The 114,602-nt window shown below is 35.4% G+C and overlaps 7 protein-coding genes across 9 annotated transcripts; 5 read left to right on the top strand and 2 right to left on the bottom strand.

The window, feature by feature from the left end:
• Positions 1-1,194: 1,194 nt before the first annotated feature.
• On the bottom strand, positions 1,195-4,186 carry LOC102805580 (eukaryotic translation initiation factor eIF1-like). The gene is made up of 4 exons (XM_085495885.1): positions 4,020-4,186; positions 2,820-2,886; positions 2,366-2,459; positions 1,195-1,884 (listed from the first exon to the last, which is right to left on the bottom strand). Exons 1-4 carry the CDS (start codon positions 4,045-4,047, stop codon positions 1,738-1,740), a joined length of 336 nt encoding a protein of 111 aa, XP_085352011.1. The 5' UTR covers positions 4,048-4,186; the 3' UTR covers positions 1,195-1,737.
• An 8,939-nt stretch (positions 4,187-13,125) lies between these two features.
• Positions 13,126-16,890, top strand: LOC100375106 (uncharacterized). Its single transcript, XM_002741657.4, has 5 exons — positions 13,126-13,281; positions 14,038-14,166; positions 14,514-14,552; positions 14,678-14,969; positions 16,212-16,890. The coding sequence occupies exons 1-5, from the start codon at positions 13,249-13,251 to the stop codon at positions 16,673-16,675; spliced, it is 957 nt and encodes a 318-aa protein (XP_002741703.2). The 5' UTR covers positions 13,126-13,248; the 3' UTR covers positions 16,676-16,890.
• An 887-nt stretch (positions 16,891-17,777) lies between these two features.
• LOC100374956 (NAD-dependent protein deacylase sirtuin-5, mitochondrial-like) lies at positions 17,778-19,759 on the top strand. The gene has a single exon (XM_002741656.4). It carries the CDS (start codon positions 17,802-17,804, stop codon positions 18,699-18,701), a length of 900 nt encoding a protein of 299 aa, XP_002741702.2. The 5' UTR covers positions 17,778-17,801; the 3' UTR covers positions 18,702-19,759.
• A 2,616-nt stretch (positions 19,760-22,375) lies between these two features.
• Positions 22,376-31,875, top strand: LOC100374203 (SOSS complex subunit B2-like). Its single transcript, XM_002741652.3, has 6 exons — positions 22,376-22,748; positions 23,797-23,935; positions 28,205-28,276; positions 29,794-29,878; positions 30,323-30,455; positions 31,231-31,875. Exons 1-6 carry the CDS (start codon positions 22,658-22,660, stop codon positions 31,377-31,379), a joined length of 669 nt encoding a protein of 222 aa, XP_002741698.1. The 5' UTR covers positions 22,376-22,657; the 3' UTR covers positions 31,380-31,875.
• A 15,731-nt stretch (positions 31,876-47,606) lies between these two features.
• On the bottom strand, positions 47,607-72,452 carry LOC102806853 (uncharacterized). Of its 3 annotated transcripts, none has more exons than XM_085495953.1 (11): positions 72,330-72,452; positions 64,796-64,924; positions 64,006-64,158; positions 61,765-61,923; positions 60,709-60,897; positions 58,215-58,348; positions 56,904-57,066; positions 53,458-53,582; positions 51,694-51,832; positions 50,839-50,970; positions 47,607-48,372 (listed from the first exon to the last, which is right to left on the bottom strand). In XM_085495953.1, the coding sequence occupies exons 2-11, from the start codon at positions 64,898-64,900 to the stop codon at positions 48,190-48,192; spliced, it is 1,482 nt and encodes a 493-aa protein (XP_085352079.1). In that variant the 5' UTR covers positions 64,901-64,924; positions 72,330-72,452; the 3' UTR covers positions 47,607-48,189. The 3 variants fall into 3 exon arrangements, with proteins under 3 accessions (XP_085352079.1, XP_085352078.1, XP_085352080.1); XM_085495952.1 differs by lacking the exon at positions 72,330-72,452 and adding an exon at positions 65,192-65,574; XM_085495954.1 differs by lacking the exon at positions 64,796-64,924 and having other exon boundaries at positions 72,330-72,415.
• Positions 65,546-81,061, top strand: LOC100374804 (zinc finger CCCH domain-containing protein 15-like). The gene is made up of 10 exons (XM_002741655.4): positions 65,546-65,740; positions 66,609-66,713; positions 69,835-69,940; positions 70,372-70,524; positions 72,148-72,239; positions 72,400-72,585; positions 74,184-74,330; positions 74,926-75,036; positions 77,294-77,441; positions 79,063-81,061. The coding sequence occupies exons 1-10, from the start codon at positions 65,672-65,674 to the stop codon at positions 79,245-79,247; spliced, it is 1,302 nt and encodes a 433-aa protein (XP_002741701.1). The 5' UTR covers positions 65,546-65,671; the 3' UTR covers positions 79,248-81,061.
• A 2,963-nt stretch (positions 81,062-84,024) lies between these two features.
• On the top strand, positions 84,025-107,400 carry LOC100374656 (ubiquitin carboxyl-terminal hydrolase 37-like). The gene is made up of 19 exons (XM_085495636.1): positions 84,025-84,376; positions 86,343-86,508; positions 86,964-87,013; positions 87,715-87,860; positions 88,832-88,956; positions 89,768-89,855; positions 91,253-91,402; positions 91,912-92,040; positions 92,616-92,748; positions 94,398-94,648; positions 95,209-95,340; positions 98,103-98,267; positions 100,267-100,356; positions 101,305-102,074; positions 102,579-102,833; positions 102,980-103,096; positions 103,221-103,336; positions 106,519-106,730; positions 107,072-107,400. The coding sequence occupies exons 1-19, from the start codon at positions 84,230-84,232 to the stop codon at positions 107,088-107,090; spliced, it is 3,261 nt and encodes a 1,086-aa protein (XP_085351762.1). The 5' UTR covers positions 84,025-84,229; the 3' UTR covers positions 107,091-107,400.
• The last annotated feature ends 7,202 nt before the right edge of the window (positions 107,401-114,602 follow it).

Raw genomic sequence — 114,602 nt, 5'->3', positions numbered from 1 at the left:
GAACTTATGGTAAAAGTGTTATAATACTGCAAAAAATGGCAACTAAAATACAACAATCATTTTCTCGAAACCCCAACTTTTTTCAAATCGATATTCTAATATTGCCATGGAGTACATATTGCAAAATGAATAAATTAAGTTTTTTTTTTATTTATGAGTAGGCTTCTACCTTATGGCCATTTTATTCTATAATTTTTTTTGTTAGATTATGAATATTCAAGTTGTGACACTACATTGATTATTCAAGAACAATGACCACAAATTCTCAAAACTCAAATTTTTATAGCAACTTCTTTTTTAAGGAATACCGGTAGGAGCAGTCACCTAGAATTACTAATTTCAAGCAAAATAATTCACAGGACTCACTGAAGGCCTTCAAAAAGACTAGATTCTCCACAAAATGCAAGGATAAAAGCCAACTGACTACTATTCTGGCACAAAATCTGACCGAAGATAAAATGTTGACACAGCACTGCACATTCAAATGCAACAAGTAAAATAGCTCTGGAAAGTCATTGAAAACATTCACTGCCACCAAAAAAAACTTACTGAACCATTTAACAGTAACACTGGGGGAGGGGTGGTATGCTTGGATATTCTACATTAAAAAATTTTTGCATTTTTAGAGTTCATAGCAAATTATAAAATGTAGCAGAGCATCTTGGGTATTCTCCAATTGACTAGGAGCAAATTCACCTTCCATTGACCATTCAACATAAACTACAATTTAAACATAATGCAATGTATTTTAATACAAAATGTCATCGTTTGGATGCATTTGAAGACTGAATTTTAGCTTCCTTTCACTATTAAAATGAGAACTTAATGCTATGATAGAAGACAGGCGGAGACACAAATACTTCACATTGTTCTGTTTTTGGAGCAACTGGTTGCTGTGTATACAATTTTGGATTTGGTAGAAAGTTGATAAGAATGTTGGCAGGGGGTTGTGCACTGATCAGAGGTTCAGCAGTGAATGACTCATTTGTTCATGGTAATATAATGCTAGACATTCCCTTTAAAATATCGGTCCCAGAAGGTGAAATGACAAACGTTTGTTAAATATGTAAAGTTTATTCAAATCATACAGTTAGAACTCGAAAACATACATAAAGTGGAACTGATTTGACTGAACATTCCTTGTAAACTTTACTAATCCCCTAAAAAACCTAGGAACTGTATAGCCCAGGAGTATTACTTTCTATTGCAACTCTACACTAAAATTAGTTGAAATAAAAATTAGAAAAGCCATGTACTCTCAATCCTTCCAGATCTAAACTTAACAACAAGTCAACATTCTCGGTGTTCAAAACAATATCAAAGGTGTAAATTTTTTTTTTTTTTTTTATCTTTTGGGTATAATATACAAAATACTTGGCATAAAATAAACCTTTCTCTGCTGACTTGTCTTGATATCACCTCTTAACATGGTTCTGTGAAAGCCTAAATACAGATTTGAAATAATGTACATTTGCAGTCGTGTTATGCTGCCAAAGCCTATCTAATTTAGATTCCATTCTCTTGCATTATTCAAAATTTGCATCAGATACACGCTTCAAAGTAATAAAGCTCAAACGAAATAAAGCACTGATTTCACAACAAATTTAAAGTTACTGAATATTTGTTCTGGTCTAAGATTTCAACAATCCCTATTCTATTTTGCAATGATATAACTACATGCAATATCTAATCTGACAGACTAACATGGGGGTTTGCTGTCTTGATCACCACTAGTCTTTAAAAACCGTGGATTTTGAGTTGATCAGATTTAGCAATGCCAATCTTCTGCAGGAACTCATAAATGTTCTGTCGCTGGTCTCCTTGCAGCTGTATTACCTCTCCGTATTCAGGATGTTCAACTACTGTACCATTGCATGCAAACTCCTACAAACAATACACATTTACAGAAACATCAATTTTAAGGCAAGGTAGGATGGGTATGCTAGTCAATTCTCTCAAAATAGCTGAACACGCTTCGCAATTGCTGTTTTTTGAACCCATTATATGAAAACGGGACAGTTGTCAAAATGCACGTAGAGTTTTTTTCTGTGATAAAGCACAGAAAATTAAATCCAGCAAGCCAACTACAAAAAATGGTGAATTACAGAGCCCCACAAATGAGGGAATTACTTTTTGATCACTAACTTACTATCTTGAAACCCCCTCCTCAAAAAAGAAAGTCCCAAAAATCATCAGTGGCAATGTTCCCAGGAAAAAAAAAACTTTCTGATCAGCTTTGGTGCCATTTTGGGTACCTTCATGATCACTTCATACACCCATTACAATTATAGAGATTATCACAATTTGGCAACTACAATTTAGGATTTAACAGTTCTGCAACTAGAAAAGTGCAATAAAACCTCACCTTTTTACACGCTTTCACAAGCTTTCTTTTGTCGTAATCATCAGATATTCCCTGAACAGTAGTAAGGGTCTTGCGACCGTTTCTCTGTTGAATTCTGAAAAGACAAATTCAGATCAGTTAATACAGAACATCGAGTACTGGCCGAGTGCAAAATGGCAGTAGGGAACAAGTTTGTTGCATGTCATTCTTGTCCAACTTTAGTAAATTTACTTTCCAGTGGATGGACCCACACATTCTAGCAGGAGAATTAAGAATTTCCATTAGAGAAAGCACAGTAAGTAGCAAGGTAATTCGTCATTTCACAAGTTATCATTACAGAGCATTTGCCAATGTACCAACCAACCTTGTATAGAATACGACTTCAAATAATAAACAGTCCACTAAAAAAAATTAATTAACCTTTGGTCCAACCTTTAAATAAAATGTGGGTAAATATTTTGAATGTTATATGTACCTTATGTGAATGAGGCCTTCTTGTAATCCCTCGTCAGTGTCACCTTTGGACGCATCAGCAAAGGGATCTAAAATAAAGAAATGATAAATCTAGCAACCTTCAGGAAATGCACACATGGCCAAGCATGAAACTACAAACCCTATAGTTCCATGGGCCAAGGAAGTGTTCTGCAATACCACTTCATGCACGATTTATCACTAGCAAATGACCCATCAAATGAGTAAATGCATAAACACGACTAGAAGTGAACCAGATCTATGACTATGCAGGTCTTACTGCATCTGTACTTTAATTTTACATTAACAGGTTTTAATTCAACCATTTTGAGAATATAAACTATAGTATCAAATTGAAATGTAGGTAATCAAGTTTATCAAAGTGAATATTTAGAAACATACATAGCAACAAATAAACAAATGGCAAAACAACTTGATAAAGTGATCTAAACAATCACTAAAATTAAGGTCATGACCTTGCAGGAAGTTTCAATTGGTTTCCTGAACATCTAACAATGTTTACACAACATATCTACTATTAGCAGTATTACATTTCAAGGTCAATAAACAAACATTCGGCCTTGGAGCATAAATCACCATCCTTGAGGGAACAATTCTCGCAAAAATATGTTTTTATTACCAGTCTTGGTTCAACAATTAGGTTTCTTTTTTTTACAACAGATACGCATAAATTGTACAACAACAACATTTTAACGAAAACAATGATTCACTTCCGTTACATGACGCAGCGAAAGATGCAGTTTGTGGGGCCGGCTATTTGAAAATTAATGAACGTGCATTGACAAAATGCTTTCATACAAACTGGAGCTGTACAAGAAAAACTTATTGTACTGACGAAGTCCTCTGTGACTTTGTTAAACTCTTTGTCCGTAGAATCGACGCCATGTTTGTTACACTTTCTGAACTTTTAGAGTCTCTGGTCTTCAGTACACAATTGTTACGCATTTTCTTTGCCAGTCATTAGTTATTTTTTGTCAAAAGTACGAATAACATATACACCTTGAACACGCAAGGCAACCAAGGTTGACTTGCATCTAATGAAAGAAAATGGTGGACGACCAGGTAATGCCCTTCTCCATGGGCGTAGTATAGATTTTATGAAGACGCAACGGCGGCCATTTTAGTTGCTTTCAATCATCAACCGTTTTCAGACAAAATATAAATAAATTGAAAAAATACTCACCATACGACTGGAGGTTTTGGATCGACATGCGATTGCTTCCTTGTGGAACGAAAAATAAAGGCTTCTAGCGCGAAGATTGCAATGGATTATATCAAGATTGTGAACGCTAGATGAAGCTACGAAAATGGCGGAATGAATCGAGCTTGGGCGGTTGCACAATATTAAATAGCTTCGGGTTGGGCGTTGGGGGCGCTGTGTTAAATGACGTCACGGTGATGATTTCTCTGACGTACTGGTATTTGTCATGCCACGGTTACACTCAGAGTTCACAGAATTATGCCGCACCCATCATTACCAATTTGTATTAAAATAGAATAAAATAAAGTCACGTCGAATGCAGTACATAGTCGTTTGTTATTTATATTTGTCCCGATTCAATAATATTGCGTGTGTGTGTGTGCATGAAACCACCCGGATGTAATCGTCCAAAGTTAGCCATCAAGACTGGTATGTGCACAATCTTTATAATAAGTAGCGGCCATAATAATAATAATAACTTTATTACTCAACAATTACCATCTGTGGGTAATGTATGGTAAGACAAATACAACAATAAACAGAAAATTACAATAACAATACTATAAAGAAAAAAATACAATACAAAAAACGTTATTTTTTGTATATTGTTTGTTTTTGGTATTTAACTAGTGGAAAACTGTTGTTGCATAGTTTATAAAATTGTTTATTCTATCCTGTTTATTTATTATGTTACATTCTATAAACAGCAATTTTCGTTCTTTCTTATAGCGCTCACAGTCTAAAATAACATGGATTTCATTTTCCACTTTTTTTTACTTAATAACATTTTGTACATATTCTATCCTTTTCTTCCACTTTTGGCTTCCTTCTTCGTCCTAATTCAATTTCTAGATTATGGTCACTTATTCTGAATTTTGTTAATATTCTTCTCATGCTGAAGTCCTTTATTTCCTCTAGGTATTTTTCAGTTTTAAATATTGTTTTGAATAAACTTTTTTGTTTTGTAATTTATTTCCCTCGTTTTGATTGTTATTACAACTAACTATTTGATTTTTCCAGGTCTGTTTATATTCATTTGATAGTTTACTTTCGATATTTTTTGAGAACTGATTGATGTTGTTGTTTTTTATCTCGTATTCACCTTTAGTTTTATTAAATTGGTTTTCCCCCAAGATATGTTCAATCTTCTTTTTCTAGTTTGTATTGTTTGTAATGTTTTCTTTTAATGCACCGTGTAGTATATAATTCACTGGCCGCTCAGTGTGTTTAGTCTATACCAGTATTTGATTTGAGCTTTTTCTGTTTTGATCCTAATTGGAAGTCTACCAATTTCACCCTGAACGCCATTGATTGGGGCTACCTTACTTACATCTAAAATAAAACGATAAAAGTACAATAATTACAAATTTGTTCTAAACTGTTATTGTCCTTTATTTCATGGGCCCAGATTTCTGATCCATACATTAATATTGGAGATATTAACTGATCAAATATTTTTAGACTCAGTGATACTGAAATATTTTTCTGTAGTAAATAATGCTTTCAGAATAATAATTTTCCAGTATTTCTAATTTTCAAGAAACTGTCATGGATTTGTTTTCGCGTATCTGTTAACCGACTTAATTAACTGATTATTAGCGAATTGCTGTGTTATGTCTGTCATCGTGTAGGCCTATTTGAAGTTTTGGACGGAACTTGGCTCAGTGATTTGGAACTAATTACAAGATACCGTCGCTATTCTGACATCCGTAGTTATTAATGTAGTGAACGATTAATCAAAAGATATGACGTATTCAGTACTTAGTGTGATTGGCTTTATGATTGAAGGTTACGCCCTAGAGTCTTTTTACTGCATTGTAATTGGTCAGAGTTTTGAAAATGAATAAAGAGAGTTTGAGTTGGTCTTGGCGAATACTCCACGACAGACGCAGTCCGAGAGAGTCCAGGGGCGAGCCTTGAGGAAGTCCAGTCTTGGGCTAGTCTTGGGTCAGCCTTGCGAGAGTCTTGGGGATTTTTTCCCCAGGGCGCTGTGTCTTATAGAGTGCTCGATTGACCGACTAAGACGAGAGCTGAAACGTATTTCGTGGTGTGTGTCTTATTTGACTGTAAAGTATAAGTGACTTTCCCGATCCCGTACCTCAAGGGGACGAGATATAGAGACGAGACGAGTTCCCCCCCCTGACAAGTGTGGAGAACCCGAGAGAAAGAGAATTTCCCCCTGATACGTGGTGGAGAATCCGGGCAGGTGTTTAACACACATTGACATCCTGTGAAGAAAAGTGAATTGGCGAAGATGTGTCTTTCTTGTGAACCGAACTAAGTGGCTCGATGGCAGAGACGAAACCGCGCTCGACGACTAACACCGTTAACAGTATGGCACCGATGAACGACGCTGAAGAGATGAAGACCTCTGAACCCCTTATGAAGGATGAGTACCGGATAGGACTGTATAATTAAGAATTGAGCGACATTAAAGACAGGAAGAAGAGAAAGAACGACCCGGACTAACGCGACAAGAGAAGAGACGCTTATAGACTTTGACTTTAGCTATCTGTGTATTGCTTAGAGAACCGCTCGTTGGACACTGTAACTGACACTGTATAACTCAGGACGTTGAACTCTTTTCCACAATCCTAACCCTATTGTTCAGTAATGTAATGTATTGCTTGCTTTTCCTATCGTTTTTACCGTTTCTTTTAGTGATGTCGAATTGTATGTTATGTAAGCGCCCAGATCTTTGTTTTGAAATGATGTTTAGTGACGTTTGAGGTCCTTTATAACGATTTAAGCGCGCCTCAGTGGACAAGTATTTGCAACACAGTGTTATTAGTTTTGTGAAGTTTCATGGAGTTTTAATGAGTTTATGAGTACGGAATATGATGGGAGGAATGATGCCCCCACGTGTTTTTTTTTAAGAGTTTTGAGATTTGTCGATGTACAGAGATATCGACGTTTTAAGAGTTGTTTTTGTTTATGTGTTGTTTTCCGGAATACTTCTGACACTTTTTGAGTTTAGAGCACCTTTGTAACGTTTTTTAATGTCTTTTTGAGATGGGAGTTTGGTGCGCTTATATACGTATTGTTTGATATCGCAAGCTTTTGTTCATGATTGACAGGATTATATGTAACTTAGTAGTTTCTATCGTTTTAGCCTTTCCCGTCTTTTTTGCCAGATGAGTAATGTGTTATGAAAGCGACATTGTCTTTGCATTCTGTTTCCACGCCGTATGACTTTTGTTTAGATTAACGACTTGTGAGTTCAGTTGAAGTTTATAAGGGTATGTGACAGGACTTTGATTAATAGCTTTTTACTCATTGTTTATTAGTTACCGCTTTGCAATGTTTAACCGAGAGACGCATCCCTGGTAATCACGTGATCATGCTGTCGACTACAGCGATTGGCTGATCGCTTGGTTACACCGCCACGCCTTAGTTTTTTTTGACCTTTTGATATAGAGTTTGTAACCTTAGTAACGGAGAAAGTGAAGCGACGGGTTATCTCAGCGAACCGTTTTGAGAAAAGTGAGTCGATTGGTAGCCTTTCCCTTGTTTTTGATTTATAACCATTGATATTTGTGACTTTATAACCATTGTATTTAGACCTTATAATCATAGTACTTAATTAGTGTGTTTTACTCTTTTTGATTTATACCTTTTATTATTAGTATTGTATTTAACCCTATGACGATGAGTGGCTGACGGTATCTTTGATTTGTGAACGTGCAATGCCGAGAGGCATATCTCAGTTTGGGTGAAGGGATGTGTCATGGATTTGTTTTCGCGTATCTGTTAACCGACTTAATTAACTGATTATTAGCGAATTGCTGTGTTATGTCTGTCATCGTGTAGGCCTATTTGAAGTTTTGGACGGAACTTGGCTCAGTGATTTGGAACTAATTACAAGATACCGTCGCTATTCTGACATCCGTAGTTATTAATGTAGTGAACGATTAATCAAAAGATATGACGTATTCAGTACTTAGTGTGATTGGCTTTATGATTGAAGGTTACGCCCTAGAGTCTTTTTACTGCATTGTAATTGATCAGAGTTTTGAAAATGAATAAAGAGAGTTTGAGTTGGTCTTGGCGAATACTCCACGACAGACGCAGTCCGAGAGAGTCCAGGGGCGAGCCTTGAGGCAGTCCAGTCTTGGGCTAGTCTTGGGTCAGCCTTGCGAGAGTCTTGGGGATTTTTTCCCCAGGGCGCTGTGTCTTATAGAGTGCTCGATTGACCGACTAAGACGAGAGCTGAAACGTATTTCGTGGTGTGTGTCTTATTTGACTGTAAAGTATAAGTGACTTTCCCGATCCCGTACCTCAAGGGGACGAGATATAGAGACGAGACGAGTTCCCCCCCCCTGACAAGTGTGGAGAACCCGAGAGAAAGAGAATTTCCCCCTGATAAAACATTGACCACAGTTTCTCCGGGCATATTTGTGTATATCCACACATATCAACACAAATGTGAATCAAATCACTGTATCATGATAGTGATAATTCTTAATTTACTGTAAAAATAAAGAGTTTGGCAAATTTAAAATTTGGGCACTTAATATTTAGACAAACAATGTTCGGATAATCTAATGTTTAGATAATCAATGTTTGGATAATGAGTGTTAGGGAAATTAACATTTGGGTAATCAATGTTTGAATTATCAATATTTGGATAATTGATGTTTAAATTATCAATGTTCGAATGATTTGTTGATTGGACAATTAATGTTTTGATAATCAATGTTTTGATAATCAATGTTTAGATAATCAATGTTTAGATAATCAATGTTTGAATAATCAATGTTCGAATAATTAATGTTCGGATAATCAATGTTTGGATAATCAATTTTCGGATAATTAATGTTTGAATTATCAATGTTTGGATAATCAATGTTCGGATAATCAATGTTCGGATAACTAATGTTTGAATAATTAGTGTTTGGATAATCAATGTTTGGATGATTAATGTTTGGATAATCAATGTTCGGATAACTAATGTTTGAATAATCAATTTTCGGATAACTAATGTTTGGATAATCAATGTTTGGATAATCAATGTTTGGATAATCAATGTTCGGATAATCAATGTTCGGATTACTAATGTTTGGATAATTAGTGTTTGGATAATCAATGTTTGGATAATTAATGTTTGGAGAATCAATGTTCGGATAATCAATATTCGGATAATTAATGTTTGGATAACCAATGTTCGGATAACTAATGTTTGAATAATTAGTGTTTGGATAATCAGTGTTTGGATGATTAATGCTTGGATAATCAATGTACGAATAATTAATGTTTGAATTATCAATGTTTGGATAATCAATGTTCGGATGATTAATGTTCGGATAACTAATGTTTGAATAATTAGTGTTTGGATAATCAGTGTTTGGATGATTAATGTTTGGATAATCGATGTTCGGATAATTAATGTTTGAATTATCAATGTTCGGATAATCAATGTTCGGATAATTAATGTTCGGATAACTTATGTTTGAATAATTAGTGTTTGGATAATCAGTGTTTGGATGATTAATGCTTGGATAATCAATGTTCGGATAATTAATGTTTGAATTATCAATGTTTGGATAATCAATGTTCAGATGATTAATGTTCGGATAACTAATGTTTGAATAATTAGTGTTTGGATAATCAGTGTTTGGATGATTAATGTTTGGATATTCGATGTTCGGATAATTAATGTTTGAATTATCAATGTTCGGATAATCAATGTTCGGATAATTAATGTTCGGATAACTTATGTTTGAATAATTAGTGTTTGGATAATCAGTGTTTGGATGATTAATGCTTGGATAATCAATGTTCGGATAATTAATGTTTGAATTATCAATGTTTGGATAATCAATGTTCGGATGATTAATGTTCGGATAACTAATGTTTGAATAATTAGTGTTTGGATAATCAGTGTTTGGATGATTAATGTTTGGATAATCGATGTTCGGATAATTAATGATTGAATTATTAATGTTCGGATAATCAATGTTCGGATAATTAATGTTCGGATAACTTATGTTTGAATAATTAGTGTTTGGATAATCAGTGTTTGGATGATTAATGCTTGGATAATCAATGTTCGGATAATTAATGTTTGAATTATCAATGTTTGGATAATCAATGTTCAGATGATTAATGTTCGGATAACTAATGTTTGAATAATTAGTGTTTGGATAATCAGTGTTTGGATGATTAATGTTTGGATAATCGATGTTCGGATAATTAATGTTTGAATTATCAATGTTCGGATAATCAATGTTCGGATAATTAATGTTCGGATAACTTATGTTTGAATAATTAGTGTTTGGATAATCAGTGTTTGGATGATTAATGCTTGGATAATCAATGTTCGGATAATTAATGTTTGAATTATCAATGTTTGGATAATCAATGTTCAGATGATTAATGTTCGGATAACTAATGTTTGAATAATTAGTGTTTGGATAATCAGTGTTTGGATGATTAATGTTTGGATAATCGATGTTCGGATAATTAATGTTTGAATTATCAATGTTCGGATAATCAATGTTCGGATAATTAATGTTCGGATAACTTATGTTTGAATAATTAGTGTTTGGATAATCAGTGTTTGGATGATTAATGCTTGGATAATCAATGTTCGGATAATTAATGTTTGAATTATCAATGTTTGGATAATCAATGTTCGGATGATTAATGTTCGGATAATCGATGTTCGGATAATTAATGTTTGAATTATCAATGTTCGGATAATCAATGTTCGGATAATTAATGTTCGGATAACTTATGTTTGAATAATTAGTGTTTGGATAATCAGTGTTTGGATGATTAATGCTTGGATAATCAATGTTCGGATAATTAATGTTTGAATTATCAATGTTTGGATAATCAATGTTCAGATGATTAATGTTCGGATAACTAATGTTTGAATAATTAGTGTTTGGATAATCAGTGTTTGGATGATTAATGTTTGGATAATCGATGTTCGGATAATTAATGTTTGAATTATCAATGTTCGGATAATCAATGTTCGGATAATTAATGTTCGGATAACTTATGTTTGAATAATTAGTGTTTGGATAATCAGTGTTTGGATGATTAATGCTTGAATAATCAATGTTCGGATAATTAATGTTTGAATTATCAATGTTTGGATAATCAATGTTCAGATGATTAATGTTCGGATAACTAATGTTTGAATAATTAGTGTTTGGATAATCAGTGTTTGGATGATTAATGTTTGGATAATCGATGTTCGGATAATTAATGTTTGAATTATTAATGTTCGGATAATCAATGTTCGGATAATTAATGTTCGGATAACTTATGTTTGAATAATTAGTGTTTGGATAATCAGTGTTTGGATGATTAATGCTTGGATAATCAATGTTCGGATAATTAATGTTTGAATTATCAATGTTTGGATAATCAATGTTCAGATGATTAATGTTCGGATAACTAATGTTTGAATAATTAGTGTTTGGATAATCAGTGTTTGGATGATTAATGTTTGGATAATCGATGTTCGGATAATTAATGTTTGAATTATCAATGTTCGGATAATCAATGTTCGGATAATTAATGTTCGGATAACTTATGTTTGAATAATTAGTGTTTGGATAATCAGTGTTTGGATGATTAATGCTTGGATAATCAATGTTCGGATAATTAATGTTTGAATTATCAATGTTTGGATAATCAATGTTCGGATGATTAATGTTCGGATAACTAATGTTTGAATAATTAGTGTTTGGATAATCAGTGTTTGGATGATTAATGTTTGGATAATCGATGTTCGGATAATTAATGTTTGAATTATTAATGTTCGGATAATCAATGTTCGGATAATTAATGTTCGGATAACTTATGTTTGAATAATTAGTGTTTGGATAATCAGTGTTTGGATGATTAATGCTTGGATAATCAATGTTCGGATAATTAATGTTTGAATTATCAATGTTTGGATAATCAATGTTCGGATGATTAATGTTCGGATAAACAATGTTTGAATAATTAATGTTTGGATAACTAATGTTTGAATATTCAATGTTTATATAACTCAATAAATGATAATTATACTGTTTTTAAATAAGCAATGGTATGATAATAAATGTTTAGATAACTAAATACAGAATAATTATAGTGTTTTTAGATAATCAATAGTTGGATAATTGGTGTTGGGTAATTAATGTTTGATAATAATTGTTTGGAAATTACCGTATGAATAATTAGTATTTTGATAATTAAATACAGGATAATTATAGTGTTTTGATAAGCAATGTTAAGATAATTGGTGTTGGATAATCAATGTTTGGATTATTAAGGTCCACATAATCAATGTTTGGATTATTAAGGTCCACATAATCAATGTTCAGATAATCATGGAAGGAAGAAGGACCTTCTTCGTTCCATGGGATAATCATTGGTTGTTTATCTGCACTTCCATGTCTGATTTCAATGCGTACGTAGTAGAGAGTACACGTACCGTTACATACATGATCGGTCAGATCACAACATTTTTTTGGAGATCAACTAATAACTATTTTTTGGTCAGAAATAGGTTTCATGTAGACGTGCTCTGTCGATCAACGCCCCAGTCTCGACACCGGGCCAACCGTACAAAAGGTTGTTGATTGTCATGTGTCACCCCCCCCACTCTTAGAAGAGCCTGTGGGTCAGTGCTGATTTGGTTTCACACCGCCCGCCCCCAAATACTGTAGGATAGAGTATTTATCCCACGTCAGAGGTGGAGGTACGAAATTTTGCATGGGCGAGATCTGCTCACCCGACCTTACTGGGGGGTCCGGGGACATGAAACGCTATTTCCTGCATTTTGAAAGGCAAATTTTGCTGACATACGTAGCTGAGTTTGATGACGTTTAATGACCCACGGGCTTCAGCTAAATTGGGGAGGGGCGACGCCCAAATGTTTTTTTCGGGGCACCCTCTCGTGCCGCCGCCGATATACATGCTTGCCGAAAAACCCAAGTCAAGTTCGCCGCCTAAAATCAGACCATATGTGTTCCGACAGAGCGGAATACTACAATACGTATTGCTACAGGCCCTCTATAGAGCGAAAATAATGACCGAGGCGAAAGTGAAAGTGTCAGATTTCCCCACACAAATAACCCGAAGACTGTCACGAGTGTACGGATCGCAGCCAAGCTAGGGAGTCCTTTCTCAGAAACGAGACACATCCTTCCGTCTTCGGCTCCTTCCGTTAAACTCACGTTCTACGGTCGGTCTTAACCCTAGTTACAGCATGGGGTGTTGTACGTCATCTGACGGGGAGAAGGTAGGACAACACATGCTATTATTCTATGATTTGATGTTTTTGTGTTGCCACGATCCCTCAACTGTGTCGATTTCCGATAATGTTATACCATTCAAAACCATTATAATATATAATATATGATATGACACCCCGACGACTCCATAAACATACCATTAGAAGAATGGTACTCTGGTTGTGAATTCATTATTTCATGATGTAAGTTCTAATCACGATATTTACCGCGGATATGTGATATTTTCGAGAGTTATGTTGAAGTGGCTCAGTGGAAGTAACTAAATTAGTGAGAAGATGGGAAGATCTGCCAAGCCTGCTGCTTCGGACCAAAATCTTAACGTTCTTAACCCCCATATGGAGCGCAAAACCAAAGCAACCTCGTGCAATCTACGAGCTTAAAGGCCAAAGGATAATATATATACGCTTCTTATCAATGGAGGTTACTTCCAGGTAACAGCTCCTGTTAAACCCCGGTAACTTTATATTCATGTTTTCTTCAACGTATAGATCGATTATGTAGTACCAAAGTTGCTCACAGCAATGATTGTATGTTATATTCATTGCAATAAAAACGGTATGAGTTGAGCTTTTGTCGAATAAGTTCGAAAAAAACGAACGAGCCTGTAAACAGAGGCGCTGCTAAGCATGAATAATTAACTGCTGTCAATCAATGTCATTAGACGTAGATGCGCTAAAACAGAATGATCGGGGTAATCATTACAAATTTGTGCAAGAACGTGTTTTTTGCTTTTTTTATTATAGGTTGATACTTACCAGTGTGTGGATGATATGCAAGAGAATGCAAGAGCGACCTCTATAGGCCGACTAGCATTTATTCACGATACACAGCAGCTGTACATCAGGGTTGAAGATGGTTGGAAGATAATACAGGTAAGATAAATATAAAGCAAGTTTGGTAGAGAGTAACGTATTTGAAAGGCGCAAGTTGAGTGGTTAGAAAAGTGTGCACTGGGACCAATAGGGCAATCTGTTTCAATTGGGCGTCGAACATTGACGCACAATCACGGTAAAACTTACAGTTGGGTTGTTGCTATTGTAATGTGTTTCATAACAACAATGAATCCCGAAGAACAGATACCGCATACTGGGCGGTTTAAACGCACAATGTAGATTTGTTTTCTGTGCAAAAATGCAAAATGCGGAAATAGTTATCAACGTCGAATCACCGTGAATTTTAACACATAGTCACGTAGCATTTTGACCGGTATCTTTTTCAGCTTGGTGCAATCCTGTCGTTACCACCGACGCCAATGCCAGTAAGTACTTCAATTTTTAAAATCGCTAAAAATATATAATACTTCGAGAAAAATATTATTCAAAAAACGTAGAGTGTGATATGCTGAACAGATTATAAAATAATATATTCTCACCATTTTGACAGACGGAAAAAACAGAAAAAAAGAATAAGTCGAATGGCGCCAACAATAAGCCTGATAATACAACAAAGGTTAAAAAGGCGAAGACAAAGGAAAAGAAAGTTTCTAAACTAGAGATCAAGGAAACTAAAGTCGCAGGTGTTGATAAAATGTTCAAGGAGGCCGTGGCGCCGTTCAACGGAGCAGTTGAACTCAAAGAACAGATTGATAAAACGATTGAGACGTTCAAAGTTTCAACTGGGCACAAGAAAGATGACAGTATTAAGGTCATCATACTTGACTTGAAACGTAGATACCGTAAGTAAATGACTGTCGTGCAACTGCGAAAACGCAATGCTCAACTTTCACGGCGCTATGCTCAACTGCGATGGCGCTATACCCTCAGTCAGTTGGCGTACAAGTGATAATAAAATAAATGCGAATAATTTACCGATATTAACTATATAGGGGCAGCCATCTCAAATCCGACTCGAAACTATAATAAAGACACAACTTTTCTCAAAAATCGGGTTGATAATACCAAACTTTCACAGCCAAACAATCCGTTGGCGGTCAATTCCACCGCATTTGTCGTTTTCGCGTGGGAAATCACTTGTATACAAACACCTCATTACATGAAGAACCTAGAACACTTTCACGGGGTATTTAAAACCTATATACCCAATTTTCGTCAACAATTACTTTTGGTAAATTTATGTGTCGTACGTTAATATACACGCAAGGTCAACTATGCTAATTGATTTTACGGCAAACAAATATATACCATCATGATGAAACTAACTCTTTTGTATTTCGCTTATTCAATGTAACAAATTAAAAAAAAAGTGTATCTTCGCAATACGTTTGTTAACACTTAATTATTAAATATTTACCTAGAGGAATTTGCGAAAAATTGTTTACTGTAATTAATATTTAATCAAGCATTAATTATGCAAATGTTCATCACAGCACATACAAGTAAGTCACAATGCATGCACATGTATGAATACTAATTTTGTGCGACAAAATTAAAGCGGGAGAGTCGTCACCTGCGCACGCGCGGGAATTGATTCCCAAGCGAGGATAACACACGCTAAAACGTAAAGGCTCATGGGTAAACGCTTGTTTGTAATCATTGACACGCTATGTCCATCTGGCGCAGGTGACGTCTTCCCCGCTTTAATATTTCATTCCAGACACGATACATATGTGTAGCAGTGTCTTTAATAGTAGTACCCTCTGGCGAATAAACACTCTTATGACGTCAGCATTGCGTAGACCAGACTATCAAATGACGTGCAAATAGACAACTCTGTTACGTTGTTTAGTATTTCCTCATTTAGAATACAGTATAACATGTAAAGAAAACTAGTTGTTATTGGTAGACGGCTACAAATCAAAAACTATCGACGCTGATCACAGCGTCCCTCACGTCACAGAACCTCGTCGTCGCTAGATGGCGCAACTTATATATTACATATCATAACAACAATCCCATTAGCAGAAATATCAGTTGTTATATAATGTTATGGATGTAATTCATATTCTTATCATTTGCAGCTGATCTTTCCATTGAGATACAGGATGGATGTAAATTTGTTCTCGATTTCGGGTCCTATGTTAAGGAAGAAGATGGTGATAAAGATGACGATGACGATGGTGATGACGTAGAGCGGGAGTTAATCAAAGTGGAAATTGAAGAAGATAACGTCGTGAAAGCATTCAGCGCTATTGGAGATTTGGGAGAAAAAATGATGGATCTTTTGAAGAAGGCTAAGGAGTCGGCACAGATTTTTGAGCAGTCTAAGGAGATCACAGGTATGGTGAAAGATTCCGGTCTCAACGGCTTCCAGCTGGCGAAGGCGCTGAAAAACGCAGCAAGCAACATCTCTGAGTTTAGAAAAGTGCCATCGGTCATAGACGCGTTGATGAAAACAGTATCGAATCTTGTTGAAGATGTGAAGGACACGATTAAAGAGCTGAAAGGTGAAATTGAAGTTGAAATTGAAGTTGAAGATGAATAAAAATGTGTGAACCCGTTCACGTGACCGCTACTTTGTATCGAATTTCTTTTCAAGAATTCTCGCTGACAAAATGTATATATGTATACATTTCCATACATACCATTATTAATTCGTGGACTCAAATCTAGTTTATGTAATGCGCAGTGATTTGTACAAAAAGTACACGCAAAGTTCTAAATAATGCATAGAATACATTGAAATGTTTAAAACTATAATTGTGCTGATTTTGTGTCTTTATTTACATTATATTATATATATATTATATCTTATTATATTATAGATAACAATCGACTAAACAACCAAACAAATTGGTCGATTTCAATTACTAGTACACTGTCCTAATCGATCACCTCCCGGAAGTAGCGAAACTTGGTTGTAGAAATACGCTTGCTTTGCCACGACGGAAATAGACAAACGTGTCAGTTTGCTGATAGTCGATAGAATGGAATTTTATTTTTGTGATGTCGATTGATACACCCAGAAGCACAATACTGTGCAGTATCACTCGTGCATTTTTACGTTACACCCCATATCCGGCATGTGCACGCATGCAAAACGACGTATCATCGACTTCCGGGAAAATGGTTTATATTGACGTCACAAAAACGCTCTATCACTGGAGGCGCGGTTTAGAAGAATGGTGATGCCTTCTCGCAATGCATTGAAGGTCAGGCACGAGATTCTAACTACACTCTCTACCCACGCTATTCCAAATATGTTACGTTTAATTATATATATTTATGGGCATCTATTTCGGATTAGCTAACATCATATCATTTGATCTGTTATGCAAGCTAGCCATACAGATGATATGTCTGCTACACAGTGGCTGTTGCCGCATTATCAGTACGCACTGAAAATACGAACTGTCAATGTACGTCACGTGGTGGCGCTGTCTCAATCAAAAAAGGGTCAGGCTTTATTCAATTTAAGACCTTTTCGCTTTCTCTCGGTATAACTTTTCTGAAATCCACATTTGGAAATTGTAACATCCGTAAATGGAACACTAATTTGTAGAACTACATGTTAAAATGTGAAGAAATGTTTTGCGGGGAATATACGTTTGCATCATTAGTGTAACATCCCCGGCGAGTTCAAAGTTCAACTTCCTGGTTCATCAAAGGTGATGTTGATTTCTTCAGTTTTCCGCGTTTGTGTCACACAATATTTGAAGTGTTTGTCCGTCATGGCGTCTCGGCCGAGCTCAGATATGGCAGCATTCCGCGAGGAGTTTGCTAAATCAAAACATGTCGTAATATTGACCGGTGCTGGCGTCAGTGCCGAGAGTGGTATCCCAACATTCCGTGGGGCTGGGGGCTACTGGAGGAGGTGGCGAGCTCAAGATTTGGCGACCCCTGAAGCATTCTCTGCTAACCCTTCACTCGTATGGGAGTTTTACAGCTACAGGCGAGAAGTAGTGTTATCGAAGCAGCCAAATAAGGCCCACTATGCGATCGCCGAGTGTCAGAAACGACTAGCAAACCAAGGTCGCCGAGTGTCTGTCATCACACAGAATATCGACCAACTTCATCAAGCCGCGGGTGCTGTCGATGTCACGGAGTTGCATGGTTCACTGTTTAAGGTTCGTTGTTTAAAATGCGGTACTGTGAGAGTCGACAGAAACAGTCCCATCGTGCCTGCCTTAGCTGGTAAAGGAGCGCCGGACCCGGAAGCCGAAGAAGCAAGGATTCCCGAAAAAGACCTTCCTCGCTGTCATCAAGTAGGGTGCGATTCTCTTGCGAGACCGCATGTAGTTTGGTTTGGAGAAGGTTTAGATGGGGGCGTGATAAGACATGCTGAGAGTGAATTAGAAGAGTGTGATCTATGCTTGGTTGTAGGGACGTCGTCAGTTGTGTACCCAGCAGCCATGTTCGCGCCATCAGTTGCAAGTCGGGGTGTCACCGTCGCCGAGTTCAATATGGAAGAAACCTCCGCAACAGAAAAATTCGGTTATCACTTCTCTGGTCCGGCGGGGGAAACTGTCCCATTAGCACTGGCACCACACACAACCGAAGATGGGAAATGATAGAAAGTGAGCGACCCGCTCAGCCAGCAATCTGATTCTTTGCGGAAAAAACGTGACTTTTTGATATCCAGCATATACAGATTAATAAATGTGTTGCAATTTAGGTAATGCATGTGTATATTGTTACGTTTGTAACGTGCATGTAATCTCTCGAGATGTTCTACATTTAAATAGCTCAAACAAATCTTTTTGTTATGCAAGAGATTTGACCCAAATTCATCAATGGGTACCTGAAATATTGTTGCATATATTGTTTTCCGATTGACACATATATTACAGGCATGTTACAAACTGGAGTCAGTTGTGTGATCGCCTCATTTAATAGACTGTCCATGATGTATTCATCTTTTCATTATTAATTCCGACTGTCACTGTTCAGTATTTTCAAGTCAGAGATATGCTTATTGCTTCGGGAACTCCACTCGAGTCGGCCTATCCAAAGAATAAGATGACTTGCATCCAGGGCCCATGTTGTTCACTGTGTACACAACGTTAAAACAAAATCTGTCCACACAAGACTCTCGGAATGGCAAATATATGTGAAATTATGATGCATTTGTTGGTGGTGTATAGCTATCTTCAATCATGCAGAAAATGCATGTGGACTTTGAACTTGATCGATCAAAATATGTGCGAGTAACAAAGACGCAAAAGTTAATCTACAAATTCAAGTTTTCGTACGGGTACGAATAATGTTCAGGGCTTGACACATGACATAATCGATCACGTGTCCAAATGACTGGCAAATGGAAATTAGCAGTTCTTAAGGAACCTCGGATAATAAATTTAGGTAAACGGTGAAAACTTTATCGGGGCCGGGCGAGGTGTCAAATACATTGACATCTTGAGGGGGCTAAGCCTCTCTCTGAAGGCCACTCACTGTTTGCGACGTGCGTGACAATTGTGCACGATATCCATCACGTGACCGATATCAACAAAAAGATGGCTATTCGATTCTTACTTTTCACATCGCATGTCACGTGACAATGGGCTTTCTTTCATACATCTGTGTAGTCTGGGCAGATGATATTGTGAACAATAAAAAAAATATATATGAACCTTATGTCAACTTGAATTCCTACTAAATTGCATGTATTTTTGAAATAGGCTAATAATCCCAGGACTGTAACAAACGTTTATATTATCTCAATCTGATTAAAATAAGATCCTATCTTTTTTTTGTATATTTATTTTATTTTGATCTATTATTTATTTTTTGAAGTTTGGTAATTGTATGTAGGGCGAAATTGAAAAAAAATCACAAAATCAAAATAAAATTAAATAAAAATACATTAATAACAAAAGAAATAAAATAAAAATAAGTTTATAGCCAACAAAATTAAAGCTCGTACACTACATCAGATTTTAATCAGATTGTTATTAGCTGAGATTAAAAAAAATGCCTGAAAACGTATTAACCAAAGACGCCTACAAGCCTGGAATTGCTTTGGGTAACTTTGGTACTCTAAACTGGGTATTCAGAATATATATGGAATATATTTGACTGTATGGAAAGCACTGAAAAGGAGGGAAATATTGAAGACTTCTTAATTAAACAAAATAAAGTAAATACCAGAAGCACACCAGCGAACGGTAACGCACATGTACTAACACATTCAAGTTAACCACAAAAATAAACTTAAAAAAATGGAAAAATACCTAAACTTAAAGAGTGGTAGTTGTCGCGCCACGCATGCGCCAAATATATGGGTCTCATACAAACAAAGATGACGACTTTTACTGTTGTGCAGATCAACGAGTACAAACTGAGACGTTTCCAAGCTTTAATTAGGGATTCGTTAGGTGATTAGAGGGTATCGAAGGAGTCATTGGCGGTAATTAGTGCAAGTCGCGCCCATGAGGTCAAACCTCATACTTGTGATTTCCACTAGAAAAGCGCATTATATTGTGGAAAAATCAATGTTTATCAACACAAATGTCGCACATACTCAGCGCGTAGACGACAGATATATCATTATTGACGTTTGTGGAAATGTCAAGTCTGTGATAAAGGTGAAATTGAAGATAAAGAACATTTCTTGCAAAAATTTAAACTGTACGTGGGTGAGAGAAAATCCCTCATGAGCAAAACAGAACAATATATGCAAATATAACATCAAATAGAGAAACAATTATGAGCCACCACGACCAATGAAAAAAAAGAATAATATCCATTAAAATATACATACAAATGTTTCAAAGTAAGGCTGGGAAGTATAAAAAAGATATATCAGCTGTCACATAACAATTGTATCATTTTTAAAATGCTGGTTGTATTGCTATTCAAGTGTGTAAGAATGTTTTCATATTCAATATACCCATGGAAAAATGCTTGAAACATTTTAACTTCATGGTTGAGGGGGGAAATGGTTACGTAAGCCTGTTTAAAACACCTAATGCTTCTCGACCAATCAGCTATATTGCCGGAAATACACACAATGACCTGTTTTGAAAGTAGTGTCTTTAATTTTCGATCTGGCTCGTTTTCAAATTTCGTTGTTCTCATAAATCGTCCGAGAATTTTATACGAGATCACGTGATACCAAAGATGTAACAATGACCAAGTTTTACTGTGCTAACTCAGAAGACACCACAAAGGCTGGTTTCGAAATCGGAGTTAACACAGCGCACACGATGCCCATTGTACATAAACTCGGTGTCGGTCATTGGCATTTGGGCTATTTTTAATTTTGTTTTCGTCTTAGATCATGAATATTCATCAGTTGACATTTCAGTATGCGAATTTATGGGGGCAATAACCACAATTTCCGAAAGGCTGACGCTCACGAACAGGTGGACTGATTCACCAATATTCAAAGATATTTTATAGCATATTGATTACAAATTTCGTGCAAAAAATTTTACAGTACTAACAGGAAGACTTCAAATGTATGAGAATTTCTGCAGTCAAATCGAGCTTTATCTATACCCTAACGATGAATAAGACCCATGCTAGTAAAACCTAAAATCATTTTAAAAAAACAACAATCATCACCAGTCCCAGGGTGATGTGTACTTTGTGGCCCTGGAATATCTACCGGGAGACTCTACGACTCTATAGAGAATTTTATCTTCTATGTGAGAATCTGACACCAAAGTCTGCTGCGAGTTCATGTTTCTGTGTTCCTGTACTTAAATAATACGTTAATAGATTAAATTGATTGTATTCATTTTTGGAATACCCTTGTTTCTAGTGTGAACGAAATGCGTTTTTCAATTTTATTTCATTATTTGCTGGAAATCATAAATCTGAATGAAATAAGATCCTAGTTGTGATTTTGTTTATTTATTTTGTCATTGTTTCTAAATCTGCATTTAATTATTAATTTTTCATGTATTTTATTATATTCGATTTTATATAATCTCTATTTTCTTGCAGGTTTTTTAAAAGTTTCGATAATCACATGAGCCTACATGGTATGTGGCGGGTGATATTAGTTAAAATAATACATAATAAGTCGTACGTAAAAATAATAATGAAAACAACACACCAAAAATAAAATAAAATATATACAATTAAAAAAATAAGCCGTACAATACATCAGATTGGTGCACGGTCACTTACCGTGGTGCAATACAACGAGAAGGAATGGGAGTAAAGAATGTGTGCCGGGCAGAATAACGCCCTCTCTTGTTACACACATTGACGCATGCGCAGATACATTTCAGAACAACGCATTTGTACAAACCCTTTCCTTTTGACTCTGTCGTCATTCTTACATTTAGGCACTAAAATATTAGGGTTCACGCGTTCATTTCTCAATTAGGATGTCAAAATTGTAAATTGAAGCTGGACTAAAAGCTTTTTGAAGCAATAGGAACACTTTTGGCTGTCTTTCAGAAGGAGAAAGATGACAAAGAGGTGACAAACGGGACACCGAAAATTTAGATTTTAGAACACTTCTTCCGGTTGTATACTGTAGCGAATTTTGTTCTCACTTCAAAAATCATAAATTATGACGTCACAGGAACCTTCATACACATTTATCAAAGATATAAGGCCAAGTCAAAAGAATCTCAACGTTATCTTCATAATACTAGATATAGGTAGGTATCAACAAAATGACAGTGGACTTCCGGTGCGTAAGTGGTCACGTGTACGTATCACGTGCTTCTTGGGGGTCGGAGGTCACATTACAGTTTACATATCATGCTGCCTGGGGTACAAAAAACGTTTACTTTATTTCAGTGGAATTTTGTATGATTTTGTCACCATAAATTCAGTGAAATAAAGAAATAGGGTTTCAGCTTTGCCATTTTATTTAGGACAGCATCTGGATTTATGTTATGTTTAAAGTGTAATTGGAAAGGTTGATGAATACAGTTTCATGGAAGTCTTTTTTTTAATTTTGCTGATAAATTGCCTATTGATAAAAAAAAAGGGGGATCACAGCCAAAATTAGTAAGGTAAACCTGATATTACTTTATGCAGTATGCCACAATTTTCTCTTCAAAATTTTGAGTGAACATTTTCAGTGTCAGTGTTCCTCGATAATAATTTTGTTAATTTTAAACTATGGTATATTGACATAATTTTTTCTTTGTTAAAAAGTTTAGGTAATTTTTTTGTTTAAAATAAAGAGAAATTTAAATAGCAATACATTTTATTTTGGCACTTCTTTTTTTTTACAATTAAACTTCTTTTCCATTGCTTTAATCTCAAAACACAATAACCTGTCAAACTTGTTCAGCTACTTTGCAGATAGGAAGAAGTGAAAAATCATGGAATGTGCTACTGTAATATTTACTTCATACTTATATTAAGCAATATGTATTTCTGATATTTACTTCACAATGTTTGTGGATGATGACCTACTTCTAAATGATGTCCATAATTTGTGGAATTATTCATGGTTTGAAATTACCCGGTACTCTTATCCATTGATGGCAAAGGGACACAATTAATTGTGACCAAATCTAAATAAAATACACCATTGTTTGCTAACAAAGGGTTAACATAATTCAGATAGTGCTTCTGGGGTGTACCAGTCAAGTCAATTTAAGTAAATATCCCATCAACATCTAATCTACAGAATTTACGTCTTCTGGAGCAATTCTCTTTAGAATTTGTTCATGTGCATCTTTTTCTTGACAGGTCGTCCGACTACCACAAAAGATGGCCACGAAGTACGGTCTTGTAAAGTTGCTGATAAAACAGGATCAATAAATATATCGATATGGGATGCTGTCGGTGATCTTATACAGTCTGGTGATATCATTAGATTAACCAGAGGGTGAGTTCTAATACTGTAACTACTGGTATATATTTTAGGTTTAAGTATTGCTACATTACTTAAAAGAAGCTCTCAATTGAGATCAAAGTTTTTTTGCCTCAAACTGAGATCCTCCATCCAAAATTTAGACATTCTAAACATATTTATGTATTTTTGACAACACGCAGATTGAACTGCGGCAGTGAATAGAATGAGAAATGAAAAGATGCAACAGAAATAAATGAACAATATGCAACATTAAACAACAAGTAAAACAAAAATAATTTATTGCTTATAAGGCCAGACTTTTATTACTGTAAAATCTGTATTAAAAGCCGCGGCTTCTAATAAAATGGTACAATGCAACAGAGGGGATGCAGCTTCTATTAGAGCATCTACACATATGAGAAATGGTGAATTTTTAGGTCTCAGTTGTTCAAAAAGAATGGGTGCGGCTTCTATTAGGGATGCGGCTTCTAATACAGATTTTACGGTATCCCTTCTTTTGCGAACCCGCTGAATGAATAAGAGCCGGAAATGAAATAAAAATAAAATTTATCTCAGCGTAATTTCTCACGCCCGCCGACAAAAATTTGCTAAAAAAATTATTTTTATCTTCATTTTTTTTCGACCCGCCGCATAACAAACCCAAGTTGCATTTTCGTGGGAGTATCATGATCAAAGTACCGAAGTCTCGTGCAGATGAGAAACAAGGTTATACATGGAATACAATTTTATTTCATTTCTTCTCTCTGATCAATGATGATTTGACAATCACGCAAATCTAATGGAAAAAAAGAATTAATTTTATTTTTTTCGCCCTCCTCAAAAAAATTGCCTCATAAAAACTCAAGAAACAAGGAATAAAAAAAGTCTGGCCTAATGCGACAAATAAACCGGAAATAATATAAATCATTTTTATTTCATTTCTTCTCTCTGATCAATGATCTCACTTACAATTCTTTGAGAATCACGCAAATCTAATGGAAAAAAAGAATTAATTTTATTTTTTTCCGCCCTCCTCAAAAAAATTGCCTTATAAAAACTCAAGAAACAAGGAATAAAAAAAGACTGGCCTAATGCAAATAAACCAGAAATAATCAACAGTCAGGAATCATTTGAATTAGGATTTCCCCGCCGACAAACACACCTAATACACGTGAACTCAAATTGAACTAAAATGTCAGGGGTTAAACTGCGTAAAATTATTTCCAGTTTTGACAAATTATGGATCATACAAAATCAATAATAATTTACACAGTAAAAATTCATAGTTGTTTGAAAATACTTTTTGTTTGTACATTCATTGTCATCTTCGTCAAAGACAAAACCCTCAAAGTCCAAGTCGACGTCACTGTCGGACAAAATTTCTGCAGCTTCCTCTTAAACTTCGTTGATGTCGCACACAATTTGGACTTAGCACTTTTAATCCACAGATTTCGCAGTCTGTCAGCTTGGCACTTTTAATTCATGTCTAATCACACTAAAGAGACAAAAAAATGGGGTCGATGCTACGATGGCACACGATGCTTTTGTTTACAGTCTGTCAATCATCTTTGACCTTTATGCATCTGCTTTACTGATTGGCTAACGTCACTACTCGTGTTTCATCATAGAGGTCAAGTCTACATTGCTCCTTTTTATCAGACTTGACGCTCATCAATCACAGTGAAAGTTATCATGCAGTAAGTTCTGGCGGTTGAAATGTCTCACTATATGGATATGGAGGTGGGCTTGAAATAGGAAGATTTTATTTCTCCAATGACAGAAGAATAATTTTCATGACAGAAATGCAATAGCGGTGATGAAAGATAGTAAAAATGTTGGCAGTCTTCGGCGTGACATTGCAAAATTGCTGGCCCCAGTTATGAATTCACAAGCTGCTACCAAAAATTTTATATAGCCATATTAACAAGATTTCAACCACTCTCCCAGGTATGGGTTGCTCCAATATGGCAACATTGGTTTCATTGTCGATGTTGCTAAAGCTGAACAAGTGCGACACTGGCTTTGAGGCTCTCCATATACTGTAAGATTTGCTTGAATCCATTCTGAGGAAGCACAAACCATATGGCCGGCCCTTTTCAGACCCACGGCATATTTCAAAAAGAGAACAATCGTTTCTGCTTTAATATACATTTTTGTAGACTTACTGACAGTTATGATTCTGATAAAAAATCTTGAAAAATAAATGTAAACAAGTCATTGAAAATGACACAGTCCCCGTTAAATTTTTGAAAGTTCTCTTTGTGCTCGTCATATTAAAGCGGAGGGGTTGTCGCGAGCGTGTCCTTGAAACTTGAGTTCCATGTGACGTATACAGCAGATTGTTTATTTACATCAAAACACGTGTTCCGTGTAGTAGTAATATGGTCAAAAATAAAAACAGTTATTTGGCCATCTTTGATCTGATTATGAAACACACTGATGTGTATGATGTATGTGCCAAATACGAATGAAAATGGTACATAAATAGTGGAAATATAGCAGTAAGGCCAAAAAGTCAGATGGCTGTCAATCGGCCATCCTTGACCAGTTTTTGAGATAAGTTGTTATGGACATGCAGCCTAACATGTATAAAGTACATGTATGTGCCAAATTTGAATGAAAACTGACAGAGCACGTCCAAGATACCGCATAAAAAAAAAACAAGATGCCTGCCAGTCGACCATCTTTGATCCAATTGCGAAATAAATCGTCATGGACATGTATCCTAACATGTATAATCTATGTATCAAGTTTGAATGACAGCTGACAAAGCATGTCCAAAATGCAACATTTTCAAAAAACAAGATGGCTGCCAGTTGGCCATTTTGAATCGAATCGCTAAACCACTGCATGTGCATATGTCCCACATAAGGTACTAGGCACATGCAAAAAATGAACGGAATCGGTCCACAGGATTCTGAAATATGACTCTGGACAGACTGACGGAAGGACGGACGGACGCACGGACAGACACACGGACAGACGGACGGATAGACTCAGGAACTCACGGACGGTCGGGGACATATATCCAAACATGTATGATCTATGTTACAAATTTGAGTGAAAACTGACAAAGCATGTCCAAAATATTACATTTTCAAAAAACAAGATGGCTGCCAGTCGGCCATCTTTGATGCAATTGTGAAATAAATTGTCATGGACATGTATCCTATCATATATAATCTATGTACCAAGTTTGAATAAAAACGGACAAAGCATGTCCAAAATAAAACATTTTCAAAAAACAAGATGGCTGCCAGTCGGCCATCTTTGATGCAATTGTGAAATAAATTGTCATGGACATGTATCCTATCATGTATAATCTATGTACCAAGTTTGAATGAAAACGAACAAAGCATGTCCAAAATAAAACATTTTAGAAAAACAAGATGGCTGCCAGTCGGCCATTTTGAATCGAATCGCTAAACCACTGCATGTGCATATGTCCCACATAAAGTACTAGGCACATGCAAAGAATAAACGGAATCTGTCCAAGGGATTCTGAGATATGACGCACGGACGGAGACCGAATTATAAGTCCCCGTTTTCAGACTTCCTCTGAACGGGGACTAATTATGGAAACAGCGGTGAAGGCAGAAAGCGAAATTACCTATTTTGCTGTCACAGCTATTTTGTGTTCACCCCTTGTTTCACGCAATTGACAATTATCTTTCAAGAGTTTTTATCAGAATCACAACAGACTGCAAGGAATTCAACTATTAATACAACGAACAAAAAATAGTTTTTTTTTAGTTTTTTTTATAATGCGTGTAGGAAAAGAGCCCCTGGGCATATGCCTGCGGACATGACCTCAATTTCTTTATTGTATCAAAATTGTGGGGTGGGCGTTTGCCCGGGCATGGCCTCTTACCCGGATAAATATACTGTGGAATACTTTATTTTCGCTGGAATTAATTTTCGCTGAAAAGGTTTTAAGGGCGTTCTTTATGGAATTTATTTTCACTGATTTTTGATGAGTTGAATGTGAAATATAGGAAAAAAAGCATATTCGCTGGATTTTATTTTCACGGAATCATCCCTAAAATAAAGTATTCTACAGTAGTACATTCTACACATGCATTCAACCATAGTAGTTCACAATCTGCATAAAGACAAAGAAACATATGTGGATTTAAATGAATGAACACATGGCCAAAACAATTGGTGATATGACGAAGATAGGTATAAACCTGTTTTTTGCATCACAGGTACTGATGAATGTAATATTAAATGTAGTACCAACATTTTTCATTCAAGATAAAATCATTGCACCAATCAATAACTATTGTTCATTCCTTGTAGGTATGCTTCTATGTGGAAAGGTGGTCTGACATTGTATACTGGTAGGGGAGGGGAGTTACAGAGAATGGGGGAGTGAGTATATGCAGTTAGGAAATTCAATTTTTCTTTAAAGGGCGGTAGTCGTCGCGCCACGCATGCGCGAGATATACTGGATTCTGCCGTAAATTCGCCCAGGGCCGTTAAACGGCAGTTCAGGTTTTTAAAAAAATAAATTGGGACCAAGAAACCGCCCAGGGTGATTTTTCGGCAGTTTTTTTAAGGTGTTATTTTAATCTTTTCTGATGCCTAAAAGTTCCGCTGAAGTCATTGACGCCTATTCAAGAGTATTGATGTTTATTGCGACTAGCATGAATGGGTTAGCTTCGTTTCGACAATGAGCTGTTATCACTGTAAACAATGTTAAATTATTCTTCAAATGCTCAGTTTATCTTTTGAAAACAACTATTTTTTTTATTTAAAAATAAACCATGCCGCTTTTCCATCAAAATCCAAGCCAAAAGATTGTACAACAACATCGGCAAATGTCTTCCGTGCTGCGTTCAATAACATTAACACGTTGGCATCATCCATCGTTTTCATTGGTTAATTATCGATTTGACCTGTCAGGTCAAAGAACACATAATCAGGTCAAACATGGCGGATATTCATTTCTACAGCATCGAGCGCTGAAAATGCGATCGTAATCATTTGCTTACGATGACACAAGTTGAAATTTATTTGCATTTCAACAATTTTATTTTTTGCACGTAATTATAATCATTACTAGGTAATAAGCAACAATTGTAAAACGCAGCATTACCAGATTGCGATACCGCGATCATTTGCTACTAAGCAATGCAGTTCGTTTTTATTTGAAACGTCTTTTACTAATAAAATGAAACAATATAATTGTATGTGGCGCATGAGGTTCATTAATGTGATTTTTTTGGAGAAGGTTGCACTGTCTAGTTTTTAATCCAACAAGAAAAAAATGTATAAAATTTTAGATTAGCTTCTGTAATAGTTTCTTTCGTTTTGTGTGGTCCAACTGCCGGCGTTGAAAATCGGCTTAGGTGGAATTTTCAATGAAAATATAAGCCCCCTAAAAATATTTGATGATAATTTTTTGAAAATTTGAACCCCAAATAACGACCCACCAGCCGTGAAACCGCCCAAGGCGATTTTTCGGATGGTCGAATTTACGGCAGAATCCGGTATTGGTCTCGTATGAAGAAAGATGGTGACATTGGCTGTGGCGCAGATCAACAAGTAGATATTACCAAGCTTTAATAAGGTATTTCTTAGGTGATTGGAAGGTATTGAGGGAGTCATCGGCAGTAATTAGTGCAAGTCATGCCCAAGTCAACTTCATACTTGTGGTTTCCATTCGACAAGTGCATTGGATTGTGGGAAAATGAATGTTTATCAACACAAATGTCGCACATGTGCAGCGTGACGACCACCTCCCTTTAGTATCTCTAAAATGTTGACATAATTTTCAATGTTAGTATTTGAGGCCTGGCATGGTATAACTATCATACCAAAGAAAGCCGAGGATGAGCTTGTCCCTTGTGATTAAGATTAACCAATAAGTATGGTGCATTTTACAGGTTCTGTATGGTTTTCTCAGAATTTCCTAACATGAGCGATCCGAATCCCGAATTTGTTGCTATGTCACAGGCTCAGATCAAAGCAGTATGTATTGGTATCTACTCTCTTGTCAATAAATTTTATTTCATGTGTGATTTTATTCTCGATTGCTGTCTTTCAGACAAAAAGTTGTATTTTATTTTCCATTCACTGCAAGATCTTGGGTTATGCATAAAATTGAACGTAAAAATGAGACAAAGGTCATAGTGGCGTAATGACGTCAAAACATTGTGTGGGATTTGACAAACATATTTTATGAGTATTTCCATGCTTAATGATGTGCTATACACATTTGATGATTGTCAAAAAATTAAAGCAATTTGCAGTATGTTTTATCAACACTCACTTGCCGTGAAGCATGACCCCTCCCCCAAGGGGCTGACCTGATCTTTGTTGTATTTAAAGTGATGTGCTTAAACTACCAACTCTAGATTCATAGTATTCTCCACATTAATTTTCATTTTCTTATTTGCATTGTTATCTTATCAGACCATGACAGGAGAATCGTCAACTAACCTGCCAATTCAGGATGGCACTTCAAGTAATACACAACCACCTACCATAATTCCTGGCCGTACAGGGTTGTTAGGTGCAGGGCCCCCTGGTATGGAAATGAGGATAGGTAAAGTGAAGGGCTGTAGCATTAAAGGGCCAAATGTCATTCATCACAAATTCACATTTGTAATACTGAGCCAAAATTTATCTTTTATGGTAAAAATGAGTAAACACTTGGTGATATGTCATGTGACGTAGCATATATATATGATAATGGCAAGCAAACAGCTGGCCATACCAACAATTTATTTCAAGCTATATCTAGGTGTAGTTTTCATAATCTGATTTTCTGAGTTGAGGACACTGGGCGCTTACGTGGTCCAGTACGGTATATGCATATTACATTAACATTTTACTCTGAGTTTCAGAGAGACCTAAATGACAAAATGGCTAGCCTGTTTTGTGAAAAATGGATATATTTGCATAATACCGGTAGATGCACACCTCCAATAGAATCTTATGTAAACCTGCCATTGTATGCATAGTATGCAAAAAAGAAACTCATTTTGACCATAGAAAGATAATAATAGAGCACATGCAGTGCTCCTTTACATACTAAACTCACTTTATTTTGTTCATTTAGTACAATCTGTTTCCCCACTCAAATAAATATTTTTTAAAATTCAAATAATGCTATTTTTGATTTTCCCATCACAGAATTTTTTTTATTAAGCTTGAACATTTTTTTTCTAACATTTTTAGCTGCACATACTGAATGTAGATTCTGCCTGAAGGAGTAAACCTTCTTCCAGACTCTAGCTCAAAAAATTAACCACATTTACGACACTCCTTCTTTAGTGCATGTTTTAGAAAAATTCTCTTGTTTTTCTCTCATTCACCAGGTAACAATGGTAACCAACCTCCATATAAGGGTAATAATGGCAGTTATGACCAATCTCCACCGGTCATGGGAGGTGGACGCAATAGAGGTCGAGGTCGTGGTGGTAATGGGAATAATGGACGTGATTTGAGGGGTCGCCGAGGAAGATAAAAAAACAAATGGGTGTTGCCACCATAAGGTTACAAGTACACAGCCCAAGGGTTGGTTGTTTGATGGATCACAGAAAAACTTTATGTATTCATTAATAAAGTCGAAAAATAATAGGAAAATTTTCTCAAATCATGAAAATATTGCTTATGAATAAAGCAACAAAACTAGTTTTTGTACTTTCAATTTGGTTATAGATTTTAAATTATTTTTCTGGTTTTATGAAACTAAAATTATTTTTCATGATTTCCAGTGTTTGCAGTTGTGTTTGCCATTACTCAGAACTGCTACCAACTTTTTAATGACGAGAGCTCAACTAACAAATTTACTTAGGTCATTTGATTACTTACAAAGAGTGATATTAATGTGCGTTACATTATACGATATGATGGAAGTAAGATTAATTTAGTTTATTGACGTCAATTTGAATTGCAAATATTTATAACCTTATAACAGTATATAGCAGCGGGTTGTTAATAAATACTAATAAAATATTGTCTATGTTGGTGTTTTTGTTGGGTCTACATCTCTTTGGCTAATACAGTAAACAATAAGAACAATTGAAATGTGTTCCAAATTCTTGATATTTTGCCAAAATGATGTTCCCTCCAATGCATCACAAAGCAAGTTATCTGCAAGTTCCCTATAGATTAGTCAAATAATGCAAGAAAAATTTAGATACCTAAAATTTGTCCTCAAATGCATCACAAAGCAAATTACTAAAAAGCGTGTGTATGGGAGGAGGCCTTGTTTCTATGGAAATGGCAAGTTCCCATAGTGTAAACTTGCATACATAATGCAAAAACAACTTGAGATACCTAAAATTTGTCCTCAAATGCATCACAAAGCAAATTACTAAAATGCGTGTGCATGGGAGGGGGCCTTGTTTCTATGAAAATGGCAAGTTCCCCATAGTGTAAAGTTGCATACATAATGCAAAAACAACTTGAGATACCTAAAATTTGTCCTCAAACGCATCACAAAGCAAATTACTAAAAAGCATGTGTATGGGAGGAGGCCTTGTTTCTATGGAAATGGCAAGTTCCCATAGTGTAAACTTGCATACATAATGCAAAAACAACTTTAGATACCTAAAATTGTTCCTCAAACTCATCACAAAGCAAATTACTAAAATGCGTGTGCATGGGAGGGACCTTGTTTCTATGGAAATGGCAAGTTCCCATAGTGTAAACTTGCATACATAATGCAAAAACAACTTGAGATACCTAAAATTTGTCCTCAAACGCATCACAAAGCAAATTACTAAAAAGCATGTGTATGGGAGGAGGCCTTGTTTCTATGGAAATAGCAAGTTCCCATAGTGTAAAATTGCATACATAATGCAAAAACAACTTTAGATACCTAAAATTTGACCTCAAACGCATCACAAAGCAAATTACTAAAATGCGTGTGCATGGGAGGAGGCCTTGTTTCTATGGAAATGGCAAGTTCCCCATAGTGTAAAGTTGCATACATAATGCAAAAACAACTTGAGATACCTAAAATTTGTCCTCAAATGCATCACAAAGCAAATTACTAAAATGCGTGTGCATGGGAGGAGGCCTTGTTTTTATGGAAATGGCAAGTTCCCATAGTGTAAACTTGCATACATAATGCAAAAACAACTTGAGATACCTAAAATTTGTCCTCAAACGCATCACAAAGCAAATTACTAAAAAGCATGTGTATGGGAGGAGGCCTTGTTTCTATGGAAATGGCAAGTTCCCATAGTGTAAACTTGCATACATAATGCAAAAACAACTTTAGATACCTAAAATTGTTCCTCAAACTCATCACAAAGCAAATTACTAAAATGCGTGTGCATGGGAGGGACCTTGTTTCTATGGAAATGGCAAGTTCCCATAGTGTAAACTTGCATACATAATGCAAAAACAACTTGAGATACCTAAAATTTGTCCTCAAATGCATCACAAAGCAAATTACTAAAAAGCATGTGTATGGGAGGAGGCCTTGTTTCTATGGAAATAGCAAGTTCCCATAGTGTAAAATTGCATACATAATGCAAAAACAACTTTAGATACCTAAAATTTGACCTCAAACGCATCACAAAGCAAATTACTAAAATGCGTGTGCATGGGAGGAGGCCTTGTTTCTATGGAAATGGCAAGTTCCCCATAGTGTAAAGTTGCATACATAATGCAAAAACAACTTGAGATACCTAAAAATTTTTCCTCAAACGCATCACAAAGCAAATTACTAAAAAGCATGTGTATGGGAGGAGGCCTTGTTTCTATGGAAATGGCAAGTTCCCATAGTGTAAACTTGCATACATAATGCAAAAACAACTTGAGATACCTAAAATTTGTCCTCAAATGCATCACAAAGCAAATTACTAAAATGCGTGTGCATGGGAGGAGGCCTTGTTTTTATGGAAATGGCAAGTTCCCATAGTGTAAACTTGCATACATAATGCAAAAACAACTTGAGATACCTAAAATTTGTCCTCAAATGCATCACAAAGCAAATTACTAAAATGCGTGTGCATGGGAGGAGGCCTTGTTTTTATGGAAATGGCAAGTTCCCCATTGTGTAAAGTTGCATACATAATGCAAAAATAACTTGAGATACCTAAAATTTTTCCTCAAACTCATCACAAAGCAAATTACTAAAAAGCATGTGCATGGGAGGAGGCCTTGTTTCTATGGAAATGGCAAGTTCCCATAGTGTAAAACTGCATACATAATGCAAAAACAACTTGAGATACCTAAAATTTGTCCTCAAATGCATCACAAAGCAAATTTCTAAAATGCGTGTGCATGGGAGGGACCTTGTTTCTATGGAAATGGCAAGTTCCCATAGTGTAAACTTGCATACATAATGCAAAAACAACTTGAGATACCTAAAATTTGTCCTCAAATGCATCACAAAGCAAATTTCTGAAAAGCGTGTGTATGGGAGGAGGCCTTGTTTCTATGGAAATGGCAAGTTCCCATAGTGTAAAGTTGCATACATAATGCAAGAACAACTTTAGATACCTAAAAATTTTCCTCAAACGCATCACAAAGCAAATTACTAAAAAGCATGTGTATGGGAGGAGGCCTTGTTTCTATGGAAATGGCAAGTTCCCATAGTGTAAAGTTGCATACATAATGCAAGAACAACTTTAGATACCTAAAAATTTTCCTCAAACGCATCACAAAGCAAATTACTAAAAAGCATGTGTATGGGAGGAGGCCTTGTTTCTATGGAAATGGCAAGTTCCCATAGTGTAAAGTTGCATACATAATGCAAAAACAACTTGAGATACCTAAAATTTGTCCTCAAACGCATCACAAAGCAAATTACTAAAAAGCATGTGTATGGGAGGAGGCCTTGTTTCTATGGAAATGGCAAGTTCCCATAGTGTAAACTTGCATACATAATGCAAAAACAACTTGAGATACCTAAAATTTTTCCTCAAACGCATCACAAAGCAAATTACTAAAAAGCATGTGTATGGGAGGAGGCCTTGTTTCTATGGAAATGGCAAGTTCCCATAGTGTAAACTTGCATACATAATGCAAGAACAACTTTAGATACCTAACAATTTTCCTCAAACGCATCACAAAGCAAATTACTAAAAAGCATGTGTATGGGAGGAGGCCTTGTTTCTATGGAAATGGCAAGTTCCCATAGTGTAAAGTTGCATACATAATGCAAGAACAACTTTAGATACCTAAAAATTTTCCTCAAACGCATCACAAAGCAAATTACTAAAAAGCATGTGTATGGGAGGAGGCCTTGTTTCTATGGAAATGGCAAGTTCCCATAGTGTAAACTTGCATACATAATGCAAAAACAACTTTAGATACCTAAAATTGTTCCTCAAACTCATCACAAAGCAAATTACTAAAATGCGTGTGCATGGGAGGGACCTTGTTTCTATGGAAATGGCAAGTTCCCATAGTGTAAACTTGCATACATAATGCAAAAACAACTTGAGATACCTAAAATTTGTCCTCAAATGCATCACAAAGCAAATTACTAAAAAGCACGTGTATGGGAGGAGGCCTTGTTTCTATGGAAATAGCAAGTTCCCATAGTGTAAAATTGCATACATAATGCAAAAACAACTTTAGATACCTAAAATTTGACCTCAAACGCATCACAAAGCAAATTACTAAAATGCGTGTGCATGGGAGGAGGCCTTGTTTCTATGGAAATGGCAAGTTCCCCATAGTGTAAAGTTGCATACATAATGCAAAAACAACTTGAGATACCTAAAATTTTTCCTCAAACGCATCACAAAGCAAATTACTAAAAAGCATGTGTATGGGAGGAGGCCTTGTTTCTATGGAAATGGCAAGTTCCCATAGTGTAAACTTGCATACATAATGCAAAAACAACTTGAGATACCTAAAATTTGTCCTCAAATGCATCACAAAGCAAATTACTAAAATGCGTGTGCATGGGAGGAGGCCTTGTTTTTATGGAAATGGCAAGTTCCCATAGTGTAAACTTGCATACATAATGCAAAAACAACTTGAGATACCTAAAATTTGTCCTCAAATGCATCACAAAGCAAATTACTAAAATGCGTGTGCATGGGAGGAGGCCTTGTTTTTATGGAAATGGCAAGTTCCCATAGTGTAAACTTGCATACATAATGCAAAAACAACTTGAGATACCTAAAATTTGTCCTCAAATGCATCACAAAGCAAATTACTAAAATGCGTGTGCATGGGAGGGGGCCTTGTTTCTATGGAAATGGCAAGTTCCCCATAGTGTAAAGTTGCATACATTATGCAAAAATAACTTGAGATACCTAAAATTTTTCCTCAAACTCATCACAAAGCAAATTACTAAAAAGCATGTGCATGGGAGGAGGCCTTGTTTCTATGGAAATGGCAAGTTCCCATAGTGTAAAGTTGCATACATAATGCAAGAACAACTTTAGATACCTAAAAATTTTCCTCAAACGCATCACAAAGCAAATTACTAAAAAGCATGTGTATGGGAGGAGGCCTTGTTTCTATGGAAATGGCAAGTTCCCATAGTGTAAAGTTGCATACATAATGCAAGAACAACTTTAGATACCTAAAATTTGTCCTCAAATGCATCACAAAGCAAATTTCTAAAAAGCGTGTGTATGGGAGGAGGCCTTGTTTCTATGGAAATGGCAAGTTCCCATAGTGTAAAGTTGCATACATAATGCAAGAACAACTTTAGATACCTAAAAATTTTCCTCAAACGCATCACAAAGCAAATTACTAAAAAGCATGTGTATGGGAGGAGGCCTTGTTTCTATGGAAATGGCAAGTTCCCATAGTGTAAAGTTGCATACATAATGCAAGAACAACTTTAGATACCTAAAAATGTTCCTCAAACGCATCACAAAGCAAATTACTAAAAAGCATGTGTATGGGAGGAGGCCTTGTTTCTATGGAAATGGCAAGTTCCCATAGTGTAAAGTTGCATACATAATGCAAAAACAACTTGAGATACCTAAAATTTGTCCTCAAACGCATCACAAAGCAAATTACTAAAAAGCATGTGTATGGGAGGAGGCCTTGTTTCTATGGAAATGGCAAGTTCCCATAGTGTAAACTTGCATACATAATGCAAAAACAACTTGAGATACCTAAAATTTTTCCTCAAACGCATCACAAAGCAAATTACTAAAAAGCATGTGTATGGGAGGAGGCCTTGTTTCTATGGAAATGGCAAGTTCCCATAGTGTAAACTTGCATACATAATGCAAAAACAACTTGAGATACCTAAAATTTTTCCTCAAACGCATCACAAAGCAAATTACTAAAAAGCATGTGTATGGGAGGAGGCCTTGTTTCTATGGAAATGGCAAGTTCCCATAGTGTAAACTTGCATACATAATGCAAAAACAACTTGAGATACCTAAAATTTGTCCTCAAATGCATCACAAAGCAAATTACTAAAATGCGTGTGCATGGGAGGAGGCCTTGTTTTTATGGAAATGGCAAGTTCCCATAGTGTAAACTTGCATACATAATGCAAAAACAACTTGAGATACCTAAAATTTTTCCTCAAACGCATCACAAAGCAAATTACTAAAAAGCATGTGTATGGGAGGAGGCCTTGTTTCTATGGAAATGGCAAGTTCCCATAGTGTAAACTTGCATACATAATGCAAAAACAACTTTAGATACCTAAAATTGTTCCTCAAACTCATCACAAAGCAAATTACTAAAATGCGTGTGCATGGGAGGGACCTTGTTTCTATGGAAATGGCAAGTTCCCATAGTGTAAACTTGCATACATAATGCAAAAACAACTTGAGATACCTAAAATTTGTCCTCAAATGCATCACAAAGCAAATTACTAAAAAGCACGTGTATGGGAGGAGGCCTTGTTTCTATGGAAATAGCAAGTTCCCATAGTGTAAAATTGCATACATAATGCAAAAACAACTTTAGATACCTAAAATTTGACCTCAAACGCATCACAAAGCAAATTACTAAAATGCGTGTGCATGGGAGGAGGCCTTGTTTCTATGGAAATGGCAAGTTCCCCATAGTGTAAAGTTGCATACATAATGCAAAAACAACTTGAGATACCTAAAATTTTTCCTCAAACGCATCACAAAGCAAATTACTAAAAAGCATGTGTATGGGAGGAGGCCTTGTTTCTATGGAAATGGCAAGTTCCCATAGTGTAAACTTGCATACATAATGCAAAAACAACTTGAGATACCTAAAATTTGTCCTCAAATGCATCACAAAGCAAATTACTAAAATGCGTGTGCATGGGAGGAGGCCTTGTTTTTATGGAAATGGCAAGTTCCCATAGTGTAAACTTGCATACATAATGCAAAAACAACTTGAGATACCTAAAATTTGTCCTCAAATGCATCACAAAGCAAATTACTAAAATGCGTGTGCATGGGAGGAGGCCTTGTTTTTATGGAAATGGCAAGTTCCCATAGTGTAAACTTGCATACATAATGCAAAAACAACTTGAGATACCTAAAATTTGTCCTCAAATGCATCACAAAGCAAATTACTAAAATGCGTGTGCATGGGAGGGGGCCTTGTTTCTATGGAAATGGCAAGTTCCCCATAGTGTAAAGTTGCATACATAATGCAAAAATAACTTGAGATACCTAAAATTTTTCCTCAAACTCATCACAAAGCAAATTACTAAAAAGCATGTGCATGGGAGGAGGCCTTGTTTCTATGGAAATGGCAAGTTCCCATAGTGTAAAATTGCATACATAATGCAAAAACAACTTGAGATACCTAAAATTTGTCCTCAAATGCATCACAAAGCAAATTTCTAAAATGCGTGTGCATGGGAGGGACCTTGTTTCTATGGAAATGGCAAGTTCCCATAGTGTAAACTTGCATACATAATGCAAAAACAACTTGAGATACCTAAAATTTGTCCTCAAATGCATCACAAAGCAAATTTCTAAAAAGCGTGTGTATGGGAGGAGGCCTTGTTTCTATGGAAATGGCAAGTTCCCATAGTGTAAAGTTGCATACATAATGCAAGAACAACTTTAGATACCTAAAAATTTTCCTCAAACGCATCACAAAGCAAATTACTAAAAAGCATGTGTATGGGAGGAGGCCTTGTTTCTATGGAAATGGCAAGTTCCCATAGTGTAAACTTGCATACATAATGCAAAAACAACTTGAGATACCTAAAATTTGTCCTCAAATGCATCACAAAGCAAATTACTAAAATGCGTGTGCATGGGAGGAGGCCTTGTTTTTATGGAAATGGCAAGTTCCCATAGTGTAAACTTGCATACATAATGCAAAAACAACTTGAGATACCTAAAATTTGTCCTCAAATGCATCACAAAGCAAATTACTAAAATGCGTGTGCATGGGAGGAGGCCTTGTTTCTATGGAAATGGCAAGTTCCCATAGTGTAAAGTTGCATACATAATGCAAAAACAACTTGAGATACCTAAAATTTGTCCTCAAACGCATCACAAAGCAAATTACTAAAAAGCATGTGTATGGGAGGAGGCCTTGTTTCTATGGAAATGGCAAGTTCCCATAGTGTAAACTTGCATACATAATGCAAAAACAACTTGAGATACCTAAAATTTTTCCTCAAACGCATCACAAAGCAAATTACTAAAAAGCATGTGTATGGGAGGAGGCCTTGTTTCTATGGAAATGGCAAGTTCCCATAGTGTAAACTTGCATACATAATGCAAAAACAACTTGAGATACCTAAAATTTTTCCTCAAACGCATCACAAAGCAAATTACTAAAAAGCATGTGTATGGGAGGAGGCCTTGTTTCTATGGAAATGGCAAGTTCCCATAGTGTAAACTTGCATACATAATGCAAAAACAACTTGAGATACCTAAAATTTGTCCTCAAATGCATCACAAAGCAAATTACTAAAATGCGTGTGCATGGGAGGAGGCCTTGTTTTTATGGAAATGGCAAGTTCCCATAGTGTAAACTTGCATACATAATGCAAAAACAACTTGAGATACCTAAAATTTTTCCTCAAACGCATCACAAAGCAAATTACTAAAAAGCATGTGTATGGGAGGAGGCCTTGTTTCTATGGAAATGGCAAGTTCCCATAGTGTAAACTTGCATACATAATGCAAAAACAACTTTAGATACCTAAAATTGTTCCTCAAACTCATCACAAAGCAAATTACTAAAATGCGTGTGCATGGGAGGGACCTTGTTTCTATGGAAATGGCAAGTTCCCATAGTGTAAACTTGCATACATAATGCAAAAACAACTTGAGATACCTAAAATTTGTCCTCAAATGCATCACAAAGCAAATTACTAAAAAGCACGTGTATGGGAGGAGGCCTTGTTTCTATGGAAATAGCAAGTTCCCATAGTGTAAAATTGCATACATAATGCAAAAACAACTTTAGATACCTAAAATTTGACCTCAAACGCATCACAAAGCAAATTACTAAAATGCGTGTGCATGGGAGGAGGCCTTGTTTCTATGGAAATGGCAAGTTCCCCATAGTGTAAAGTTGCATACATAATGCAAAAACAACTTGAGATACCTAAAATTTTTCCTCAAACGCATCACAAAGCAAATTACTAAAAAGCATGTGTATGGGAGGAGGCCTTGTTTCTATGGAAATGGCAAGTTCCCATAGTGTAAACTTGCATACATAATGCAAAAACAACTTGAGATACCTAAAATTTGTCCTCAAATGCATCACAAAGCAAATTACTAAAATGCGTGTGCATGGGAGGAGGCCTTGTTTTTATGGAAATGGCAAGTTCCCATAGTGTAAACTTGCATACATAATGCAAAAACAACTTGAGATACCTAAAATTTGTCCTCAAATGCATCACAAAGCAAATTACTAAAATGCGTGTGCATGGGAGGAGGCCTTGTTTTTATGGAAATGGCAAGTTCCCATAGTGTAAACTTGCATACATAATGCAAAAACAACTTGAGATACCTAAAATTTGTCCTCAAATGCATCACAAAGCAAATTACTAAAATGCGTGTGCATGGGAGGGGGCCTTGTTTCTATGGAAATGGCAAGTTCCCCATAGTGTAAAGTTGCATACATAATGCAAAAATAACTTGAGATACCTAAAATTTTTCCTCAAACTCATCACAAAGCAAATTACTAAAAAGCATGTGCATGGGAGGAGGCCTTGTTTCTATGGAAATGGCAAGTTCCCATAGTGTAAAATTGCATACATAATGCAAAAACAACTTGAGATACCTAAAATTTGTCCTCAAATGCATCACAAAGCAAATTTCTAAAATGCGTGTGCATGGGAGGGACCTTGTTTCTATGGAAATGGCAAGTTCCCATAGTGTAAACTTGCATACATAATGCAAAAACAACTTGAGATACCTAAAATTTGTCCTCAAATGCATCACAAAGCAAATTTCTAAAAAGCGTGTGTATGGGAGGAGGCCTTGTTTCTATGGAAATGGCAAGTTCCCATAGTGTAAAGTTGCATACATAATGCAAGAACAACTTTAGATACCTAAAAATTTTCCTCAAACGCATCACAAAGCAAATTACTAAAAAGCATGTGTATGGGAGGAGGCCTTGTTTCTATGGAAATGGCAAGTTCCCATAGTGTAAACTTGCATACATAATGCAAAAACAACTTGAGATACCTAAAATTTGTCCTCAAATGCATCACAAAGCAAATTACTAAAATGCGTGTGCATGGGAGGAGGCCTTGTTTTTATGGAAATGGCAAGTTCCCATAGTGTAAACTTGCATACATAATGCAAAAACAACTTGAGATACCTAAAATTTGTCCTCAAATGCATCACAAAGCAAATTACTAAAATGCGTGTGCATGGGAGGAGGCCTTGTTTTTATGGAAATGGCAAGTTCCCATAGTGTAAACTTGCATACATAATGCAAAAACAACTTGAGATACCTAAAATTTGTCCTCAAATGCATCACAAAGCAAATTACTAAAATGCGTGTGCATGGGAGGGGGCCTTGTTTCTATGGAAATGGCAAGTTCCCCATAGTGTAAAGTTGCATACATAATGCAAAAATAACTTGAGATACCTAAAATTTTTCCTCAAACTCATCACAAAGCAAATTACTAAAAAGCATGTGCATGGGAGGAGGCCTTGTTTCTATGGAAATGGCAAGTTCCCATAGTGTAAAATTGCATACATAATGCAAAAACAACTTGAGATACCTAAAATTTGTCCTCAAATGCATCACAAAGCAAATTTCTAAAATGCGTGTGCATGGGAGGGACCTTGTTTCTATGGAAATGGCAAGTTCCCATAGTGTAAACTTGCATACATAATGCAAAAACAACTTGAGATACCTAAAATTTGTCCTCAAATGCATCACAAAGCAAATTTCTAAAAAGCGTGTGTATGGGAGGAGGCCTTGTTTCTATGGAAATGGCAAGTTCCCATAGTGTAAAGTTGCATACATAATGCAAGAACAACTTTAGATACCTAAAAATTTTCCTCAAACGCATCACAAAGCAAATTACTAAAAAGCATGTGTATGGGAGGAGGCCTTGTTTCTATGGAAATGGCAAGTTCCCATAGTGTAAAGTTGCATACATAATGCAAGAACAACTTTAGATACCTAAAAATTTTCCTCAAACGCATCACAAAGCAAATTACTAAAAAGCATGTGTATGGGAGGAGGCCTTGTTTCTATGGAAATGGCAAGTTCCCATAGTGTAAAGTTGCATACATAATGCAAAAACAACTTGAGATACCTAAAATTTGTCCTCAAACGCATCACAAAGCAAATTACTAAAAAGCATGTGTATGGGAGGAGGCCTTGTTTCTATGGAAATGGCAAGTTCCCATAGTGTAAACTTGCATACATAATGCAAAAACAACTTGAGATACCTAAAATTTTTCCTCAAACGCATCACAAAGCAAATTACTAAAAAGCATGTGTATGGGAGGAGGCCTTGTTTCTATGGAAATGGCAAGTTCCCATAGTGTAAACTTGCATACATAATGCAAATACAACTTGAGATACCTAAAATTTTTCCTCAAACGCATCACAAAGCAAATTACTAAAAAGCATGTGTATGGGAGGAGGCCTTGTTTCTATGGAAATGGCAAGTTCCCATAGTGTAAACTTGCATACATAATGCAAAAACAACTTGAGATACCTAAAATTTGTCCTCAAATGCATCACAAAGCAAATTACTAAAATGCGTGTGCATGGGAGGAGGCCTTGTTTCTATGGAAATGGCAAGTTCCCATAGTGTAAACTTGCATACATAATGCAAAAACAACTTGAGATACCTAAAATTTGTCCTCAAATGCATCACAAAGCAAATTACTAAAAAGCATGTGTATGGGAGGAGGCCTTGTTTCTATGGAAATGGCAAGTTCCCATAGTGTAAACTTGCATACATAATGCAAAAACAACTTGAGATACCTAAAATTTGTCCTCAAATGCATCACAAAGCAAATTACTAAAATGCGTGTGCATGGGAGGAGGCCTTGTTTCTATGGAAATGGCAAGTTCCCATAGTGTAAAGTTGCATACATAATGCAAGAACAACTTTAGATACCTAAAAATTTTCCTCAAACGCATCACAAAGCAAATTACTAAAAAGCATGTGTATGGGAGGAGGCCTTGTTTCTATGGAAATGGCAAGTTCCCATAGTGTAAAGTTGCATACATAATGCAAGAACAACTTTAGATACCTAAAATTTGTCCTCAAATGCATCACAAAGCAAATTTCTAAAAAGCGTGTGTATGGGAGGAGGCCTTGTTTCTATGGAAATGGCAAGTTCCCATAGTGTAAAGTTGCATACATAATGCAAGAACAACTTTAGATACCTAAAAATTTTCCTCAAACGCATCACAAAGCAAATTACTAAAAAGCATGTGTATGGGAGGAGGCCTTGTTTCTATGGAAATGGCAAGTTCCCATAGTGTAAAGTTGCATACATAATGCAAGAACAACTTTAGATACCTAAAAATTTTCCTCAAACGCATCACAAAGCAAATTACTAAAAAGCATGTGTATGGGAGGAGGCCTTGTTTCTATGGAAATGGCAAGTTCCCATAGTGTAAAGTTGCATACATAATGCAAAAACAACTTGAGATACCTAAAATTTGTCCTCAAACGCATCACAAAGCAAATTACTAAAAAGCATGTGTATGGGAGGAGGCCTTGTTTCTATGGAAATGGCAAGTTCCCATAGTGTAAACTTGCATACATAATGCAAAAACAACTTGAGATACCTAAAATTTTTCCTCAAACTCATCACAAAGCAAATTACTAAAATGCGTGTGCATGGGAGGGACCTTGTTTCTATGGAAATGGCAAGTTCCCATAGTGTAAACTTGCATACATAATGCAAAAACAACTTGAGATACCTAAAATTTGTCCTCAAATGCATCACAAAGCAAATTACTAAAATGCGTGTGCATGGGAGGGGGCCTTGTTTCTATGGAAATGGCAAGTTCCCCATAGTGTAAAGTTGCATACATAATGCAAAAATAACTTGAGATACCTAAAATTTTTCCTCAAACTCATCACAAAGCAAATTACTAAAAAGCATGTGCATGGGAGGAGGCCTTGTTTCTATGGAAATGGCAAGTTCCCATAGTGTAAAATTGCATACATAATGCAAAAACAACTTGAGATACCTAAAATTTGTCCTCAAATGCATCACAAAGCAAATTTCTAAAATGCGTGTGCATGGGAGGGACCTTGTTTCTATGGAAATGGCAAGTTCCCATAGTGTAAACTTGCATACATAATGCAAAAACAACTTGAGATACCTAAAATTTGTCCTCAAATGCATCACAAAGCAAATTTCTAAAAAGCGTGTGTATGGGAGGAGGCCTTGTTTCTATGGAAATGGCAAGTTCCCATAGTGTAAAGTTGCATACATAATGCAAGAACAACTTTAGATACCTAAAAATTTTCCTCAAACGCATCACAAAGCAAATTACTAAAAAGCATGTGTATGGGAGGAGGCCTTGTTTCTATGGAAATGGCAAGTTCCCATAGTGTAAAGTTGCATACATAATGCAAGAACAACTTTAGATACCTAAAAATTTTCCTCAAACGCATCACAAAGCAAATTACTAAAAAGCATGTGTATGGGAGGAGGCCTTGTTTCTATGGAAATGGCAAGTTCCCATAGTGTAAAGTTGCATACATAATGCAAAAACAACTTGAGATACCTAAAATTTGACCTCAAATGCATCACAAAGCAAATTTCTAAAATGCGTGTGCATGGGAGGGACCTTGTTTCTATGGAAATGGCAAGTTCCCATAGTGTAAAATTGCATACATAATGCAAAAACAACTTGAGATACCTAAAATTTGTCCTCAAATGCATCACAAAGCAAATTTCTAAAAAGCGTGTGTATGGGAGGCCTTGTTTCTATGGAAATGGCAAGTTCCCATAGTGTAAAGTTGCATACATAATGCAAGAACAACTTTAGATACCTAAAAATTTTCCTCAAACGCATCACAAAGCAAATTACTAAAAAGCATGTGTATGGGAGGAGGCCTTGTTTCTATGGAAATGGCAAGTTCCCATAGTGTAAAGTTGCATACATAATGCAAGAACAACTTTAGATACCTACAAATTTTCCTCAAACGCATCACAAAGCAAATTACTAAAAAGCATGTGTATGGGAGGAGGCCTTGTTTCTATGGAAATGGCAAGTTCCCATAGTGTAAAGTTGCATACATAATGCAAAAACAACTTGAGATACCTAAAATTTGACCTCAAATGCATCACAAAGCAAATTTCTAAAATGCGTGTGCATGGGAGGGACCTTGTTTCTATGGAAATGGCAAGTTCCCATAGTGTAAAATTGCATACATAATGCAAAAACAACTTGAGATGCCTAAAATTTGTCCTCAAATGCATCACAAAGCAAATTTCTAAAATGCGTGTGCATGGGAGGGACCTTGTTTCTATGGAAATGGCAAGTTCCCATAGTGTAAACTTGCATACATAATGCAAAAACAACTTGAGATACCTAAAATTTGTCCTCAAATGCATCACAAAGCAAATTTCTAAAAAGAGTGTGTATGCGAGGAGGCCTTGTTTCTATGGAAATGGCAAGTTCCCATAGTGTAAAGTTGCATACATAATGCAAGAACAACTTTAGATACCTAAAAATTTTCCTCAAACGCATCACAAAGCAAATTACTAAAAAGCATGTGTATGGGAGGAGGCCTTGTTTCTATGGAAATGGCAAGTTCCCATAGTGTAAAGTTGCATACATAATGCAAGAACAACTTGAGATACCTAAAATTTTTCCTCAAACTCATCACAAAGCAAATTACTAAAATGCGTGTGCATGGGAGGGACCTTGTTTCTATGGAAATGGCAAGTTCCCATAGTGTAAACTTGCAAACATAATGCAAAAACAACTTGAGATACCTAAAATTTGTCCTCAAATGCATCACAAAGCAAATTACTAAGAAGCGTGTGTCATGGTGAAAACAAAGGTCGTAGATTCTCAGAAAACAGTACTTTGGGATAGTTAATGAGGGTATCCTGAACAGTGTAATAAGATTTACCCCTGCATGTGAAACGCATATAAGATTAAGATGAAAGTTTGGTTTGTGCTGTTTCTGTTTCATCAGCGTTCCACAGCAGCTCATAGAAATACATGGTAAAATGGTGTGCACCCAAGAATACAGAGTATGCTTGGGGGGGAAAAATAAAGAATTTTTCAAAATATAGAAAATATACACAATACAAGCATTGGCTTCCCAGAATAATATAGTGCAATCCATATGTCACTGAAAGGTTGCATCTTGTTGACAACTAAACAAAAAGGGGACGCTAGCAAATTTCAGGACAATATCTAAAATTCTCTAATATTTTTAATGAAAATGCTATTTTTACAAAAAAATGTTACTGCAATTGCTATGCTATTACCTTGGGTAGAGCTCTATTAATCTATTTTGTGTCCATCTGTAATTCAATATTTTTAGTCAAAAGTGCTATTTGATTTCTTGATAGCTGCTGGATCATTTAATTTTATATTTATATATACCTTAGTATGTACATGTAGCATGGGTCTCCATTACTAGTAGATCATTTAATTTTATATTTATATATACCTTGGTATGTACATGTACCATGGGTCTCCATTACTAGTAGATCATTTAATTTTATATTTATATATACCTTGGTATGTACATGTACCATGGGTCTCCATTACTAGTAGATCATTTAATTTTATATTTATATATACCTTGGTATGTACATGTACCATGGGTCTCCATTACTAGTAGATCATTTAATTTTATATTTATATATACCTTGGTATGTACATGTACCATGGGTCTCCATTACTAGTAGATCATTTTGTGACATTGGGAGAAACTTAAAATAGAACGTAAACAAAGCTAGGGTTCATTTCTCCACTATCATATTTATATAACTGTGCATGTGTGGCGGTTTATAGTGAGAGCGCCATCTATAGTATGGTGTGCAAATAACTTTGTTTATGCTTAAGTCTGTGCGTCCCTGTGTCGGTCAGCATGTGTTAGTACGTCATGTTCGAATTGTTTTCGTCTGTGTGAGCAGGTCGATTCTCCTGTTAAATCAACTGAATTCCTTCCAAAGACTGAAGTAAAGTGGTTATGGATGTTGTTATGCACTTATTGCTGTGCTCTGCTGAAACAGTGGCGCTATTTCAGTCATCAGGTTGCTTGTTCTTACACTTAATAAACAAATAAATTAATTATGTGACATGTAGCAGAATGTCTTGTTGGCGTGAAGCTAGAATGTATTAGCTGCATTATTGGTAACTATAGTAACAGAAAATGAGGATAACATTTATTGCATTAGTCATAAATTTAATTTCATAAACAATAACTGAAAATTTGAGTAAAGAAAAATATGAAAGCATCACGGTTTTTAGTCGTGTTTGATATGGGACCCATGCAACATGTACAATGCATGTATTAAAATTAAAATGCACACTGCCCCAAATCAAAAACTATAAAATAAAACCTGATAATGTATGACTCATGAATTAGTATGAAAGTAAATTTGAAATTAAAATATTCTTCAACTAAATCTTTTCACTATATTTGCCTACTACTTTGCTTTTGACTAAAAGCAGATGACAAACAATTTGAATATTACCAGTACCCTTCAATGTGACAAGATCAAAACGTAAACATCATCTTCGAAAAACAGTATTTTAAATATATAACAGTATTTTAAATGAGATTTGATGTAACAACATTGTTCATAAGTCACAGCAGATATACCAACAAATTTGTCATTCTTCAACAAGTTCTTCGTATAAAATAGTGCACAATGTAAAATTTTGTACTCGATCACATGATGTGATGTCACTGTACATGATTATGAAACATTGCAAACCCTTATAGAATAGAACTTTAATTGTTTTTATGTGTAATATCGCATAATGTGTCTTCTTTGCCATAGTTCATACAGTACCATATGAAATGCATCGTAATCTTGACTTGGATTATTCCATGATAAATAAGTGTATATCTGAGATATCAACTCTTGTTTGCGAGAGAGTTCATCTTCTGATATGGACATTAAAATTGATTTTAACTCTGGGACCTGCAATAAAAGTAGACACTCATTTCAGTATGGGTGTTAAAGCGAGAGGGCCGTCACCTGCGCATGCGCGGGAATTGAGTACCAAGCGATGATAACAACACACGCTAAGAATGCAAAGGCTCATGGATAAATGCTTGTTTATGAACAATGATACACTATGGCCACCTCGCACATACGTAGGTGATGACTCCCGCACTTTCAAGTATTGCATTTGTCTCACTGCATTGTTATCTGGTAGACCCATATTTCACTATCCATTTTTTACATGCACAGTGACTTGGACACTCCAACTGTGAAGTAAATTCCCTCAATTTTATTGACTCCCGTGTGCGAAGCACAAAAGGGAGTCTTTGCAGTTACCCTGTCTGTATGTCCGTATGTCTGTATGTATGTATGTATGTCACTTTTTTTGTTCCACCGTTATCTCAAGAACCACTAATCAGATTTTGGTGAAACTTGGTACATAGATGCTCTGGGATAATGCGCAGAGTTGATTAGGTTTTGGTAAAAATCTATGAATATTAATTACCTAATTTGCATGATAATTAGCTGATTTTTAGCTGTTCCATGACTGTTCCACTGATATATGAAGAACCACTCATTGAATTTTGATGAAACTTGGCACATGGATGCTCTGAACTAATGCGCAGATTTGATTTGTTTTTGGTAAAAATCTATGAATATTAAATATCTAATTTGCATGATAATTAACTGATTTTAAGCTGTTCCATGACTGTTCCACTGATATTTGAAGAACCACTCATTGGATTTTGATGAAACTTGGCACATGGATGCTCTGATCTAATGCGCAGATTTCATTAGTTTTGGGTAAAAATCTGTTTATATTAATTACCTAATTTGCATAATGATTAATCAATTTTTGGCTTTTCCACTGATATCTCAAGTACTAATCATAACATTTCAATAAAACTTGGTACATAGATGTCATATGAGACTGCACAGATAGTTTTTAGTGTAATATCAGTACATATTAATTACCTAATTTGCATAATTAATTAATTTTCAGCTATTGATATTTCAAGTAGTAATGAACACATTTCAATGAAACATGGTACATAGTTACTTGAGGACTGTGCAGAGACCTAATTAGTTTTTGGAGAAATATTTGTGCATATTAATCACCTTATTAGCATAATTAGTTAATTTTCAGCCCTTCACCTGATATCTCAAGTACTAATCATCACATTTCAATGAGACTTGTGACATAGATCTTCTAGGACTATGTAGAGACTTGATTAATTTTAGGATAAATTATTGTGCATATTAACTACTAATTTGCTTAATTAGTTAATTTGTCCTAAGAACCACTCATTGATTTTTAATGAAACTTTTAAAGAGTGCTCATCACATTTCAATGAACCTACATGTGTAGGATTATACACCATATTAGTTTTGGTAAATATTTATGCTTCTTAATCACCTAATTAACATAATTAATTAATACTGATATCTCAAGTATTGATCATCACATTTGAATAAAACTTGGTACATAAATGCTCTAGGACAATAGACAGCCTGATTAATTTTGGGTTAAAATCTGTTCATATTAATTCTCTTAATTAGCACAATAATTAATAATTTTTTGGTTCTAATCACATTTCAATGAAACTTGGTACATAGATATTACATTACGCAGATCTTATTACTTTTACATTGCGCAGGCCTTATTAGTTTTACACTTAAATGTGTTCATATTAGTTACCTTATTTGCATAATTAGTTTTCTGCATTTCCATCAATATCTCAAGTTCAAGTAATTTTGAATTAATTTTTAATGTGTCTCCAATACTCTCAGCACACGGGAGTTCTTTCTAAGCTTTCTTTGATTCATTAGATGTTATTCATTGAGTGCAACATTTACAATTCATGTTGAAGTGAAATTCTCACTGCTGCTAAATTTTGTGATTTTCCTCAATCCCGAAACACAATATTTTCTTTTTTAAAAAGTACTACCTAATTATAGATTATGGTATATGCCAATGCCTTTTGAGTGTTTTACCTGGTGCAAATCATACTATTAGAGAAAATGTGACAAACTGACAAAAATTACCACTTTTTTGAACAATTTCCATTGGAATCCATGTAAAATCATTATTTCATGGGAAAATCCCCAAATAACTTGAGCCAATCAGAATTACATATCTTATAGCAACATACTATCTTTTCTATATGTCACCAAACAATATTTTTAAATATTAAAAAATCTTTTCCTGTTAAAAACTCAAACATCACCGTTTCATGATTTTGTAGTAATTTTTTTACGTGAATAGTACTTCTGTGACCACAAGTTTTTTTAATGTGAGTTTTTAGAGCAACAACATAAAATAAAACCATACTGTGAAAATCATGGAAACTCGTTCAAATACCTGTTAACTACCTTAATTGAGCTTAGCATGAAAAAGCTGGATAGATTCCAAGGTTACACATCAACATCAACATCTCATACCTTACTTTCTGGAATAATAACCGCAATATCCTGCCAGTCAATAACAGATTGTAGCGGTAAATGATAGTAGTCAGCAATGATCACAGGAACGCAACCAAACCAGACTGAATCCATTAAACGAGGACTCCATACCTGTTTATATACACAATACATTAATTTTAGTGTACTGTAAAACCATTGATTTTCACTGGCATTTAATTTAAATTATTTAATGTTTTGAGAAATTTTACTAGGTTTTAAGTTCGTGAGCAGAGACACAATGAGTTCTATTGTTATTTTACATGTTCACATAGTTTTAATTTAGTGAATTTCACTAAATTAAAAACTCATGATTAATTAATGTATTTACAGTATTTATTATTCACGTATTGGACAGCCAGTACTATTGACACAACAAACCCATTCCCTTCATTTATAAATATTTATAGATTTCAGTTGTAGTTAAACCATCCAGCAAATCGAAGAGTGCATTTCGTAATGACGTCATTTGAAAGTGTTCCAATGTTATTCCCTTGACCAATACAAACCTCTTGTTTCAGTTTGGAAGGGCAGTGGTCGTATCGCAGCACATGTTCGAATTTCATGTACATGTAAACAAACAATGAATTTTACATGTGTTGTTTACGTTGCTATGAGCGCCATGTCAAACAGGAGGCGGCGTGACAACCATCACCCTTTAAATATTAAAAAAAAATTGAAGGGTTTGTTGAGTTGATACAAAAGCACACACATGTTGATCAGTCTACCATACTCTGGGATACCTGACTACTGTTTCATTGGCTGCTCTCAGACCATTAACTTAAGAGTATGTCCTCGTAGGATAAGGCAGCATTTACTAAATTCCATTACACTTACCCTATGACCTCGTAGGATAAGGCAGAATTTACTAAATTCCAACAACTTTTTGTAATTCTCATCTGTCAGCATTCCATCTATAAGCTGAAAATCAGGATCTTTAGACCAGAGTTTCTGTACAGCAGGACGTACACGACCCCTAGAAATTAGAAATTAATTGGATTACTACATTTATCTAATAAAGGCGCATTTTGGTCAATATAATTTTGGTTGGGTTCTAATGGAATGCAGCAATGCAGCCAAGAGCTTTCAACTGTTTTACCAGCATTGTCATTGTCAGTGCGCCCTCTAGCAAGACACAAGTCAAAATAGAATCCCCAACATTAATTTGGGTCAGATTTTTGAGAAACAGTTCGCATTGGTACTTTTTTTAAAGTGATATTCATGAGTAAGAAAAAGGTGGACTATTTGTGAATAGAAACAATTTCATGTTATTCAGCTATTTTGAAAATCAATCATCAATGAGTGCATATCCATATGTATGACATAATGTGTGAAGTACATGAAAAGTTTGAGTGTGATGGGGGTCAAGGCATGGCTGAGATATAACCCTGGAATAGCATTCACCAAAACAAAATGGCTGTCAGTTGGTTATCCATCAATAACCCCTCTTTGTATCCATTGTATGTACCAAATTTGAACAAGTGACCCAGCGGTAAAAATAGTTCCACTGTCTTACAAGAACATTGTGGTAGCCGAGTAAACCTCAAATATCAAAGCAATCAGATTATAGTGTTCAAAAGAAATTCTAAAATATAATTTGTTACCCAACATGACAAAAATGTTGATCAAAAATAGAGAATTAAAGATATCGCCACAAAATAAACAAATCTGACATGGTACCTACACACCAAGAATCAAAGCAATTAAGCATGTAGTTTTCAAGATAAAGTTGAAAATATAATTTTTTTACCAGAAATTTTGGGAGAAATACCTAATTTTCATAAATGTTCAAAAATGGCTGCCCATTTGGCCATCTTGAATTTGATCATGAAACAAATGCATATGCATAATTATGATATAATATGTGATGTAAAGTTTAAATGTAATTAGCCCAGGTATGTCTGAGATACAGGGTCACACAGAGGACTCTGGTGAATTTATAAGTCCCAGTATTATATCTGACTACCGGTATATCTGAATGGCAACTAAATGACTGTATACAAGACTCAATGAACAAACTATAAAAACACTGATTGTTTAGACACTTTACTTTGTTTCATTTTGTATGATTATAGTAAGTTGTTTCTCACAATTAATATATTAATATACCGGTATTAATGTATGATTTTCTGCTGCCTCATTGGCGTGCCAGTGTATTTTTGTAAGTAGTTGCTTCATAACAAATCTCCGTATCTCAATCATATGTAGCATTGACTTAACCGTTTCAACAACAGACTTTCTCCCCTAAATTTTTCTGCACTTTTTTTTTTACATTCTTCAATATTTCTGGAAATGAACCCTGAAATTTGAGTTGATTTTCAGTTTTCACTCCAAAACTTTGGCTATTTTTGTTCCAATCTTTTTGAAGGAAAGTGCAGACTATAAGTGAGATTATTTTGTGAATTTGCGATGAATAGAGGGAACTGGTGGTGACATGTTTAAAGGATACACTGGTCATGGTCAAGTACATTACAAATTCTTCAAAAACAATGTCTTTTATATGTGTTAAATACATTACCTTTGACCTTAGAAACATGACACAGTGTGACTGTACCATTTTAATATTTTTAGTGCTGTGTTCTAGAGTTGAGTGGTACTTGCCTATCTAATGTGCCTGCGAATGATGCAAATATATTTCTTGACGATGGCTTGACGTTTTTACCGCCATGACCAACGGATGGCATGATGACTGGTGGTTTACCGGGATGAGGTGGTACAGAGATATCCTGATACAACGTTGTTATTGGTTAGTTTGTGACATGTGACAATTTAAAGCAATTATTCATGCAGAGTATAGACATGCATTAAAAATGTGATTAGTCGATATTTGACAAATGACAGAACAGTTTTGATTTGAATGCAATAGAGTAGAAATGTGGAGCATTTCCAGATGGAGACCGTGAACATACAGATATGTCTGTTATGGGTAGGGTACCATACTTGCTTTATTAAAAACACATCTCATTCACTGTATGCTAAATAAGGCCAAAAAAAAAAAACTTATGTTGCCCTCAAGTCGGAAAATTGAAAAATTGGGTTGGTCGGTCAGATTTTTTTTTTTAAACTCGTGAAAACTAAGGGCATCGTAAATAGCCGAGGTATATGGACTTCATAGTATTCAGAACATGTCAGAGAAATACAGATCAACTTGAGTTTAAAAGTCGCCACTTACCCCCCCCCCCCCCCCCCCCCGAACCCTGGGGATCAAACAACGGTCCGGGATCGTTAATTTTTAGAGGAAACACTTTTTTACAGCTTAAAATGGTGAGTTTTTAATATTTTGGCCTAATAAAAAAAAAAACGCGACCTGATATTTCATATTTTTGGGTCGGTCGCTAACGGCAACAAAACAATTTTTTTTTGACCTAATTTAAATAAGCTCAAGTGCTTCTAATAGAGCAAATAATATTTTATTAAGACTATAGACAAAACTATGTCATTTCATAATCACATGCACTACTAATAGTCTAGAGTAAATATGGTAATAAACATGTGTCAGTGTATCTCATGTAGTTACAGCATGCTTTCACTTTGTGATATTGCTTAGATGCCTCATTAACCTTTTCACCACCAATTCCCTCTTTTCATCACAAATTCACAAAATAGTCCTGTTTATAGTCTCCACTTTTCTTTCTGAAGATTTGAATAAAAACGCCAAATGTTTTTTGAGTAAAAACTGAAAATTGATTCGAATTGTGTCTGTTGGCTCTAAAATTAGGGTTCATTTCCAGGAATATTGACGAATAAAAGAAAAAAGTGCTGAAAAATTTGGGCAAGGAAGTCTGGTGGTGAAAGGGTTAAGATATACAAATTTCATGCAAGGTTTATGATGATGATGATTACATAGCGGTAGTCAGGTTTTGAAACAAAGTGCATAATGAAGAAGTACCACAAATTTCAAATTTTCAATTCTTACAAAGATATCGCTAAAAATGTTCGAGTCACAGCTAGGGTATTGACTAATGTAAACCTCATACATGTAGTCTATACGGCACTCTGGCAGTATATTGCTGAAAACTTGCGTTGTGAATGAAGAGCAGGACAAACTGAATGTGTTGTCATGGAGACTTGTGCAGGGTATTCATGCTCATTCTAAACCAGTTGTTGAGACAGTGTGTGACCATGCTTTACAATTTGATGATTTCTTGTATTATTTTATTATTTATCTATTTATTATTACTGGGCTCCGCTAAGAATAAAACAGTGCTAGCCACGGTTCATAAGGCTTCTTAAGGTGTTCTCAGCTAGTTATCAGATTGCTTACTGTTTTAATAAATCGATCGGGAAAATATAACGTTATGAAAAATCACAAAATTATTACTGTGAACGAAAAAGCAACCCAACCAGCAGGATATTGCAATATATCTCACTGTTTCATTGGCAAAATAGCAATATTGATAGTCCAAATGTAACAGTAAGCTAATATCAATATTGATACTTTGTTAGCAAAGCAATGAGCTATATTGCCTATTCCACAGAAAGCAAACTGAAACATGTCAATGTACAACACATTTTAATAAGTGTTTGATTTACTTTCCAAGGGCAATCACACATTTTTTTAAAATTTATGATTTGAAATGAATCAAATATACCGGTAAATATAATTCACCAAAGTTTTTGGCAACCCAGACTTGTTTGGTTTAATTTGAGTTACTGTAACTATACTTCACATTCAGTTTAATACATAGATAATTAATAAATAATAAAAAAATTAGAAATATGTTTAAATTGGCACAAGAAATAAACCACTATTGAAAGAGAGGTCACAGATTAAAATGACCTCTTTTGTTGAGACCATCTATTGATAAGTGCCAAACAGCAAGCACGTTTTTTAATTGGCTGCCTCAATACATTCACTAGTCACAATGAAGGTAGATAACATCTGGTATCTGGTCACCACACTGGGCTACACACTTGTCATGACCAGCTTGAAATTACAGATGTGATTCGAAATAGTAACCACGACAACAAAGCACCTACACAACCCAGCATGGTGACAATTCAGCAACCTGGCAACCCCAAAAATAGATGTCAAATTAAACCAAACTTATTCCACACTAAGAATGTGTAACCCATCCCATTCAAAAGAATACAGACAACATAATTGGATGGTAACCTGGTAGTACAATGATATATGGGAAACAAGACATGGGGCAGCAGGCATACAATTATACCATATTTGCAAATGGCCACCGGAATCACATAGAGAGCGAGAGAGACATGCACCTTGTTTTTTCCCCCTCTTAAATATTGTTCCATTCTGTACACAATGGCGGTAGACAATGTAACACTATTTAGGAGGAGAAAAGGCAAAAAAAAGTTTTGTGACTTTTGTGCCATTCATGAACAAGATCTATCCATTAATACTGAGTACAGTAACATCTGTATTTGAAGCCGCATCCCTAATAGAAGATACACTCATTCTTTCTTGAACGACTGAGAAACAAAAATTGATCATTTCTCATATGTATAGATGCTCTAATAAAAACTGCATCTCCTCTGTTACATTGTACCATTTTAATAGAAGTTGCGGCTTCTAATAGAGGTTTTACAGTAACACGAAACTCAATAAACTGTTAATAATACATGGGAAAGTGAATTCATATGATGTATCACAGGTGTGATTGGAAATAAAATTGAAAATTTCAAGGTCATCAGCTCAAATTAAACCTGAGTTTCCATTAATCAGTATCAATTAATTCTCATAATATTACTGACCCCTTGAAAAATAAAAATTTATTGATAAGGTTCCTAAAACCCGTTCATGCATTTCAGTCAACATTGAGCAATGTGACAACACCACTGTAAAATACTTTATTTTAGCTGGAATTAGTTTTCGCTGAAAAGAATCTTTGGGTGTTTTGTATGGAATTTATGGAATGAAATTGACGAGTTGAATATAAAATATAGGAAAAAAGTTATATTCGCTGGATTTTATTTTCACTGAATCATCACTTCAGCGAAAATTAATTCCAAGCGAAAATAAATTATTTTACAGTATTAAAGCTATAAATATACCGGTAATGCTGTATAAAGAAATGAGATACCTTGTGTGGCATGAAATAACGATCTTCGTAATCTGCCGTGTTTAATAGAGCTATGGAATTTTTCAGCAGATTTGGAATTGATTGTTTGGTGACTTCTCCGCCCATGTCATGACTGCATATATAGAAGTGATCTGTTCCTGCACTCCGATCCCAGTAAGGAAATCTGTACCGATCAAACAGATATAAACAATGGTGTATATGAAATTACAGTTATGAATTACACAAATATCTGTATATACTTTTTGAATACTTTTATTTGTACTGCAATCTAAATGCATGGGGAATGAATTTTCTGCTTTTCTTGCATTGTGATGATTCAAAAATGATCGAAGCACACATTTTGTGGTTGGGTTCGGTTGGCCACATTCCAACATGTAATGAGGAGGATTTCAGCTGAACTTGAACTCTCACGAATCAATTGATAACATGAACTGCATTTATTTGCGAACGAAACTCTTCAACAAACTGATAAATACATAAACTTGTAGAACTGACCCCTAGTTGAGCACGAACTAAAAACTGGTACACAACTACCGTTTTACTTTTAAAAGTGAAATAGAACATTACGGCGTTTTCCACGCAGACGGAGATTAACCAATCAGTGACTGCGTTCTGAATCAATAATGGAATTTCAGTCAACACCTACCGATATGGCTTATTATGGTTTCAATGATACATTTCTTATACAGGGATTAGAAATATCACATATGGTATTTGAGAGGATGTCCGTCTCTGTTTCAATGTTCATCTCTTGTTCATCAAGTGTGGTAATTTTACAATCTTAATATGCATGATACAGTTTTTCTGTTTAAAACAGATTTATATAAAGTGTACGGTTTACAATGTACTGTCTATATTGTGTTGAACACCTTTAATATACAGTAAAAGGTTTAATTTTTGCTTCGAGGAATTTTGGCTGCTATAAAATTCTGCGATTTGTTACTGACTTGCTAATTTGTCTGTGAACAAATGTAAGCGTTTCGATTTGAATTACAGATTCTGATTGGTTAGATTCTGATGCAAGTAGTGTATATTATAACTAGTATATTTGTCATATATACACACTCCAAAATAAGAACTACCAGGGTACTATACCAATAATGATTTCCATGAAATGGAACACTTTTTACACTTATACATTAATAAAAAAACCCATTACATGTCAACACCCTGGGTATGTAACCATGGAAACCCTCAACTTGTTAAATGTCTAAAAATAATGACTCGGAAGTATGGTAAATGCTTCATAAGTCAATGATAAATAAAAAGAAAATATCGGAAACACTACATATTTATTTTTACTGTACTTACGTTGATTTAATATATTGTAGGATATCTTTCATCGTTTCCTCTGCAACTTTTCCTCCTTGGTCACGGTCGGACACCGAATATCTGTACGCAGTGCACCGTGAAGGGATGAAGAAAAACGTTGCCTCACTGGCTTCCTGTAATTAAATCAAGTAAATACAATGCGAATATGCCAATACCATTATCAAACAACATGTACTGGATTAGGAATTATTGTAATTTGGTGATTAAGGTAGAGGCCTACTCATAATTTTTGACAAAATTGGTCATAAATCACATGACAATGATTATTAGTTATCATGTACAATAATGAAGATAATGTCCCATAATACAATGAAATATCCGTATTTTGTGTGTTACAGTTAAGCTTCTTGAGAAATATCCTAAATGTCCTAATATTTCTCGAAAATCGCTATTTTTAGAACAATTTTTAAAACCCAGATTTTTTGAAATTCAGAACAACAAAAAGTACTCTGTCATTAATAATATATGATTTTTTCATATATAGATTTTGAGATATTGCATAACATCTTTGTCATAGGAACCTGTGGTAAAGTGTTAAAATAGTCCCAAAATGGCGACTTTCCACTAAAAAACAACCATTACTCAATTACTCGAAAATAAGGCTGGTGACCCCAAACATTTTTTACATCAATATCCTCATATTGCCTTGGAGTACAATTATTGCAAAATGAATAAATTCTGGGTATTTTAATTTATGAGTAGGCTTCTACCTTAAAAAACATTTTGTGGAGACAACTTTCCATAAAGTCACTGTGACTGAAATTCTTAAGGTATAATTTTCACTGTTTAAAACATTTTTCAATTTTTACTGATTTCCAAAATTTACGAAAATGACAATATTATGAAATCAAAACAGTTTAATAAAGTATTATCCAAGTATTCTCCACCTCTCAAACATACTTTGATTTTGTAGACTGTTGGAATTTATTAATGAGTATATTGGAAACAGTTATGATTATGATATTTTAAATTAAGGTAGAGATGCAGGTTCGTGGGCACTTGGGAGTGAAATTTTTTTTTTTTTTGCTTTTTATTATCCCAAAAGTCTTGGCTATAAGACTGTTGAAGTTTTGTAGAATTGTGAATAGTGGAACATACCCAAAAAACGATTTTAAAATATAGATAACTGGTGCAAAATTATCTCTTTTGAATGCTTAGCAAGATTTACCAAGGCTGTACATAAATAATTAAAAAAAACATGATGGAAAAAAAGAAATGACGGGATCTCCATATTATGCACTGTATTTAACTTTTTACAAAACGATAATATATTTAAATTTGAAACTGTAACAGCCATTTTAATTATGAGCATTAGCAAACTTCTTACTGAGTGAATTGTTATGCAAATTAGCAATTATCTTGGCTTTTTTTTTTAGTGCACATTCCAAAATTTAAAAAAAAAATAGCTCGTAGACGCTTTGACCTTTTGTTTTGAAATTTTCACAAATGATTGACAATGTATTTATCTTCAAAACGCCGTTGGGGCATTGTTTTTAGTTGAATAGTGTTACAGCAATTGTACAGACAACTAGCCTGGGTGTTAATTTATGCATAAACTTGAAGTAGTGAAATTTGAGCTGCTGCCCTACAAAATTGACAACTGGTAGACAGTTTTCAAGACGGCGCTTTCTTCATAGTAAACAGATGTACACATAAACCAATTTTGACAGGAAACAGAAGCATGGTTTAGAAGCTAATTTTTTTTAAATCACTTTTGACCAAAAAAGCACATTTTTGTGCATATTTCAAACTACAGTGTCCATAAAAATAAAATACTAACAAAACTTTACAATTCATACAATAAACTTTTCGAAAATACATAGTTTTGTGCACAAGGGAGGTCATCTTGGTTTCCTAATTAACTAATTAAAATACCTGTCAGGTAAACTGCATCTCTACCTTAAATTAAACCAGTCTAAACTGAACACAAAGGGGACTGACAGAATTGTTTAAGTGTAAGGTAAGATGCTACACAATAGTAACAATAATGTAATCTTCTTTATTTTTACATATGTAACATTTCAAGTACAGAGATAATTGATGGACCGAAAATAGAAATGTTTTGTCTATTTCACAGCATTTTACCATTGTTTTCCTAGGCAAGGATAAATTTAAAAACTTTGGGCGGTGACTTTGGGTGAAAAAATGACATGAATTGTCTGAAGGGTACATGTCTAAAAGTGTTTTTAGAATGTTGAAATATAGAAATCATCGCTATTGTACAAATATTCTTTGAAAGTTTTACTCAAAAAACAGATTGACAGCGAAATAAAACAGTTAACACTCTGTTAAATACCGGTAATTATTGACATATTTTCACACAAAATATTGTCACTACTATATGCGCTAACATATGCTTACATGTCAACAACATACAAGTGGCAACATACATGTTTGATCATTTTATAGCGTTCTGATAAAAAACAGACATTATTATTATTATGTTTTCATTTCACAAACAGATAAAGCATACCTGAGTTCTGAATTTACTATTACGAAGCAGATTAATAAATAACGACTCCACACCATATTTATAATCCTTCGGTGACTTCATATTTGTACCTATGTCTATATCATATATATAGATTTTTAAATTGGATTTCATTTCTTCATATTCCAGTTTCATTATATTGTTTGTATTTGTGAGCGAGTCCTTTATAACCTGTGAAAATATAACAGAAAAGAACTGATTGGAAAAGTGTATTGGACTTTTATTTTCATTTATTTTGTTGACAGCTTATGTGCTGAATTAAAACCCGGTAAATACTGTAGAATAATTTATTTTTGCTTGGGATTAATTTTTGCTATTTTCGCTGAAGGAATGATTCGGTGAAAATAAAATCCAGCGAATATACCTTTTTTTCTATATTTTACATTCAACTCGTCAAAAATAAGTGAAAATAAATTCCATGCAAAACATTCAAAAAGGCTATTCAGCGAAAATTTATTCCAGCTAAAATAAAGTATTTTACAGTATTTCCTCTTCTTACAGGTGTATTGGGCTTAACTCTCTGAGCACCAAAGTCAACTTCAGGAACCATCCACAAAATAGTTTCATTTCTAGTCTGCTTTTTTTTCACATAAATTGTTGTGAAAATTTTAAATTTATTGTTTAAAAACTAGATGCAATGTCACATTTGTCTGTTTGGTCCATAATTTAGATTAAAATCAATGAAAATTACAGAAAATGTAAAAATAATTACCCAAATTTAAGCAGAAAAAATGTTGATGCTCAAAAAGCTAATTATTCACTGGGTTTTATTTTCGCTTATTCTGCTGACAGCTGGATGCACTAAATTAAAATCAAGTGAATATTCATACTGGACAATATAGTTGTTTCCATCACACACCAGTTAATTTAAAAATATTAACAACAAATCTGCTAAAATTAAACAAAATGAACATTTCCTCTTCTGCAGTAGACTGGTAATAAAGCAGCGCCCTCTAGAGGTGAAGTGCTTTCTTGATATAAATGATGTGCTGACAGTATTTATTTTATTGCCGGGTGAACTAGCGGTAAGGTGCGTACCGTAACGTTTTCCTTAATAAAGAGATCAGTTGCCCCTTGAACTAAGGGTGATACACTTTTCTTCAGCCATCCATTGCTATTGAACCCTTTACATGAATCAAGAACGCTGCAAACTTTCTTCAAAACACTGACATCTTTTGTTCTCATACTGAACAAGTCCTGTTAAAATAAAACATAAAATACAAGCCATGCATGGCACAGTCCCCGTTAGTTATCAAATTTAAGATATATAGTTATGTTTATAGTAATATAGCTGGAATATAACCATGTCAGGAATATGATTTTTTTAACATTAAAATGATTGACATTTGTATCTGATCGTCAAACAAGTACTTGTTCATATTGAGAAATATTGCTCTGGAACAGCATTCAAAATCAGCCATTTTGAATACATGTATATATATATATATAACATGATGTATAACGAATATATAAAATTTGAATATAATCAGTCAAAGCATTTAGGAGATATACATGTAGCTCTAGAAGCCCAATCATTAAAACAAAATGGCCACCAGTCAGCCATTTTGAATCCAATCTGAAAAATAAAATGACATGCATCAGGAACCTGTAATGTCTAATGTGTGTTTATAATCCATCCATAAATGCAAGAAATGCTTTATATTCGAGGATTTTTTTAGCACAAAAATAGCACACTTTGAAAAGAATTGTCAAACCAATATATCCGTGATGTATAATGAATATTAAAAATTTGAACTTAATCAGTCAAAACAAGTCAGACATATGGGTCTGGAAACTCATTCATTAAAACAAAATGGCCGCCAGACAGCCATTTTGAATCTGATCTGAAAAACCCGTAATGTGTAATGTATGTACCAAGTTTGAATGAAATCCATCCATAAATGCCAGAAATGCTATTAATATTTGATTATTTTTTAGTACAAAAATGACAACCATTCGGCCATTTTGAATAGGATTGTCAAACCAATATATCTGTCTATCTATGACATGATGTATAAAGAATATTTAAAATTTGAACATATTCAGTAAAAACAAGTCGGAGATATGGCACGAGAACCACATTGATTAATACAAAATGGCCGCCAGTTGGCCATTTTGAATGTTATCTGAAAAACAAAATTATTTGCATCAAGGTCCAATAATGTCTAATGCATATACCAAGTTTGAACAAAATCCATCTGTAAACAGCCGAGAAATGGTTGATTTTTATGATTTTTTAGCACAAAAATGGCCGCTATTCGGCCATCTTGAATCAGATCATTAACAAATTGACATGCATATGTATGATATCATGTATGATGTATGTGTGAAGTTTGATTGTAATTGGTCCAGGCATTTCTAAGATACGCACGCCCGCACGCACGCACAGACGCACGGAGGTCAAAACATAAGTCCCCGTTTTCGTACTGCGTCCGAACGGGGACTAAAAATGTGAATCACCTTTTCCCGTGGTCATTGGAGATTGGAGATCTAGTGATCATTTTAGAGTAGCCCAAATTATTAATCTTATTTTAACCAATTGACAATTTTTAAAAATACCATTTTGCTTATAAAAACATTAGATTTGTTTTGTTTTATTTGACACAAAGTAAAGATCTTTGAAAAACTTCTACATGAATAAAGAATAAATGCAATCATTGTTGTGTTATAAAAAAATATCTAAAACAGTCAGTGAAAGAACAATGGCATTAAAAGTTAGGTTCATCAGGCAGCTGATGTTCATCACAAATGTTTAGCAAATTTAATCAAAATCTGTTCTGAATTTTCGAGATTTTGCTTATACAGACTGACATGAGACAATATGCAAATTAGCTACTTATTATGCATAGTCATGGCTCCGAAACTAATCATATCTGCATATTACCCTGAGGTATCCATGTACCAAATTTGATCAAAACCTTAAATATAATTAATATGCAAATTAGCTACTTAATATGCACACATGAATCAAAATGGGGGAATGTGCCTGCCCTTGGTTGCACAATATTTTGTTCACACATGTACAGATCAACTTTCTTGATGTTTCACATGACTGTATTGTTTCTGAAAGAAACTTTGGACCAGAAACAGATCTTTTTTTTTGCCCTCACAAATACATAGTCTTGACAGTAGATTTATTGAAGAATTGATATTGAAATTTTTAAATTTGAATATTTTTGACAATTCCAAATATCAGCAATTATGTTTTTAAAATGACTGCACCAATTAGACAAGAGTACACTCTTTACACAACTCTGCTTTCTATGTAACATGTCTCACCTTGCCCATTACATCTTTATAAATCATCTGTGTATAGACAGTTTCAACTTCTTTTTTAGTTTGGCATTCTATTTTTCTAGTTGTATTTATCGCGAGTTTGTCGTTTGTATTTTCTTGCACATTCATTCTATATGAGGTATCAACCAACTGCCTCTGAAATGAATGAGAAGAAGTTAAATGTATTCTAGTTGTTTCTACATGACTTAAGTACTATGACAGAAGACCACCATAACAATCCTGCCAAGTTGTAATGTTGCATTCCTATTTTGTAGATATGAAAAATATTACTCCCAGAACTAGCTAAACATGATGATAAAATGTGGTTGGGAAGATAACCGTTTGGTTTTGGGTGATCAGAAGGATCTGGTTCAGTTGAGCCAATCAGATGACGTGAATTTTCTGACACCTAATTTTAACACAGATCAATGATTCTGTCGTATTTTACAGTATCGCAGACAGAGATTTGTTACATGCACCGAGGGAGTAATAATGATCATGAATTCTGTGATTTGATACAGTAATTTTAATATATATTAAATCATTTCTTTAATGAAATTATCATGGGCACCATTGTTTGTGTTTTCCTGCAGCGGTAAAATGTGTGTATGGGATGTAATTACGCAAGAAGGAAAGGCAATGAATCTGTGACTGGATGCAATTAATGGATGGCGACCACAATGCAATGAATAATGTGTGGTGTGAATGTGAAAATAAAGACTATGAAAAAAATTATTATTAATCAAGGTGTAGTTTGTAGTACATGTAAAGATACTACAAGGAAACAACATACCTTTTGTATTAAAATTATAACCAATATTAAAAAGAAAATTAATGTGATTAAGATAAGTAATCTGAAAGGAGATCGTCTTCGGATGGATATAACACATCTTCCCATGGTCGGCACTGATCACTGCATTACCTGGAATTAAATGACAGAAATCGTAGTCCAATGTACCAACATCAACATACAGTATAAAACAAAAGTACTAGTATGCGCCAATACTTTCACGAGCTATGCGCCCTCTCGAGGCAGACTGAATGAGTAGTGAGCATCAAATCTACAGAGCGGTATGATGCAAATGGCACACTAATAATATAAACGACGCCTTCACATACAAACTACCCTAGTTTCAGAACACTGACACGTAGTCATGGATATCTGAATTGAGAAAAGGTTAATTCCTACCGATCGAAAGCGTTGATGAAGTTAACAAGGACCGAGAATATCTTCACAAATGAACTGCCACGGGAATGCACGAACAGACATAATTCTCAAAATTAAATCAAAATTAAATCGGCAACAATTAAAATTAAACTTGTACTTGTACCAATATTTCCTAGGAAAAAACACGTTTACGTGGGGGCGCAGCCATTTTGTCTATTTTCCTGTCTCGTTTGCAAATACTAAATTCTTGTTTCATTGTTGTGAGCATTGTGTCACTTGGACCGTCATAAAATAAATATGTAGAAAAATGATTTATTTATTAAGTTCATGCTGTCACTGACAACAAAATAATTACTGTACGTATCAAACAAAAATTGTGTTTTTTAAATTTTATCTGTGTACGAGGTTACCCATGATGCAAATTACAGCGCCTTATTCTTTATCGGAAGTGTGACATTTTGACCTTAGAATGCTGGAATTTTGATCGAATTCAAGATCATAATGCCACCGAAGAAGCAACAAGGTTCTAGTAAGAAAAATGAACAGAAGAAGAAAGAGAAAGTTATCGAGGTATGATTATAAACACATTTGAAAGTTATTTTTTCATGAAGACGGGGTTGAGTGATGACATTCGCAGTATGGTGTGACTGATCAGATTTTGCCCGGTTACTGTGTGATTACACAACCAGGGAAATACGTAAAATATACCGACCGATTGATTTGTTTTGTCAATAATTTGTGTATATTTTGAAAACCTGTATAATGTATTCACTTAGTTAATTCAGTTTAAATACAAAATATAAATTTAATTAAAAGGTAAATTAGGGCTCTGAAGATTATTCAGACAGTCAGCAAATGGCTTTCCACTTAGCAAAACACATTTTTCTGTTCAGTCAAGACTTTATTACATCGTTTATACCTCCATGATTACATGGACACACTCGCACAATTCACATCATTTCATTACCATACTGGATGAGGATGAAGTGCAGTTGTTCAAAATAATACATATAGTTAGAATACTTGAATAGGTTATTTTGATGTCTTTTAATATTTTTCGACTCAAATACAATATAGATATACAAGTAATAAAGAATAGGTATTAAATATGTACACTAGATTTGCAGAAAGAGTTTCCGAAGACTTCCTCAGCCCCAACCTGAACCATACCTAACCCTAACACTTCAGTCCCCTCTTTTGTAATTCACTTTGCCTCTCCAATTAATTATAAGTGGGTATATACAATTGAAATGGAAATGGCGTACGGGAAGGGAGCGTTAGGATTGGAGTTTTGGTGGATGTGGAAGGTACCCTGAGGAACTGTTACCATTTATAAAGGAAACTCCTTGCATTCATAAAATCTATATAGAATACTTCCGGGATAGTTTGTGAATCCTGCTATCTATAATATTGTTACTCAATTTTTTTTTTTCAACAGGATAAAACATTTGGATTGAAAAATAAAAAAGGAGCCAAACAACAAGCTTTCATCAAAAATGTGACTCATCAGGTGAAGTTTGGAGGTCAGAAGAGTGCTCGGCAGGTAGGTAAACTATCATCAGCGTTTTTTTAAAAATCAGAATGATGTTTTTGTGATCATCTTCATGTAATCAACGTTCTCAACTATTGAAAATACATACACTTTATCATTGAATCATTTTGAAAAAGACAAATTTTCAAGAATTTTGTGAATCGGCGAAAGTCAAGAAATTTTGTAACATTGACAATTTCTCTGTATTCATTCAATACAAGATGTCAGCGACTTTCCTGAAATTTTAAATAGTTGAATTACTGGAGTGGGTTTTAGTCGGTGATAAGATGATTGTAGAATTAACTATCTCAATTGAAAGAGTGGTGAATTGTATATAATTGGCAATATAAGTTGCGTTCACGCACAGCTCCTTAGCACGGGCTAAGAGATCAAATTTTTTAGTCCATGCTAAGAAAACGTGCATGAACGCTTAGCACGGGCTAAGGAATGCTAAGTAAGGGTTAAATCTGATCCGAATTTAAGATGCGGTCTAGACCCTTAGCACGGGCTAATGAAGTCTGCGTAAACGCTTAGCCCAGGGCTAAGCGCCATCTGCGGTGACCTTTGGGTGTGAAAATTATGCATGTGATCAAATACGTCCAACTTTCTCATTCCCAAAGTTAAGTTTTCGAGGAATGTTGCATTGTCCCATGTTCGTATAACGACTCTATTCCACCAGTCATTACTCCGTGCTCGCTTCCACACTGATCAGGTCGCTGTAGTAAAGCGTACAGCAGCTCCAATTGTAGACAAAATAAATTTGGTTCGCTGTCTACGACATGCATTAATAAAACTCTGTATTCTGTTACGCCGTTGTATACTGTTTCTGTGCATCCAAATAAGTTGGGTCCGTCTTCTCTCGCGTTCCTGTGCACGTCGCTTCAAAATTAGAACGAAACATGCCAGCAGCAGAAATAGAAATAGAACCTCGCGCGTGTCATCCATTTTTCGTTCGTAAATAGTGGCTTACCAAAGGTCACCGACTATTGGCACCCATTAGCACGTGCTAACGACTGGCGTGGACGCAATTGGGTCTAGCCGAAATGCAAATATGCTAGATAAGCCTAAATCAGCTTAAATCTTAGCCCGTACTTCGTGTAACGTGAACACAAGTATAGTTTAAACAGCTAGATTGCCAATAATTGTTTTATTCACTCTAAAAACTATAATACAGTGGCCCCTCGCTAAGTCGCGGGTGTTGGGATCCAAGCAAAAACCGCGACTTATCGAGGGCCGCGACTTACCGAGGGACGTCGTGAAAGAGGGAGGTCGTGCATTTAAAAACATATAAAAAGCACATATAAACCCTCGGTTTAGTTAATTGATGTATCATCACATGTGTCAGGCAGTATTCGAATAAAATCATGATTATGTTTGCTGTAAACATTGCGTTGATTATTTTGTTTGGGTCTGATATTATGTGGGCCGCTTGCTGTTGCTTGCGACTTCGACGGTAACAGCTTCCAAAATAAACCAGTTTCATCGCAATTATAAACATGTTCGTCAAAATAACCACCTTCATAGATAATTTCTCTCAGTTTTTCGGGAAAAGTTCCGACAGCGTCAATGTTCCCAGATCGAGCTTCGTCTTGGATTGAGACTGCGTGTGTCGATAGCGTGTCTTCTTTGCCATCGCAAGAACCACCCTGAACTGGCCTTAAATTCAAAGTCGTCATATCTGAGTTGTATGCTTTGCATTGGGTGATGGGACCAGATAGTGGAGTTCCGGCAGACCGTTCTTAAAGAAACGTAAACAGCTTTATCGGTGTCATCATTGTCGGACACTTTCGCTTGTTTTTCTGTTCAGTCCCGCCTCTTGGTCAACTTTGAAAACAAATTTACTTTTCATTTTTTACCCACCCACGAATAGTGGGCTCAACCACGTGCAACCCTTAACTTGGTTTGACACGGTCGATCGCCGTGAGTTTATGGCGTACGAACAGGCTGTATACATGTAGCTTTCGCTTTGACATGCTGCTCAATTGAGAAATAGAGATCAGAATTCTATGAATTCAACTCATTGTAGCGAGTTTTTGTAAAGGTATACCAAAATGGGACCGGCCAAGAAGTACGTACGGTCACTACTCGACACCCCTGTTGACACCTTGAGTAAGGCTGCCGTCACCCATTGCGTCTCAGCAATTGACGGACAGTAGGTGTTAAGTTGTCTCTTTAACGGTTAGTTAAAAATACTATGCCACGAAACATTAGTCTTTGTACTTCAAAACTGCTGTCAAAACACAATAGAAATTTTGGGAGCCATCCAAGTACCCGCGACTTAGCCGAATCGCGACTTACCGAGGCGCGACTTAGCGAGGGGCCACTGTAATTTAGAATTACAGCACATAAGAAATTTTACTAAAATATTGCAAACGACAAACGCTCCAATTCCAGTTCATACAGTACAAATATTTACCATTATACAATCACATACGGCACCTCAGAATACATACACATCAAAAATCAGATCCCGATTTCAAAACTCACTACGTTATGGCAAATGCGACGCTAAATATGTCACATAGTTCTAAAAAAAATTTTTTTACATGGGAGTTTGAATAATAGACTTATTACAAGTATATGATGTCCAACAATATAAACAACATATCGTGTTCTAAAATAGAATATTGTGACTGCTACTTCAAAGTGTATGAACTGGTTCGGAATAAATGGAAAAAATGACGTCAACTAAATTCAAGATTAAGCCTCATTAGGCATCGAATGAAGTAACAATACAAATATTCACTGATGCTTACCTCTATTCCAGGTTCAGATTATAATGACTTCAGAAAACTCGCATTGAATATTCACAACAAAACCAATGTATACATTCACTTTGAAGGTATCTCCACTAGAGAATGGTATCACAGTAATATAGAACATTTTATCGTTTTTCTCAGTTCTCAACTTGTTGTTACACATTATGAAACATTAAAATTGTACACAGAGAAACTCAAAGTGTTTTACTGGTATTCCTCATCAAAAAAAAGGCGTTTATCAAGGTACACGTAGATTGATAGCATCTCCATGTAGCCACTTTCTGCCATGCTGTGTGCCTTTAAGCCAAGAATAAATGTATACTTCCGCTTTTATCAACAATTACAGTTATTTCAGTTATGTCATCTAATTACAGCTTGCACAACTGGAAGAAGAGAAGTTTGGTAAGAAGGATCAGAAGAAAAAAGAGCAGGATGAATTAAATGCATTATTTAAACCAGTTGAACAGAAAGTATCTAAAGGTATGTCTTGAGGAAGTAGTTCGCTTTGACTTCGATGACTGTAATCATTAAACAGATTTAGGTTTTTTCAGTGTTACTTCTATTTTTGCAAAAGTTTCTCAGTGACAAATATTTTCAGTAAAGGGGCCCAAGTTTTTCAGTAAAGGTGCCAAGTTTTTCAGTGAGGAGCCAACATTTCTCAACACATAGTATATTTTATAGGGAGAACGCTGGTTCTAATTTATTTCCTTCCTCTATCAGATTAAGTAATTTAGTGATGATCAATTGAATTTTCACGTTTTAGTGAATATTCTTTTTTTTTTTGAAAATGACTGATTTCTCATTATCTATATCTCTAACAAATATGTAAGCAGACAGGTTGCAAGTTTGTAGGATATTCCAATAATGAGTGATAAATTGTGAATTGTTTAATGTTTTGTATTTTATTCCAGGAGTTGATCCCAAGTCAGTCGTATGTGCTTTTTTCAAACAAGGGCAATGTAAAAAAGGTGAAAAATGTAAATTTTCTCATGATCTTACCATCGAGAGAAAATCTGAAAAAAGGAGTCTTTATGTGGATGCCAGGGATGATGACAAAGCGAAAGGTAAGGATGCGAAAGTATTGTGGGTGTATTCCCGTGCTTATTATTAATGTGTTACACACATTTGGTAATGTTCAATTTCAATGAAGTAGGGGTATCTCAATGCCATATTAGCATTTCGACATTGGGCTACAAAAACAAAAAGAAATTCACATTCAAAATTAAATTGATTTTTGTGATAGACATTCAGTCTGTGCCTCTCACACAATCAGTGTGATCTTGCACTGAACAGAAAATCACCTATTTCTTTAACCTGTAAAATGACCCAGGAGTTTTTCTAAACCAGGGAACAGGGGTGCAGCGCCCTGATACTCTTGGCTGGCGCCCTCTTACTGAATTGACGATTGAACTTTCAAGTCATAAATATATTTCTTGAGCCACGCACTTCTGTGCTACCGTACAACATGAAATCTTTCTCAAATATACTTTTCTCCGTGAAAACTTCCCAGCAACACCAGCTGACAATGTGTCTGGACACCAAATACCGGTCAGTGTTCTCCCCAGGCATGTTCAAGCACGGTGAATTTACCGTGCTTGATCTTTCACGAAAACAATAGAAGTTATTCATATGCTAATTAAGGTTATTGTTGCAAGATGATGTGCATATTATTATGTAAATTTGATTATATTGTTATGCAAATTAGCCGCCATGCTTGCCCATTATCCTGGGGAGAACCCTGCCGGTACACTAAAATTACTCCAAAAATATTTCAATGGCGATAGATACACCGTTAAAACGGCGCAGAAACCTTCCGATGTGGCGTTTCCAGGTCGATCACCTGTGTGTGCTCCCTCTTGTTTATTTTTTCTAGAAAAACCCCTGATGACCTGTATTGGCACTTGAAACATGAGTGTTTTACTCTCGTCTGTCTAAACACTGAAACTTTCAATTTAATTCCTCAACACCAAATATCTATTTACAAATTAACTCCTTGAATAGAGAAATTAATTACTGCTCAAACTGACTTTATTTTTTCGTGCGTCAACCTTTTCACTTTGGCACGTAGATGTTTTGACTTGACAAGTTGTTTGACAGCTAGCAAAAAGATTGTGCGATGCGCACCGTTGGCGGCGCCTTTTTAATGACGTTTTGGACACTTAGTCAATTTGAGTAGTATCCTACAGTAGAATACTTTATTTTCACTTGGAATTTATTTTCGCTATTTTCGCTGAATGGATGATTCCGTGAAAATAAAATCCAGCGAATATACTTTTTTTTCCTATATTTCACATTAAATTCATCAAAAATCAGTGAAAATAAGTTCCATACAAAACACCCAAAAAGCCTTTTCAGCGAAAATTAATTCCAGCGAAAATAAAGTATTCCACAGTATTTGTATTCACAGTTTGAATTATAGTCATTTTCATCAACCGTGCGAGTGCCTGTGTCAATTTTTATGACAACTGAAATTTTGTTTATACTTTTTTGTTTTCAACAAATTTTTATCATGACTTGTAACTTATGAAAAATTTTGTGTATTCTGCTCAAAATTATGAAAAAAATCACAGAAGAATACATACAAATAATGACATTTAAATCATTAAGCTTTGTTGGTCACTATATATAAGTTTGACTGTGCAACCAGTGACAAAGGATAAACCAATTTGTGTATTTTGAAATTGCAGACACTATGGACAGCTGGGACCAGGAAAAACTACAGCAGGTTATCGACAAAAAACATGCTGAACAGGAGTCGAAGAAACCGAAAACTGAAATAGTAAGTGTGTCGTACATTACATGATGCTGGATGAAAGTAAACTTGTCGCTTATTCCTTCATTTATCTGAATCTAATGTCTTTATGCATACCTAATTACATCGTGATGTGAAACGATGAATGTCTGAGAGATATAACCCTCTGCTTGTCTTCTATTCATAGGTGTGCAAGTTTTTCCTGCAAGCAATCGAAGACTGTAAATACGGTTGGTTTTGGTCGTGTCCAAATGGTACTAAGTGTATGTATAGACATGCTCTTCCTCCGGGATTTGTACTAAAGAGTTCTAAAAAGAAAGAAGAAGATGATAATCAAGATCAAATTACCCTGGAGGAACTGATAGAAGAAGAGGTGTGTTTGAATATTATTTATTTACTCATATTTCATACTAGACATTCTATGAACCAGGTTTCTACTTTTAGGTAAAATAATTTATGCTATGATGTATAATTTCATTGGTTTTATTAGCCAAATACTAGTACCTCCTGGCAAAAACAGTAAAAAGATTGAAAATCACAATTTTTTCTGATTCATGTAGAAAGAATTTATAGCTACAAGTGGCAATAACTGTAATTTTGAAATTTGTTTGTTCAAATATAAAGATGACCAAATCTTACTGAAATATCATTTTAGACGCAATTTCTTGAACAATGTGACCCTACACAAAGCTAATGTTGTGTATGATGTGAAAACTAAGGATTGAGTAGACGCCATCTTGTTGGTATCAGTCACGCGATTGGAACCATAGAAAATTGTGATGCATGACGCACACTTTTATGAGGAAAAAACGCATAAAATCATCAGAGAGCTTTAGCTTCTCTGGGTGGTGACATACTTGGCATTTCGCCAGGGTCCTGGATGAAGTTGTCAATAGATGGCGCAACCCCGCGGCCATTTTTTTCCACTTGCAAGTGGAGAATATATCTAATATTACATGCTTTCAGTGACCATATTACAGTGATGGTTGTTACAAATTGACACAAATGACACAGGAAATATTTTTTTTTAATAATAAAAATTGGAGAAAAAAATCTATAATTACAGCTACTTTAAATAACCGACAATATCTTTTTCTGATGTTTAATTTATATTTTTTAATGATGCTAAATTTTATTCAGCCATTGATGGGATGTCACAAAATCTGTCACCAAGCAATTTTGAAAAAACAACCACTTATCAACTTTTTTTTTTCTGAAAGATCAAAATTCTTTGGATGCTTTGAATTGAGGTCAAGTCAAATTACATTTATGATCACATGACCGTGGTGCATATTATTCACAGTAGTGACAAAAAGTATCGTCGAAAAACAAGACCATGCTGGATCCTAAAAACAAATACTGTACCGGTAATATTTATTTCCATCATCAGATGTAAAGGTGGTTAAGTTTTGAGTGTCACTGGTAGCATAGTGGTTGTTGCACCAGACTCATGATCGGTAGACCCAAGTTCAAATCCTACCATAGACTGAACATCAAAAGGGTCGACCCCTACCCTGGGTGAGTGTACCGCAGACTCAATGGGAAGGCCAATTCCACTGGCCGAGATTCATTCACTAACGAATGCGACTTTGGGGGAACCTTGGTTAAGGTCCGCAGGTGCTTGTGTTCGACCGGGCCTGGTTGACGCCAGGATAGCACATTGCAAATTGCCATTTGACAGAGAGATGGCCACACAGCCCTGTCATGTAGTCCCAAACATGAATATGACTTCGGTGGCAAAATGCACTAGGTGTCGTCACTAGCACTTGCAATTTGCACATACAAAAAAAAGTCAGGAGAGACAACAGTGACACTGAATGTCCGGAACTGTCGCCTGGCACAAAAAATATTTAAAAAAAAAATTAAAAAAAAAGTGTTATGAGTGTCCTACACACGCATACAGATGTAAATACAGTCCATCTCTCACTGGTTAGTGTGTGTAACTAATCCATTGTGATTTTATCTCCTCAGCGTGCCAAGATTGGAGCCAACCATGCAAAAATTACTTTAGAATCATTCTTAGAATGGAAGCGTTCAAAACTAGAACAGAAGAAAGAAAAATTCAATACACAGATGAAGAAAAAGAAGGAAGATTTTAAACAAGGCAAAAGTTTAGGCGTAAGTGTTTACAGCAATGGATATTGTGTTCACTATGTAGTGCCTATTGTGACATGTACTAAAGTTACTTTTGTCACTATTCACAATATTCAAACCCACACAATTTTTTAATTTTTATAAAATTTATAAGATTTTAATAGCCAATAGGGAATTATGTCCGTCTGGACCAACATTTTCAAATAAACAATGTGTTTCTGCATTTATTGTATGTCAGATTATTGAAATATGTCTTACTTTGACCATAGACTCAGTTGACTCAGTGTGCTTGCTTTATAATAAAGCAAATACAGACAGTGAACCCTTGATTTCAATTGGTCAACCCTTTATCTGTTTCAAGATTAGATATGCATATTTGAAAGTCACCGAGTTCGCTGTGCTTAGTCACAAAAGATAGGTCTATGATTATAATTTATTCCGAAATTCTGTTACTCTTTTTACCCCCCAAAGAGGCTGTACAGAATTGTTCATAAAGGTGGCTGTTCGTCCTAGTAATCTGTATTGAAATATTCCAAAAAAGACAGTCAAAGTAACACATAGCAACCACATCGGGATAGTAACAACAATTTTATTAACCGGTTATATTATTGATTTGCAGATAAGTGGAAGAGAGGTTTTTGAATTTAAACCAGAATTAGTTGATGCTGATGATGAGGGTGCTGATGATATCAGGTACATTAGAGAAGAAGATGATGAAGAAGAAAAAGATGTAAGTTACCATAGAAATCATTCAGTAGAATCTTGAGGGTGCTATTTTTTGGACACAGAATTGTCAGTCAGTCAGTCCGTCCAGCCAGAGACATGTCTCTGCTGATTACATTCATAGTGCACTTGCACATCACTCCATTCATTTCATGATCTGATTCCAGATGTTAGAATGGCAGCCATTTTCAGTATTCTCCCCAGGAATTTAAACCACTGTGTCGGACTAATTTGCATATGATTTGCATATCATTTACATAATATTAGAGATTGACCAAAGCACATTTACACCCACACACAAACATATATTTTCAAAAACAATGTGGCACATATTTATTTGCTTCATACAGTGTTATAAACACTATTCTTTTGGGATATTAATGAGCTCAGTCACAGTGCAAATATTTTTCTATTGGAGTCAAAATATTACGTTTCACAATTTAGAAGAGTTTGAATTTAAAAATGAAAAATTGTCGAATCGAAATGCAAATGCTGCGGACTATTAAAAACAAACAAACAAATAAATTGTAAAAGGCTAAATGAAATGCATTTGAAACGTTTCAGCCAGGAATATGTTCTCGAATTCCATGATCTTATTTACTACAAAAACATTCTCCTTCAAAAAATTGTTCATTATTCGTACCATCAGCTTCTACAACGTTTACATTTACAGTAATGAACTTCCAAACGATCATCAAAGTTACGACGTGACTTAACTTACTTTGCGATGTTATACACCGGTTATACCAATAATTCCTCTTACACAGTCATGCCATGCAAAAAAAAAATTTTTATATTTTTTTTATATGAAATAAACAAAAAATTTGAGCGATTATTTTTTTCACTCGATCGCTTCGGTGAAAAACACCGACCGCCATGATAATTGTGACGTATTAGTTGACCGGCATGTGTCCTTTGACCCGATGGGTCAAAAGCGCCATTAACCAATCAGAATACCGCATGGTAATGCTGGCAGAACCCGAAGTTTTCCGAATGGTAGTGATCATAAAAATTACATTGCGGAAGTAAAGCGATGTCCTAGCACGATGTGTTGGTATGGATTTCAGATGAAAACTGCATGATGGTTTTCGAAATAGGTGATAAGCAATTTTTAAAAGGTAAAAGAAGTCTTGAAAGAAGAGTTTTTACATGATTTGCGATGATAAAAGTTCAAATGTATTTTACCCAATCATGCAATAAACACGTTATTTTTTTCTTGTAGCGTAAACTGATCGTGAACTCCGCTTTGCCCATGTTATATCGGGGTGGAATTGATTTTGCAAAATGTTAGCTTTCAATCTAAAGACTGCGTCGATCGTCAAAGTATTTACTTACGAACAAAGAGGTGCTAATTTTACAAAATTAACTTGTATTGTTTATAAGCCATTACCACATCGTGCGACTATGTCTATTGATTACAAATTATAATCCACGACTGGCAGGATGCGTGTCGGTCGGTACGTCGGACAATAGTCCTGGTCGGAAGCGTGGCAAGATCCCTGATAGCTACGTATTTCTTTCTATATTTCGTAATACAGTTCACAGGATGAACAATGAAAAAAGCACTGTGGCGGTCTTACTAATCACCGTGGCGGCTCAGGACCACAGTGGCAGGCAGGGAAAGCAGCGTGGCGGGCCCCGCACACAAATTGAATGCTGGGGAGAACACTGCATTTTAATATTGAAAATTCATCAAAATTTCTGTCAATTCGTTAATTTTGTGTTCTCACAAGGCAATTCAGTCAAATACAAACTCCATCATTGACAATGACTTGGTTTAAGTGATCTGTGTTGCCATGGAAACAGTGTCTTCTAAACTGATCGTATCTTATTTATCAAAGGGGCATGAACATTTTATAGCACACAATTGGAGTCATTGTTATCACACAGTCTGTGCGTGTGTTCCACCGATAGCTCATAACACAACTATGTTAAATTTTAATAAAACTTTGTACATAGTTGATCTAGGACCATGCACAGTCCTGTTTGATTGAAATCTATGCATATTAATTACCCTAAATTAAAAAACAAAAACAAAAAACAAGCAAAAACAGAAACTGTAGCTCATAAAAAAAAAAAATGATGAATTATTTGTCACTTTGCAAAAATTAAATTCCATGTAGAAACAATGGTTACCACAATTGAAAGAATTGTGACCATATTTTTCTTGAACAACTGCAATCAATTTTTATATTATTGCAAACTAGAAATCGTAATGAAGAAAATATGGTCATAATCTTTGGATGCATGTTTTGTTGTTGCAGGATGTCGAAGCTGTAGAGTTAACTTTAGAAGCCCTTGCTGCCTCGGCCACACAAGCTGATAGTAGCGGCATCACATCCAGAAAATCTCAACAATTAACGAATAATATAGATAAAAATATTAATACATCACAACCATCGAATCAAGAAGGTAAGTTTGCAGCATTATTATTGTGTTTAGCCTAGATGGCGTTCATGATTGTGAGACTTTGAAATATCTATGAATAATAGACTAGTGAATCGGCCTAAAGTGTTGTCAGCAGGACTTGCCTAATGGTCAGTCTGTGTGTGCATATTCCCATGGTATTGTACTGAAGTCATGGAGACAGCCAATCATTGATAACACAGTTCTCATTTCGCCCTCAAGTCGGAAAATTGAAAAATTGGGTCGGTCCACCAGATTTTTTTTTTTTTTTTTTTTTAACTTGTGAAAACTAAGGGTGTCGTAAATAGCCAAGGTATATGGGAATCAATCAAACGCATGCTAGATATTAAACACAAAAATCAAAGTGTTTCTTTCAGTCTTTTGTATTTAAATACAGATCAACCTTATCCCCCCACCCCCCGGACCCTTGGGATCAAGCAACGTTAATTTTTAAAGGAAACACTTTTTTACTGCTTAAAATGGAGAGTTTTTAATATTTGGGCCTATTAAAAAAAACAAACAAAAAAAACGTGACCAGATGTTTTTCGGTCAGTCGCTGAAGGCAAAAAAAAAATTTTTTTTTTTGGCCTAGTGATTCACCACGTCATTGAGTATACTCAGAAAGGCTGATTCCAGTGTATATTGTTTTATTTGTAGTGCTGGGAAAATAGATAAATCAAACTAGTGCAATTGTGTTTTAGATCCTTCCTTGGTACTCTCAGTTCAGGACCAACTTGACATGTCAGAGTAAAGGACACAGTTTTAGGTCAACTCAAAACATGGCCGATATCATTTTTTTCGGTTCCCTCAAATCATTCCCTTATGATAAGTTAAATTTCACTTGTATATTGCAACAAACTAATGATTGATTTTGTGCTCATCATCGTCAATATTTGTAATATACGTCAAGTAAGTTACAAAACCTAATTGTAATATTCGTTGTTTTATATCAAGCACTGATTTCATTCTCAACAAAAGTAAGACCAATACACTATATTGAAATTTTGGGGTATTTTATTTACTGTCAATTACAAGTGTTTGTGATGCCTATTTCAAAAAGTATGATGCATAAATTCGAAATGTATGACTGCTCAAATAAAAGCAAACGCTTGATGAAATGCATATACATATATGTTTTGAAAGAATGTAAATAAAAGTAATATTCAGCATACTGGTAAAAACTAAATGTATAATAATATTAGGTTATTACAAGGATATCTCGAAGTAGGCATGAAGACAGTACAGCTGGAGCATTGACTGACGTGCAGCGGAGGTCAATGCGACGTCTTACTGTCTGAGTGCATGCTTTGTGTTATCCTCGTAATAACCTTATTATTATACATCTTTCCCTTCCAAGGATACATCATGGGAATACCAAAATCCAAAAAGTTTAGAAGAGAATCAACGAACTTGTTTGTGTGGAGTCCGGTCAAACCCTCGTTGCAGCCATGTTTGTTTTTATCATTACAGAACGCTTATGTGCGTAATCATTTCATATTTGGAATTTGCATTTCCTTATATGGTAGAATGAAAATACCCAGTGCAATACCACAAAATTATTGCACACTGTAAGTTATAGCATTACGGTGACAGATGTATAATAATTTAACATATGCTTTATTTTCAGAGGAAAATAATAAATTAGATGAAGCTGCTGCCTTACCTCCGTCATCATCGACGCCAGTTGAAGATCCGTCGTTGGACGGTGTGCAAATCGATGAACAATTATTTACAGATGATGTAGCGGTTGACGAACAATTATTTGACGCAGAATTAGACGAAGAACTAGATGATCTAGACCTAGAAGACTAGTCTGCCGTTTATTCCATGATTGTTTTTGTTTTTTTTGTTCTGCCAAGTCATTCACAAACTATTAGGTTCTGAGAACCCACAAGAATATTATACCACAACAATAAAAGGGGGCGTGAACTGCGTACATTGTCAATTATTTCATACTTTTTAATTTGTTTAATATTGACCCAAATTAATTTCATGGTGCCAAATTTGAATACACAAGTGAAATGGTAGAATGTTTATTCTCAGCATGTGCAAGCAGCTACTAGAATAGAAAATTATATTTTAATTAATTAAAAAAATCGAGCTATCTTTGATTGCTATTAATGTGAAACCTGTGTATAGCAACCACCCAAAGGACTTCATTAAAATGTTTTTTTTTTTTATAAACAGGTGGACTTTATATGAAGGTTTTTTCATGGATTGCCAAAACATACTTTTGTTCAGAAAATAAGATGGTACTGTTGCAACAAAACCAGATTTGACCTAAGTTTGACCTAAGGAAATTAAAAATTGTTTTTGGAACAGAATGTTAATTATTATTTTGGTATCTAAATGAAGGCGAAGCGAAAGTATTGCCGACAGGGTTGTCACATAACACAGGTGGTCTTTAAACACAAGTTTGTTTATATGTTATGCCTTGTGGTCTGCCTAATAATGGTCACTATAAGCAGGTGCTGTTATATAGAGGTGTCACTAACACAAATTTGACTCATAAACGTACGTAATTTGACATATCGCTATGCATTTACATTTATGTTTGGTACCACAAAAGTTGAAGGGAGGTGGTCGTCACGCAGTGCATGTTTGAATTTCATGTAGACTAACCATGCATTTTACATGCATTGTGTACAACTGTGATGCGACCATCGCCTTTAAAATTCTCTCAATATTACATGAATTGAAAAATATAAACAGATTGGTAATAAATGCAGCATACAATGTATGCCCCTTTAACCAGTTGATTCGAAAATAATCTTTACTTCTCGAGTCGAGTCTTGCCGCTTCTACAACAATGATACACCCTTTATTCACAAATTTTGATTAAAACTTGCCATTCTGAAATTACATCAATATAGTTCAAAATTAACAAAATAATTTACTAATTACTAAACTTCAATAACAAAACAGAGAATGACAAAAGTAGTCGGCATCAGCGAAAGCTACTAAAAAAAGCACATTGCAATTATGCAAATGCTATTATCTTGTAAAATTTATCAGTTTTCAAAACCCCAGAAAATCTATTTTTAGGAAGCGCTTGGTCTTGATGTTTTGTTTTATGTACTTGACTTAACAGTTGTTCCAGCTTTCCCACTGCTAGACGTCACTTGAAGACTCCTTTCTTAGATATCAACTTTCAATACAAATCTGAATTTGGTGACTCCACATCGCAATAAATCATTACACCTTATTCATAAACGAATGTTGAGATCTTGTTTAGAGGGAGAGAGCGATATGATTTTTATCCGCTGTTGCGATCACGTCCTCTTGACCATATATCTTGGTTTCCATGGTTAACGGATAGTGACAGTAAAGAATGGAACATTATTTAGCGGAGGAAAAAAAAGTCCTGTGGCTTTCTTACTCTAAATAAGATCTAGACGACCATTTGCAAATTGGATCTTTTTAAAAATTATATTTCACGAAACCGAACCATATTCAGGAAACTTAGTACAAATCATTCAATTTATAATATCAGGCTTCCTCTCACTCAGGTCTGGTATATGAATACTCAGTATTTAAACTGGTGTGTCTTTTTAGGAAGAATCGTGATTTCAAAAATTCACTGGAAATAAATGACTGAAAAAATAAATGAAATGACGCTGACTTTCCATCCATGTGTGATTAATATAGTGTAGTTGTGTGTGTGTCGATTACATTAAATAACATTACCAGTATGTACAGTTGTAGATACCTAGTATAATGTGATTACCCAGTCACTGCGAGATCTGGCCAAATTCGTGACATGCACAGCACGGTTGATTCACCTGCTCATGTCAAAATAGTAATCATCCACAGAGGGAATAGTACTTTTATTTCAGCGTTTGCAAGTGCAATGTTTTGTCACCACTTCGATGCTATGACTTTTTACATTTGATTTCACACATGGGATTTCGCAGTGAAAAGAGAATGGTCTATCTCACAGTATTACCTTGGATAACATTTTTTTTTTCATGAAAATATGAAGAGGAGATTTCTGTTTCTGATGACTATACAGCTGACAATAGTATAGGTCGGGGGGGCGATGAGACCCTTGTTCATTTGATATCTTTGATAAAAATTTATTTTATATTCTTGCAAATCTACATACAGTCCCATTTATTGTGTACAGACCAGAAAATCGCCCCAAAATGAGATAATGTTTATAAATTTACAATAAAATATACATAAATTATTGAGGTCATACAATTATTGTACACGTACTTGGTGGTATGCACATCAATCTGTACATCACTTCACAGAACATTAGCCTTTTCACCATCAGTTTCCTCTTTTCATCACAAATTCACAAAATAGTCCTGTTTGTAGTCTGCACTTTCCTTTAAAAAATTGGGACAGAAATAGCCAAATATTTTGAGTAAAAGCTAAAAATTGACCCAAATTTTGTCTGTTGGCTCCAAAATTAGGATTCATTTCCAGAAATATTTGAGAATATGAGAAAAAAGTATTGAAAAATTTGGACGAGAAAGTCTGGTGGTGATAAGGTTCTTTTATTATCTAACCCAACATGCAATGATTGGTTATGCAAATGAGCATTTTCAATGACAAATTATATAATACAATTCAGCGTAATCTTTTTCTTGTATGTTTCTTACATATTAGCTGGTGTTTGAGATACTGTGTTTTATTGTTTTTGTCAGAGAAACAAAACTGCGTCCTTACAGGAAATTAAATTTGTCAGGCTGTACTGTTTTATGAAGATTAAACTGGTTTGTACACAACTGCTCAGGTTTTCATTTATGTCATCAACAGACCTATTTATTGTTTGAAGTGTTTTATATCTAACAATTAATTACCAGGCTGCCCTCATGACGGGAGGAGTTCAGCAGGGCTTTATTCTTCAATCAGATGCAGGAACATATAGCCTTTGTGTGTGAGTCTGTCTGTCCGTCTGTGTGTGCGAGTACAAAGCTGTATTCAGACATACCTTGATCAATTCTTTTCAAACCTTACACATACTTAATAACTCGGTCTATTATCTATGCAAGGAGCAATGATTTTGTGATTAGGTCAAAAAAAATCTTGATTTTTTGGCAGCAGCACTCGGACATATTATCATTTAAAGGGCGGCAGTCGTCGTGCCGCGTCCTGTTCGATATGGGACTCATAGCGACGTATACAACGCGTGTAAAATACATTGTTTATTTACATGCAATTCGAACACGCGCTGCACGACGACCACCGCGCTTTAATTTCCTTTTCCAACAACATTATTCTGAAACGCAAACAAAGCAAGAAATGTTACAAAAGTAAGTTCATTCAAATACAATATGTCCCCGAAACACCAACACAGGGGAGAACAAAATTGCCTGCAAGTTCAAAATGGCCGGTCTCTGCCTTGCGTAGCAACCATCTTTCTGATTGATAAGCTTGAATAATCATAGTTTTCTGAGTAAAATCTTTGTCTGAATCATATATATTAATATTAGAGAACAATCTGTATAGATTATACAACTATTTGACCACTTACTATGCGAAGATCATGATTTCAATATACTTTGATTTTGAAAAAGGCAAGTCGTTACAAAACACTAATCACAGTCCCTCTATAATATATGATATAACAGTTTTGTGAAAATTGTTATTTGAATAGAATTATGCTGTAATAACGTTTCTGTTTGAGACCATTAGGCCAGACTTTTGTTATATATTATTTCACGGGTTTTTATAAGGCAATTTTTTTGAGGAGGGCGGAAAAAGATTCTTTTTTTTTTCCCATTAGATTTGTGAGATTCTCAAAGAATTGTAAGTGAGATCATTGATCGGAGAGAAGAAATGAAATCAAATTTTATTTTATGTATAACCTTGTTTCTCATCTGCGCGGGACTTCGATACTTTGATCATGATACTCCCACGCAAATGCAACTCGGATTTGTCATGTGGCGGGCGGTAAAAAAATGAAGATAAAATAATATTTTTTTAGCAATTTTTTGCGCTTACAAGTCGGCGGACACAAGAAATTACGCTGAAATTAAATTTTATTTTTATTTAATTTTTGGCCATTCGGCGGGTTCGCGAAACAAGGGATAATAAAAGTCTGGCCTTATAATAAGAGTGTACAAAATTGCATCATCAATGTTTTAAAATAGCTCATACTGAGCCTCATTTTATTACGTTATTATAACGTTTGAAATAAAAACATTATAAATACGTTATGTAAAAACATTGATGAGAAATTATGTAATGATAGTCCAATACTGATATTTAATAACATAATAAATACATTGTAGAAAATTACGTTATAATGACGTAATTATATAATGTTTTGATTTCATGTTTTTTCAGATCGTTTTTATGACGTCACAAAAATACGTTGCATAATTATATTTGTAAACATCATAATAACGTTTTCAAAAAAACTTATTTTCACCATAGCAAAAAATAAAAGTATAATTGCGTAATTAATGATATCATAATAATTTGTGTAATTTGTGTTCTTTTTTTAAATTAACTCTCCCTGTACATCAACCACAGTCCCTCAACACCGGTGTGGAGAGACTGTGATAACAACTCAGCACCCACCGCTCAGTCTGCAGGCCATTAAAACAGCGCCAACTAACGGTGTCATTGAGTCATCTATTTCCCGCCATTTTTATTCTCATTCAAAATGGCGGAGCGCAGAAGATGTAAACATCGCGTCGTGTAACGATAAAAAAAATAGTTCACTCAGCTGACGTCGATGTTAACTTTCGTTTTTTACTACACACATGTAAGGTTAGATGGTAACGATTAGAGTGTCATATTTTGTGTGACGAACATTAATTTTAATTTGACGCGCAATGTTTCGCGTTAGCGGAAAAGTGAAGCACACTGGCCTCGACCATGGACAATCGAAATGGAAGGAAGGCGACATACACATCTTCAATGAGAGGGGAGCACCTTTTATATTATTCAAGCCAAAGTTTGGGACGCAAAAGACATATCCGGTACGTCATGATTTCCTAACTTTTCGAATAATCGTTAAATCATATAGCACTCAGTCATTGCGATGTTGAATGACCCTGAGGTCTGAGCTGTGTTCGCCAAGGATGTCAACATTCCTGGCCAGCTGCCAACAACAACCAAAAACATAAACGTAGTGTTTTAGTAACTTAATGTTTATACCTGTTAGTGAGTCCGGTGATGTCATCAGTTTTTTCCCCCGAAAAGGTACATAATTCATATAATACATACCGTTATGATAGTAATGGAGCTCTCTCTCTCTCTTTTTTTAGCTCCTTGATAATGATATAGCTATGAAGGTACCTTCCATGGTATAACCTCTAAGACAAGCCTACGTCACAAACTGGTCAAAATCCCCCAAACATTGCCAGCAACCAATCACAGACTAGCTTAAACAATAGCTTTCCTTGACGATAATATTTAGCAACGTTATTTCCCCCACGCTAACTTGAAAAATCTTTTGTTTTTGTCTCGTTTCCGTTTCCGGTCTGTCTTAGAGAATCTGTCAATTATAGTTTTTCGGCTGACTGACATTATGAATCGCAAACCAACACCAATTTTAATAAATACTATTACTATCCACTCGTTGCCACCCTACCTCTGTGTTTTGTACGTGATTTGGAAATTAGTTTTTTGATATATTCTGAATGCTTGCCTCCCACTCCTTGGGACAAGAACATCGGACAAATTCCAACCAAAAACAAGCAAACTTGATAGGTGCTGGTACACACTCAAGGATAGTGAGGTCTGATGGATTGATTTGCTTGACTGGAGCATTATATAATCATGAAAAACATGGGCTTCCCCAACAGTCCCCCCATTAGCTTTTATGATAAGAGGTTCTATGTTTTCATACAGAATATAAACACAATTCCTGCTAACACCACCCAGGTTCATCAGTCCCTCAAGGCCAAATAAAAACAAAATTTGATGTTTTCAGTAACAGTCTGATAAAATTCTTGGTCGGTTGGTCGGCAAGGATTTTTTAAATTTGTTATTATTATTTGTTATCAAAAACAACAATGGTTTGATAAGTCGTTTTCTACAATAAAAAGGGAATTAATTAGTACATGTACCTCTAAGTTGCTAACAAAACAACCAACCAACCCATATATCAAACACCAATATTATACCCTTAAAAAGCATTATACAAAACTTATAAAATATAAAAAAAAGAGAATATAAAAACATGTTGGTGTCCAAACTTGAATATATGGACAGTGCCAACCAAAATGAGTACTGGTCTGTGCTGAAAAGCCTACGTAATCAAAACAAACACAGTCTTTTGTGAGTGTATTCAGTTTTTTTTCTAGAAAAAAAGATCTCCCTACCAGGGTGTGGAGTTTTTGATAATTGTAAGTTAAATTGGAGCATTCTATGGCTTCCTTGGCCATCGCATGGGGGCGCTGAACCCCAGTTCCTTTGTTTAAAAAAATCCCTGGTATGTCTATTTACAAATCTACCGATAACTTAATTTATTTAAGAATTGAATTCATATTCTGCAATTACAGCCGTTCTGAGAATTATTCAGCGCCACTTGATTGAGGGGCGCGTCATTTGGGATTACTATTTCATAAGGTTTGTCGGCATGGTGAATTGCAAGTATTATCTAGCGTGCATATACAGCAACCTTTTATTTTTTATATTTATATTGTAATTATTTTCAGTAATTTTAAAAATCGCAAGTTGTGTGTTGCTTAAATTTGTCGAAAATGTCAATCCCTCGTTAATTTTAGTCAGTTTTACCTCTTACAAAAATGAACTAGACATAATATCAATCATCATACCCTCGTCATTTTCAAACTGCAGTTGAAAAAGTAATTCACTCATGGAAGGCACTTTTGATATGACAAAGTCCATCAAATCGTTATAAGTTTTCCATCTGTGTATCCTGAAATGCAACATTAATTGAGTCAGCAAAATTAATTTTTAGTTTTTGCGTTATTTCAGCTGAAAAATAATGTTAAAAGTTTATCTGAAGCAAGTACTAATAGACGAAGAATTATAATCTGCTTGAGGAATGGTAACAGTATACACTTGGATCAAGCGAATAACCCTGATATTGTCAGAGGCATGTCTGCCTACCTGAATGAATTGAAAATGGATTCTCAACCTGGTGAGTATAGTTTTTTACACATGTTAGTTTAACACTTTGACAGGCCCTGATAGCAGATTACCCAAAATAAATTGAGGAAACCAGGGGATGTGTGCTTTTTTTGGGGTGCATTTTATCAGAAGTTTGGAAAAAATTAAAAAAAAAAAATTAAAATGAAATGCATGTTGATTGATTTTTTTCTGTCCGGCATCTGAGGTCATGTTGGCTCTTTATGTGTCACCTTGTCAGTTTCCAGCCACCATGTCTGTTTTAGGCAGAGACAAAACTATTTTCTTCACTTTTTCTGGTTAATTTATTTTTCTAAAATTGGCACGCATAGGTGGCTTATTATTATTCTGAAATTATCATTACAATTTGTTAAAATTTTTTTCTTACACTGGTGACATTTACTTTCTGACAAATGTTTTTTTCTGACTTTATGAATGTTAATAAAGTTTGTTTGGGTTTCTTTGTAGGCTCTAGTAGGTTTTCTTCCATGACTCCAGTTAAAACAATGATCAGTAAGGTAAGCATTCACTGTAAAACAATCTGCAGCATAGTCTTAACTTAACTCTGAAGTTGCTTTGAGCTGGTTTTGTCTTGTCATAAAAACTTTTCTGATAAAAAATCTTGAAAAATAAATGTAAAATTACCTATTTTGCTATTTTGTTATTTTTTTTATACAAGTGTAGGAAAAATTTGGGGGGGGGGGGGGCATTTGCCCAGGCATGGACTCTTATCCGGATAAATACAATATTTGAATGTTTAAACCATTTATTTTCTGCTACAAGTAGTGTTTCAGAAATTTACAGTCCATGTATGAAATGTGCTTTAACATACCACACCAATAGATCATTTTCCGTTCACTGCGAGAATCACGCGTTATGCGTGAAATCAAACATAAAAACACGACAAACAAATGTCATAACGTTGTAGTGGCGTCAAACATCGCTTGGGATTCGACAAACGCAGAAATATTTTGGGGGGCATTTCCATGATGATAGACAATTTCTATTAAGTCAGGGTATTCAAAAGCAATATTCCTCTTCCGAAGATCGGCCGGTCGATGTGAGCTACGAATTAAAGAAATTAGAGTTCAAAATCAAATCTTTCGATTTTTGCGGCATACGTTCGATGCGCGTCTTTCATGCATCTTACGAGATCTCGCAGTTGAACGGAAAGTCACCTACTAACTATATATTGCTATTCTTGTTACAATTCATGCAGGGTGAGCCTAATGGCCAAGTGTTTTCGCCTCAGCAAACTACGTTTACACCTCATAAACGTCCAATGTCATATAATTTCTCGCGTTCCGTGCCCCCTAAAACATCAGACGAACACAAGAAAAACAAAGAAAATAAAGGAATTGTCAGGTTTGTATAGGACTTTATTGTGTTCATGTGGAAGGATACATTCAGATTTCTCTTGTAGTGATGAGGCTGGTGGATTTATTAGTACATTTGTTTATATTAGAGTGTGCTGGTCTAGTGAAAATTATGATTTGATAATAACCACAAACTTCAGAATGCTATGTTTCAAATTATACACATTGTACTTGCAATCACAGCATTAAATTTAACAACCATTGTTGTGGTGTCATCTCAAGTTTGGGACAGATATTTTTGGATAATTCCCCCAAGTGCTGACACTGATTTCCACCATTCAGAATCACATTCCTACTAGAAGAACACAAACTAACAACTGAACACTGCATCATTAAACATATACCTTATTTTGATCATAGATATTGTAAAACACTTTTTTAGCTGGAATTAATTTTCGCTGAATAGACTTTTTGGGTGTTTTGTATGGAATTTATTTTCACTGTTTTTTGATGAGTTGAATGTAAAATATAAGAAAACAAGTATATTCGCTGGATTTTATATTCACTGAATCATTTCTATAGCGAAAATCAATTCTAAGCGCAAATTAAGTGTTCTGCAGTACACCTCTGTTACTTTATATGCTTATAATAATAATAATAATAATATTCATTCAACACTAAAACAATCTACAGTGAGTTGTTCTATGGTCGTATAAAAATAGAAATAAAATAAAATAAACTACATTAAGATACAGTAAGGTTAATCAACTACACAGAATGCTAAATAATATTACAAACACATGAAGGATCACAATAAACTTATACTGTACAATACAATGCCTTACATAAAGAGAAAAGAAGATATTTCGACGATTTCTCGCAGCATCGCACTAATGTATGTTACTTATGCTTGTGTAAATCTATTGTAAAATAAAATACACAGCTAAGGGGTTTATATATACACTTTTATTGGAAATTTGTGCATTCACTTTGTCTCATAAACCTTTTGTATGTCATTAGGATTACGTCACCTCGGTCTGAAAGGAAAGCGCTATCGGAACGAAAGATATCATCTACCACATCTTCCCACTTCCTTGAAGATTTTAATGAGAAACAGAAGCAGCTTGAGGAAAAAACGACCTCTAGTAAGTAGTGACTCTCTTTCATCCAACGACCTCTAGTAAGTAGTGACCCTCTTTCATCCAACGACCTCTAGTAAGTACTGGTAGTGACCCTCTTTCATCCAACGACCTCTAGTAAGTAGTGACCCTCTTTCATCCAACGACCTCTAGTAAGTAGTGACCCTCTTTCATCCAACGACCTCTAGTAAGTAGTGACCCTCTTTCATCCAACGACCTCTAGTAAGTAGTGACCCTCTTTCATCCAACGACCTCTAGTAAGTAGTGACCCTCTTTCATCCAACGACCTCTAGTAAGTAGTGACCCTCTTTCATCCAACGTCCTCTATTGAAAAAACTTTGTGCGTCTTCAAATGTTTGCTGACGTAATTTTTTTTATTCATAGTACGTGCTGCTTATAGGTCACGCAGAGCTTGCAGGCTTATATAAATTTTATTGTGAAAAAATGCATGTGATAATATATATATAATTCACATACTGTAAATGCATTAATTATTTACTGGGTTTTAATTTTGCTATTTTCGCTGATTAATAAAATCCACTAAATTAAATCTATGTGAACATGTTAAATAATAATAAAACTCATTGTTTTCTTGACAAATTCGGGAAAATAAGATAATGTATATGCTCAAAACATCAAAATAGTGAAAATATATAATGATGTACAGTTAGTTTCACGTAGCGAGTCCTGATGCAAAAATGAAATGAATTGACAATATATATGTGTCTCTTTCTCTAATATTGGGAGTTCGGGAAGCACAATATGTGGTTAACGCAATGTCTGAATGTTGCAATGACTTTTTCTCCATACATTGTAGCACCTAAACTGGCTGTTGGTGGATTTTACAATAATCGTGGACAACAGATGGTAAACTATGGACGGAATAATACATTTTTATCACTAAGGTATGGTATTGTTATTGTACCAATGTCATCAAGGGTGTATATTGTTAAGTTATGCAATACGTTTAGAAAGGGTCAATGATTACAGTTACAATCATACATGTATGAAATCTCACCTCATGTGAAGGGGTTGGAGGTCACACCATCTCTGAAATGGTAAAAATCTCACCACATGTGAAGGGGTTGGAGGTCACACCATCTCTGAAATGGTAAAAATCTCACCACGTGTGAAGGGGTTGGAGGTCACACCACCTCTGAAATGATTGAAATCTCACCTTATGTGAAGGGGTTGGAGGTCACACCATCTCTGAAATGGTAAAAATCTCATCCCATGTGAAGGGGTTGGAGGTCACACCATCTCTGAAATGGTAAAAATCTCGCCACGTGTGAAGGGGTTGGAGGTCACACCACCTCTGAAATGGGAAAAATCTCACCTCATGTGAAGGGGTTGGAGGTCACACCACCTCTGAAATGGTAAAAATCTCACCTTATGTGAAGGGGTTGGAGGTCACACCACCTCTGAAATGATTGAAATCTCACCTTATGTGAAGGGGTTGGAGGTCACACCATCTCTGAAATGGTAAAAATCTCATCCCATGTGAAGGGGTTGGAGGTCACACCATCTCTGAAATGGTAAAAGTCTCGCCACGTGTGAAGGGGTTGGAGGTCACACCACCTCTGAAATGATTGAAATCTCACCTTATGTGAAGGGGTTGGAGGTCACACCACCTCTGAAATTGTAAAAATCTCACCACGTGTGAAGGGGTTGGAGGTCGTCACACCACCTCTGAAATGATTGAAATCTCACCACGTGTGAAGGGGTTGGAGGTCGTCACACCATCTCTGAAATGATTGAAATCTCACCTTATGTGAAGGGATTGGAGGTCACACCATCTCTGAAATGGTAAAAATCTCATCCCATGTGAAGGGGTTAGAGGTCACACCATCTCTGAAATGGTAAAAATCTCGCCACGTGTGAAGGGGTTGGAGGTCACACCACCTCTGAAATGGTAAAAATCTCACCTTATGTGAAGGGGTTGGAGGTCACACCATCTCTGAAATGGTAAAAATCTCGCCACGTGTGAAGGGGTTGGAGGTCGTCACACCACCTCTGAAATGATTGAAATCTCACCTTATGTGAAGGGGTTGGAGGTCACACCACCTCTGAAATGGTAAAAATCTCACCTCATGTGAAGGGGTTGGAGGTCACACCACCTCTGAAATGATTGAAATCTCATCCCATGTGAAGGCATTGGAGGTCACACCATATGTGGGAAAGGATGGTTAAAATTGACAGACGGGGATTGGGTCAAATGTCACATTGAAAAAGGAGGGTTAATGGTTACATCTGTAGAGAGTTTAGGTTAATGATAATAGTAATTATCATAATTCTATTTCAGGAATAGTCCAGTGAAGTCACGTCGACCACTAGGATTTCTCTCTGATCCTTCACACCTCACCAAAAGTCAAAGACTTAGTGAAAACTATGAAGGATGGGGCAACAAAAATAAACTGGTGACAAATAAAACATCACAAGTTAGTTTGCAAGGGTCAGTAAAAACTTATCTCATTTGTTTTCAATTTAAAAATATTTTTATTATACTTCTAATTGTCTTACTGTTCTGATTCATATTAGTGTATATGTATTTATTATACATCTGTCACCGTAACAGCATAAGTTACAGCGTGTAAGCATCCTTTAATAAAAAAAAACATGGCTGCCATTAGCGTTTGACCGACTCCACACAAAGAAGTTCGCTGATTTTGTTCTAAACTTTTTGGATTTTGGCATTCCCATGATGTATCCTTGAAAAGTGTATAATAATAAGGTTATTACGAAGATATCTCAAAGTATGCACTCAGACAGTAACGCTGCACGTCGGCGTATACTCCAGCTATACTGTCTTCGTGCATACTTTGAGGTATTCTCGTAATAACCTTATATCATTTTTATCAATAATTTATAAGCTGAAAGTATGCGACTTTGATACCTGGTAATATACACTATGTCAGGTTATCTAGTGTGGACTCATAATCATGTCAATTGTCTTCTCTGTAGATTTTCCAATCTCGGAAATACATGTTATATGAATGCCATTTTACAATCTTTGTTCGGTTTGGAAACATTTGCTAACGATGTCTTAAATGGTGATATCTTCAAAAAAATGCCCAAAACCAGTCTTTACAGGTACGTAATATTGTCAATTCCAATAATGGCTGCTAGTCTCTGTACGAATTGAAAGTTGCTTGTCTATTGTACGGGATGGGCGCTACAACTGCCTGACACAATCCATGATGGATCTCATTTCCAAATGTATTACAAAAATTTATACAAATATTTTGTTTTAATTGTATATAAAACACGTCTAAATTCCATCACTTTCTGTTTTCTGGCTATAACCCTCTTCTCCAAGGGGGTTAAAGATGGTTTTTATAGATTTATTTATTTTGTCCAGTGACCAGGGTTATTCATGTATAGCGCCCATGAGAAGTTCGCTAGATTTATAGCATTATGTACCGTAAAATGGGTATCAGTCACACCCATCCTTCTTGAACAATTGAGATAAATATGTGTAGATGCTCTAATAGAAAGTGCATCCCTTCTGTTGCATTGTACCATTTTAATAGAAGTCGCAGCTTGTAATGCCAACTCATTATTAGTCTGTAATAAGTGACTTCCCAATTTTCAACAGATTTTTTCAAAATAAGATGTTGACAATTTACCAAAATATTTTAGGTTGCATATTTTTTTTTCTTTGATAGATGCTTCGCATATTTATTATCTGTGAGAAGATCTTCTAAACTGATGTTGTCCGATGAAAGAAGTCTTTTATTAAAACGTGTCAAGTTGGCAATCTCCTCCAGTGCTGAAAGATTTTCAGGTTTTCTGCAGCATGTGAGTATTAGTATCATTCTCCCAGAATGCATCAGTGTATTTTTTCGATTAATATGTGTAAATAAATTACAGAGGTGTTTCTGTGGTCAAAATGAGTATTATTTTAATGATTCAATAATACATACAACGAATGAATTTTATATTATGTGCACAGGGAGTTGGACAAACTTGTGTATTTTAATAAATTATTAAATAATAAAATGTTGTATAACTTTTCTTTTACCACCCCCCCCCTCCTGGTATCAATTTCAAGTAATCACTGATCTTTCTTTATACATGTACCACTCTTTCCTTCATCACAATCTTTGTTACGTGCTAATGTTATATGCAAATATTAATGCGCAATGTAGACACACCCTATTATAGTAAATTATCCCAAGGGTTATGTGCTTCCAATAGGGCATATACTGTAAAGTAGTTTTTGAACAATTTTGTATATTTCTGTAATAATAGAAAGTAGGCTAGTGCCATAGTGTTATGCCTTTTTTGGAAATGCCAATGTTACTGTGGTCATGATGGAAATTACAAGCACAATTATGGACACGTAAATATTAAATACATGATAAGAGTTATCAGTTGCTGTTCCCAAACTGAATACGTTGGTAAATTAGTGAGCAAGTCAAACTTCGGGGGTTGATATTAAATTGAATTAAGGTTGCCTGTCTATTGGACTGGTTGGGAGAATAAAAGTGCCTGTCCTAATTGATGATGACTTATTATTTTAAATAAAATGTTAATTCTTGGCTGTTCATCATTTCATAAGTCAAACTACCTAATTTGGTCAGTTAGTAAAAACTTGAAATCATCTGTCCTCAGAGACAGACAGTTTGTACATTTACCTATTCCAGCTAAAATCTGCTGATCAGGGACAGATATAGAAGTCTGTCCATCTGTCCCTGATGAGCAGACTTCTATATTGACCCTTGAACTTTCTTCCCAAACATAAGTATGAGACTTGCTGTAAACAATCTTCTAAATGTGTATGTAATCACAAATTCTTTGGGAAATGCAAATGATGTTGTCATGTCAACCAAATTTTAAAAAATGTTGTATGGATATATAATTCTCAATATTTCTTTCTGATATTTCATTGATGACATTACATTATGATCTATCATGATCTAAATACTAATTATGTTAATGTAACACGTAACTGAGTATTTTTTTGATGAAACAATTTCCTTTGTTATCTGCATATATGATGATTCTTTTAATAGAACAATAACAATCACTGTATTTGCATTTTAATATTTTCAATGATCATCAAGAAACTATTACGCTACGATAAATCAGATTTGGACATCAACATGCAGAGTATCGAAGAACATTATTAAAACTACCGAAAAATCTGTATTAGAAGCTGCATCCCTAATAGAAGCTGCACCCATTCTTTTTGAACAATTGAGACCCCATTTCTCATATGTGTAGATGCTCTAATAGAAGCCACATCCCCATCTGTTGTATTGTACCATTTTAGTTGATGCCGCGGCTTTTAATACAGATTTTACAGTATATATTTTTGTTCATGTAATTAAATACATTAGCAGTCCTGCTAATGTAATAAAACAAGAACATCACATGCAGCAAAAACCAGCATATGTTCTATTAATGATTACTTTCCAAATTTTGATTTATTTTCCTCTTGGAAGGATGCGCATGAATTCCTGGGTCAGTGTCTGGATCAGCTCAAAGAAGATGTTGAAAAACTGAACAACGATATGAAAGAAGACTTTGAAGCCAAGATTACAGGTGATGACAAGCCACCTGTATATCACAACTGTCCTGTAACACAGAATTTTGAGTTTGAAGTGTGTCATGTAATTACGTGCAATCAGTGTAATGAAGTGGTGACTAAAACAGAACAGTTTTATGATCTATCGGTGGATATGCCAAAAAAGAGGTAAGTGCTCCCCGTGTGTAGTGTTGTGTCATGTTGTGTTGTTTTTTTTCACCCTGGTTAATGTTTTTTAGTCCACTTTCTGATAAAGTCCGATAACAGGGACTTATGGATTGACTTTCATGCATATGTGCATCAGTTCCTATCCAGCCATATCTCACACATGCTTAGGCTGATCAAGTTCAAACTTCGCACATACATCAGACATTATATTGGACACACATTTGTTTTATGATCTGATTCCAGATGGGTGAATGACAGTCATTTTATGTCAAAATCCTATAATCAAGCATTTCTTCTGCAATTCCGGAACTGGATCTGATTTAAAATTGCCGACTAATAACAGGAACTCATTTCGTGACATGACTTGGAACTATTGCAATAGCACAAATAAAATGTGGAAATAACGAATAATTAAATGCTTGATGCATAAGTACCAAAATAACAATAAACAAAATTAGCTTTCACTATCACCCTCCAGGGGGCGCTATACAATAAAACCATTCATTACTCATCAACATGTAAAATCATGATCTCATCATTTACAATGTCTTGTTCTCCAGAGATGCGAGTGAAATCAAATCCATTCAGTATACCATCGACCAATTCTTCAGGGATGAGAAAATTGAATATGATTGCAGTGAATGCCATTACAGACAAGCTACTGTCACACATAAGTTTACTCGGTTACCAAGGTAGGTCAGAGATCACAGTTTATCACTATGGTAACATGCATATGGTTGATCCTTTAATTGCCCATACTTTGTAGCAGCCTCGTTTCCCCCTGAATGCATAAATATATGTGGCGTATTATGAGATGAAGATCAAAGTCATCTTGCACTTCTAACCAGTAGCATTAATGCATGCATTTGATGCTTGGAATTATCATTATCTCACTTATCCAGGTAAGAGCCCATGCTGGAGCAAACGCTCACCCACCACTTTTGACATAATAAAGAAGTTGACGTTATATCCGGGCACACACCCAGGGGGTCTTTTTCTACACAAAAAACTATTTTCTATTTGCTGATTGTGGTTGTATTAACTTGACTTTCTTATAAAAATTCTTTAAATATAATTGATTTACATTTATTTTTCAAGATTGTTTTTTTTCAGAATCATAACAGTCAGCAAGTCTTTAAAAATATATATATATATATGTCACTCGTTCGACTTTAGTGTCGTCGACAATGAAACCAATGTTGCAATATTGTAGCAACATGTACCTGGAAGAGTGGTTGAAATCACGTTATTTTGGCTTTATAAAATATTTGGTAGCAGCTTGAGAATCCATAACTGGTGCCAGCAATTTTGCAATGTCACGCCGAAGAACTTTTTAACCATCTTTCATCACCGCTCTTGCATTTCTGTCAAGAAAACTATTCTTCTATCGTTGGATAAAAAAATTAACTTCCTATTTCAAGCCCACAGATATTCCAACCGCTGGAACTTGCTGAATGATAACTTTCACTGTGATTGTGATAAGCGTTGAGTCTGATAAGAAAGCAATGTCACGATTTGACCTTCATGATGAAATACTAGTAGTGATGTCATTCTTAGCCAAGTAGTAAAGCAAATGCATAAAAGTCAAAGATGATTGCTAGACTGTAAACAAAAGCATCGTGTGCCATCGCAGCAGAGCGACCCCATTTTTCTTGTCTCTTTAACCCCTTAGTTTAACCCCTGACATTTTAATTCTTTTTGAGTTCACGCGTATTGGGCGTGTTTGTCGGCGGGAAAATCCTGATTCATATGATTCCTCACTGTCGATTTTTATTATTTCTGGTTTATTTGTCACATTGTAAGCAATACATTAGTTTTGTTTTACTTCTAATGTTGCATATTGTTAATTTATTTCTGTTGCATGTTTTCATTTGCCGTTCTATTCCCTGCCGCAGTTCAATCTGCGTGTTTTTTGACAATTTTCTATGTTCAGGATCCTGGGCTTATACCCGGATATATACGTTATATTCAAAAACGAAAAATTCATGAAATTCATGAAAATGTCCAATGATTATGACACTGATTATCTTGCAATATGCACTTCAATACTCTTGTCTTATAAGTCAATTTTTCAGATTACCTTTAAAATCTTATTAACTGCATTCTGATTATAAACTGCCCCCCCCCAAATGGAGAGTTCTGACTAACAGTGTTCTTGACAGCAATTCAAAAACCTCAAATGTCTTGATTACAAATCAAACTCGTATGACCTTAGTTCCAATGTTTTAACTGTGAAATCTATTTTAACATACCTGCGAATCAGCGCCACCGCAAATCGAGAACAAGGTGCTACTAGTAAATATTCAACAAATCCACTAATCTGTCAAAAAGCATTCTTTTTTCCTTATCTTGTCAAAGCAAAATGCGAAAGTTATCATTGATTCATTGATCATTGAAAGAAATTGGCTTTAAAAACAGTAACCTAGAAATTCATAGGGGTAAAATATTCCAGGTAATAAAGATGACACCCTAGCAGCTGGAGAAGAATATTGCCCAAAATGGCTCCCTGCATTGGAAAGACGTCATTGGCATAATATGTCAAAGAGAGAGAGAGGGATGATCCCTTAAAATTGAGTCAGATTGTTGACTGCTCGGGAGGTCGGTCTTCAGAAATAAAATAAAATAAAATTGTAGATGGCTGTATAGGTGACTTGAGGTATAAACAAAAATGTTGCAGCCCCTGATTTTCTTAGTTTTTACACTAATTTTGATTATGAAATGTAAGTTTCATTATACCAAATTACAAATTTCATAACTATTGTTGGATTTTTCCCCAAGAACACTATATCAGTGTATGATTTCCTGTTGCGTCAATGACATATCAGTGAATTAGCATAACTCGTTGCCGCACAGCAAATCTCTGTGCATCAATGGCATGTCATAGTTTCTTAGGTTGCATACTGTTACCCCCCCCCCCCCCCCATCAAGTTGTGTCGTAGTCGATTCTTCCTGTGGATGTGTGAATGAAAGGAACACTTAATTACCAATATCGTCAGTAAACTTGCCAACGAATCGCCTGTATTGATGTCTGGAGGTAGTTTTGAATTTGAAACACTTTGGGCCACCTCAATCTCAAAAGGAGGCAATGTTACAATCTCAAGTCATTACTTTATGCTAGATTTTCATATTTTTTCTCATTTTGCCTTTTTTAAATGTAATAAATTATAAAGTACAATTACAACGACGACAACAATTATTATGGAAAATTCATATATCGATCATGCTCCTTTCTAAAAGTATCTTGGCCTCCTATTAAAAATGGCATGGGCTAATCTGATAACGAGCCAGACGCCAGTTTGAATCAGCACAGGCAAGTTTGCTGACCATGTTGGTAATTAGGTGTTCTTTTCATTCACACGTCCACAGTATTACTGGTAAAACAATAGGTGGGAAATAAACATCATATGGTATGATTACAGATTCATTAATGTGATCAAAACAATTCATCTTACAGAATATTGATATTACATTTGAAGAGATACAGCTACAACTTGTCCACTTTGAAAAACACCAAATTAGCACAGAATATAAGGATTCCAAATTATCTAACTTTATCACTGCATTGTACAACAAAGACAGAAGTTCCTTTATCAGCTGAAAGAAAACCTGTGCTTTGTAGGTATGTGTAAATAACTACAGAAGATAATATATGTGCTCTTTAATCATGTGTGATTAGGGATTGGTCAGTTACTTCGGCCTAGGGGGGTCGGTGGATCAGTAGGGGGGGTACCCTGTTTTTGATTGTGCGAATAGGGGGGGGTCACCCTGTTTTTGATATGTTTTACAGAATTCACACACGCGCTCATGCATATATTTTTAAAAATTTTATTTCAGAACAAACGATAAAAAAGTTAATCGTACAAATGTGTTCTTAATAACTATTACCTATAAATTTGTTGATGCAAAAAATGTTGTAGGCTAAATATTTTGAGGTTAAAGTTGCCAAATAACAGATTATGCAATGCGGCTAGAACCCCAATTATACAGTTAAGTTTTAAACACATCCCAAGTCCATGTGCTGCTGATATCAGATTATTTTATTTAAAGTCTGAAGTCACCATTGTATAAGATATTTACTGGATTTATCTGATTATAACAGGAGACGGAAAGACAACACAGCAATTAGTACAAAGAGCAGTGACAGTTTTTGTTCAGCAAATCAAAAAAGTAAAATTTTTGAAAATGCTGATATATAAATTAAAATAAATGATGAAAAAATAAATAAATAGTTTTTTTGTTTTTTTAACTTTTAAATATGCATATTTTGCTCTGTAAAATACCAAAATCCAACACAAATTTAAGCAAAAATCAAAGTTTCCTTTGTTTTCATAAGCACAGACTGTGCTTTGGGTGTAAAGCTTTCCTGGTATATAAGATATGAAAGATATTTTAAATCCAACTTAGTTTTCAAAGAGTTCAAACCGCCTAGATTCAAATCCTCTTTTCCTATCATATAAGGGCGTTTATTGAGTGAGTACTCCACAGCTTTGTTTTTATTTACTATCTTTAGCAGCATAGATTTCCCTCCTTCCTGCAGCCTTTTCTGTAGTCGGATCATTTTTTGGCTTTATGCTTCCCCTCCCCTTACAAGGTCCATTAAATGCAAACGCTAAAAATTATGTCAAAATTATGGCAAACCATGATATTTTCATTGCACATATAATACATTTTGTAATCATGTCAGAGCCAAAACTGTTAATGTTTCTTTGTTTTTTTAGGGGGGTCAGCATGTTTTAAGTTTTAAAATATAATGTGTGTGTGTGTGTGGGGGGGGGGGGTCACCCACTTTTTTTATTTGATAGGGGGTGGGTCAACTGAGATTTACAGCTGGCAAAATAGAATCTGCCGACCCCCCCTAGGCCGAAGTAACTGACCAATCCCTTAGTACAATAAAATTTGATGCATGCTCCTTAGGCATGTCTAAATTAATACAAAAGAGGAGATTTGTGCTCCTTATGTATGTGTAAATAACTACAGAAGATAATATGTGTGTTCCTTAGCCATGTGTGATTAGTACAATAAGATTTGATCCATGCTCCTTAGGCATGTCTAAATAAATAGAAAAAGGAGATTTGTGCTCCTTATGTATGTGTAAATAACTACAGAAGATAAGATATGTGCTCCTTAGCCATGTGTGATTAGTACATAAGATCTGATGTATGCTCCTTAGGCATTTGTAAATGAGTACAAAGGGGAGATATGTGCTCCTTAGCCATGTGTGATTAGTACATAAGATCTGATGTATGCTCCTTAGGCATTTGTAAATGAGTACAAAGGGGGAGATCTGTGCTCCTTAGCTATGTGTGATTAGTACATAAGATCTGATGTATGCTCCTTAGGCATTTGTAAATGAGTACAAAGGGGGAGATCTGTGCTCCTTAGCTATGTGTGATTAGTACATAAGATCTGATGTATGCTCCTTAGGCATTTGTAAATGAGTACAAAAGAGAAGATCTGTGCTCCTTAGCTATGTGTGATTAGTACATAAGATCTGATGTATGCTCCTTAGGCATTTGTAAATGAGTACAAAAGAGGAGATCTGTGCTGCTTATGTATGTTGTTGTCATGTTGCATATGTATAGGAAAGCTTAAATCCCACATTTTGTTGTTGCTTGCAGTGTTGTAAAACAAGAGAACAATTTCCAGAGTAAAGATTGTACAGACGCTGTACCAGCAGTGAGGAAGAGGCTTTACAGTGATTCTTCAAGGTATGTCAATTATTAAAAATGTTGGTGAGAATTTTGTTGATGTTGATAAGATGGAAGATAACAACCAAAACAACGGAAGTTCAAAACTGGAGATTAATTAGTTTATGTCCTTGGTTTGTAGCTGAGAGTTATTTCTCATTCATGCATTAACCAAATACTTTTTTTGATACTGATACCATACATAGGCATTATTGTCAGTTTTGGTGCTTTTTCATTTGATCAAATATGGCCTACTCGTAACAAATTACACCATCATACACACTTTTGTGTTCGACAAACTATATCTCCATAACTAAGAAGGAACAAAACAATTCCAAGATCACTTTTAAAGATTATTATCTTGTAAGTTAACGGTGACAAAATCAAAAACAGAAAGAACAAACAGTGAAAAATGGCCAATCCTGCAAAACAATATTTTTCTCAATTTTCACAGGAACTTCCATAAATTAATCTCCTTAGCAAATATTAACACAAGAAGTACATGATCGTATATTCGCTTGGAATTTATTTTCGCTATTTTCGCTGAAGGGATGATTCCGTGAAAATAAAATCCAGCGAATATACTGTTTTTTTCTATATTTCACATTGAACTCGTTAAAAATCAGTGAAAATAAATTCCATACAAAACGCCCAAAAAGCCTTTTCAGCGAAAATTAATTCCATCTCAAATAAAGTATTTTCACAGTTACACTATTTCTCGTTTTCCCCTTTTGCTGCCATCAACATTTGATACTATACATGTATCAGAAATTCAGGCAAATTATGAACAGTAGGTAGCTCCTTTATTAGAGAAACAAAATACTTCATTTCTCTTTCTCAAGTCCCACATGCATGGGTCATACTCATACTTTCTAAACTGGTGGAACAATTCTGCCCGCATATTTATTTCCTGGTGAGAACCCTGTATTATACGGTAATCCATCCATGATATCTGTGGATTCTCTACAGATCTGAAGACAACAAATCCAGATTCAACTTCAAACGAGTGCGAAGGAAATCTGATGATTCTGATAGAACGGAAGAAAATAAAGACTCGGAAGACTTGTCAAAACTTTCTGAAGCCGAACAGGTTGCGAAAGTGTTGGAGATAAGTAAACAGGAATGTGCGAATCCGAGTTTATTGTCTCTGTCAGAAGAACAACAAGTTGCGGCAGTCCTTGAATTAAGCAAACAGGAGATGAGTCACTGCTTGGTCAGTGAAGAGATGAAAGAAAATGAAATAAAGGCCACTTTGAAACTGAGTGAGCAAGCTTCACATGAGGTTTCATTGACAGATCTTCACAGCCGAGTAATCAAAGATGAAAGCAATTGTGATGACTTGGAAGATCATGTTGAAAATGGGAGGGAAAGTCACGATGACAGCCTGCGGACCCAAATAAAGGAACTAGACAGAAGAAATATTACTGGGAAAATAGAAAATTTTGAGATGCAGAATGCAGGTAAAAATAAAAATACAGACTCAGTATTAAATGAATCGAACCATAAAAAACCTTGTATTGTAAATGAACAAGTGCCTCTCAAGAGACCGATTCTTTCTGATACGGATGACTCAGATTATTGTGATGTAAAATTGATTAGTCCTGTTGAAAAGAAAGTACAACATGGGACGTACACTGAAGATGAAAATGGCAAAGCTGCTTCTGATAGAATTGTTTGTAAAGTACGACATGAGACGTACACGGAAGACGAAAATGGTACACTGTACATGGTAAAAAAAGGTAGGTTGAAGAATATTCCTCAGAACGAACTAGTGTTGGAACTGAAACCAAATAAAAAAATATAACAATAACAAACTCCCTACATTATTTTAGAAATCCCACCAACATTTTTTTAAATTTCGTACGCTTGTGATGTAATTTGTCTTGAAATATTCAAACATGATCTTGTTCATTATCACATTAGCGTCCAAATGGATATTGCATCAAGAATTAACCTGCATTTACATGTCCCAGTGTAAACGGTTGGTGTTTTTAATGTCAAAACGATGATAGAAGTTTGTTTTTAAACAGATATTCTGCCTTGTCATAAAGCATGACATACTGTTTTATATTAGTTTTATGTGTTTGTTGCTTAAACAGGTCTTAAATACACAAAAATTTGAACTTCAAAAGTTAATCAAAAGGTCTGAACTTAGTCTGATGACTCAAAACATTTAGAAACACTGCTTGTTCACTTCCATACTCTAAACTATTTAGACTGATGTCCATCTATTTTTTTTGCAGAGATGTGCAGTGGCAGTCAAAATAATCATGATTCAGTTTCAAATAAAGACCATAAAAAAAATATTGTCAAAGGTCATTTGTCTTTGAAAAGACAGTTTCTCTCTGATACTGATGAGTCGGATCACAGTGACGCAAAATTAATTAGTCCTGTCAAAGATGAAAACGGAGAGACGGTCACGAATGGAATTGCGAAGAGAGTACGCCGTGGGACATATACAGAAGATGAAAATGGTGAACTGTATATAGTAGACAATGGTAGGTGCACAAAATATTTTGCAGCCATGCACTAACTACATTGTAGGTAATGGTACGTGAAATTAAAATAATATGCATAGTTGATTCCACCACCTTGATCATGATCAAATTATGTTAGATCTAATTAAATTTTTATTCAAATCAAGATCAAGCAGGCAATGATTCAGATTTACAGAAGGCAATGGAGGCTAGTATAAGAGATTACCATAGTAACAATGAAGAGGATGAAGATCTAAAGAGAGCTAAGGAGCTCAGTTTACAAGGTAAGAATAGCCAACTTCTATCAGGTCTTTAGTAATGATATTTTAAAGAGTTCAGGAGCTCAGTTTACATGGTAAAAGTAGCCGACTTTATCAGGTCTTACATGAACTCTTTTCTAAATATTAGACTTTGAAAATACATACCATGAAACTGATGTTTCCATGGATACTGATGACACTGATGAAGATGATGAAATGATGTACAGTGAAGAACTAATGGCATCATTGAAAGAAAATGAACAGGTATGGGCAAAACACCACTGTTAGTCAAATGACCTATTGTTCAGGCTGTACCTTTATTCCAGTCAACCCACACTTGTTTTTATTTTCATATGCAGATTGTAAACCACTATGGTTGTATTATGCAGATTGTGAACCACTACAGTTGTATTCATATGCAGATTGTAAACCACTATAGTTGTATTCATATGGGGATTGTGAACCACTATAGTTGTATTCATATGGGGATTGTGAACCACTATGGTTGTATTCATATGGAGATTGTGAACCACTATGGTTGTATTCATATGGAGATTGTGAAACACTATGGTTGTATTATGCAGATTGTGAACCACTACGGTTGTATTCATCTGGAGATTGTAAACCACTATAGTTGTATTAATATGCAGATTGTAAACCACTATAGTTGTATTCATATGGGGATTGTGAACCACTATAGTTGTATTCATATGGAGATTGTGAAACACTATGGTTGTATTATGCAGATTGTGAACCACTACGGTTGTATTCATATGCAGATTGTAAACCACTATAGTTGTATTCATATGCAGATTGTGAAACACCATGATTGTATCCATATGGGGATTGTAAACCACTATGGTTGTATACTCACTATGAAACTATAGTGAAAGACTATGGCTGTATTCATATTCATATGCAGATTGTAAACCATTATGGTTGTATTCATATGGGGATTGTGAAATACTATGGTGGTATTCATATGGAGATTGTGAAGCACTATGGTTGTATTCATATGTGGATTGTAAACCACTATGGTTGTATTCATATGAAGATTGTGAAACACCATGGTTGTATTCATATGGGGATTGTAAACCACTATGGTTGTATTCATATGGAGATTGTGAAACACTAGTTGTATTCATATGAAGATTGTGAAACACTAGTTGTATTCATATGGAGATTGTGAAGCACTATGGTTGTATTCATATGTGGATTGTAAACCACTATGGTTGTATTCATATGAAGATTGTGAAATACCATGGTTGTATTCATATGGGGATTGTAAACCACTATGGTTGTACTCATATGAAGATTGTGAAACACCATGGTTGTATTCATATGGGGATTGTAAACCACTATGGTTGTATTCATATGGAGATTGTGAAACACTAGTTGTATTCATATGGAGATGTGAAACACAATAGTTGTATTCGTATTGGGATTGTGAAACACTATGGTTGTATACATATGGGGATTGTGAAACACTATGGTTGTATTCATATGGAGATGTGAAACACAATAGTTGTATTCATATGGGGATTGTGAAGCACTATGGTTGTATTCATATGTGATTGTGAAACACTATGGTTGTATACATATGGGGATTGTGAAACACTATGGCTGTATTCATATAGAGATTGTGGAACACTATAGTTGTATTCATATGCAGATTGTAAACCACTATGTTTGTATTCATATGGAGATTGTGAAACACTGGTTGTATTCATCTGGAGATTGTAAACCGCTATGGTTGTATTCATTTGGAGATTGTAAACCACTATGGTTGTATTCATATCGAGATGTGAAACACTATAGTTGTATTCATATTGGGATTGTGAAACACTATGGTTGTATTCATATGTGATTGTGAGACACTATGGTTGTATACATATGGGGATTGTGAACCACTATGGTTGTATTCATTATGCAGATTGTGAACCACTACGGTTGTATTCATATGCAGATTGTAAACCACTATAGTTGTATTCATATGGGGATTGTAAACCACTATAATGGTTGTATTCATATGGAGATTGTGAAACACTATGGTTGTATTCATATGGAGATTGTGAAACACTATGGTTGTATTCATATGTGGATTGTAAACCACTATGGTTGTATTCATATGAAGATTGTGAAACACCATGATTGTATTCATATGGGGATTGTAAACCACTATACTTGTATACTCACTATGAAACTATAGTGAAAGACTATGGCTGTATTCATATTCATATGCAGATTGTAAACCATTATGGTTGTATTCATATGGAGATTGTGAAGCACTATGGTTGTATTCATATGTGGATTGTAAACCACTATGGTTGTATTCATATGAAGATTGTGAAACACCATGGTTGTATTCATATGGGGATTGTAAACCACTATGGTTGTATTCATATGGAGATTGTGAAACACTAGGTGTATTCATATGGAGATTGTGAAACACTGGTTGTATTCATATGAAGATTGTGAAACACTATGGTTGTATTCATATGTGGATTGTAAACCACTATGGTTGTATTCATATGAAGATTGTGAAACACCATGGTTGTATTCATATAGGGATTGTAAACCACTATGGTTGTACTCATATGAAGATTGTGAAACACCATGGTTGTATTCATATGGGGATTGTAAACCACTATGGTTGTATTCATATGGAGATTGTGAAACACTAGTTGTATTCATATGGAAATGTGAAACACAATAGTTGTATTCGTATTGGGATTGTGAAACACTATGGTTGTATACATATGGGGATTGTGAAACACTATGGTTGTATTCGTATGGAGATGTGAAACACAATGGTTGTATTCATATGTGATTGTGAAACACTATGGTTGTATACATATGGGGATTGTGAAACACTATGGCTGTATTCATATAGAGATTGTGGAACACTATAGTAGTATTCATATGCAGATTGTAAACCACTATAGTTGTATTCATATGGAGATTGTGAAACACTGGTTGTATTCATCTGGAGATTGTAAACCGCTATGGTTGTATTCATTTGGAGATTGTAAACCACTATGGTTGTATTCATATGGAGATGGTGGATCACTATAGTTGTATTCATATGCAGATTGTAAACCACTATGTTTGTATTCATATCGAGATGTGAAACACTATAGTTGTATTCGTATTGGGATTGTGAAACACTATGGTTGTATTCATATGTGATTGTGAAACACTATGGTTGTATACATATGGGGATTGTGAAACACTATGGTTGTATTCATCTGGAGATTGTAAACCACTACGGTTGTATATTCACTATGAAACTATAGTGAAACACTATGGCTGTATTCATATGGAGATTGTGAACTGCAATTGTACATATACCATCAATTTGTTTGTAAATTTACCACACTTAGCAACTTGACCAAGGTGCTCGATCCAGAGTCAAATATTGAAAACAGCAGCTTTTTGTCTTACAGACTGGTAATCTTGGCAATTCCTATCAATTAGTCAGTGTTGTGAGTCATTTTGGCAGCACATCAAGTATGGGTCATTATATAAGTGATGTCTTTGATACCAAAAAGCATACCTGGATGAGTTATGACGACACTGAAGTTGAAAGCATAGACCAATCCACTGTCCACTCACGCAGCAGACAGAAATCTGGATATATATTCTTCTATCAGAGCAAGTAAGTGCAAAAGTATGCGTAGATGGTTTTTTTAACTCAAAAAATGACATAACAAATTGAAATTGACTTTCGTAGCCATTTTTGAATGCAATATGAGAAAAATGCACGCTGTTGAAGTTTATATTTAATCAGTTCTGAAAGATGTCATTAAAAGTCCCTGAAAATGAATAATCAGAAATAAAATATCCATTACTGTTACATAGAAACATTTCAGGAACTTGCTGACCCAAATGTATTAGTTGTGACTATCTTACAGTCCTGCAAAAGAGTAACAGTAATACTAGGTCGTGTGTGAAGTTTTCATGTATTTATATATTGTTTATTATTCTCTTCTCTTCCAGGGATATATCCAGAGTTTGAATAATGAAGTATAAACTATAAAAAAAAAACAAAAACATTTTTTGACAATTACCAGTGTGTGAGAAATATGTTAACAATGAATATGAATAAAAAATTCATATTTTGTTTAAGTTATCTCTTATTTATCAATTATTTTTTGGTATTGTTTTCTTTCACATATAGACACACATTATCAAACTATGTAAAAATACCAAACCAAGCTGTATTAGATTTATTTAGATTTCCCAGATTGTTGGTGTTTTTTGCACGAGATGTTCATGTACTATAAACAATGTATAATAAATAGAAATTTATTGAGAAAATCAGATAAGGTGGACTATTAGTGTTACAATGTACTCAGGCAGGGAGTGTTTCAATCCCCCCTCTCTTTGATTTCTCAACCTGGTTGCCAACTGTTTCAGTCAAATCCATACCATCCTTGACTTCCAAAACCTGAATTACAAGTGTACGGTATCATTCAATCCACACAACCCTTGTCTCTGATGTCACAAACAGTGTTTCAGTCATTGTAGTTTTCCTCGTTCAGTTTTACAACACTGCCAGTGAGTGTTCCCATTCCACCTCCCTTCATTGAGTTTTACAATGTGGCCAAAGAGTGTTCCCATTCCCCCCTCTTTTCATTCAGTTTCACAACATGGTAGTGAGTGCTCCCCTTCCCTCTCCCTTCATTCAGTTTCACAACATGGTCAGTTGGTGCTCCAATTCCCCCTCCCTTCCCTTCCTTGACTTTTACAACACGGTCAGTTAGTGCTCCCATTCCCCCTCCCTTCATTCCGTTTCACATCATGGCCAGTGAGTGTTCCCATCCCCCCTCCTCCCTTCATTCAGTTTCACAACACTGTCAATTAGTGCTCCCATTCCCCCTTCCCTTCCTTGACTTTCACAACACGGTTAGTTAGTGCTCCCATTCCCCCTTGAGTGTTTCCATTCCCCTCCCTTCATTGATTTTAACAGCATGGCCAGTGAGTGTTCCCATTCCCCCTTCCCTTCCTTGACTTTCACAACACTGTCAGTGAGTGTTTCCATTCTCTTTCCCTTCATGAACTTTCGTAACACGGTCAGTGAGTGTTCCCATTCCCCCTCCCTTCATTCAGTTTCACAACACTGTCAGTGAGTGTTCCCATTCCCCCTTCCCTTCCTTGACTTTCACAACACAGTCAGTGAGTGTTTCCCTTCCTTCATCGAGTTTTACAACACTGTCAGTGAGTGTTTCCATTCTCTTTCCCTTCATGAACTTTCGTAACACGGTCAGTGAGTGCTCCCATTCCCCTTCCCTTCATTGACGTACACAACACGACCAGTGGTTGTTCCCTTTCCCCCTTCCTTCATTCAGTTTCACATCATGGCCAGTTAGTGTTTCCATTCCCCTTCCATTCGGTTTCACAACACGACCAGTGGTTGTTCCCATTCCTTCTCCCATCATTGAGTTTTACAGCACGGCCAGTAGTGTTCCCATTCCCCCTCCCTTCAGCAAGTTTTACAACACTGTCAGCGAGTGCTCTCATTCCCCCTCCCTCCTACCCTCCATTGACACACACAACACGAGCAGTGAGTGTTCCCATTCCCCTCCCTTCATTGAGTTTTACAACACAGTCAGTGAGTAATCCCATTCCCCCTCCATCAAGTTTCGCAACACGGTCAGTGAGTGTTCCCATTCCCCTCCCTTCATCAACTTTCGAAACACGGTCAGTGAGTGCTCTCGTTCCCCCTCCCTCCCTCCCTTCATTGACATACCACAACCATTGAGTGTTCCCATTCCCCCTTCCCTTTATTGAGTTTTACATCACAGTCAGTGAGTGTTTCCACCACCCCCTTCATCAAGTTTTACAACACGACCAGTGAGTGTTCCCGTTCCCCCTCCCGTCCCCCCTCCCGTCATTGAGTTTTACAACACGGTCAGTGAGTGTTCCCATTCCCCCTCCCTTCATCAAGTTTTACAACACGGTGAGTGAGTGTTTCCATTCCCTCTGCCATTATCAACTTTCACAACACAATCAGTGAGTGCTCCCGTTCCCCCTCCCTCTCTTCCTTCATTGACATACACACCATGGCCAGTGAGTGTTTCCATTCCCATTCCCCTCCCTTCACTGAGTTTTACAACACGGTCAGTGAATGTTCCCATCCCCCTTCCCTTCATTGACTTTCACAACACAGTCAGTGAGTGTTCTCATTCCTTCTCCTTTTATCAAGTTTCACAACACGGTCAGTGAGTGTTTCCATTCCCTCTCCCTTCATTGACCTTCACAACACGGCCAGTGAGTGTTCCCATTCCCCCTCCCTTCATGAACTTTCGTAACACAGTCAGTGAGTAATCCCATTTCCCCCTCCCTTAATGGAGTTTCACAACACGGCCAGTGAGTGTTGCCATTCTCCCTTCCCTTCATTGACTTTCACAACACAGTCAGTGAGTGTTTCCCTTCCTTCGAGTTTTACAACACTGTCAGTGAGTGTTCTCATTCCTTCTCCTTTTATCAAGTTTCACAACACGGTCAGTGAGTGTTTCCATTCTCTTTCCCTTCATGAACTTTCGTAACACGGTCAGTGAGTGCTCCCATTCCCCTTCCCTTTATTGACGTACACAACATGACCAGTGGTTGTTCCCTTTCCCCCTTCCTTCATTCAGTTTCACAACACAGTCAGTGAGTGTTCCCATCCCCCTACCTTAATTGACTTTCACATCACAGTCAGTGAGTGCTCCCATTCCCCTTCCCTTTATTGACGTACACAACATGACCAGTGGTTGTTCCCTTTCCCTCTTCCTTCATTCAATTTCACAACACAGTCAGCGAGTGCTCCCATTCCCCCTCCCACCCTCCATTGACATACACAACACGAGCAGTGAGTGTTCTCATTCCCCAACCTTAATTGACTTTCACATCACGGTCAGTGAGTGTTTCCATTCTCTTTCCCTTCATGAACTTTCGTAACACGGTCAGGTCAGTGAGTGCTCCCATTCCCCTTCCCTTTATTGACGTACACAACATGACCAGTGGTTGTTCCCTTTCCCCCTCCCTTCATCAAGTTTCACAACACGGTCAGCGAGTGCTCCCATTCCCCATCCCACCCTCCATTGACATACACAACACGAGCAGTGAGTGTTCCCATTCCCCTCCCTTCATCAACTTTCAAAACACGGTCAGTGAGTGCTCCTGTTCCCCGTCCCTAAATCCCTCCCTCCCTCCCTTCATTGACATACCACAACCATTGAGTGTTCCCATTCCCCCTTCCCTTTATTGAGTTTTACATCACAGTCAGTGTGTGTTTCCACCACACCCCTTCATCACCTTCACAACACGGCAAGTGAGTGTTTCCATTCTCCTTCCCTTCATTGACTTTCACAACACGGTCAGTGAGTGTTCCCATTCCCCTTCCCTTCATTTAGTCACGCTGCAATATAAAAATTAAAGTTCATATATACGTTATCCTAAACATTGACAGTAGAAACAGGAAGCAATGTGAAAGATATTGGTAAATACATAGGAAATGATACTATAATTGTTGCCACGCTAACTTTTGACTTTAATGACATGTAAAGGTCAAATAAAAGTCAAAGGTAAAAAAAACTAACATTCACGCTTTCGTACAGTATATAACTATATTTATGCCACATGCTTGTATAAACTTGTATATATTGCATGAAGGATTAGTAAGCAAAGCAAGATATAAGTTTTGACGCATTTCAAAATGGCTGTGGTGGTCATTTTTGCTATCAAAATGGCCGCTCTATAGTTTTGCCGTTCATCATCGGTGCAACTTACAATTTCAACTTCTTCTTCAAAACCAGAGTCAGAGTGTTTTCAAATTTGATATGCAAGTACCTTGGATGGTTCATTATCATATTTGTTCATATCATGTCAAAATCTCAAATTCTCTATTTTTGGTGAATATTTTTGTAATTTTTGGTAAAAAGCGATATTTTTGACTTCTTGTTGAAAACCACATGACCGATTGCTTTGATATTACATATTTAGGTACTACATGTGGACCTCTTTTAGATTTGTTCATTTCGTGATGATATCTTCAATTCTCCAATTTTGATGAATATATTGTTGTCATTTTTTGGTAAAAAGTGATATTTTCGACTTCTTGTTGAAAACCTCAAGTCCAATTGCTTTGATATTACATATATAGGTACTATATGTGGACCTCTCTCAGATTTGTTCATTTCATGATGATATCTTCAATTCTTTAATGTTGATGAATATTTTTGTAATTTTTGGTAAAAAATGATATTTTCAATTTCTTGTTAAAAACTGCAAGCCCAATTGCTTTGATATTATAAATGTATTACATTTTGTGGTGATATCTTCAATTATCAAATTTTGATGATTTTTGGTGAAAAGTGATATTTTTGAATTTTTGTTGAAAACAGCAAGTTTGATTACTTCTATACTACTTGCGAAATTACTTATAATTTTATATAGCGGACTTATCCCAAATTAGGTTTCTCCTTAATAGTCGTGATCACAATGACTACAATTATACTGAAAATAATATAAATAAAAACTCTTTTATATCTTGTATATCATAAGTTCTTGTCATTATAATGACACACAAATAGACACTAGCATTAATGTTCGTGTATGGCATAAGAAGTTTAAATGATAAGAAATATGAAACACAAAAAAATATGGTCTTTTTGACCCGATTCTTGTTATAATTTATGTCTGGATATGGAATACATGAGCATGCGTTTGTTCCACCTGAAATAATTATGCAATTACTCTTGTGTCTTTGTATTTTTACAGTAGTCTTTGCATGGGTATGCTCCTGCGCATGGGAGAGCAATCCGAGTCATGAGCATCTCCGTGTGGCACAACACATTCCACCAATGGAGCAACTGCAAGACCTTAGCTCTAAACACTATGTGCAGGTCGAGTGTAGGTGGTAAAGAGTCTATGATTTTCTTTGTTTTTCGGAATACTGCACTTCATACGTGTTGAATAGATATTGATCTGGTAGAAGGGTCGAATAGTTTGCATACAAAGACTTCCGCATCAGCCAGGACAGACTCATTAGGAAGGTCGTCTTCTTCTAGATGCTTAGATGGTTTGGCATATGTGTTACAAGTAGGACCAGTACATCTGTGTCACGCAAAAAATAACGTGTTGGGATCCAGAATTCTTGGCATCTGCAGCATGAAGTGCAATACGTGTGTCTGCCTCTTCATGATCAGAGTTAAGGGCCTATAGAAGCCCAGACCATTTTTATATCAGTTCTTTTTGGGGACTGTTATGATGGTGGGTTGCAAGTTGTTTGCTGATAAAATCTGCGAGATTTGCTTTGTTTTCACCCAGACAAATACATCTTTCCCAATTAACAATAATCTGGTTTCTAGTTTCCACCTTCGTTTGATGTCTTTACTTCCTTCTGTACGCCTACTACATGTTCCATCTTTGAGTTGTCTTGGTCAAATACAATATCCACTCTTGTTTCAGAAAACCGGGCATTCACAACCTTCTGAAAGTTATCACACCATTTTTCAAAGGTCTTTGCTTCACAATGATTTCCCAGGGACTGTACAATTGTCATGGCATCCAATATGGTACAAGTAGAATCTGGGTTGACTGGTGGATGATTTTGGGCAAACTTTTGCACAAGAATTTTGCTCAAATCTGCCTTGTTTGTTGATGATCTCAACATCCATCAATAGTGGCCAGTAACAGAGATACTGGAGAAAATTCCTGCTCAAGTAGCTTATCAACATCAACTATACGACCAGCTTCAAATGCAAGAATTACTGGCTGGAATAGATTGCGATCTGCTTTGACAGATACTATTTTTTGTTTGCCACTATTCACTCGTACTGTACACATTGAAATACAAGGTACACTGAAAGAAAAAGACTGAAAAGATAATAATACAAACAACGGATGTAACACTATGAAAATACATTCAATAATATATATATATATATATATATATATATATATATATATATATATATATATATATATATATATATTACTAGTAATTATATTAAATTTAACCATTTATCATTATGTTTGTCAAGTTTATTTTGCCTGTTTGCGATGTATTCTTCTATACGTCGTGTTTGCTGGATTAATAATTGAAAGGAAGGTTTGCTATATTGCATTCTACACTGATATAGGTATTGTTTTCCAAGGATAATAAGATGGTGGTACAATTTTTGTGAACTCTGGGGAGCCCAGTATTACTTGTTGGAGAGAGAGAGGGGTTCTGACGAAATTATAAGTTTTCGGAAAGCGTTTAAAAAGCTCTCCAAAAGCCCCGAGAATATATACAGTAATAAAAAAGATGATCTCTGGTGTCGATTTCCCAGCGACACAGGGAACACAATGGATCATTAACTTTGGGTGACTTCATTCTAAATAAATCATCATTTGTGTAAGAATTCGATGTAGTAATTTAAACTGAAATTGTTTAGCTTTGGTATCTACTGTGCTCAAAAAGGGAAGAATGTAATACTTGGCAAGATCGGACCATGCCAGATTAAATTTTCTCACAAGATAGCCTGAAGCTATTGGTAACTGGCAGTTTATGCATAAAAATATTTTTTATTATATATTTACTTAGCTTTAATATGTTTGTGTTTTTTCCATCAACATAAGCACAAATTGAGTTCGGCAAAGTTCTCTGTAGGTCAGAAGGGATATCCGGAGGGTCGAATTCCATTCCAGATGCATAGCTTACCAAATACACATCAATTTGAACAACTGTAAACTTTACAGAGTGCTATATTTCCCAGAAATCAAATTTATTTTCTAACAAATCTGCAATATAACAAATACCCATGCGATGTATGTCGGGAATGTACACAGACATTCCAGCCAATTTTATATTTTTGTTATTCCAAATTATACACCGTGATTGCAGGGTTCTGATCCTTAGCATTATTAAATATAATCCAAGCATTAAGAGCTTCCTCGTAAAACTTGTTCAAATTGATTGGCAAGGCATCTGGATGAAAATTACAAATCTCCCCCAACTGGTTTTAATCTTTTTGACAGAAAACTTGTCCATGGATGTTGAATTGAACTATCAAGATATCTCTTAACCCAAGCAATACGTAGGGAATCACGTAGCCCGGAAATGTCAGGTGCTCTTAAACCTCCATTTTTTATGTTCAGTTTCATTACATTTCGATTTTGTCCTTGCCATTCCAGATGAACTTAAATATTTTCTTAGTTACATCAGTAAATAAGAATGCCCGTCGGTTGTCCAAAAACATGTTAAATCGTCTGCAAAAGCTTCACTTTTAACTTCTTCATTTTTCATCTTAAAACCACTTATACGGGTATCAGACCTAATAGCAATTAACAATATTTATTAATATTAATATATTAATATGAATCGTGCTGGTGATATAAATACCTCGTAGTACAACCATGATTAATGACTGAGCATTCTATGTCAGTGTAATATGTTATAATGTAATATGTAAGATTATGTTTCTTAATATAGTCATGAAATGTTACGCTGAAAGTCTGAAAGTCTGAAAGCACTTTTTTTCCAGTCTCGGCTTACATT

The sequence above is a fragment of the Saccoglossus kowalevskii genome, chromosome 22, assembly GCF_978046115.1.
Source record: "Saccoglossus kowalevskii chromosome 22, keSacKowa6.1, whole genome shotgun sequence".
Lineage (NCBI taxonomy): Eukaryota > Metazoa > Hemichordata > Enteropneusta > Harrimaniidae > Saccoglossus > Saccoglossus kowalevskii.
This window is presented reverse-complemented; position numbering and strand designations above follow the sequence as displayed.

Coding starts and splice junctions, on each gene's coding strand:
- LOC100375106 (XM_002741657.4), top strand. CDS start 13,249: ATGGGGTGTTGTACGTCATCTGACGGGGAGAAG. Junction 14,167..14,513: donor ATGGTTGGAAGATAATACAG/GTAAGATAAATA, acceptor TATCTTTTTCAG/CTTGGTGCAATCCTGTCGTT. Junction 14,970..16,211: donor TGACTTGAAACGTAGATACC/GTAAGTAAATGA, acceptor TATCATTTGCAG/CTGATCTTTCCATTGAGATA.
- LOC100374956 (XM_002741656.4), top strand. CDS start 17,802: ATGTTGATTTCTTCAGTTTTCCGCGTTTGTGTCACACAATATTTGAAG.
- LOC102805580 (XM_085495885.1), bottom strand. CDS start 4,047: ATGTCGATCCAAAACCTCCAGTCGTATG. Junction 2,887..4,019: donor CCAAAACCTCCAGTCGTATG/GTGAGTATTTTT, acceptor TCTTTATTTTAG/ATCCCTTTGCTGATGCGTCC. Junction 1,885..2,365: donor TTGTGAAAGCGTGTAAAAAG/GTGAGGTTTTAT, acceptor TATTGTTTGTAG/GAGTTTGCATGCAATGGTAC.
- LOC100374804 (XM_002741655.4), top strand. CDS start 65,672: ATGCCACCGAAGAAGCAACAAGGTTCTAGTAAGAAAAATGAACAGAAG. Junction 75,037..77,293: donor ATGATGAAGAAGAAAAAGAT/GTAAGTTACCAT, acceptor TTGTTGTTGCAG/GATGTCGAAGCTGTAGAGTT. Junction 77,442..79,062: donor ACAACCATCGAATCAAGAAG/GTAAGTTTGCAG, acceptor CTTTATTTTCAG/AGGAAAATAATAAATTAGAT.
- LOC102806853 (XM_085495953.1), bottom strand. CDS start 64,900: ATGGGAAGATGTGTTATATCCATCCGAAGACGATCTCCTTTCAGATTA. Junction 50,971..51,693: donor TTATCCTACGAGGTCATAGG/GTAAGTGTAATG, acceptor GTATATAAACAG/GTATGGAGTCCTCGTTTAAT. Junction 48,373..50,838: donor TTATTATTCCAGAAAGTAAG/GTATGAGATGTT, acceptor CTTTTATTGCAG/GTCCCAGAGTTAAAATCAAT.
- LOC100374203 (XM_002741652.3), top strand. CDS start 22,658: ATGACGTCACAGGAACCTTCATACACATTTATCAAAGATATAAGGCCA. Junction 22,749..23,796: donor CTTCATAATACTAGATATAG/GTAGGTATCAAC, acceptor TTTTCTTGACAG/GTCGTCCGACTACCACAAAA. Junction 28,277..29,793: donor GAGTTACAGAGAATGGGGGA/GTGAGTATATGC, acceptor TGCATTTTACAG/GTTCTGTATGGTTTTCTCAG.
- LOC100374656 (XM_085495636.1), top strand. CDS start 84,230: ATGTTTCGCGTTAGCGGAAAAGTGAAGCACACTGGCCTCGACCATGGA. Junction 87,014..87,714: donor TTAAAACAATGATCAGTAAG/GTAAGCATTCAC, acceptor CAATTCATGCAG/GGTGAGCCTAATGGCCAAGT. Junction 102,075..102,578: donor ACTGTACATGGTAAAAAAAG/GTAGGTTGAAGA, acceptor TTTTTTTTGCAG/AGATGTGCAGTGGCAGTCAA.